The sequence below is a fragment of the Heptranchias perlo genome, chromosome 20 (genome assembly GCF_035084215.1).
Source record: "Heptranchias perlo isolate sHepPer1 chromosome 20, sHepPer1.hap1, whole genome shotgun sequence".
In the NCBI taxonomy this organism is placed as follows: domain Eukaryota; kingdom Metazoa; phylum Chordata; class Chondrichthyes; order Hexanchiformes; family Hexanchidae; genus Heptranchias; species Heptranchias perlo.
In genome coordinates this window covers 7,670,904-7,815,082 of record NC_090344.1, presented here as the reverse complement: position 1 = coordinate 7,815,082, position 144,179 = coordinate 7,670,904, and the positions used below count along the sequence as shown (strand labels likewise).

At 45.6% G+C, this 144,179-nt stretch overlaps 3 protein-coding genes and 11 non-coding genes across 14 annotated transcripts; 8 read left to right on the top strand and 6 right to left on the bottom strand.

Annotated features, from left to right (window-relative positions):
- Positions 1-4,968: 4,968 nt before the first annotated feature.
- On the top strand, positions 4,969-5,042 carry trnan-guu (transfer RNA asparagine (anticodon GUU)). The gene has a single exon. It is a non-coding gene; the product is annotated as a tRNA-Asn (tRNA).
- Positions 5,043-6,099: 1,057 nt separating this feature from the next.
- Positions 6,100-6,187, top strand: trnap-cgg (transfer RNA proline (anticodon CGG)). The gene is given in 2 exon segments: positions 6,100-6,135; positions 6,152-6,187. It is a non-coding gene; the product is annotated as a tRNA-Pro (tRNA).
- A 7,528-nt stretch (positions 6,188-13,715) lies between these two features.
- Positions 13,716-13,801, top strand: trnak-uuu (transfer RNA lysine (anticodon UUU)). Its single transcript is given in 2 exon segments — positions 13,716-13,752; positions 13,766-13,801. It is a non-coding gene; the product is annotated as a tRNA-Lys (tRNA).
- An 18,595-nt stretch (positions 13,802-32,396) lies between these two features.
- On the top strand, positions 32,397-43,118 carry LOC137335601 (zinc finger protein 84-like). The gene is made up of 3 exons (XM_068000910.1): positions 32,397-32,528; positions 32,642-32,790; positions 40,306-43,118. Exons 1-3 carry the CDS (start codon positions 32,397-32,399, stop codon positions 41,582-41,584), a joined length of 1,560 nt encoding a protein of 519 aa, XP_067857011.1. The 3' UTR covers positions 41,585-43,118.
- A 10,429-nt stretch (positions 43,119-53,547) lies between these two features.
- Positions 53,548-76,367, bottom strand: LOC137335600 (zinc finger protein 271-like; the record flags this gene model as incomplete). The annotated part of the gene is made up of 2 exons (XM_068000909.1): positions 76,171-76,367; positions 53,548-55,237 (listed from the first exon to the last, which is right to left on the bottom strand). Coding segments are annotated over exons 1-2 (1,887 nt in total), but the record flags the coding sequence as incomplete, so codon positions are not given.
- Positions 76,368-77,730: 1,363 nt separating this feature from the next.
- On the top strand, positions 77,731-77,803 carry trnav-cac (transfer RNA valine (anticodon CAC)). The gene has a single exon. It is a non-coding gene; the product is annotated as a tRNA-Val (tRNA).
- A 387-nt stretch (positions 77,804-78,190) lies between these two features.
- Positions 78,191-118,287, bottom strand: LOC137335599 (zona pellucida sperm-binding protein 4-like). Its single transcript, XM_068000908.1, has 10 exons — positions 118,053-118,287; positions 117,258-117,436; positions 117,091-117,188; positions 116,882-117,015; positions 116,612-116,801; positions 116,257-116,404; positions 116,028-116,100; positions 115,149-115,262; positions 79,151-79,300; positions 78,191-78,282 (listed from the first exon to the last, which is right to left on the bottom strand). Exons 1-10 carry the CDS (start codon positions 118,273-118,275, stop codon positions 78,191-78,193), a joined length of 1,401 nt encoding a protein of 466 aa, XP_067857009.1. The 5' UTR covers positions 118,276-118,287.
- On the top strand, positions 86,385-86,466 carry trnan-guu (transfer RNA asparagine (anticodon GUU)). The gene has a single exon. It is a non-coding gene; the product is annotated as a tRNA-Asn (tRNA).
- trnap-ugg (transfer RNA proline (anticodon UGG)) lies at positions 91,426-91,514 on the bottom strand. The gene is given in 2 exon segments: positions 91,426-91,461; positions 91,479-91,514. It is a non-coding gene; the product is annotated as a tRNA-Pro (tRNA).
- trnat-agu (transfer RNA threonine (anticodon AGU)) lies at positions 95,790-95,863 on the top strand. The gene has a single exon. It is a non-coding gene; the product is annotated as a tRNA-Thr (tRNA).
- trnas-uga (transfer RNA serine (anticodon UGA)) lies at positions 100,056-100,123 on the bottom strand. Its single transcript has one exon. It is a non-coding gene; the product is annotated as a tRNA-Ser (tRNA).
- On the top strand, positions 106,218-106,291 carry trnan-guu (transfer RNA asparagine (anticodon GUU)). Its single transcript has one exon. It is a non-coding gene; the product is annotated as a tRNA-Asn (tRNA).
- A 4,943-nt stretch (positions 118,288-123,230) lies between the features above and the next one.
- Positions 123,231-123,302, bottom strand: trnak-cuu (transfer RNA lysine (anticodon CUU)). The gene has a single exon. It is a non-coding gene; the product is annotated as a tRNA-Lys (tRNA).
- A 2,855-nt stretch (positions 123,303-126,157) lies between these two features.
- On the bottom strand, positions 126,158-126,230 carry trnaf-gaa (transfer RNA phenylalanine (anticodon GAA)). Its single transcript has one exon. It is a non-coding gene; the product is annotated as a tRNA-Phe (tRNA).
- Between the last annotated feature and the right edge of the window lie 17,949 nt (positions 126,231-144,179).

Below are 144,179 nucleotides of genomic sequence, written 5' to 3'. Positions count from 1 at the left end.
AAAAATACTTCATTGGCTGTAAAGCGCTTTGGGAAGTCTTGAGGTCGTGAAAAGCGCTTTATAAAGACAAGAATTTGTTTTTATACTGGGCTAAAAGTACTGATGTTTTCACTATGAGGACGAAGAGACATCAATATGTGGACATTGGCTACGAATTCATCATCTGGGTTGGTCCTTTACTTTTCCTACCGTCTCAGTCTTTCGATCTTTAACGTTCTCTGCTGGTGTCGCAGGTTCGATGAGCTTTGGCCGTTCAACGAAGCCTGAGAAGTTCATCAGGGCAAAACAGAGAGGGACAGAGACAGGGAGAGATAGAGAGATCTAAGTATAGAAAAAAAGCTTGATTATCAAGTTAGCAGAATTTGAAATGAAGCTTGAGAGAGATGGAATCATACATTCATAGAATCGTTACTGCACAGAAGGAGGCCATTCGGCCCATTGAGCCTGCCCCGGCTCTCTTTAAGAGCAATCCAGTTCGTCCCATTCCCCCGTTCTTTCCCTGTCGACCCGCTAATATTTTTCCTTCAAATACTTATCCAATTCCTTTTAGAGAGTCACGATTAAATCTGCTTCCACCACCCTTTCAGGCGATGCATTCCAGATTATAACTACTCGCTGATTTAAAACGTTTTTCCTTATATCGCCTTTGGTTCTTTTGTCAACCACCGTAAATCTGTGTCCTCTGGTTCTCGACCATTCCGCCAACGGGAGCAGTTTCTCTTTATTTACTTTATCTAAACCCGTCATGATTTTGAACACTTCTATCAAATCTCCTCTCAACCTTCCTGCCCTCAGGAGAATAAGCCCAGCTTCTCCAGTCTATACGCGTAACTGAAGTCCTTCATCCCTGAAACCGTTCCAGTAAATCTTTTCTGCGCCACCCCACAGGCCTTCACATCCTTCTTAAAGTGCGGTGCCCAGAATTGGACACAATACTCCAGTTGTGGATTATTGTGAAGTTTCCTTCACGCACCTTGAAATTTTGCAAGAGACCATAGGGCTCCCAATTAAAAGGTCTGCCGCGGTGGAGGATCTGTCTGAGAGAAGGAAATGCGGCCCGTTATCTCCAGTTCATATTTATTTGAGCATTGAACAAAACTGTAAAAAATGGCGCCGTGAGCAGGATTTCAATGATTCACCGAAAGACCCTGTCGAGTTTTAGATGTAACGGCTTAACCACTCGGCCATCACAAGCAGCGAGTGCTAGTCATGCAGGGCTCTAAATCAGAATGTGCAAGGTACTCAGAGGAGATTTGTGAAATTATATGTCGTTTCAAACAGGTTTCCAACTGGACACAGAGAGCCCGATTCCATGCAAACGTTGCTGTTTCACTGGTAGAATTTGCACTTACCACGCGGGGGAACAGGGTTCATATTCCCGACCAATTAAGGCGCATTTTTATTCTGCACCTCTGAGATCGCCTGAATTGGGATAAATTCACCTTCAGTTTCAATCTGCACACCGGCGTGAGGCATTCTACTTTCTCCATGTGTGTTGCGTCGATAAACCGGCTGCATTCCGACCCCTTGTCCTCAAATATGCTCGAGAATTAAATCAATCCTGCTTTCTGCAACGCTGAAAAGATGTGAGAAAGAAATGAGTGAATCCTCACTGGAAATAGTGAAACAGGAGGGTTCTGGGATTTGAACTGGGGACCTCTCACATATCAAACAGTGAAACGGCCAAAATGAAAACCATAATCCGAGAACAAGGAGCCGTCAGTAACACAACCGGACAACCAGTCGAAACTTTCCCTGCTCCCCACAACCGATCGCCCATTAATTCAGACCGCTTCTGTCCATCGAATCATAGAACGGTTGCAGCACAGAAGGAGGCTATTCGGCTCATCGAGCCCGTGGCGGCTTTTTATAAGAGCCATCCAATTAGTCCCATTCCCCGGCCCTTTCCCGGTGCTCTGTATTTTTCCCCTTGAAATTCCTTTTTAAAGTCACGATTGAATCTGCGTCCACCATCCTTTCAAGCAGTGCATTCCAGATCATAACTACTCGCTGCGTCATTAAATTTTTCCTCATATCGCCTTTTGTTCTTTTGCAATCACCTCAAATCTGTGTCCTCTGGTTCCCGACCATTCCGCCAATTAAAACAGCTTCTCTTTGTTTACTTTATCTAAACTCTTCATGACTTTGAACACTTCTATCAAATCTCCTCTGAACCTTCTCTGCTCTAAGGGGAACAACCCCAGCACGAGGCAAATGCGGTCAAATGGCTTCAATTAATTTTTTTGATCATTGAACAGACCTTTAAAGACAGGCCTTGTTTTATGGAACTGTGAGCTCGTGGTTTAAATCGCTGGTTTCAATGTTTGGTGCGTTTCTCGATTCTAATTTTACCACTGACAGAATTTCTGCAAATATCCATTTTGACCTGTTCACAGAAATCCCGATTGTAGTGCGATGGAGCAGAGGATGTGAAAGTAGCTGAAAGTGAAAGTGCAGATATTAGTTTGATCACAGTGACTGGACACGTTTCCACAGGTGAGGAAATCTCACCTTCAGATTCTTTCCAGCAGAGTGGGACAGGTGATCAGAGTGACCGGGTTCGAGCGGCGCAATCAGTCCTTATTTGAGTTACAGGCTCAGGAAATGCCGGGGTTTTTAATTAGAATCTCAGTAAGATCAAACAAACCTTTTGTTTGTGAACATTTCGACCGGAGTTGAAGGTACAATTGATTTGTTCCAAAATTCATTTAATTATCTGAATTGCCATGTGGTTCCTCCGGACTATGCGGTTGCAAGAGCAGATGAGATGTTTAGTATGACTTGTTTACAGGAGGGAGGCTGCGGTTTTAGAGACACAAACTATGACTTTGATACATCAACAAATCGTGGGATATAACTGGAGCTTTAAACCAGCGCCAGAGGCCGCTCAGCCAGGATACTTTCCATCCTGCACTTCAGGAGCTAGTTTTACAGGAATAGAATGACTGCAAGCAAGAATTCTACCCCTGAAGCACCAATGCTGCCACAGCAGCAGGATGCATGTGTCCAGTTGAAAACCGATCTGAAGGAACATGCAGTCTGACAGAGCCGGAAGTCCAGCAGATTGACTTTCGGTCTGAGCAGATGTTGAGTCTCCTTCTTGAGAGAGTTTCGCCAATCCAGCTCAGAGTGGTTTAAGAATCATGAATCCGGGTGTGACTGGAGCCACTTGTGTAAGATGAAGTGTCGGGGGCAGTTTCACATCCTTGACGGACATTAGTGATCCTGTTGCGGTTTTGCTGCAAAATTTCACTTCCCAGCTCCCGAACTAAAATCCAACGCCGTTGCAACTCGAATCCATAACCTTTGAATGGCTTATCAAACAAAACAAGTAGAAGTCCAACACACTCGCCATTGCGTCACAGGGTCAGTTGCTAAACAAAACCTGAATAAAAAGAAAGACGCGTTTCTCCGGTCCAGGGGCAAAGTGAGAATGGATGTTATTCAAAAAACTGTCCCCTCGAATCTGTCTTTATATATTTTTTTGTAAGCTTCGATTTTAAAAGTTATAAAAAGCCAAAATAAATAAAGTAAATTATAAAAATCGAATCCGTGATTAAGGCGTTACAACACACTCGAAGTAACTGAGTTAACCGGCCGTACTGACGGTCCATTAGACATTTTAATTAATTTCTGGACCTGTACGCTAGTTGGCAGCGCTTTCTGCACTTGGAATCCTAAATCTCTCTGCTCCTCCACAGTTCCTAGTTTCTCACCATTTAGAAAACATTCTGATTTATCTTTCTTAGATTTAAATTGGACGATCTCGCTCACCCCCCATTGAACTATATTTGCCGCAGTTTTGCCCACTCACTGAATCTATCAATTCCCACTTTTCAACTTCCTGCTTCAATCTTCATGACTTATTGCGTCACCAGAAGGCTGCGTGTTCAAATCACGGGGTAACCGTTACTTTTCGAGCTGATCAGATTCTGGATCGTTCCGGGATGAATATTGTATCTGCTTTTTCTCAATAAACAGAACCTTGCTCTAAAGTCTGCTTCCCTGGTTCTCAAATTTCAGGAAGCCGTCTCATTCCGCCCTCGTCTTTTGATTTTGACCTGCGGTTGAAACTTTTGCAAAGATGGAAAATAAGTCCCCAAATCGCTCCACGTGAATCTTAAACGCTTTGGGAAGACGTTCAATGCAAACAATCAGGAATTTAAAGGCACCTCAATGACCTGCACTTTCTTGGAATGAGTTTTGTTCGCCATTGCATTCGACCGTGAAATCGCTCCCGGCTTTCATCTCACTGAAGTGAAGAGTGTGACCGTGTAACATCTGTCAGAGTGGAAGTGACGAGTTTGGGGTCGGTATGGGTCGTTTACAAATTTTGAAATCTCACCAAGCAGCAGAGAAAAAGAATCTTGGAATCAAATTGTCCCTGTCAGTGATGAATTGAAGTGAATATCGCTCCAAGCAGATCTGGACAACTCGCAGTGCAGCCGCACAGGAGTTTCAAATCCACCTTCTCGCCACTCGGCAATCGCATGAACGGAACTTTACTCTGACCCAGTGTCACCGCGCTGAAATCGCGGATGTCTCGGCCACACTTTTTCTGAACATCATGGTTCGTGGTTTAAGAGTGAAAACTGCCGTCCGCTTCACTGTAAGTGCAAGAGACATCTTTGTAAACACCGAGTCGTGTCACAGACCTGCTCGTCGGACCTGCTCATTTCATCTCATCTCATTTTCAGCAAACCTGAATATTACTGGAATAGAGAATGGCGAATCACAGCTCAAAAAATCAATCCTCTCGACCACGAGGGGACTGAGTCTTCCAACATACAGGTGTTTAATGGCAAAATGAGTTTAATGTTCAGGAATAATAGAGCACAGATTTTCACTCGTGCAAACTTCACACACTTTATTTTGGAAAAGTAAACTGATAGTAGAGAGAATTTATTTTGATCGCTGCAACCTGAATTTTTAGTTCGTTGAATCAGTAGTTCAGCACAAACGTGTGCTGTCTCTGTGGCGCAATCGGTTAGCCCGTTCGGCTGTTAATCGAAAGGTTGGTGGTTCGATCCCACCCAGGGACGGTGGGGAAACTTTTATCTTCATGGTCTCGCATTTCCTGGTTCTGATGTTTGTTTTGGCTGCAAAACAAATGCCCGGTTTCGATGGCCAGCTGAGCACGGCCGATCTTCCATCATTTCACCTGTGATTGGCTTCGCGGAAATCTGAATTCTTCTTGATGGACAAGGTCCGAAGGTTGCAGGAGAGGCGCTTCAATCTGACATGGATATTTCTGCAGTGAGCGACACCAGACTGTTTCAACAATGAATGTCACTCCCTTTTATTTTGGAAACGCAAAATTGTATTCACATTCCGATGGGTTTCAGTTGATTTGTGAGAGATCATGAAAGGATCCTGCAGCGCTGCCTTGGATAATAACAGTTCTAAGCCGCATTTCAGTCGCGGCAACAAATCCCTGCATCCGAGTATCTGCACCCTGAAATCCGAGTATTTGCACCATTGCACCGGAATATCTGCACCATTACACCGGAGTATCTGCACCATTAAATCCGAGCATCTGCACCCTCACACCGGAGTATTTGCACCCTCACACCGGAGTATTTGCGCCCTCACACCGGAGTATTTGCGCCCTCACACCGGTGTTTCTGCGCCCTCACACCGGAGTTTCTGCGCCCTCACACCGGAGTTTCTGTGCCCTCACACCGGAGTTTCTGCGCCCTCACACCGGAGTTTCTGCGCCCTCACACCGGAGTTTCTGCGCCCTCACACCGGAGTTTCTGCGCCCTCACACCGGCGTTTCTGTGCCCTCACACCGGAGTTTCTGTGCCCTCACACCGGAGTTTCTGTGCCCTCACACCGGAGTTTCTGCGCCCTCACACCGGAGTTTCTGCGCCCTCACACCGGAGTTTCTGCGCCCTCACACCCATTAACTCATCAACTGTCCCCAATCATCTTTATCAGCGTAAGGAGACCTAAACAAAACACAACAGTGAAGAAATTGGCTTTATGATTCTTCACTAATGTCCGGACACATTTTTGTTTACGGTACTTTAAGGGAGATTTGGGGAAAATGGCCGCTGATACTCAGAAACCACTACTTGTTGCTTTTTTTTTTCAGCGGGCTCGTTGGTCTAGGGGTATGATTCTCGCTTCGGGTTTGTTGTTTAAAATATGTGAGAGATCCCGGGTTCAAATCCCGGACGAGCCCTCATTTCCCCCCCCCCAGACTTTTGATCTTGAGCTGCTGTTCAAACTGGCAGGGTGTTTGGAGGTATCTCAATGTTCTCACGTCCTCTGAATGCATTCTGCTTGCAATTGCAATTGACCTTGAAACCGCTCTCGGATTTCATCTCACTGAAGCAGAATGTGGCCGCTTTTTATCTGTCAACGTGGAAGTGACGAGGTTGTGGTTGATAACCGCGGGCACACCTGTCCGGACATTGGTATTCAGAATGTACAAAATGCTGTCTCAAATATTCTGTTGTCATCCTGGGAGCTCTCGATTTCCATGCCCAACCTTTCCCCGAGTAAGAATGTATCCAGTCTGTACCCGAACTATCTCCTCACTCAAAGCCTCCCATTGCTCATTTACTGTTTTACCTGCCAATTTTTGATTCCAATCCACCTGGACCCGATCCCTTTTCAACTCGCTGCAATTCGCTCTTCCCAGTTGAGTATTTTCCTCCCTGATTTTTCCTTGCATTTTCCATAACTACACTAAACCTGCTGCAAATGCTCCCCCAGAGAATCATGCTCCACTTGCCCCACTTCTTTCCCCTAAATAAATCCAACACTGCTTCCTTCCTCGTTGGGCTGAAAACATACGGATTAAGAAATTTCTCTTGTACACATTTCAGGAATTGCTCGCCCTCTTTGACTTTTTCACTGCTATTTCCCTTTTATCACTACTCTAAAATTATTGCATCTTTCTCCAATTTACCTGCCAATTTGCTCCTCGATCTCCTTCCCACTATTTGGTCCCCCTATAGAATGCATCCAGCAGCGTAATAGCTCCTCAATTGTTCCTTAATTCTAAACAAATAGATTCTGCCTTTGAACCCTTAAGCATGTCAACCCTTTCTACCGCTGTCACAGTATTTTTGATCAATAGTGCCTGCTCCCCTCTAGCCCCGCCCCCCCTCCTTTTTTCCCCTGCCTTTCCTGAATACGTTGTCGCCTGGAATATCGAAGTGGCCACTCCTCCGCTTGTTTGAGCCAGGTCTCCATTATTGACACTATAACATAATCCCATGTTACCACTTGTGTCTGCAGCTCACCAACCTTATTTACCAAGTATGTTAAACACAACATCAGGGCATAAAGGTCGGACAAGTTCCAATGCCCAATTAAATGTTCTATACACTAATGTACGTAGCATAAGAAATAAAACAAGTGAATTAGAAGCTTAAATTAAGCTTATAGTGCATGACGTAGTGCTCATCACTGAGACCTGACGACAAACTGGGCATGACTGAGATAAATATTTCAAGTTATAAGCCGTTTGGAAAGGATAGGGACATTGGAAAAGGCGGTGGAGTAGCGATATTGATGAGGGATACTATTACTGCATTGGAAAGAAGATATATCAGTAAAGGTGAGCACGCAGTAGAAAGGCTTTGCGTAGAAATGAGTAACAGAATAGAATACAAGACTTTGGTGGGAGTTGTTTCTGGACTTCCGGATAGCAGTGAAAAAGTAACAGGATACACAAAAGCGGACATGTTGTTCGGGGTCTGGAACTCACTGTCTGAAAGGGTGGTCGAGGCAGAAAACCTCAACTCATTTAAAAAGTACTTGGATGTGCATTTGAAGTGCCGTAATCTACAGGGCTATGGACCAAGTGTTGGAAAGTAGGATTAAGTTGGATAGCTCTTTTTCGGCCGGCACAGACACGATAGGCCGAATGGCTTCCTTCTGTTCTGTAAATTTCTATGATTCCATGATTCCGTGTGTGGGAAGGGATTCACTCAGTCATCACACGTGCTGAGACACCAGGGAGTTCAAAAGTGACTGCAGGAGTTGGATTCTGCTGTTAATCCCATCCAGAACTGAACCATTTTCATTCTGACATTTCGGGTTTGTTTCTTCTGATGTTAATAACCCCTATAACTGGGCTGGAGTTTAATTTTCTGGATATCTGTTGAATAAATCAGCTTTGTTTTAAACTTCTTGTTGTAGATTTTGGTCTTTCCCACCTGAGTGTTTAGCATCACCTGACTGGAGCTCAGAAAGGACAATCTGGGGGCAGGATCGTCCGATGGGAACAGAACTTCAACCTGGACACAGTCCTTCAGGGCCACACTGAGAGGGGTAAACGGCACTTTGGTCTTTCTTGGCTCTGTTCACTGATAGCAAAGTGGCCGTGCGGCATCCAGTCTAAAAATGACTGTGGTAATTATTCTCTGAATTATTCTTTGTCTGACAGTCCTGAGTCGACCATTTAAGGCAGGCATTAACTCATTTAAAATAAACCCGCTTAAAATAAATGGGTTATGAATTGTGATTTCCGTGAAGCCAATGTTCCATTCCTTTATATGATTGATGTGCCTGCTCTCCGACCACAGGGTAAATGGTGGAATATCAGCCCTGCTCAGCCGGCAATCATCACGGTACATTTTCTTGCAGACAAAACACACATTGAAACCCTGGAACTTTGAGGTGATGAATCCTTAGTGAAAATAAAATTAGGGTTCAAACCATCAAACCTTCGCGTCAAACGATAGCACCACGAGACAGGTGAAGAATTTAACGACTGAACCAATAATTCACTCAGCTAATCTTTGAGGTTGCAGTGACCAATATAACATTTGTCTACTGTCAGTCCAAAATGAATGATTGAAGCTTGCAGGAGTGAAAATCCAACGAGCAGGTCTTCACTCTTAAATCAGCAACTATGAAGTTAAGAGAAACGTGCCGGGGAAATACTCGATTTCAGCGCGGTGACACTGGGCCAGAGTAAAGCTCAGTTAATATGATCACCGAGTGGCGAGAGGGTGGATTTGGAATTCCTGAGCGACTGCACTGCGCATTTTCCAGATCTGCTTGGAGCACCAATCCCTTCAATTCATCACTTGCAGGGACAATTCGATTCTCGGTTTCTTTTCCCCGATGCTTGGTGAAATTTTAAAATTTGAAAGCGACCAATATCAAAGCTAAGCTCGTCACCGACATGCTCACAGATACAAAGCGGACACACTCTGCTTCAGTGAGATGAAAGCCCAGAGCGGTTTCAAGGTCGAATGCAATTGTAAGCAAAGCTCGTTCAATGAAAGTGCAGGTCATTGAGGTGCCTTTAAATTCCTGATTGTTTGAACTGAACTTCTTCCGAAGGTGCTTGAGATTCAAGTGGAGTGATCTGGGGACTTCTTTCCCCTCTTTGCAAAAGTTTGAACCGCAGGTCAAGATCAAAAGTCCCGGGTTTCATTCGGGCTTCGACTCTCGAATCGAGAATTATACCCCGACCTCAACTCGCCCAGAGACAAGAACGTGTCCTTCCATTGACATGCGACGGTCACATTCCATGAGAGGTCGATCTGAAAATTGAAAGGGCATTTTTGAAGAAACATTTTGATCAATTCTGTGTTGGCTCTCTGAACAAGGACAAACACCACACTGTCTGTTTTCGCATGTCAGATTCACTCAACATCATAAATTACATAAAGGCGCCGTTGAGAGTTGAACCCAGAATCTCCTGTTTGTTAGACAAGCGCTTTAACCAACTAAGCCACGGAGCCAATTCCTGGCTGTGGTTTTCACCTCCTCTCATTAATATCTATCAGCCACACGTCACATTCTGTTGGGGGTTCAGACTATTCCATCTTTGTCTGTTTCGGTTGCCCGTTTCCCTGTGAATCCCGATACTGCCTGCGTTTCAGTCTGTGTTTATCTGTGTGTGTCCATCAGTGCGTTGATGCACGGATGGATATGTTTGCTTGTGTTTGTTTGTTACATTAAATAATTTAGAGGATCAGACAATTCTCGCTCTGACACTGAAGAACTAATGAAGCAAATTTCACAGCGAAGTGTTGTTTATCGTGGTGCTGAAATTTTAAAAAAAATCTTAAGAGGTGCAAAAAGGGAAAACGAGAAAAACTTGTGAAGGAAAATACGGACAACTCTCACGGCATTTACAGTGTAAAAAGAGAAAGAAGGGTGACTTGGAGTAATGTGGGCCCTTGAAAGACGGATGGGGGCGATATTGTAATTGAAATTCAGGAAATGGCAGACTTGCCAAATACTCACAGAAAAGGATGAGGATAATATCCCAGAGACACGAGGAAAAGTGAAATTAAATCAAGGGGATTCAGTGCAAGTAAAATAATGGTAATGGAGAAAGTAATTGGACTAAAGATAAACAAATCTCCAGGGCCTGATGGTTACCATCCCAAGGAATTAAAAGGAGTAGGTGAGGAAATTGTACATGCTTCAGTCATGATCGTTCAAAACTCTCTTGAATCAGGAATTGTTCCATGGATTGAAAAATTTGCAATGTCACTCCATTATTTAGGAAGGGGAGGAGAGATAAAATAGAAAATTACAGACCTATTATTCTGGCGTCTGTTGTGGGGAATTTACCAGTATCTGTTACTACGGAAAGAATGACTGAGCACTTGGATACACAGGAATTGATCAGAGAGAGCCAGCATGGATTTGTAAAGACGAAGTCAAGTCCAACGAAACTAGTTGAACTTTTTGAAGATATAATAACGTGGTAGATAATGGAGTGTCTATGGGTGTTTATGTGTATTGACTTCCAGAGGCATTCGATAAGGTGCCACATAAGAGAGTGTTAACACAAATGGGAGCACATGGAAATTAAAACAACCCATTGACATGGGTAGGGAGTTGGTTGGGAGGTAGGAGACAGAGAGTAGAGATAATGGATTTGCGCTCAAATTGACAGGATGTGATTAGTGGTGTCCCCCAGGGATCTGAACCGGGGCATCAGCTTTTTACTATATGGATAAATGACGTAGATGAATGAATGAGTGCCGTATATCCAAGTTTGTCGACGGCACCAAGTTAGGAGGCACAGTGAGTGGTGCAGGTCGGAGCATAAAGTTATAAGAGAAATTGATAGATTAAGTGAGTTGGTGAAACTGTGGCAGATGGAGCTTACATAGAATTACATAGAATGTACATCTCAGAAACAGGCAATTCGGCCCAACTAGATTCTGCCGGTGTTTATGCTGCAGACGAACCTCCTCCAACCCCTCTTCATCTAACCTTATGAGCAAACCCTTTTATTCCTTTATTCCTTTCTCCTCCATATGTTTATCTAGCTTCCCCGTAAACGCATCCATGCTATTCGTCTTAACTACTTCTTGATGTAGCGAGTTGCACATTCTAACGAGTCTCTGGGTATATATGGTTCTCTTGAATGCCATATTGGATTATTTAGTGACTATCTTTTATTTATAGCCCCAAGTTTTTGAATCATCACCACCAAAAGTTCAAACACCTGTTCTGCATCTGACCTATCAAACCCTTGCATAATCTTGCAGTCCCATATCAGGTCACCCCTCAGCCTTCTCTTTCCGATGGAAAAGAGCCCCAGTCTGTTCAATCTTTCAATATGGGGAAGTATGAACTTTGGACCGAAGCAAGATAGGTTAGAATATTTTCCAACTGGTTCGAAGCTAGGAACTGTGTAGGAGGAAAGATGTTTAAGGGTCCAAGTGCAGAAATCACTAAAAGTCAGTGGACAGTAGCAAAAAATAACCCAAAAGGCGAATGGAATGTTGGCCTTTATCTTAAGGGATTTGGAATTCAAAGGGGTTTAAGTTATGTTCCAGTTATATAAACTCTGCTGAGACCACATTTCTAGTACTGCATTCAGTTCTGAGCACCACACCTCACCTTGGAGGGGTTGCAGCGCAGATTCACCAGAACGATACCGGGGCTAAAATAGTTAAGTTATGTCGGACAGGTTGCACAGACAAGGTTTGTATTTCCTTGTGTATAGAAGATTAAGTGATGATGTCATCGAGTTGTTGAAGGTGATTAAATGAGCCAATGGTGTGTGTGTGAGCTGTGAGACAGCTTGAAATACCAAACCTCTCCACCACTGGGGACTGAGTCTTCCAACAGACAGGGATTTTCACTCGTGCAAGTTTCATCCACATTTTCTGCTCTTCATTTCTCCGACCTGCTTTTTGCGCCTTTCCCTTCAATTCAGGACTTACAGGAAAAACTCGATTCTGCCATCAATCTTCGGGTCACGTGGTGAGATTTCAAATAATTGAAATCGACCCTGATCAACCCCAATATCGTCACCTACACGTTTGACGAATGCAAAGCGGCTTCTCTCGCGGTTTTGTTGCACAACTCGTTCAAAGACACTGTCGGTAATTGGAGGGTCTTTCAAGTCATGACACGAACATAACAGTTCGCACTGCCGTTTTCCGCAAGACGCTTCAGATTCATGGGGAATGATATCGGTCCGGCGTTTAAATCCGTTCCCTCTTCACAAATCCGTCTTTGAACCCGGGACTTTTAGTAATAACCACACCGAACTGGTTTGTCCTGTATTTTACATTACTTTCTAAATATTACAGATAAGCAGAGCACTTGAGCTGTCACAGCTGTGACTTTAACTTTTCTCCCTCTCCTCCAGATCTCCCCGTCAACTCCCACTAACCACAATCTTCTGTCAAACTTCTCCATCAGGAAGTTCCGAGCCTCGGTTTCCAAATGAAATAACGCCCATCTCTTCAATCAACGACAGCCCAGAGAGAGTTTCTTAGTTTCAGCTCCCAATTTCCCCAAATCCACAAAGTAGCATCAAAATAATTGTCCTTAAGTTAATAATAATAATATAATTAAAATTCTTATCGTCTGGGGTTTTGTTTCAGATGCCACGGCTTTTAAAGGTCGCTGCGGATGTTTAACGAATCGCCTCTTGGTTGGAGGCTTCTGTGTGGGAAAGATCTCGAAGCGATAATTGAGAGACCGAGGATGAAGCTGTTTGATGGGAGCACTGGTGACACAGACCGTGCGCGGCTCCAGTGGCGCAATCGGTCAGCGCGCGTTACTTCCACAATAATTATACCCTCGAGAAATGCCGAGGTTGTGAGCTCCAGCGCCGTCGAAGGTCGTTGAAACTTCTCAACATTTTGACTGGAGTTCAATGTAAAACCGGTTCCATAACGCATCGACTTCTTCATGTCCCCATGTGGGCACTGAGGCTCCTCTGGCCGACCGTCTTGCAATAGCAGGCGAGAGTTTATTTGTTTATGGGAGGGAGAGGGGGCAATTGGCGACAACTGAAATGGTAAAGCGGCCGGCACAACATCTTTAAATCGAAAGAACCAAAAACACAATTCTTCTTTCCGTGAAGCAGGTTTTCATCGGTTTGAAGTGTCGTGTCGGGAAAATTCGGGAGGTAAGTCTGCTGCCTGGTGTCACGGTGTATCGGGTGAAATTATTCATCATTCAATTGTTGATCGGCTGAAAGGTCGAGAGGCCTTTTCCAGCTCCCGTGTGGAACAAGTTTAGCTTTGGAGCCATTGGGTAAAGTGTTGTTTTTAATTGCTGCTAACGAATGACAAGACATTTTGTACAAAAAAGAAGAATTGCAAAATCACGGAGTTCGCTGTCCATGTTCAACAGAAACAAGGACTCTCAACACGTTGCTGAAAATTGTTTCAAAGGGACACTCTCCCGAATTCGACATCGACAGGGATCATTCAGAGTCCGACCATGAATCTGTATGATGGAAACTAATCCAACAAGGAGCCTGGATAGCTCAGTCGGTAGAGCATCAGACTTTTAAGAACGGGTAGTGATCTGAGGGTCCAGGGTTCAAGTCCCTGTTCAGGCGAAAACTTTTAAAATAGCTGGCAAGTTCTGCTTTTCCAGCGGACCAAAATCAGCGAAAGGAGCAAGAGTTGGCCACACAGTCCCTCGAGCCCACTTCGCCAATTTGATTAGGTCATCGCTGATTTTCGACCTCAACTCCACTTTCCTGACCTGTCCCCATTTCCCTTGATTTCCTTCGTGTCCAGCATTCTATCCATCTCAGTTTTGAATCTATTCAATGGCTCAGCATCCACAGCCCTCTGGGGTAGAGAATTCCAATCGTTCACAACCTTCTCAGTGAAGAAATTATTCCTCATCTCTGTACTGAATGGCCGGCCCCTTATCTTGAGATTATCATCATTAGCTCTAGACTCTCCAGCAAGGGGAAACAGCATCCCAGCATCTACCCTGTCAAGCCCTCTAAGAATTTTATATGTTTCAATGAGATCACCTGATTATTGAAAACTGCAGAGAATATAGGCCCATTCTACTCAATCTCTCCTCACAAGACAACCCTCTCATCCCAGGAATCAATCGAGTGAACCTTTGTTGCATCCACTCTAAGACAAGTGTATCGTTCCGCAGGTAAGGAGATCAAAACTGTACACAGTACTCCAGATGTGGTCTTACCAAATCCTATATAATTACAGCAAGGCTTCCTTATCTTTGTAATCCAACCACCTCGCAATAAAGGGCAACATACCATTTGCTTTTCTAATTGCTTGCTGCATCTGCATGTTAACTTTCTGTGATCCGTGTGCAAGAGCACACAAATCCCTCTGAATACCAACATTTCGCAGTCTCTCACCTTTGAAAAGATATTCTGCTTTTCAATTCTTCCTACCAAAGTGAATAACCTCACATTTCCCCACGTTATAATTCATCTGCCAACTTCTCGCCCACTCACTTAACCTGTCTGTATCACTTTGCATCCTCTTTGCGTCCTCCTCACAGCTTACTTTCCCACCTAGTTTTGTATCGTCAGCAAACTTGGATACATTACATTCGGTCCCCTCATCTCAGTCATTAATATCGATTGTAAATATCTGAGGCCCAAGCACTGATATTCACGGCACCCCACTAGTTACAACCTGCCAACCCGAAAATGACCTGTTTATTCCGACTTTCTATTTTATGTACATCAACAAATCCTCAATCCATGTTGATATATTACCCACTATCCCATGAGCCCTAATCTTGTCTAACAAACTTTTGTGTTGCACCTTATCGATTACCTTTTGAAAATCCAAATATTCTATATCCACTGGTTCTCCCTTATCTACCCTGCTATCTACACCCTCATAACCTCTAACAGAGTTGTCAAACACGATTTCCCTTTCACAAAACCGTGTTGCATGTGCCTAATCATGTTATGATTATCTAAGTGTCCTGTTATCAAGTCCCTAGTAATAGATTCTAACATTTTCCCTCCTACTATTGTCAGGCTAAATGGCTTGTAGTTCCCTGTTTCCTCTCTCCCTCCTTTCTTGAATAGCGGGGTTACTTTTGGTACCTTCCAATCCATGGGGACCTTTCTAGAATCATGGGCACTCTGGAAGATAAAACCAATGCATCCACTATCTCTGCAGCCACCTCTTTTAAAACCCTGGATGTAGGCCACCAGGGCCAATGAATTTGTCAGCTTTTAGTCCCATTAATTCCTCCAGTACTTTTTCATTACTAATCTTCATTGCTTTAGGTTCCTCACTCTCATTAGAACTTTGGTTCCCCAATAGTGCTGGTATGATTTTTGTGTCTTCTTCTATGACGACAGATACAAAATACTTTTTTAACGTCTCTGCCATTTCCTTATTCTCCAATATAAATTCTCCTGTCTCTGTCTCCAAGGACCCATGTTTACATACGCTAATCTCTTCCTTTAAACATTCTTAAGAACATAATAACATAGGAAATAGGAGCAGGAGTAGGCCAATCGGCCCCTCGAGCCTGCTCCGCCATTCAATAAGATCATGGCTTATCTGATCCTAACCTCAAATCTAAATTCATGTCCAATTTCCTGCCCTCTCCCCGTACCCCCTAATTCCCTTGTGGAAGCTCTTACAATTCATGTTTACATTTCCTGCTGGTTTATCCTCTTTCTATATTCTCCCATTTTAGCAATTTCTTGGTCATCCTTTGCTGATTTCCAAAACCCTCCTAATCCTCAGGCTTACTACTCTTTTTGAGAAAAATATAAGCCTTTTTTTACCCGAATTCTATCATTAATTTCTCCACTTTTCCGGTGGTGTTTTTAATCCTCAAGCGAAAGTAATTTTGTTGAGAAATTATGAATTATTTCTTTAAATGTTCGCCATTGATTATCTACCATCATATTTTTAATCTAATTTCACAAACCATCTCAGCCAACTCACCCCTCATAACTCCGTTATTGGTTTTGTTTAAATTTAAGACCCTAGTTTCGGACTTAACGACATCATTCTCAAACTCAATCTGAAATTCTATCATATTATGATCATTCTTCCCCAGAGGATCATTTACTTTCAGTCTACTAATTAATCCTGTCTCATTACACAATATTAGATCTAAAATAGCCTGTTCCCTTTTTGGTTCCTCGACATATTGATCTAGAAAACTGTCTCGAATGCATTCCATGAATATCGGACAGCTTATCTTGAGTTGTTAACATGATGTCAACACGATGGCACGTGTTATGACTGGAAGACACGGCCAGATCTGCCAGGTGAATTAGATGTTTGTTGCAAACACGGAGAATTAATGAAACCAAGACTTCCCTGCAGAGCAAGGAGTTGGAAAGAAAGATGCTGGGCATTGAGAGGCGAAGGATTTTGTAGACAGCAGGATGAATGGACAAAAGGATCTCAACTCCCTGCTTCTTTTCTACACTGATAAATCTCGACAAAAATCTCATCTCCGTGCTTCTTACAGATAATGAATGTCTGAATGCTCAAGAGATCACTGATCCAAGCCAATTATCTCCACTCGCACTCTGCTTCCAATCTTGCACACGTTGCTTAGCTTTGAAATTGTTCATTTTTTCACACTGGGATTCAACTTGAAGAAAACGAAGCTGTGATCAGCTGGTGTTGTTCAGGAAATGGAGTAAAAGAAGATACATAAAAGGCGAATGATAACAGTGACTGTTCGGACACTGTGATCTACTTTTAAAGGTTCTTCAACATTCAAAGTGTCAGGCAGCAGATCTTTTCCAAATCATGACAGAAATGGCAAGAAAACTTCATGCAGACTTTGATGAGCGGCACGACTTTCGAACAGGAGGCATTTTACAGAAGGCAAGAAAGTGCATTGTATATCGCTCTTATGGGTTGTAAAATTGAAGAATGATGGGCTACTGGCTGTTCAGGCAGGAGCCGTGAAATTGCTCATGTTGATCAGGAGCGAGCTTTGCGCTCAGTCGGGGGAATTTGGTTGGTGCTATTTTGAACAACACCAGGAAAGTCAAGTTCCCTGATCGGGAATCAAACATGGTGCCGCGGCGGCGAGAGCGCAGAATCATCAGCACTGGACCACCAGCGAATCTGCTGCAATTTTCATTCAAGCAAACAGACCAACGCTGCCTTTCCGACTTGTCCCTTTGAAACTCAAGTCACTTTCGCCCCAGATAAGTTGCTCGCACAAAATGGAATTTACTGTTCGAACATGAAAGAGTTGTTCAGACAACGACAGCACCAAGTGCGGGTCGGCAGGTACATGAAATGGACAGTGAGGGGAAATATTACCACAGCTGCTGGTGTAACTGTTTCCATTTCCAAAACGCACGCACCGAATCAGTGCAGCTCCTGGGAAAGGTGCAAGGCAACGCAGGGCTGTCATGTCTCACTTGAAGCAACTGACACACACAAGATTCTGCCATCACCTGCCATCTCCTTCTGTTTCTGTCACTACTTTATCTCCAGCTTCCTCTGCTCCTCCAGATGCCGGTGAAATAGATGTTCAAAGCAAATAATGAGACTTAACGAGAAAAAAACCTTAACTGGAAAGCAGGAGAGGGGAAAATGATGCTGGGTATTGAGACACGATGGATTTTGCAGATACCTGGATAAATAGACACAACGATCTCATCTCCCAGCTTCTTCGGATACTGAATATCTTAATGCTCAAGAGATGTTCTCACTGCCCCAGGCCCATTATCTCCAGTCGCATCTCCCACCAATCTTGCATATGTTGCTTCGCTCTGAAATTGTGCATTTTTTTCACACTGGGATTCCATTTGCTGAAAACATTGCTGTGTTCAACTTGTGTTGTTACGGAGATGGAGCACAAGAAGATACATAAAAGTCCAATGATAACAGTGACTGTTCAGACACTGTGAGCTACAGTTGAAGGTCGGCAACATTTAAAGTCAAGTAACAGATCTTTTCCAAATCTTGACACAAATGGCAAGAAAACTTAACGCAGACTTTGATCAATGTTACGACTTTCAAATAGCAGACATTTTATACAAGGCAAGAAAGATTTACAAGGATGTTGCCTGGACTGTAGAATTTTAGCTAAGAGGAAAGATTGGATTGGCTGGGGATGTTTTCTTTGGAACAGAAGAGGCTGAATGCAGATTTAATTGAGGTGTACAAAATTATGAGGGGCCGAGTGTGGATTGGAAGGACCCATATCCATTCACAGATAGGATAGTAACCAGGGGCACAGATTTAAAGTGATTGGTAGGAGGATTAGTGGGGAGCTGAGGAGAAATTCTTTCGCCAAGGGTTGTGGGGTCTGCAACTCACTGCCTGAAAGGGTGGTAGAGGCGGACACTCTCATCGCATTTAAAGAGTACGTGGGTATGTGCTGTAAACTATAAGGCCACAGACCAAGAGCTGGAAAGTGGGGTGAAGCTGGATAGCTCTTTTTCGGCCGGCACAGACACGATGGCCTCTTTCTGTGCCGTAAATTTCTTTGATTGTATGATTCTAATTAACAGTAAGCAGGGTAGTTCAGGGGTCATGGGAAAGCTACTGAAGAAAAATAACTGCTGGGAACCATGCAATGTGTTCTTGTAAACCACAGACTAGGGGAGTTCCAGTTCCAGTGACGGGATACTGATGTAAGGGGCAGTCGGGACTGGAGACACTGGAGATCAAGCTCAGGGTGCCTGAGGTTCCATCCAGAGGGATCATCTCGTGTACACGGGAGACTTGTATGTTTACTCTGGTACGGTAGAGGAAAGAGAATTTGCTCATATATTTCTTAATAAGGTATTAAAGTTGCTGACTCTCAGAATTGTTAATTAATAAGACAACGTATTAGTTAGGACCTTCCTCCCCGAAGTCTCCCCGCTCCTCCACTTTTAAACTTTGACCATTTAGTTTATATTTCATCTCATTTTTCTTCCTCTCAAAATCTATCACGTCACATTTCTCTCCATTAAACTTCACCCGCCTGTTTACGAACCTGTGGACGTCACAATGACGTCACTGACTCATCTTCACAGTTCCCCACGCTGCAAATTTTGGCGTCATCTAGAGATTTTCACCTTGTGTCCCACATACCCAAGCTCAGATCATTCTCTGTATTGAGAAGAGCAATGGTCCCAACACGAACCATGGGGGACACCACTGTTTACATCTGTCCTGTCTGAAGAACATCCATTAACAACTACTCTCTGCTTTCTGCTCTTTACACAACTTCCTATCCACACTGCCCAATTCATTTTAATACCGTGGGTATTAATTTTATCAACAAGCCTCCTGTCCGTCATCTTATAAAACACCTTTTCACAATCCATCTACACAACCTCCGCTACATTCCCTTTATCAGTAGACTTGAGATATCTCAAATAATCCATGTTAGTTGTTCTTAATTAATGTGTTTTTCCAACAAATGTTGAAATGTTTGTTCCACCTCATCTTTTTCAAGCCACAACAGAAAGGTCGAGTTTTCTCCTGGAGCTTAAGATAAATTAATTTTTAAAAATGATGCCTCAGACAATGGGGACATCTGGGCTTAGACGCGCCCATTCGGTGCCGCAACTCCCGCCCCTCACACACTCCGAATGGTCAGAGGACCAACTATCCGCTCATCCCTCCAGTCAATTTACCATAAGACCATAAGACCATAGAGATAGGAGCAGAAGTGGGCCATTTGGCCCCTCGAGCCTGCTCTGCCATTTAATGAGATTATGGCTGATCTGATTTTTACCTCAACTCCACTTTTCTGCCCTTTCCCCATATCCTTTAACTCCCTTGCTGATCAAAAATTTGTGTAACTCAGCCTTGAATGTATTCAATGACTCAGCCTCCACAGCTTTTTGTGATAACGAATTCCAAAGATTCACGACCCTCTGGGAGAAGAAATTCCACCTCATTTCCATCTTAAACGGGCGACCCCTTATTCTGAGACTATGCCCCTAGTTTTAGAGCCCCCATGAGGGGTAACATCATCTCAGTATCAACCCTATCAAGTCCCCTCAGATCCTTGCATGATTCAATAAGATCTCCTCTCATTCTTCTAAACTCCAATGCGTATCGACCCAACCTGTTCAATCTTTCCTCATAAGACAATCCTTCCATAACCGTTATCAACCTAGTGAACCTTCTCTGTACCGCCTCCAATGCAAGTATGTCCTTCCATTAATAAGGTCACCAGAACTGTACGCAGTACTCCAGATGTGGTCTCACCAGCACCCTGTACACTTGCAGCATGACTTCCCTGCTATTATACTCCATCCCCTTAGAAATAAAGTCCAATATTCTGTTTGCCTTCCGGATTACCTGGTGCACCTCTATGTTATAGAATCATAGAATCATAGAAGTTTACAACATGGAAACAGGCCCTTCGGCCCAACATGTCCATGTCGCCCAGTTTATACCACTAAGCTAGTCCCAATTGCCTGCACATGGCCCATATCCCTCGATACCCATCTTACCCATGTAACTGTCCAAATGCTTTTTAAAAGACAAAATTGTACCCGCCTCTACGACTGCCTCTGGCAGCTCGTTCGAGACACTCACCACCCTTTGAGTGAAAAAATTGCCCCTCTGGACCCTTTTGTATCTTTCCCATCTCACCTTAAATCTATGCCCCCTCGTTATAGACTCCCCTACCTTTGGGAAAAGATTTTGACTATCTACCTTATCTATGCCCCTCATTATTTTATAGACTTCTATAAGATCACCCCGAAACCTCCTACTCTCCAGGGAAAAAAGTCTCAGTCTATCCAACCTCTCCCTATAAGTCAAACCATCAAGTCCCGGTTGCATCCTAGTAAATCTTTTCTGCACTCTTTCTAGTTTAATAATATCCTTTCTATAATAGGGTGACCAGAACTGTACACAGTATTCCAAGTGTGGCCTTACTAATGTCTTGTACAACTTCAACAAGACATCCCAACTCCTGTATTCAATGTTCTGACCAATGAAACCAAGCATGCTGAATGCCTTCTTCACCACCCTATCCACCTGTGACTCCACTTTCAAGGAGCTATGAACCTGTACTCCTAGATCTCTTTGTTCTATAACTCTCCCCAACGCCCAACCATTAACGGAGTAGGTCCTGGCCCGATTCGATCTCCCAAAATGCATCACCTCACATTTATCTAAATTAAACTCCATCTGCCATTCATCGGCCCACTGGCCCAATTGATCAAGATCCCGTTGCAATCCTAGATAACCTTCTTCACTGTCCACAATGCCACCAATCTTGGTGTCATCTGCAAACTTACTAACCATGCCTCCTAAATTCTCATCCAAATCATTAATATAAATAACAAATAACAGCGGACCCAGCACCGATCCCTGAGGCACACCGCTGGTCACAGGCATCCAGTTTGAAAAACACCCCACTCCAACCACCATCTGTCTTCTGTCGTCAATCCAATTTTGTATCCAATTGGCTACCTCACCTTGGATCCCGTGAGATTTAACCTTATGTAACAACCTACCATGCAGTACCTTGTCAAAGGCTTTGCTAAAGTCCATGTATACCACGTCTACTGCACAGCCCTCATCTATCTTCTTGGTTACCCCTTCAAACAACTCAATCAAATTCGTGAGACATGATTTTCCTCTCACAAAACCATTCTGACTGTTCCTAATCAGTCCCTGCCTCTCCAAATGCCTGTAGATCCTGTCTCTCAGAATACCCTCTAACAACTTACCCACTACAGATGTCAGGCTCACCGGTCTGTAGTTCCCAGGCTTTTCCCTGCCGCCCTTCTTAAACAAAGGCACAACATTTGCTACCCTCCAATCTTCAGGTACCTGACCTGTAGCTGTCGATGATTCAAATATCTCTGCTAGGGGACCTGCAATTTCCTCCTTAACCTCCCATAACGTCCTGGGATACATTTCATCAGGTCCCGGAGATTTATCTGCCTTGATGCGCGTTAACACTTCCAGCACCTCCCTCTCTGTAATATGTACACTCCTCAAGACATCACTATTTATTTCCCAAAGTTCCCTAACATCCATGCCTTTCTCAACCGTAAATATCGATGTGGATCTCACCCATCTCTTGTGGTTCCGCATATAGATGACCTTGTTGATACTTAAGAGGCCCTACTCTCTCCCTAGTTACTATTTTGCCCCTTATGTATTTGTAGAAGCTCTTTGGATTCTCCTTTGCCTTATCTGCCAAAGCAATCTCATGTCCCCTTTTTGCCCTCCTGATTTCTCTCTTAACTCTACTCCGGCAATCTCTATACTCTTCAAGGGATCCACTTGATCCCAGCTGCCTATGCATGTCATATGCCTCCTTCTTCTTTTTGATTCGGGCCTCAATCTCCCGAGTCATCCAAGGTTACCTACTTCTACCAGCCTTGCCCTTCACTTTATAAGGAATGTGCTTACCCTGAACCCTGGTTAACACACTTTTGAAGGCCTCCCACTTACCAGACGTCCCTTTGCCTGCCAACCGACTCTCCCAATCAACTTCTGAAAGTTCCTGTCTAATACCATCAAAATTGGCCTTTCCCCAATTTAGAATTTTAACTTTTGGGCCAAAACTATCATTCTCCATAGCTATCTTAAAACTAATGGAATTATGATCACTGGTCCCAAAGTGATCCCTCACTAACACTTCTGTCACCTGCCCGTCCTTATTTCCCAAGAGTAGGTCAAGTTTTGCCCCCTCTCTAGTCGGGCCATCCACATACTGAATGAGAAATTCCTCCTGAATACACTCAAGAAATTTCTCTCCATCCAAGCCCCTAATGCTATGGCTGTCCCAGTCAATGTTGGGAAAGTTAAAGCCCCTACTTCTGTTGACTTCTGTGTTTCATGTACGAGGACACCCAGATCCCTCTGTTCCACAGCATTTTGTGGTATTTCTCCATTCAAATAATATTTTGCTTTGTTATTTTTCCTCCCAATGTGAATGACTTCATATTTCGCACATAAGATTCCATCTGCCAAATTTTGCCCATTCGCTTAACCAGTCAACATCCCTTTGCAGACACTTTGTGTCCTCATCGCAAGTTGCTTTTCCACCTATCTTTGTATCATCAGCTAATTTGGCCACAAGACACTCTGTTCCTTCATCAAAGTTGTTGATATATTTTGGAAATATTTGAGGCCCCCAACATTGATCCCTGCGGCACCCCACGAGTTGCAGGAAATTCCAATAAATTTCCGCTCCTCCTATTGGTCCGGAACTCTCCTTAATCACCAGGACGGGGTTAATGGTGAGACTGGCCGTCCTGCGGTGCAGTTGGAAAATAAACATTAATTGAACCCGTCAGTTGCAACATTTAATAAAACAAAATTAATAAAAGTTACCGACAAAATATTTTCTGGAGTTCAGCAAAGTGGGGCAGGCGGGGCATCTACGCTGTGTGTTTTTGTCGGTTTAAATGGCACGAAGGGCTGGGGTTTCAGTTTATTTTGTTATCCTTGGTCCAAACGCGCTCTCTCTGCTTCCAATGTCTGTGCTTTTCGGCCAGATAGTAAGATCATCAATGGCGGTGGTATCCCCCAGCATGCCGCACGGTACAGATTGTGCCCTATCTGAATCAGTGGAGCACAGCGCGCAGGCGCAGTCTGACGCATTATCGGGCAGTGTGTCCTGAGCATGCGCGGTCAGTCGAGGCTGCGGGAGGAGCGCGTTCGGTGCAGGTGAGAGGATCGGAGCAAGAGGATCAATAAACCCCGGGGCCCGGGTCCGGGCTCAGGCCCAGGCTCAGGCTTCACAAACCCCGAGTGCGGCCCCAGACCCGAATATAAAACAGTGAACATTATCCCCCCTCACTACCCGCCGGTTTCCGGTTTCTCCCGTTTCGCTCCGGACCAACTCTCAACAAAAGGCCGCGGCCCCGCGCATGCGCGGTGTAAACTGGGAATTCTCAGGGAGCGTCTGTAAATGAAGGAGAAATGGTGATCGGTCAGGGAGCGTCTGTGAATGGAGGAGAAATGGTGATTGGTCAGGGAACGTCTGTAAATGGAGGAGAAATGGTGATCGGTCAGGGAGCATCTGTAAATGAAGGAGAAATGGTGATCGGTCAGGGAGCATCTGTAAATGAAGGAGAAATGGTAATCATTCAGGGAGTGTCTGTAAATGGAGGAAAATGGTAATTGGTCAGGGAACGTCTGTATATGAAAGAGAATTGGTGATCGGTCAGGGAGCGTCTGTAAAAGAAGTTGAAATTGTGATCGGTCAGGGAGCATTTGTAAATGAAGTTGAAATTGTGATCGGTCAGGGAGCGTCTGTAAATGAAGGAGAAATGGTGATCAGTCAGGGAACGTCTGTAAATGGAGGAGAAATGGTGAACGGTCAGGGAGTTTCTGTAAACGAAGGAGAAATGGTGATCGGTCAGTGAACGTCTGTGAACGATGAAGAAATGGTGATCGGTCTGGGAGCATCTGTAAATGAAGGGAAAATGATGGTCAGTAAGGGAGTGTTTGAAAATGAAGGAGAAATGATGATTGGTCAGGGAGCATCTGCAACTGAAGCAGAAATGATGATTGGTCAGGGAACGGCTGAAAAGGAAGGGTGATTGATCAGAGAGCATCTGTAAATGAAGTGGAAATGATGATCGTTCAAAGAGCGTCTGCAACTGATGGAGAAATGGTGATCAGTCAGGGAGCGTCTGTAAATGAAGGACGAATAGTGATCTCTACACCTTTAGTCATCCAGGGAGCTTCAGCTTTGGATGCCGTTCCTTTCCTTCTCATGGGAATCTGTCTTGTCTGTACCCAAAGCTGCTCCTCCTTGAAGGCCTCCCATTGTTCAATTACTGTTTTGTTGCCAATTTTTGATTCCAATCCACCTGGACAAGATCCCTTTTTAACTCACTGGAATTAACCCTCCTCCAGTTAAGAATTTTCATATTTGACTGTCCCTTGTCCTTTTCCATAACTGTTCTAAACCTAACGAGATTATGATCACTGCTGCCCCACTGAAACATGCTCCACCTGCCCCACTTCATTCTCCACACCTGTACTCACATTCACTCTCTCACACTCTCTCACATTCATTCTCTCTCACACTCACATTCAATCTCTCACACTCACTATCTGACATTCACTCTCTCACATTCACTGTGTCACATTCACTCTCACGCTCTCTTACCCTCTCACTCATGGTTTAGGGTCACTGAAAGATGATGTGATGGGTTTGGATTTCAGCACAGGGAGGAGGGAGAGTGTTTGGGACGGAGATTTACATCTTTGGGGTGCAAGAGAGGAAAGAATGTTCCATAGAAACTAGAATTGCCTGTTCTGAATTTCTATCCTGTACTTACAGTGATAACTTTTACAAACTTCTTTTACAGGGTATTAGAAGGGGAGGATTTGCAGAGGGAAATTCAAACCAAAAATCACGTCAAATCTGACAGAGTCATTTGATTCATCAGGACCTGAATATCATCGGCCTTTGAATGTGGAAGGAGAAATGTTTGTCTGTTCTGTCTGTAGGAGAAGATTTGAAACATCAGTGTGAGTGGAAAAGCACCAAGACACACACATCCGAGTGAGAGTGTTCCAGTGCACTGACTGTGGAAAGAGCTTTAACCAGTTACACAGCCTGAAAAATACATCAGACCATTCACAGCGGGGAGAAACCGTACATGTGTTCTGTGTGTGAACGAGGCTTCAACTGATCGTCCAACCTGGAGAGACACAAGGACACCCGGACCACGGAGAAACCGTGGAAATGTGGGGACTGTGGGAAGGGATTCAATTACCCGTCACAGCTGGAAACTCATCGACGCAGTCACACTGGGGAGAGGCCGTTCACCTGCTCCGTGTGTGGGAAGAGATTCACTCAGTCATCCACCCTGCTGACACACCAACTTGTTCACTCCGATGAGAGACCTTTTAAATGGTCTCACTGTGAGAAGAGCTTTAAAAGCAGAAATGAACTGCTGAGACACCAACGCTGTGAAACTGGGGAGAGGCCGTTCATCTGCTCCGTGTGTAAGAAGAGATTCACTCTGTCATCGCACCATTTGTCACACCAGCGAGTTCACACTGGGGAGAGGGCATTCTCCTGCTCTTTGTGTGGGAAGAGATTCACTCAGTCATCCAACCTGCTGAGACACCAGCGAGTTCACACTGATGAGAGACCTTTTAAATGTTCTGACTGTTAGAGGAGCTTTAAAAGCAAAATTAATCTGCTGAGACATCGAAGTGCTCACACTGGGGAAAGTCCATTCACCTGCTCCGTGTGTCAGAAGAGATTCACTCGGTCATCCCACCTGCTGAGACACCAACGAGTTCACACTGATAAGAGACCTTTTAAATGTTCTGACTGTGGGAAGAGATATAAAAGCAAAAGGAATCTGCTGACACACCAACATACTCACACTGGGGAGAGAATTTTACATGTTCTGACTGCGAGAAGTGTTTTAAAAGCACAAATGATCTCCTGAAACACCAACACACTCACACTGGGGAGAGACTGTTCACCTGCTCCGTGTGTGGGAAGGGATTCACTAATTCATCCCACCTTCTGAGACATCAAATTGTTCACACTATTGAGTGACCTTTTAATGCAGTGACTTTGAGAAGAGCTTTAAAAGCAGAAATGAACTGCTGACACATCAACTCACGCACATTATGGAGATACTGTTCACCTGCTCCGTGTGTGGGAAGGGATTCACTCAGTCATCACACGTGCTGAGACACCAGCGAGTTCACATATGACTGCAGGGGTTGGATTCTGCTGTTAATCCCATCCAGGACTGAACCATGTTCATTCTGACAGTTGGGGATTGTTTCTGCTGATGTTGCTAACCCCTATAACTGGGCTGGAGTTTAATATTCTGGATATCTGTTAAATAAATCAGCTTTGTTTTAAACACGTTGTAGATTTTGGTCTTTCCCACCTGAGTGTTTAGCATCACCTGACTGGAACTCAGAAAGGACAATCTGGGGGGAGGATCGTCCGGTGGGAACAGAACTTCAGCCTGGACACCGTCCTTCAGGGCCACACTGAGAGGGGCAAACGGCACTTTGGTCTTTCTCGTCTCTCTTCCCTGACAGCAAAGTTGTCGTGCGGGTTAATCTTGAGGCGTGTAAGAAAAGTGTTGCAGCCGCTCTCTTCCATGGTTCAGAGCTCCTCGGAATGGAACAGAAGGGTCCTGTACAATGGTGTTTAGAGTCAGGAAGAACAATGTGTAAGGATTAAGCCATTAAAGTGGTAATTAACAGACCTTGGGGAAAACCACAGGCACTAAGGGAGGATGTGCTGGAATAGCATAATGTCTCAAAGACATGTAGATAAAGGGACTGGAGGTTAATTAAATCAAGGTGTCACGCAGGCTTAGGCCTCTCTATCTCGAGCCTCCACATGCTAGTGAATAGAAGTCTGTTTATACAAACGGTTCTGTGAAGGCTGGCAATTAAACTCTCAGATAAGGTTCTGTTAAGTCTGTAACAACAAGGCACGGATGGTACCAGGAGTTATGCTTGGAATGTAACTTCTGAAGGTTGAGAGACATGAATAATGGTCAGGCTGAGAGATGTGGATGTGATAGTGAACTGCTGATAGTGAACTGCTCATAAACTGAAAAAGGGGATGAGAAGAGACCTCAAAAGCTGAGGAAGGCGCGCAAGATTCTGGCAAGGAAGAAGAGAATTTTTCAGTCAACAGATCACAGCAAGAGAGAGAGAGAGAGAGAGACCGCGCCATATTCACTTGGAGAGATACTTCCGAGGTTTCAAGGAACAGACTGTGACTATTCCCCTTTGTTAAGTATCACCTTTTTGTACTAATTGTGATGTGCTTAATAAATCTGTTTTGCCTTTAACCATAATACCAGTACCGTGGTTATCTTGTTGTTGTCAGGAACCAGTTCTTAGATGGATTAGATAATGATCCTGAAAGTAGTGGTTTAAATCCTACAATTGGCGACCACGAAGGGACTATTTCTGACAACAGCCAAAACCTGGTATTACTGGATATAGGGTAACGGACGCGAGGGTTATCACTTGATCACCAGTCAATCCTTGTGGGGGATTAGTAATAACAAACGGATAGTGGCTCTCTAAAGTACACTAAGATGCCGAACGGGGATCTTTGGAAGGAGTATAGTACCCGGATCAAGAAAAACTGTAGTGGGACCGATGGACAGGTCTTATTGTTAGAATGGTTGGGTAAAGGCCCGGAAGTTACATTGAAGGACGCCGTGGCGTAAAAAATGGAGGCGGAATAGGGCGATCCGCTTGATCACTTCTGCACCCTCGTATTGCACGGGACAAGATCGGCACATTATCCTGGTACAGAATGAACAGTTAAAACGGCAGCAGAAAGAACTTGCTGAGAAAGATAGTCAGATTGATGACCAGTTAAAATGGCAGCAGAAAGAACTTGCCGAGAAAGATAGTCAGGTTGATGGTCTAAAATACCAAGTTGCATCGGCAGCTGCAATCATGCAACATCAAAGTGTTAAGGCTGTTCATGCTGGATCAGCATTACATAATTTAGAAGAAATACGATGTCAGCTAGAAACTGTAATGAAAGACAATACTCACCTCACTAAAAACTTTGAGGATGCAAGAGGTGCTTTGAGAGAAGCTCTCAAGCGCCCCCAGAGAGAGGCGGATCATCGTCAATGCCATGACAGAGTTAGTCAGTTAGAAAAACAACTGAGCGTGTAACATGCAGTGGTAGCGGCAATGACCCCGGGGGGACCCTGACGTGGATTATGGTCAAGAAAGAAATGAGTGTAGTGAGAACTTATATCCCCCTCTGCCACCCCTCCCTGCACCAGATCCTCCGTCCCATGTGAACCGTGAGGAGAAACCGGTTTCCGTTGCCCAAATTGAGGGAAAAGCCCCTGGCGAAGACAAGGCCCACTTGATTCCCCAAGTGCAGAAAACCCGGTGAGTGTAATTATCAGAACTCGGGTAGTTCCCAATGTACCAGGTGCAGCACCAGCAGAGGGAGGAGCAAATTCTCCACCTGGGGTCCCCTGGGCAGGTGCATCCCAACGGTCTCAGCCCTTAGATTATTCTGAACTACAAGCATGTGTCCAACAATTAGGACCAATTAGTCCACAAACGTGCCCCCCAGAATTAAGACAGTGTCGACAGACGTTTCGGAATTACCACCCCAATTTTGAAGACAGTGATATGAAGAATGTTATTTTATCCGCTCTCACTTCGGACTTGGGAGGTGGCTTTCCTTTTATTGTCTTTAACCAAGCTGCTGCCCGAAACAAGAAAGCTTTTCAACATGGGAGTAAAAACAAGCCTGGTAAAAAGGGCTTTCAACATGAGATTTTAAATCAGTTTAGAATTAAGTTAAGTAGGAAAAATTAGAGATTGAAAATGGAGTGCAGAGATGAAGGATAAATGATTTAAAAAAGGGAGGGATAATAACTACAGAATGTGCTCTTTTGTTTTCAGTGTACTGTCTCTTTAAAAAGCCTGTCCTTATTGTGAGTGTTTTCTGTTGGTGTTGTGGGCCACGCCCCCTTCTTACTGCGTCTTACGTGTTTTCCTCTTTTGTGTAATGTATCTGTTTTGTCTTGTGTTTAATTCTGATATTGCTGAATTAAAATTGGAGTTATTAAGGTTAAGTGACCTATTAAATTCTGGTTCTTATAAAATGTGAGTGTGTCAAATTCCAGACATGGGATCTTCACAGAAAAATTGGCATTTTGAATTTCTTAAATTCAAGTGATTTGAAGTTTAAGTTGTGTTGAGTATTGGTGAGTGTGAATTGGTGTAAGTAATTAATGTTGTGTAACTGTAAATCGAAGAACGACATCTTGTTATCCAGCACAGGGCATCAATTTTGATAATTTTGGGATTAATCTTGGTTGTACTAAAATGTGATAGCTGTTAGATCTGACAGTGACGATCCGGATTCTTTCCCCTCAGTCTGGTTCAGTAAAAACTGAAGTCGAATACATTTTAAAGTGCATCACAACTTTAACAGCAGGGTTCTTAGTCTGCAGCATTGATTTGGACTCCTGATAGAGTCCCTCTATGCTGGCAGAGCAAGAACAAAAACATACAGAAATCCACACGTTTTTATACAAATCAATAGGGGTTGGAACATACTTAACGAGGGTCAACACCAATCATAAGCCGGGCACAGGTTGCCATGCGAGGTTACATTATTTCCGGCCAATCATAGATAATGATGTGCTGACCATGTTGCTGTTAGACATCAAAGGGGATACTTCCTCACCTTCCAACTTGGAATGTTCTTCCCTGTTCCTTCTGTTCCTTATCTCCCAACCTGGAATGTCTTTCAACTTTGGCTAAGCTCGTTACCTATATTGATCTGCCATAAACATGGAGACATTCAGACCAGTCCTTGACTCACATCAAAGACCTATCATTGATAAGCATGATGTGGAGATGCCGGTGATGGACTGGGGTTGACAATTGTAAACAATTTACATTGATAAGTAAACAATTTACGTTGACAATTGTAAACAATTATCATTGATAAGACAATGCAGGCCTGCTGACTAAGCAAACATATGGCCCAGCAGGAGGCCAGGCCACCTGTACCAATCTCAGTTACTAAATAATTAACCCTTTCTAACCATTTTACATTCTGCTTCTTTGCCACGTAGACATTTTAATATTTTACCGAAAACTGACCACGTAGGGATTCTCAACAGCACACCCCTTTTTATCTTGTGATTGGCTGTGGTTTGAAAAAAAAGTGACCCAAAAACGGAACAGATAAAAAAGGATATCTGATATCACCTTGATAGGAAAAGCAGGAAACCTAGAACAGCTCGGAGAGTTGGTTACAATCATACCCACGAAAGTATGTGAAAAAACAATGAATTGGAAAGCTATAGTTGTATTATGGCGATGATAGCAAATTATAAAACTTAAGAAACAATTAGAAATTGAGGGGGACCTCAACAAAACTTTGATCACAACAGTCTGGAAATACTGGACTAACTAAAAACTAAAATGTACGAACAGAGATGCTATTTCCCTGTACGAATGTTTTTTTAAAAATAATTTACGTGAAAGCTGTGTTGACATAAGCTGAGAACGCTGCGTGCATCTGATATCTGGCTCCGTCGTTTTGTTTCTGCAAAAAATAACCCCTTCCAAGGACACTGACATCTGTTTTCAATTCACCAAGCAACAACCTTTGCATTGATATAAAATAATTGACAAAATGAGATTTAATTGTAAAAGAAAAGATAAAGTGCAGCTTTAAAGAATTACACGTTACAGTTGCAGGATGGTCTCTGGTTATAAATTAATTTGAACTTCTTCGAAGCATTTTGTGCGATTGTGATTGATTCCTCCCCCACACCTTAAGGTTTTGACATGCAAGAAGTAACTAACCCGTACTTCTGTATTGCTGAAGTTAAGTATTTGGACTGCACTAGTTTTTTTAAGATGTTGATCTGACACCTTTGGAGTCACAGCATTCTGAAAGTGGAAAGAGCAGGTACTGTAAACAGTGTTATTGTCTCTTGATAAAAACAATTATTTTTGTGAATTTCGAAGGAAGTCACCCCCTTTCTTCAGGAGTGTATGGTGAGGATCCTTGAACCCTCCTCCCCTAAGGGAATAAATGAAATCAAAAACACAAAACATTTTTCTTAATGTGGTTACATCTTGAAAACACAGAGAGAAGGACTTGGAGTTGGAAATTCCAGTTGGCAGTCCTACGGACATCTGTGTGTGGGAGAGACAGACTTTATTACAGACAGGCTGCCAACTCCAGAGAGAGAGAGGGAGGGGGGCTGCGCAGTCCCTCTCTCTCCTGTTTTGTTTTCTGGATTTGTTTCGGGTAAAGGGATTATTCCTTTGGACAAAAGAAATAATAAATGATGATTTGACAAATTAACCCCTTGTGCTCTCTGGAAGCACCACAATGGATTTTCTGTGTTTCGTTTAAAACAGGTGACCCTGATTTTCGGGACCACATGAGTGTTGATGGTGCAGGATTACCAAGAGTAGTTCTTTGACATAAAATGGCTTTACAAAGTTACGGTGCAACCTTTGCTGGAGGAATTTGCGGCAGGAAGCGATCCAGTGGTGTTAAAAATTTAAGACCTTAGCTGCAGATATCGGCAGATATTAAATGTCACAGCGTGGTGATTTTGTTTCAATAATTCAAAATTAAATAGAGAAGGAAAAGCAATCATCAGCCTTGATCCAATCTGCTTTTCCTCTTTTGAAAACATTTTGATTTGTTTTAAGCCTACGGGTTAAGGTGAAAATTGACCCAGAGCGGTTTCATTCAGGTTCAAAATGGAGATGCAAGAATATGGTTTAAATCTGAATCTTGTCAATGGAGATGCAGATTTATGTAAAATCAGAAAATTCATCAAATTTCGTCCAATCAAGCATGAATGCCACGAAGTAGGGAGCCAGAAGTTGTTGGTACTAGGAGTAGGAATTCCCATGTAGTATGAACCGAACGATACCCAATACCCTGTTCAGAGTGTGTAACATAAGGGTGAACTGTAATGACATATCACAAGTGTTGTCAGCAGCTAAACGTGTTTACATCGCGCAAGACGCCTCAAGGCCACCAGCTGTTTGAGCTGGCCGTCCGCCGCAAGTCCACTTGTTTACGCCCCAGTATAACTATCGGGGACTTTCCAGACTCGGAGGACTGCACCGAGGACTGGGCGTGCATCCGGTGCCTGGGAAAACTACAGGCTCAATGACCAGCCGTCAACTTCAGGGGTCCCCGACGGGCAGACGGACGTGAGCTTGTGATTGATTGTTTGTCTGTTACAGTACTTGTATGTTATAAGTGTGACAATATAGTAGCACCTTTTACTTTCCCCTGTGTACTAGATTGTCTCAGATCCAGAACCTGTGTTTAAAACAATACACTACAGAGTGCAAAATATAGGAGTTGTGAAAGGAGCTACTGTTAGCCGATTTTGGACCCCACCCCAATGGTTGGTCCAATTAAGAGAGTTAACTTGGATAGAACCGAACCTACCGGATTGCTATTCCAGTGAAGATGCCCCCATTTGCCCCGATGATTTATATGACCAGTCAGTGGACACATGTGGTTTTGATTGGAATCAGAAAGGCTTAAATTGACCATGGAATTGACAGGATCATCAGATATAAGAACCCAAGACCTAATAGAGAGGAGCAAAAAATGGGAACCTAAAATATATTCGCATGCAGTATGAGGGATCGGCATAAATACCTCACCCTCAAGATAGGGAATTGTAAGGATTAACCCAATAACAGGTCTAATTTAGTATAATTATAATCAATAACAGAAGTAGAATGAAATGTACTATGAATCTATGTATCTCTAAATGTAAACTGTACTGTGTATTACTATAGTATGAACCATGTAATGTGTATTCAATGAGAAAGTACTGGTGGGCCGAGATGGAAGCATGATGGTTATTATAGTCAAGTTTGCAGTTAAAACTAAAAGGATGCTGACAACAGTAAAGTGGGAATGAACAGACGTTGGGGAAATCACAGGCACTAAGGGAGGAATTTGCTGTAATAGCATAATGTCAAAAAGACATGAAGATAACTGGGACTGAAGTTTAATTAAATCAAGGAGTCACGCGGCCTTAAGCCTCTCTATCTCGAGGATTTTTGTACGAATTGTGATGTGCTGAATCAATCTGTTTTGCTTTTAACCAGAATACCAGTACCGTGGTGATCTTGTTGTTGTCACGAACTAGTCCTTAGATTGGATTAAATTATAATCCTGAAAGTAGCGGTTTAAATCCTACACTGTTCTGTATGGTCTGTGAGTGTTTGTTGGGACAGTGTCGTGGGAGCTCTACTCTGTACTTAACTGGTGCTGTACCTGCCCTGGGAGGGTTTGATGGTACAGTGTGGAGGGAGCTTTACTCTGTATCTAACCTGTGCTGTCGTGCCTTGGGACTGTTTGATGGGACAAGAAGAGGGAGCTTTTGTCTGTATCTATCCCGTGATGTACCTACCATGGAAGTGTTTGATGGGACAGTTTAGAGGGAGCATTACTCTGTGTCTAACCCGTGCTGTGGTTGCCCTCGGAGTGTTGGATAGGGTAGTGCTGATGGAGCTTTACTCTGAATCTAACCTGTGCTGTACCTGCCCTGGGAGTGTTCGATGGGACAGTGCTGAGGGAGCTTTTGTCTCAATCTAACCGATGCTGTACCTGTCCTGGGAGTGTTTGATTGTACAGTGTAGAGGGTCTTTAGTCTGTATCTAACCCGTGCTGTACCTGACTGGAGAGTGTTGACACTGGGTGCTCACCTCGATGAGAACAACATTTAACCCGAAGATGACAAGATAAACCCATCTGCTCCTCCCCTGTCCACAGTCCTTGAGTGTCCCGAACACATGGAGACAATGCCCAGAATCAAAATTTGAACACCTCCCTCAGATCTCCCCTTACTGTTCTTTGTTCCAATGAAAAGAGTCCCAGTTTCTCTGGTCTCTCCTCATAACTAAAGTCTCTCGTCAGACGTATCATTTCAGTGAATCTTTTCTGGACCCTCCCCATGGCCTTGACACCTTTCCTAGTGTAAGATCCCCAAAACTTGACACAATATTCTAACCGCAGCCTAACCAATAACTTGTACAGGTTTAGATGGCCTCTGTCCTTTTGTACTCTATACCCCTATTTGTAAAACCGAGGATCACATGTATTTTTTCAACCACTTTATCAACTTGAGCTCCCATTTTTAAAGATTTGTGTATCTGAACATTTTGCAGGTCTCGAGATATTAACATAACATGGCTAAAATACATTGACATTAAATGTCTGATATAATGTGTATTATGGGGAGGAGAGGTTTAGTCTGAATTAGAAACTCAAACAGGCACTTGGCTGCAGGCAGGTCGCCATGGCAACACTGATCAGACATTCCATTCCACAGAATCGGCTCGTTGGAATCTCTAATCCGATAAGGAGAAAGAAAAGACTTTGTCTGTTATCAACCATAATATAAACTTAAACCAGAGTGAGTAATATAGTAGATTATATTGTAATGTGTGATGTTTAGACCAATGAGTATGAAATTATATCCCTTGATGTCAAGGGGCATACAGGGTAAGATAAGGCAGAAAAGAAAAGCTTATGTCAGACACCGAGAGCTCAATACTACAGAAAGCCTGGAGGAGTATAAAAAATGCAGGGGTGAAATTAAAAAGGAATTAGGAAAGGAAAGGGAGAGCATCAAACAATATTGGCAAGTAAAATCAAGGAAAACCCAAAGATCTTTTATAAATACATTAAGAGCAAGAGGATAACTAAGGAAACAGTGGGGCTTATTAGAGACTAAAAAGGTAACCTACGTGAGGAGGAGGAAGATGTTGGTATGGTTCTTAATTAATGCTTTGCGTCTATCTTCACAAAAGAGAAGGACGATGCAGACGTTGTAGTTAAGGAGGAGGAGTGTGAAATATTGGATGGGATAACCTTAGTGAGAGAGGAAGTTTTAAAGTGTTTTCCATCTTTGAAGGGAGATCAATCACCAGGACCGGATGAAATGTATCTCAGGCTGTTAAAAAAGCAAGGGAGGAAATAACGGAGGCTCCGACCATCATTTTCCAATCCTCACTTCATGCAGGTATGGTGCCGATGATTGGAGGACTGCGAACGTTGTACCATTGTTTAAAAAGGGAGCGAGGGATCGACTGAGTAATTACAGGCCAGTCAGCCTAACCTCGGTGGTGGGCAAATTATTAGAGTCAATTCTAAGCGACAGTATAAACCGCCACTTGGAAAGCCACAGACTAATCAAGGCCAGTCAGCATGGATTTGTTAAGGGGAGGTCGTGTCTGACTAACTTGATTGAATTTATTGAGGCGATAACAAGGAGAGTCAATAAGGGCAGCACATTTGTACAAGGATTTGTAGCAAGGCTTTCAAGACAATCCCACGTGACAGACTGGTCAAAAAAGTACAAGCCCATGGGATCCAAGGGAGAGTGGCAAGTTGGATCCAAAATTGGCACAGTAGCAGGAAGTAAAGTGAAATGGTCGATGGGTGTTTTTGTGCCTGGAAGGCTGTTTCCAGTGGGGTTCCGCAGGGCTCAGTACTAGGTCCCATGCTTTTCATGATATATATTAATGATTTGGACTTAAATTTACGGGGCTTGATCAAGAGGTTTGCAGATGATACAAAATTGGCCGTATGGTTGATCGTGAGGAGGAAAGCTGTAGGCTGCAGGAAGATATCAATGGACTGGTTGAGTGGGCAGTAAAGTGGGAAATGGAATTCAATCCGGAGAAGTGTGAGGTAATGCATTTGGGAAAGGCAAATAAGGCAAAGGGAGTACACAATAAATGGGAGGATACTGAAAGGTGTAGAAGAAGTCAGGGACCTTGGAGTGCATGTCCACAGATCCCTGAAGGTAGCAGGACAGGGAGCTAAGGTGGTGAGGAAGGCATATGGAATACTTTCCTTTATTAGACACGGCATCGAATGTAAGAGCATGGAGGTTATGCTGGAACTCTATAAAACACTGGTTAGGCCACAGCTCGGATATTGCGTACAGTTCTGTTCACCACAATACAGAAAGGGTGTAATTGCAATAGAGAGAGTACAGAGGAGATTTACGAGGATGTGCCAGGACTGGAGAATTTTAGCTGTGAGGAAAGATTGGATAGGCTGGGACTGTTTTCATTGGATCAGAGGAGGCTGAGGGGCGATTTAATTGAGGTGTATAAAATTACGAGGGTCCTAGATAGAGTGGATAAGAAGGACCTATCTCCCTTAGCAGAGAAGTCAATAGATGGAGGGCATAGATTTACACCTTGTGTTCCACATACCAAAGCTGAGATCATTCTCTACATTGAGAAGAGCAATGGTCACAACACTGACCCTGGGGGACACCACTGTTTACATCCCTCCAGTCTGAAGAACATCCATTAACCACTACGCTCTGTTTTCTGCCCTTTACACAACTTTCTATCCACACTGCCGCATTCATTTTAATACTGTCAGTATTAATTTTTTCAACAAGCCTCCTGTCCGGCATCTTATCAAACACCTTTTCACAATCCATCTACACAACATCCACTACATTCCATTGATCAGTAGACTTGAATTATCTCAAATAATCCATGTTGGCTGTTCTTAATTAATGTGTTTTTCAGCAAATGTTGAAATGTTTGCTCCACCTCATCGGGCTTCATTTGTTTCAAGACGCAACAGAAGGATCGAGGTTTCTCCTGGAGTTTAAGAAAAAATAATTTTTAAAAATGATGCTTCAGACAGTGACGGACACCTGGGCTTAGTCCCTCCCATTCAGTGCCGCAACTCCCGCCCCTCACACACTCCGATTTTTTGGAGGACCAACTGTTCGGTATCCATCCAACCAATTTCCGCTCCTGCTATTGGTCCGGAACTCCCCTTAATCATCAAGGCGGGGTTCATGGTGAGAATGGTGGTCCTGAGGTGCAGTTGGAAAATAAACATGAATTGAACCCGTCAGTTGCAACATTTAGTGAAACGAAATTAATAAAATTTACCGAAAAAAATATTTTTGGAGTTCACCAAAGTGGGGGTCGCGTCTGCGTTGTGTGTTTGTGCCGGTTTAAATGGCACGAGGAGCTGGGGTTTCAATTTATTTTATTATCTTTGGTCCAAACGCGCTCTCCCTGGTTCCAATGTCTTTGCTTTTTGGCCAGATTTTCAGATCATCAATGGCGGCTGCATCACCCAGCATGCAGCGCGGTACAGATTGTGCCCTATCTGAATCAGTGGAGCACAGCGCGCAGGCGCAGTCTGACTCATTATCGGGCAGTGTGTCCTGAGCATGCGCGGCCAGTCGAGGCTGCGGGAGGAGCGCGTTCGGTGCAGGTGAGAGGATCGGAGCAAGAGGATCAATAAACCCCGGGGCCCGGGTCCGGGCTCAGGCCCAGGCTCAGGCTTTACAAACCCCGAGTGCGGCCCCAGACCCGAATATAAAACAGTGAACATTATCCCCCCTCACTACCCGCCGGTTTCCGGTTTCTCCCGTTTCGCTCCGGACCAACTCTCAACAAAAGGAGAAATGGTGATCGGTCAGGGAGCGTCTGTAAATGAAGGAGAAATGGTGATTGGTCAGGGAGCGTCTGTAAATGAAGGAGAAATGGTGATTGGTCAGGGAGCGTCTGTAAATGAAGGAGAAATGGTGATCGGTCAGGGAGCGTCTGTAAATGAAGGAGAAATGGTGATCGGTCAGGGAGCGTCTGTAAATGAAGGAGAAATGGTGATCGGTCAGGGAGCGTCTGTAAATGAAGGAGAAATGGTGATCGGTCAGGGAGCGTCTGTAAATGAAGGAAAAATGGTGATCGGTCAGGGAGCGTCTGTAAATGAAGGAGAAATGGTGATTGGTCAGGGAGCGTCTGTAAATGAAGGAAAAATGGTGATTGGTCAGGGAGCGTCTGTAAATGAAGGAGAAATGGTGATTGGTCAGGGAGCGTCTGTAAATGAAGGAGAAATGGTGATCGGTCAGGGAGCGTCTGTAAATGAAGGAGAAATGGTGATCGGTCAGGGAGCGTCTGTAAATGAAGGAGAAATGGTGATCGGTCAGGGAGCGTCTGTAAATGAAGGAGAAATGGTGATCGGTCAGGGAGCGTCTGTAAATGAAGGAGAAATGGTGATCGGTCAGGGAGCGTCTGTAAATGAAGGAGAAATGGTGATCGGTCAGGGAGCGTCTGTAAATGAAGGAAAAATGGTGATCGGTCAGGGAGCGTCTGTAAATGAAGGAGAAATGGTGATTGGTCAGGGAGCGTCTGTAAATGAAGGAAAAATGGTGATCGGCCAGGGAGCGTCTGTAAATGAAGGAAAATGGTGATCGGTCAGGGAGCGTCTGTAAATGAAGGAGAAATGGTGATTGGTCAGGGAGCGTCTGTAAATGAAGGAGAATTGGTGATCGGTCAGGGAGCATCTGTAAATAAAGCAGAAATGGTGATTGGTCAGGGAGCTTCGAAAATGAAGGAGAAATGGCGATCAATCAGGGAGCGTCTGTAAAAGGAGCAGAAATGGTGATGGGTCAGGGAACGTCTGTAAATGGAGGAGAAATGGTGATCAGTCAGGGAGATTCCATTAATGAAGGAGAAATGGTGGTTGGTCAGGGAGTGTCTGTAAATGAAGGAGAAATGTTGATTGGTCAGGGAGTGTCTGGAAATGAAGGAGAAATGGTAATCGGCCAGGGGATGTCTGTAAATGAAGGAGAAATGATGATTGGTCAGCGATCGTCTGTAAATGAAGGAGCAATGGTGATCTCTATATCTTTATTCATCCAGGGAGCTCTCGCTTCAGATGCCATTCCTTTCCTCCTCGTTGGAATCTGTCCACTCAGTACGCAATCCAACTCCTCTTTGGAGGCCTCTCATTGTTCAATTACTGTTCTGCCTGCCAATGTTTGATTCCAATCCACGCGGACAAGATCACTTTTTAACTCACTGAAATTTGCCCTCCTCCAGTTAAGAATTTTCACATTTGACTGTCCCCTGTCCTTTTGCATAACTGATCTAAACCGAATGAGATTATGATCACTGCTGCCCCACTGAAATATGCTCCACCTGCCCCACTTCATTCTCCACACCGAGCCCACTGCTGCACTCACATTCACTATCTCACACTCACTCACACTCACTCTCACATTCCTCTCTCACCCTTTCACTCATGGTTTAGGGCCACTGAAAGATGATGCGATGAGTTTGGATTTCAGCACAGGGAGGAGGGAGAGTGTGTGGGATGGGGATTTACAGCTTTGAGGCACAAGAGAGGAAAGAATGTTCCATAGAAACGAGAATTGTCTGTTCTGAATTTCTATCCTGTATTTACAGTGATGACTTTTATAAACTCCTTTTACAGGGTATTAGAAGGGGAGGATTTGCAGACAGGAAACTCAAACCAAACATCACAAGATCTGACAGAGTCACTCGATTCGTTAGGACCTGAATATCATCGGCCTTTGAATGTGGAAGAAGAAATGTTTGTCTGTTCTGTCTCTGGGAGAAGATTTCAAACATCAGTGTGAGTGGAAAAGCACCGAGACACACACACCCGAGTGAGAGTGTTCCAGTGCACTGACTGTGGAAAGAGCTTTAACCAGTTACACAGCCTGAAAAAACATTACACCATTCACAGCGGGGAGAAACCGTACACGTGTTCTGTGTGTGGACGAGGCTTCAACTGATCGTCCAACCTGGAGAGACACAAGGACACCCGGACCACGGAGAAACCGTGGAATTGTGGGGACTGTGGGAAGGGATTCAATTACCCGTCTGAGCTGGAAACTCATCGACGCAGTCACACTGGGGAGAGGCCGTTCTCCTGCTCTGTGTGTGGGAAGAGATTCACTCAGTCATCCAACCTGCTGATACACCAGCGAGTTCACTCCGATGAGAGACCGTTTAAATGCTCTGACTGTGGGAAGAGCTTTAAAAGCAGAAAGGAACTGCTGAGACATCAACACAGTGACACTGGGGAGAGGCCGTTTTCCTGCTCTGTGTGTAAGAAGAGATTCACTCGCTCATCCGACCTGCTGATACACCAGCAAGTTCACTCCGATGAGAGACCTTTTAAATGCTCTGACTGTGGGAAGAGCTTTAAAAGCAGAAAGGAACTGCTGAGACATCAACGCAGTGAAACTGGGGAGAGGCCGTTCATTTGCTCTGTGTGCGGGAAGAGATTCATACTGTCATCACAACTTTTGTCACACCAGCGAGTTCACACTGGGGAGAGGCCGTTCTCCTGCTCCGTGTGTAAAAAGAGATTTACTTGCTCATCCCACCTGCTGAGACACCTGCGAATTCACACTGGGGAGAGGCCATTCTCGTGCTCTGTGTGTAAGAAGAGATTCACTCAGTCATTCTCCCTGCTGATACACCAGCGAGTTCACACTGGGGAGAGGCCATTCTCCTGCTCTGTGTGTGGGAAGAGATTCACTCAGTCATCCACCCTGCAGATACACCAGCGAGTTCACTCCGATCGACCTTTTAAATGTTCTGACTGTGAGAAGAGGTTTAAAAGCAAAGTTAATCTGCTGAGACACCAACGCACTCACACTGGGGAGAGGCCGTTCATCTGCTCCGTGTGTAAGAAGAGATTCACTCGGTCATCCAACCTGCTGACACACCAACGAGTTCACACTGGGGAGAGGCCGTTCTCCTGCTCCGTGTGTGGGAAGAAATTCACTCAATCATCCACCCTGCTAATACACCAGCGAGTTCACTCCGATAAGCAACCTTTTAAATGTTCTGACTGTGAAAAGAGATTTAAAAGCAAAATGAATCTGCTGAAACACCAACGCACTCACACTGGGGATAGGCCGTTCACCTGCTCTGTGTGTAAGAAGAGATTTACTCGGTCATCCCACCTACTGAGACACCAACGAGTTCACTCTGATAAGAGACCTTTTAAATGTTCTGACTGTGGGAAGAGATATAAAAGCAACAGGCATCTACTGACACACCAACGTACTCACCCTGGGGAGAGACTTTTTAAATGTTCTGACTGAGAAGGGCTTTAAAAGCACAAATGATCTGCTGAAACACCAACACACTCACACTGGGGAGAGACTGTTCACCTGCTCCGTGTGTGGGAAGGGATTCACTAATTCATCCCACCTTCTGAGACATCAACTTGTTCACACTATTGAATGACCTTTTAATTCACTGACTGTGAGAAGAGCTTTAAAAGCAGAAATGAACTGCTGACACATCAACTCGCGCCCATTGGGGAGAGACTGTTCACCTGCTCCGTGTTTGGGAAGGGATTCACTCAGTCATCACACGTGCTGAGACACCAGCGAGTTCACATATGACTGCAGGGGTTGGATTCTGCTGTTAATCCCATCCAGGACTGAACTATCGTGTTCAGAGTCAGGAAGAACAACATGTAAGGATTAACCCATTAACAGATATAATTTAGTATAATTATAATTAATAGTGGAAGTAGAATGAAATGTACTATGAATCTATGTATCTATAAATGTAAACTGAACTGTGTATTAATATAGTATGAACCATGTCACGTGTAGTCAATAAGAAAGTGCTGGTGGGCCGAGAAGGATACATGATGGTTATTATAGTCAAGTTTGGAGTTTAAACTAAAAGGATGCTGACAACATCAAAGTGTGAATTAACAGACCTTGGGATGTGGGCGTCGCTGGCAAGGCCAGTCTTTCTTTCCCATCCCTAATTGCCCTTGAGAATGTGGTGATGAGCCGCCTTCTTGAACCGCTGTAGTCCTTGTGTTGAAGGTTCTCCCACACTGCTGTTATGCAGGGAGTTCCAGGATTTTGACCCAGCGACGATGAAGGAACGGCGATATATTCCCAAGTCGGGATGGTGTGTAACTTGAAGGGGAACGTGCGGGCGGTGTTGTTCCCATGTGCCTGCTGCCCTTGTCTCTCTCTGCATTGATTGTGATCGGGTTGCTTCTCCGTTAAACAACATCATTTCTGTCCCTCGTGAAAGGCTCTCAGTCATTCTCTGCCGTTTTCTTTCCAAACATTTCACTGAACAAAACTTCACAAGTCACCCAGGAAAAAGAATTCATTTCAAAATCATTAGCTCCCGAAGGAGCTGCAAGGACAGACTGACCAAACCTGCATTCAGTCGTGAAGCTTGTGGGTGTGTTGGCATCCTGAGGGACAGAGACAGGCCTGTGAGACAGAGCGAAGGCAGGAACTCAGAAATGTGGCCATTCAGGTCCATAAATGGGCAGACAGTCAGTCACAGTCATTGATTCCGACACACAGCCCGGTAGTTGTTCAGTCAGTCGGGGAGCGAGGCCTGCAGCCAGCAAACAAAAAGCGTGAGAATAAGGCAGAGACCCAATCAGACGGATAAACAGACAGACAGACATCTGACACCACGTCAAATTGCAGCGTGATCGAATCACGTTGGGTGATTTTATTTTGGGAGTGATATCATTTTCACAGTAGCTCAGGGTCCTGCCCACAGGTTTTATAGCGGGGCAGTGTTTTATGGATGGGCTGTTCATTGTTGGTAAAATAATATTGAACAGAATTTAATTTGTTACATTAAAGTGCTCTTTGTTTGTTAATTTTGATTTACATCCTCGTCAGTTTTATACAGTAACAAGTAACAATGTTTAAGGGATGTGGTTTATTCAATATTTGTGCCAAAACCCAGTCACCCAGTGCAAAAACTAAATCTACCTAACACGTGACTAAGCCTATGAGATAGTGATACAACTATGGCCGGTTAGCTCAGTTGGTTAGAGCGTGGTGCTAATAACACTGAGATCACGGGTTTGATCCACGTGTTGGCCATAAGGTTCCTATTACAATGTTTTGGTAACTTTTAAAAGTTTGGTCGACTTTGAAAACAAGCAAATCCACACAAAATGCCATATGGTTATTTTTTTGGAATAACATCCATTAATGTGTTTGATATGTCTTTGCCTTGGGGCGGAGGGACACATCTTTCTCCTTATTTTTCTTTTCTTCATCTTTTCCCACTCACCTTTCTGTGTCTCCATCTCTTTCCATCAGTCTCATCTCCCTTTTGCTTTTTCTCTATTTCTTTCCATTTCCAGAATCATTTTTCCGGGTATGTTTACTGACGCACATTACAATCTGTGAGACTCAGTACCCGGGTATGTTTACTGACACACATTACAATCTGTGTCACTCAGTATCCGGGTATGTTTACTGACACACATTACAATCTGTGTCACTCAGTATCCGGGTATGTTTACAGACACACATTACAATCTGTGGCACTCAGTATCCGGGTATGTTTACTGACACACATTACAATCTGTGTCACTCAGTATCCGGGTATGTTTACAGACACACATTACAATCTGTGTCACTCAGTATCCGGGTATGTTTACTGACACACATTACAATCTGTGTCACTCAGTATCCGGGTATGTTTACAGACACACATTACAATCTGTGTCACTCAGTATCCGGGTATGTTTACTGACACACATTACAATCTGTGTCACTCAGTATCCGGGTATGTTTACTGACACACATTACAATCTGTGTCACTCAGTATCCAGGTATGTTTACTGACACACATTACAATCTGTGTCACTCAGTATCAGGGTATGTTTACTGACACACATTACAATCTGTGTCACTCAGTATCCGGGTATGTTTACAGACACACATTACAATCTGTGTCACTCAGTATCCGGGTATGTTTACTGACACACATTACAATCTGTGTCACTCAGTATCCGGGTATGTTTACAGACACACATTACAATCTGTGTCACTCAGTATCCGGGTATGTTTACTGACACACATTACAATCTGTGTCACTCAGTATCCGGGTATGTTTACAGACACACATGACAATCTGTGTCACTCAGTATCCAGGTATGTTTACTGACACACATTACAATCTGTGTCACTCAGTATCCGGGTATGTTTACAGACACACATGACAATCTGTGTCACTCAGTATCCAGGTATGTTTACTGACACACATGACAATCTGTGTCACTCAGTATCCAGGTATGTTTACTGACACACATGACAATCTGTGTCACTCAGTATCCGGGTATGTTTACTGACACACATGACAATCTGTGTCACTCAGTATCCAGGTATGTTTACTGACACACATTACAATCTGTGTCACTCAGTATCCGGGTATGTTTACTGACACACATTACAATCTGTGTCACTCAGAATCCGGGTATGTTTACTGACACACATTACAACCTGTGTCACTCAGTATCCGGGTATGTTTACTGATACACATTACAATCTGTGTCACTGAGTATCCGGGTATGTTGACTGACACACATTACAATCTGTGTCACTCGGTATCCGGGTATGTTTACTGATACACATTACAATCTGTGTCACTCGGTATCCGGATATGTTTACTGACACACATTACAATCTGTGTCACTCAGTATCCGGGTATGTTTACTGATACACATTACAATCTGTGTCACTCAGTATCCGGATATGTTTACTGACACACATTACAATCTGTGTCACTCAGTATCCGGATATGTTTACTGATACACATTACAATCTGAGTCACTGAGAATCTAACAATATGAGGCAACGAGTTTTATTCCCGCTGTGTTATCTCTCTGTCGCTTTGCTGATAAACGTTTAACTCAGGGCCTGTTCCCGTTAATGGTCACAAGGAGTAACAAACAGACAGAGCGTGTCTGGCCGCCCCCAGATGTGGAAAAGGCATCAGACTCGGAATCAAATGCTTCAAATCAAATATTCACCCGGCACTGAGTGAGGCAAAAAACAGAGACAAATGTCGAAGAAAATCGAGAAATAAATCGAAGTAAAGATGCTATCAATATTTTTCATCCATGATGCCTCTCTACTCCTTCCCCAAGCCTCCAGTGCCGGTTAAAATTTCAGTGTAAATAAATGCGAGATTCGACCCAAAGAACGAGAGCAACCAACCAAATATTGCTGAAATTCGGAATTGAACCAGGGACCTTTATATCGCCGCATTCCCAACTGAGTTATTTCGGCTCCATCACCAGTTGGACTTTGTGGTGTCGCCTTGGAAGAAAATATAAACCGGGTGGAATTGCCTCTCCCGCTCATTCCTCACTTCGGGGGAATGGGACCGACCAGATCTCGGAGCTCAGGTTATGTTAATGTTCTGCTGGTGATATCTTAATATTATCTTGTGTTTGGCCACTTTTAACCAGGTTCGTGATTCCGTCTCCCACATCGCGCCTCTCTCATTCATTCTTTCCTCCATTCAATCTATCAGGGAGTGGGAATCAGAGCTCACCCTCAAACCCACTACACACAAATCCCCAGTCAATAATTTGCACTCCATAAACACTAAATACTCATAAACCAGGGGAGACCTCACAGTGTTGGACACGGAACGAAATACACTGAAGTGTTTATAAACACAGAAAGCGGACACACCAGGGGAGAACTCAAAATTTTGGAGGCGGAGTGAAAAATACTGAAGTATTTATGAAAAGTTATAGAACACATTATGTTTCTAAAATTCTCTGTCTTTTTCTCGGCACTGATGGGTTATGAAAGGAGAGACGGGCCCAAAGCCTCTCTGATGGGTTCTGAAGGGAGAGACAGGTCCAAAGCCCCTCAAATATCCGAGCATGACCCCGAGCTGCAGGTAAAATGAAATGAAGTTCAATATGCAGCAGCGAGCGGTTGGAGAGAGCTGAAGGTCCAGAATCAAGGTGGACATTTTTGATACTGCCCTTGAATCCAATTTATATAAATTACTCCTTGAACTCTCTGCCTTGGGAATTTCGAACTGGGGATCGCTTGTGAAATCAGCCTAAAAATTAAAATACAAACCACCCAAAGTGGGGCTCAAACCCACGACCCTGAGATCAGCTAACTCCGCACAGGCCTGGGACTGAGCCTGGGCGTTTCCTGCTCTGTGGGGCTCAGTACCACTCCGAGTGAGATCAGGTAACAGACCCCAGACCGGAAACTGCGCTTTTCCTGTTATGTGTGGAGCAGGTGAACGGCCTCTCCCCGGTGTGACTGTGTCGATGAGTTTCCAGCTGTGACGGGTAATTGAATCCCTTCCCACAGTCCCCACATTTCCATGGTTTCTCCGTGGTCCGGGTGTCCTTGTGTCTCTCCAGGTTGGATGATCAGTCGAAGCCTCGTCCACACACAGAACACGTGTACGGTTTCTCCCCGCTGTGAATGGTCTGATGTTTTTTCAGGCTGTGCAACTGGTTAAAACTCTTTCCCCAGTCAGTGCACTGGAACACTCTCACTCGGGTGTGTGTGTCTCGGCGCTTTTCCACTCACACTGATGTTTGCAAATCCTCGCCTTCTCGTACCCTGGAAAAGGAGTTTACAAAAGTCATCACTGTAAATACAGGATCGAAATTCAGAACAGACAATTCTAGTTTCTATGGAACATTCTTTCCTCTCTTGTTCCCCAAAGCTGTAAATCCCCGTCCCACACACTCTCCCTCCTCCCTGTGCTGAAATCCAAACCCATCCCACCATCTCCAATATTTCTTCCCTCCACTCCCAGTTTTCTCCCTCCCTCTCCTCTGGTTGGGTTCAGTTCCACACCCGCTGTGGGCAGAGTGAGAATAAAATAAATGAGGCACTGGGACCCTGAAGCCCCGCCCACTCTTTGTTCCCGGTCACTGGGACCCTGAAGCCCCGCCCACTCTTTGTTCCCGATCACTGGGACCCTGAAGCCCCGCCCACTCTTTGTTCCCGATCACTGGGACCCTGAAGCCCCGCCCACTCTTTGTTCCCGGTCACTGGGACCCTGAAGCCCCGCCCACTCTTTGTTACCGGTCACTGGGACCCTGAAGCCCCGCCCACTCTTTGTTCCCGGTCACAGGGACCATGATGCCCCGCCCACTCTTTGTTCCCGGTCACTGGGACCCTGAAGCCCCGCCCACTCTTTGTTCCCGATCACTGGGACCCTGAAACCCCGCCCACTCTTTGTTCAAGGTCACTGGGACCCTGAAGCCCCGCCCACTCTTTGTTCCCGGTCACTGGGACCCTGAAACCCCGCCCACTCTTTGTTCCCGATCACTGGGACCCTGAAGCCCCGCCCACTCTTTGTTCCCGATCACTGGGACCCTGAAGCCCCGCCCACTCTTTGTTCCCGATCACTGGGACCCTGAAACCCCGCCCACTCTTTGTTCCCGATCACTGGGACCCTGAAGCCCCGCCCACTCTTTGTTCCCGGTCACTGGGACCCTGAAGCCCCGCCCACTCTTTGTTCCCGATCACTGGGACCCTGAAACCCCGCCCACTCTTTGTTCCCGGTCACTGGGACCCTGAAACCCCGCCCACTCTTTGTTCCCGATCACTGGGACCCTGAAGCCCCGCCCACTCTTTGTTCCCGATCACTGGGACCCTGAAAACCCGCCCACTCTTTGTTCCCGATCACTGGGACCCTGAAACCCCGCCCACTCTTTGTTCCCGATCACTGGGGCCCTGATGCCCCGCCCACTCTTTGTTCCCTGGTCACTGGGACCCTGAAACCCCGCCCACTCTTTGTTCCCGATCACTGGGACCCTGAAGCCCCGCCCACTCTTTGTTCCCGATCACTGGGACCCTGAAACCCCGCCCACTCTTTGTTCCCGATCACTGGGACCCTGAAACCCCGCCCACTCTTTGTTCCCGATCACTGGGACCCTGAAACCCCGCCCACTCTTTGTTCCCGATCACTGGGACCCTGAAACCCCGCCCACTCTTTGTTCCTGGTCACTGGGACCCTGAAACCCCGCCCACTCTTTGTTCCTGGTCACTGGGACCCTGAAGCCCCGCCCACTCTTTGTTCCTGGTCACTGGGACCCTGAAACCCCGCCCACTCTTTGTTCCCGGTCACTGGGACCCTGAAACCCCGCCCACTCTTTGTTCCCGATCACTGGGACCCTGAAGCCCCGCCCACTCTTTGTTCCCGATCACTGGGACCCTGAAGCCCCGCCCACTCTTTGTTCCCGATCACTGGGACCCTGAAACCCCGCCCACTCTTTGTTCCCGATCACTGGGACCCTGAAGCCCCGCCCACCCCTTGTTCCCGATCACTGGGACCCTGAAGCCCCGCCCACTCTTTGTTCCCGATCACTGGGACCCTGAAACCCCGCCCACTCTTTGTTCCCGATCACTGGGACCCTGAAACCCCGCCCACTCTTTGTTCACGGTCACTGGGACCCTGAAGCCCCGCCCACTCTTTGTTCCTGGTCACTGGGACCCTGAAGCCCCGCCCACTCTTTGTTCCCGATCACTGGGACCCTGAAACCCCGCCCACTCTTTGTTCCCGGTCACTCGGACCCTGAAGCCCCGCCCACTCTTTGCACCTGGTCACTGGGACCCTAAAGCCCCGCCCACTCTTTGCACCTGGTCACTGGGACCCTGAAGCCCCGCCCTCTCTTCGTTCCTGGTAACTGGGATCCTGAAGCCCCGCCCACTCTTTGTTCCCCGTCACTGGGACCCTGAAGCCCCGCCCACTCTTTGTTCAATGTCACTGGGACCCTGAAGCCGCGCCCATTCTTTGTTCACGGTCACTGGGACCCTGAAGCCCCGCCCACTCTTTGTTCCCGGTCACTGGGACCCTGAAGCCCCGCCCACTCTTTGTTCCCTGTCACTGGGACCCTGAAGCCCCGCCCATTCTTTGTTCCCGGTCACTGGGACCCTGAAGCCCCGCCCACTCTTTGTTCCCTGTCACTGGGACCCTGAAGCCCCGCCCACTCTTTGTTCCCGGTCACTGCGACACTGAAGCCCCGCCCACTGTTTGCTCCTTACCAAGATGGCCGCGCATGCGCCATAATTCCACCATGACTTCCTCTCCCAAGATGGCGGCCGGGCGGCCGCCTGACGGGCCTGTCACCAAGATGCAAACACGGGGCCTTTTTACTCTTTTTTGTTGCCTCAAGCCGCCCCCGGGTGTTTGTGAAACTTCCCCGCCCACCCACAGATCCAATTCCTCCCCCGCCTCCGACTCGCCTGTTTCCACTCAGTGAATCTCCACCATTCGCACTGCGCATGCTCAGAGCACGGTCCGGTCCTGCCCCTGCGCACTGGTCTCCTGTCGTCATTGATAGGGCACATTCTGAACCGCGGGGGATTCTGGGGAAATACTCCGCCATTGAAAGCTGGAATTGGTGAACAGAAAATTAATTATTGACATCCCACCGAAGTTGGCGCCAGTGGGTCAACAAACAAAATAAATAAATAAATTGTACAGAAACCCGAGTGCTCGGGCCCTCCCCCGTGGTGCTAAGTTAACTTGCCGCCACTTTTCAGTTGCTAATTCGCACCTCAGGCCCGCCCCGCCCAGTCTGGTTTAATTGCTAAATGTTCTCTAACTATTCAGACCTGTCATTCTCAGGGAAACTTAAAAGCTCACATTTTTTCTGTGTACTACCCGAGAGCCAGTTAATGGCATTAATAAGCTGGTAACAAATTGTATAAAGGTGGAAAGAGGAGAAAAATGCCACGAGCGATGCCTCAAAACACAAGGGACCACTTACACTGTGACACCAAATCCAGGGACCACTTACACTGGGACACCAAATCCGGGGACCACTTACACTGGGACACCAAATCCGGGGACCACTTACACTGGGACACCAAATTAAGGGACCACTTGCACTGGGGCACCAAATCCGGGGACCAATTACACTGGGACACCAAATCCGGGCAACAATTGCACTGGGACACCAAATCCAGGGAAAACGAAGATGGTGACATCCATTTGAATCCTTTTTTTGCACCTTCTCCAGTGCCTCTATATCCTTTTTATAATATGAAGAACAAAACTTTTCACAGTACACCACGTGCAGTCTAATCAAGGTTCCATACAAGTTGAAGATAACTTCTCTGCTTTTCAATACTATGCTTCAGAAATGAACCCCAGTGCTTGGTTTGCTTTTTTGTGGCCTTTTCAACCTGCGTCACTACTTTTAGTGATTTGTGTAATTGTGCCCCGAGAACCCTTTGCTCTTCTAACCCCCTTTTAGACTTATTATCCATGCATTATGCGGCCTCCTTGATCTTGCTACCAAAATGCTCCACTTCACCCTCATCTTTTCAAAATTCCTTTGCCAATTACATCCCCATTCTGCAAGTTTATTAATGTCTTCATCAGTATTAATTATACCCACCCCGCCAATCTGGTGTCATCTGTAAATGTTTAAATTGTACATTCATTCCCGAGTCCAAATCGTTTATATAAATTGTGAACAGTGGTCCCAGCACCGATCATTGTGCAACACCACTTTCCACTTTTTACCAGTCTGAGTAGCTGTCAAGAGAAACTTCTTTACAGAGGGAGTTGTGAGATTGTGGAATTCACTTCCAAAGTTCTGTAGTGACAAGTGGTTCTCATGTTTTTTATCCAAAGCAGGCCTCAGCCCAGTCATTGACTCCAAATGTTGATGCAATGGTTCAAGCTAAGAGGTGCCAGGTATCGGGAGCAGCAGTAGCAGTAACTAAAATCTAAATGTAAGTAAGTACCAATATAGTTCATCTTCATCTATTTCTAGTTTAATAACTTTTGCTGAATGTGGCCCAGGCCAAGTGCCAGGATATCGGATCAGGCTTACCATCGAAAATGAGTTTGACACTCCTGAGATAGACAATGTGAACCAATTACACTCATCCACTAACCCAGCAACTTCTTCAAAAAACTCAAGCGAGTTTGAAAGACACAAACTTCTTTTCCAGAAGCCGCGTTGAGTATCTCTAATGGTCCCTTCTCTTTCCCCGTGATCATAAACAGCATCTCTTAGGATCCATTCAAGCATCTTCCCTCTGATCGAGGTCACACCGATGGGCCTGTCATTCCCCGGCTCTGACTTATCCCCTTTCTTGAAAATGGGAACTGCGTGAGCTACCTTACAATCTCAGGGGACAATCCCTGACTCCATTGAGCAGTTGAAGATACAGGCAAGGGGCTCACAGAGCACCCGTCCCATCTCTTTCAACACCCGTGGGTGGATATCATCTGGATCTGGAACACAAAGTATTTTGAGATTTCATATTTTATCCAAGATGAAATCACTTTCTATTTTAATATTTATGATGTTATTGTCGACAGCACATCCCACAGCTGGAATCCGAGCCTCATCCACAGGAGTGTAGGCTGATGCGAAATAGTCATTTAACAACTCTGCCATAGCCTGGGAATCTGTCCTGAACTGCCTTTCAGTGGCCCTAAAACCATCTTTAATGGTCTTCTGACTCCTGACGTAGCTGGAAAGGCGTTTGCTATTATTCCCACAATTGTGCACCATCTTCTTTTCCAAAGATCTCTGAGCTTCTCTAAGGGCTGCATGTGTCTCCCTCGATTGTGGGTGATATTTGTCCCAATTCTCCTGTAAACTGAATTCATCCTGATCCGATCTGGGTTAAATGTAAGACAGTTCTGGGAGTAAGGAATCATTTACCCCGAGACCCTCACTGACATGTAAAACCCCAGACGGTTCCTAAGTAAGGATTCCTCTGGTTCCTTGGCATATATTTATCAGGATACTGAAACCCAGCTTTCTCACAGTCCACTCCTGGATGCCCCACTCCCTGAGCCTGCAACCTTCAGCAGGGTCAGAGGTGGAGTTCCGCAGTGGGAGTGATCCCAGAGTAACTGTCGGGATCGCCCCCACCCTGTGGATGGTCAGGGTTGTGTATTTTTAGTGATCCTGGTGTCTAACACGCACACATCAATAAAACCATGAATTCTGGAAACACACTGCAGGTCCTTCTTTATCTGGAGATCGAATGACTGTTGTATAATTGTACCAGCAGTTAACAGGCTCCTGTGAACTCCTCCCTCTGCTATTTTAATGCAGACTTTAACTCATTTATTTTTAACGGGTATATTTTAAATGAGTTAACGCCTGCCTTAAATGGTAGACTCAGGACTGTCACTCAAACAGTTTAAATCTCCATAGAATAATTACCACAGTCATTTTTAGACTGGATGCCGCACGGTGACTTTGCTATCAGAGAAGAGAGACGAGAAAGACCAAAGTGCCGTTTGCCCTTCTCAGTGTGGCCCTGAAGGACTGTATCCAGGCTGAAGTTCTGTTCCCACCGGACGAACCTCCCCCTAGATTGTCCTTTCTGAGCTCCAGTCAGGTGAGGCTAAATACTCAGGTGGGAAAGACCAAAATCTACAACAAGGGTTTAAAATAAAGTGGATTTAATAAACAGATATCCAGAATATTAAACTCCAGCCCAGTTATAGGGGTTATTGACATCAGCAGAAACAAATCCCAACTGTCAGAATGAACATGGTTCAGTCCTGGATGGGATTAACAGCAGAATCCAACCCCTGCAGTCATATGTGAACTCGCTGGTGTCTCAGCATGTGTGATGACTGAGTGAATCCCTTCCAGCACATGGAGCAGGTGAACAGTCTCTCCCCAATGGGTGCGAGTTGATGTGTCAGCAGTTCATTTCTGCTTTTAAAGCTCTTCTCACAGTCAGTGAATTAAAAGGTCACTCAATAGTGTGAACAAGTTGATGTCTCAGAAGGTGGGATGAATGAGTGAATCCCTTCCCACACACGGAGCAGGTGAACAGTCTCTCCCCAGTGTGCGTGTGTTGGTGTTTCAGCAGATCATTTGTGCTTTTAAAACACTTCTCACAGTCAGAACATTTAAAGGTCTCTCCCCAGGGTGAGTACGTTGGTGTGTCAGCAGGTGGGATGACCGAGTGAATCTCTTCTTACACACGGAGCAGATGAACGGCCTCTCCCCAGTGTGAGTGCGGTGGTGTCTCAGCAGTTCGTTTCTGCTTTTAAACCTCTTCTCACAGTCAGAACATTTAAAAGGTCTCTCATCAGAGTGAACTCGCTGGTGTGTCAGAAGGTGGGATGACCGAGTGAATCTCTTCCCACACACGGAGCAGATGAACGGCCTCTCCCCGGTGTGAGTGCGTTGGTGTCTCAGCAGTTCGTTTCTGCTTTTAAACCTCTTCTCACAGTCAGAACATTTAAAAGGTCTCTCATCAGAGTGAACTCGTTGGTGTGACAGAAGATGGGATGACCGAGTGAATCTCTTCTCACACACGGAGCAGCAGAATGGTCTCTCCCCAGTGTGAGTGCGTCGATGTCTCAGCAGTTCGTTTCTGCTTTTAAAGCTTTTCTCACAGTCAGAACATTTAAAAGGTCTCTCATCAGAGTGAACTCGCTGGTGTGTCAGCAGGGTGGATGACCGAGTGAATCTCTTCCCAAACACGGAGCAGGTGAACGGCCTCTCCCCAGTGTGAGTACATTGGTGTGTCAGCAGATTAACTTTGCTTTTAAACCTCTTCTCACAGTCAGAACATTTAAAAGGTCTCTCCCCAGTGTGAACCCGCTGATGTCTCAGTCGGTGGGATGACCGAGTGAATCCCTTCCCACACACGGAGCAGGTGAACGGCCTCTCCCCAGTGTGAGCTCGCTGGTGTGACAGAAGGTGGGATGACCGAGTAAATCTCTTCTTACACACGGAGCGGGTGAACGGCCTCTCCCCAGTGTGAGTGCGTCGATGTCTCAGCATTTCGTTTCTGCTTTTAAAGCTTTTCTTACAGTCACAACATTTAAATGGTCTCTCTTCAGAGTGAACTCGCTGGTGTGTCAGCAGGGTGGATGACTGAGTGAATCTCTTCTTACACTGAGAGCGGGTGAACGGCCTCTCCCCAGTGTGAGTGCGTCGATGTGTCAGCAATTCGTTTCTGATTTTAAATCTCTTCCCAGAGTCAGAACATTTAAAAGGCCTCTCCCCAGTGTGAAATCGCTGGTGCGACAGCAGTTCAGATGAAATAGTGAATCCCTTCCCGCACACAGAGCAGGTGAACGGCCTCTCCCCAGTGTGAGCGCGTTGGTGTGTCAGCAGATTCCTTTTGCTTTTAAACCTCTTCCCACAGTCAGAACATTTAAAAGGTCTCTCATCAGTGTGAACTCGCTGGTGTGACAGAAGGTGGGATAACTGAGTGAATCTCTTCTGACACACGGAGCAGGAGAACGGCCTCTCCCCAGTGTGAACTCGCTGGTGTGTCACCAGTTCAATTCTGCGTTTAAATCTCTTTTCACAGTCAGAGCATTTAAAAGGTCTCTCAACGGAGTGAACTCGCTGGTGTGACAGAAGGTGGGATGACTGAGTGAATCTCTTCTTACACACGGAGCAGGAGAACGGCCTCCCCCCAGTGTGAACTCGCTGGTGTATCAGCAGGTGGGATGACTGAGTGAATCTCTTCTTACACACGGAGCAGGAGAACGGCCTCTCCCCAGTGTGAACTCGCTGGTGTGTCACCAGTTCAATTCTGCGTTTAAATCTCTTCTCACAGTCAGAGCATTTAAAAGGTCTCTCAACAGAGTGAACTCGCTGGTGTGACAGAAGGTTGCATAACTGAGTGAATCCCTTCTTACATACGGAGCAGGTGAACGGCCTCTCCCCTGTGTGAACTCGCTGGTGTGTCAGAAGGTTGGATGACCGAGTGAATCCCTTCCCACACACGGTGCAGATGTACGGTCTCTCCCCAGTGTGAACTCGCTGGTGTATCAGGAGGCTGTATGACTGAGTGAATCCCTTCCCACACATGGAGCAGGTGAACGGCCTCTCCCCGGTGTGTTTGCGTCGATGAATTTCCAGCTCTGACGGGTAATTGAATCCCTTCCCACAGTCCCCACATTTCCACGGTTTCTCCGTGGTCCGGGTGTCCTTGTGTCTCTCCAGGTTGGACGATCAGTTGAAGCCTCGTCCACACACAGAACACGTGTACAGTTTCTCCCCGCTGTGAATGGTGTGGTGTTTTTTCAGGCTGTGTAACTGGTTAAAGCTCTTTCCACAGTCAGTGCACTGGAACACTCTCACTCGGGTGTTTGAAATCTTCTCCCAGAGACAGAACAGACGAACATTTCTCCTTCCACATTCAAAGGCCGATGATATTCAGGTCCTGATGATGCGAATGACTCTGTCAGATCTTGACATGAAGAGGTTTAAAAGTCATCACTGTAAATACAGGATCGAAATTCAGAACAGGCTATGTTAGTGTCTACAGAACATGCTTTCCTCTCTTGTTCCCTCAAAGCTGCAAATCCCCCATCCCGCGCACTCTCCTTCCTCCCTGTGCTGAAATCCAAACCCATCGCATCATCTTTCAGTGGTCCTAAACCATGAGTGAAAGGGTGAGAGAGTGAATGTGAGAGAGTGAATGTGAGAGGGTGAATGTGAGAGGGTGAATGTGAGAGGGTGAATGTGAGAGGGTGAATGTGAGAGGGTGAATGTGAGAGGGTGAATGTGAGAGGGTGAATGTGAGAGGGCGAATGTGAGAGAGCGAATGTGAGAGAGCGAATGTGAGAGGGCGAATGTGAGAGAGCGAATGTGAGAGATGGAATGTGAGAGAGTGAATGTGAGAGGGTGAATGTGAGAGCGTGAATGTGAGAGGGTGAATGTGAGAGGGTGAATGTGAGAGGGGGAATGCGAGAGGGTGAATGCGAGAGGGTGAATGCGAGAGGGTGAATGCGAGAGGGTGAATGCGAGAGGGTGAATGCGAGAGGGTGAATGCGAGAGGGTGAATGCGAGAGGGTGAATGCGAGAGGGGGAATGCGAGAGGGGGAATGCGAGAGGGGGAATGCGAGAGGGGGAATGCGAGAGGGGGAATCTGAGAGAGCGAATGTGAGAGAGCGAATGTGAGAGAGCGAATGTGAGAGAGCGAATGCGAGAGAGCGAATGCGAGAGAGGGAATGCGAGAGAGGGAATGCGAGAGGGTAAATGCGAGAGGGTGAAAGCGAGAGGGTGAATGCGAGAGAGTGAATGCGAGAGAGGGAATGAGAGAGGGTGAATGAGAGAGGGTGAATGAGAGAGGGTGAATGTGAGAGGGTGAATGTGAGAGGGCGAATGTGAGAGGGCGAATGTGAGAGGGCGAATGTGAGAGGGCGAATGTGAGGGAGCGAATGTGAGGGAGCGAATGTGAGGGAGCGAATGTGAGAGAGCGAATTGGAGAGGGTGAATGTGAGAGGGTGAATGCGAGAGGGTGAATGCGAGAGGGTGAATGCGAGAGAGTGAATGCGAGAGGGTGAATGCGAGAGGGTGAATGCGAGAGGGTGAATGCGAGAGGGTGAATGCGAGAGGGTGAATGTGAGAGAGTGAATGTGAGAGGGCGAATGTGAGAGGGCGAATGTGAGAGGGTGAATGTGAGAGGGTGAATGTGAGAGGGTGAATGTGAGAGAGTGAATGTGAGAGGGCGAATGTGAGAGGGCGAATGTGAGAGGGTGAATGTGAGAGGGTGAATGTGAGAGTGAATGTGAGAGAGTGAATGTGAGAGGGTGAATGTGAGAGGGTGAATTGGAGAGAGTGAATGTGAGAGGGTGAATGCGAGAGAGTGAATGCGAGAGGGTGAATGCGAGAGGGCGAATGCGAGAGGGCGAATGCGAGAGGGCGAATGCGAGAGGGCGAATGCGAGAGGGCGAATGTGAGAGAGCGAATGTGAGAGGGCGAATGTGAGGGGGTGAATGTGAGAGGGTGAATGTGAGAGGGTGAATGCGAGAGGGTGAATGCGAGAGGGCGAATGTGAGAGGGCGAATGTGAGAGGGCGAATGTGAGAGGGCGAATGTGAGAGGGCGAATGTGAGAGGGCGAATGTGAGAGGGCGAATGTGAGAGAGCGAATGTGAGAGAGCGAATGTGAGGGGGTGAATGTGAGAGAGTGAATGGGAGAGGGTGAATGTGAGAGGGTGAATGCGAGAGAGTGAATGGGAGAGGGTGAATGTGAGAGGGCGAATGTGAGGGAGTGAATGCGAGAGGGTGAATGCGAGAGGGTGAATGCGAGAGGGCGAATGCGAGAGGGCGAATGCGAAAGGGCGAATGCGAGAGGGCGAATGTGAGAGGGTGAATGTGAGAGATGGAATGTGAGAGGGTGAATGTGAGAGGGCGAATGAGAGAGGGCGAATGAGAGAGAGCGAATGCGAGAGGGCGAATGCGAGAGGGCGAATGCGAGAGGGCGAATGTGAGGGAGCGAATGTGAGAGGGTGAATGTGAGAGAGGGAATGTGAGAGGGTGAATGTGAGAGGGTGAATGTGAGAGGGTGAATGTGAGAGGGTGAATGTGAGAGGGTGAATGTGAGAGGGTGAATGTGAGAGGGTGAATGTGAGAGGGTGAATGTGAGAGGGTGAATGTGAGGGAGCGAATGTGAGAGGGTGAATGTGAGAGAGGGAATGTGAGAGGGTGAATGTGAGAGGGTGAATTTGAGGGAGCGAATGTGAGAGGGTGAATGTGAGAGAGGGAATGTGAGAGGGCGAATGTGAGAGGGCGAATGTGAGAGCGTGAATGTGAGAGGGTGAATGTGAGAGGGTGAATGTGAGGGAGCGAATGTGAGAGGGTGAATGTGAGAGAGGGCGAATGTGAGAGGGTGAATGTGAGAGATGGAATGTGAGAGGGTGAATGTGAGAGGGTGAATGTGAGGGAGCGAATGTGAGAGGGCGAATGTGAGAGAGCGAATGTGAGAGGGTGAATGTGAGAGGGTGAATGTGAGAGGGTGAATGTGAGAGAGTGAATGTGAGAGGGTGAATGTGAGAGGGTGAATGTGAGAGAGCGAATGTGAGGGAGCGAATGTGAGAGGGCGAATGTGAGAGAGCGAATGTGAGAGAGCGAATGTGAGAGGGTGAATGTGAGAGGGTGAATGTGAGAGAGCGAATGTGAGGGAGCGAATGTGAGAGGGTGAATGTGAGAGAGCGAATGTGAGGGAGCGAATGTGAGAGGGTGAATGTGAGAGGGTGAATGTGAGAGAGCGAATGTGAGGGAGCGAATGTGAGAGATGGAATGTGAGAGGGTGAATGTGAGAGGGTGAATGTGAGGGAGCGAATGTGAGAGGGCGAATGTGAGAGAGCGAATGTGAGAGGGTGAATGTGAGAGGGTGAATGTGAGAGGGTGAATGTGAGAGAGTGAATGTGAGAGGGTGAATGTGAGAGGGTGAATGTGAGAGAGCGAATGAGAGAGGGCGAATGTGAGAGGGCGAATGTGAGATGGCGAATGCGAGAGATGGAATGTGAGAGGGTGAATGTGAGAGATGGAATGTGAGAGGGCGAATGAGAGAGGGCGAATGTGAGAGGGCGAATGCGAGAGATGGAATGTGAGAGGGTGAATGTGAGAGGGTGAATGTGAGGGAGCGAATGTGAGAGGGCGAATGTGAGAGGGTGAATGTGAGAGGGTGAATGTGAGAGGGTGAATGTGAGAGGGTGAATGTGAGGGAGCGAATGTGAGAGGGTGAATGTGAGAGAGGGAATGTGAGAGGGCGAATGTGAGAGGGCGAATGTGAGAGGGTGAATGTGAGAGATGGAATGTGAGAGGGCGAATGTGAGAGAGCGAATGTGAGAGAGCGAATGTGAGAGATGGAATGTGAGAGGGTGAATGTGAGAGGGTGAATGTGAGGGAGCGAATGTGAGAGGGCGAATGTGAGAGAGCGAATGTGAGAGGGTGAATGTGAGAGGGTGAATGTGAGAGGGTGAATGTGAGAGAGTGAATGTGAGAGGGTGAATGTGAGAGGGTGAATGTGAGAGAGCGAATGTGAGGGAGCGAATGTGAGAGGGCGAATGTGAGAGAGCGAATGTGAGAGAGCGAATGTGAGAGGGTGAATGTGAGAGGGTGAATGTGAGAGAGCGAATGTGAGGGAGCGAATGTGAGAGGGTGAATGTGAGAGAGCGAATGTGAGGGAGCGAATGTGAGAGGGTGAATGTGAGAGGGTGAATGTGAGAGAGCGAATGTGAGGGAGCGAATGTGAGAGGGTGAATGTGAGAGAGCGAATGTGAGGGAGCGAATGTGAGAGGATTAATGTGAGAGGGCGAATGTGAGAGAGCGAATGTGAGAGGGTGAATGTGAGAGAGCGAAAGTGAGAGAGCGAAAGTGAGAGAGAGAATGTGAGAGAGAGAATGTGAGAGAGCGAAAGTGAGAGAGTGAATGTGAGAGAGCGAATGTGAGAGGGTGAATGTGAGAGAGTGAATGTGAGAGGGTGAATGTGCGAGAGGGTGAAAATGCAAGAGGGTGAATGTGAGAGAGTGAATGTGAGAGAGTGAATGTGAGAGAGTGAATGTGATAGGGTGAAAATGCAAGAGGGTGAATGTGAGAGAGTGAATGTGAGAGAGGGAATGTGAGAGAGCGAAAGTGAGAGAGCGAAAGTGAGAGAGCGAAAGTGAGAGGGCGAATGTGAGAGAGCGAATGTGAGAGGGCGAATGTGGGAGGGCGAATGTGAGAGGGCGAATGTGAGAGGGCGAATGTGAGAGGGTGAATGTGAGAGGGCGAATGTGAGAGGGCGAATGGGAGAGGGCGAATGTGAGAGGGCGAATGTGAGAGGGCGAATGTGAGAGAGTGAATGTGAGAGGGTGAATGTGAGAGGGTGAATGTGAGAGGGCGAATGTGAGAGAGTGAATGTGAGAGAGTGAATGGGAGAGGGCAAATGGGAGAGGGCAAATGGGAGAGGGCGAATGTGAGAGGGCGAATGTGAGAGAGCGAATGTGAGAGAGCGAATGTGAGAGGGCGAATGTGAGAGAGCGAATGTGAGAGACTGAATGTGAGAGGGCGAATGGGAGAGGGCGAATGTGAGAGGGCGAATGTGAGAGAGCGAATGTGAGAGACTGAATGTGAGAGGGCGTATGGGAGAGGGCGTATGGGAGAGGGCGAATGGGAGAGGGCGAATGGGAGAGGGCGAATGGGAGAGGGTGAATGGGAGAGGGCGAATGCGAGAGGGCGAATGCGAGAGAGCGAATGCGAGAGGGCGAATGCGAGAGGGCGAATGTGAGAGGGTGAATGTGAGAGGGCGAATGTGAGAGGGCGAATGTGAGAGGGCGAATGTGAGAGGGTGAATGTGAGAGAGCGAATGTGAGAGAGCGAATGTGAGAGGGTGAAAATGCGAGAGGGCGAATGGGAGAGGGCGAATGGGAGAGAGCGAATGTGAGAGAGTGAATGTGAGAGGGCGAATGTGAGAGGGTGAATGTGAGAGGGTGAATGTGAGAGAGCGAATGTGAGAGAGCGAATGTGAGAGGGTGAATGTGAGAGAGCGAATGTGAGAGGGTGAATGCGAGAGAGCGAATGTGAGAGAGTGAATGTGAGAGGGCGAAAGTGGGAGGGCGAAAGTGGGAGGGCGAAAGTGGGAGGGCGAATGTGAGAGGGCGAATGTGAGAGGGCGAATGTGAGAGGGCGAATGTGAGAGGGCGAATGTGAGAGAGCGAATGTGAGAGGGTGAAAATGCGAGAGGGCGAATGGGAGAGGGTGAATGGGAGAGGGTGAATGGGAGAGGGTGAATGTGAGAGGGTGAATGTGAGAGGGCGAATGTGAGAGAGCGAATGTGAGAGGGTGAAAATGCGAGAGAGTGAATGTGAGAGGGCGAATGTGAGAGGGCGAATGTGAGAGGGCGAATGTGAGAGGGTGAATGGGAGAGGGCGAATGTGAGAGAGCGAATGTGAGAGGGTGAATGTGAGAGGGTGAATGGGAGAGGGCGAATGCGAGAGAGCGAATGCGAGAGAGCGAATGCGAGAGGGTGAATTGGAGAGAGTGAATGTGAGAGAGTGAATGTGAGAGGGTGAATGTGAGAGGGTGAATGCGAGAGAGTGAATGCGAGAGGGTGAATGTGAGAGAGTGAATGTGAGAGGGTGAATGTGAGAGGGTGAATGTGAGAGGGTGAATGTGAGAGGTTGAATGTGAGAGAGTGAATGTGAGAGGGTGAATGTGAGAGGGTGAATTGGAGAGAGTGAATGTGAGAGGGTGAATGCGAGAGGGTGAATGTGAGAGGGTGAATGTGAGAGGGTGAATGTGAGAGGGTGAATGTGAGAGGGTGAATGTGAGAGGGCGAATGTGAGAGGGCGAATGTGAGAGGGCGAATGTGAGAGGGCGAATGTGAGAGGTTGAATGTGAGTGGGTGAATGTGAGAGAGGGAATGTGAGAGGGCGAATGTGAGAGGGCGAATGTGAGAGGGCGAATGTAAGAGGGCGAATGTGAGAGAGGGAATGTGAGAGGGTGAATGTGAGAGGGCGAATGTGAGAGGGCGAATGTGAGAGGGCGAATGTGAGAGGGCGAATGTGAGAGGGCGAATGTGAGAGGGCGAATGTGAGAGGGCGAATGTGAGAGGGCGAATGTGAGAGGGTGAATGTGAGAGAGCGAATGTGAGAGAGTGAATGTGAGGGGGTGAATGTGAGAGGGTGAATGGGAGAGGGTGAATGTGAGAGGGTGAATGCGAGAGGGTGAATGCGAGAGGGTGAATGGGAGAGGGCGAATGTGAGAGGGCGAATGTGAGAGGGCGAATGTGAGAGGGCGAATGTGAGAGGGCGAATGTGAGAGGGCGAATGTGAGAGGGCGAATGTGAGAGGGTGAATGTGAGAGAGCGAATGTGAGAGAGTGAATGTGAGGGGGTGAATGTGAGAGAGTGAATGGGAGAGGGTGAATGTGAGAGGGTGAATGCGAGAGAGTGAATGGGAGAGGGTGAATGTGAGAGGGCGAATGTGAGGGAGTGAATGCGAAAGGGCGAATGGGAGAGGGCGAATGTGAGAGGGCGAATGTGAGAGGGCGAATGTGAGAGGGTGAATGTGAGAGAGCGAATGTGAGAGAGTCAATGTGAGGGGGTGAATGTGAGAGGGTGAATGCGAGAGAGTGAATGGGAGAGGGTGAATGTGAGGGAGTGAATGCGAGAGGGTGAATGCGAGAGGGCGAATGCGAGAGGGCGAATGCGAAAGGACGAATGCGAGAGGGCGAATGTGAGAGGGTGAATGTGAGAGATGGAATGAGAGAGGGCGAATGTGAGAGGGCGAATGCGAGAGGGAGAATGCGAGAGATGGAATGTGAGAGGGCGAATGAGAGAGGGCGAATGTGAGAGGGCGAATGTGAGATGGCGAATGCGAGAGATGGAATGTGAGAGGGTGAATGTGAGAGGGTGAATGTGAGGGAGCGAATGTGAGAGGGCGAATGTGAGAGGGTGAATGTGAGAGGGTGAATGTGAGAGGGTGAATGTGAGAGGGTGAATGTGAGGGAGCGAATGTGAGAGGGTGAATGTGAGAGAGGGAATGTGAGAGGGCGAATGTGAGAGGGCGAATGTGAGAGGGTGAATGTGAGAGATGGAATGTGAGAGGGTGAATGTGAGAGGGTGAATGTGAGGGAGCGAATGTGAGAGGGTGAATGTGAGAGGGTGAATGTGAGAGGGTGAATGTGAGAGGGTGAATGTGAGAGAGCGAATGTGAGAGGGTGAATGTGAGAGGGTGAATGTGAGAGGGTGAATGTGAGAGGGTGAATGTGAGAGAGCGAATGTGAGGGAGCGAATGTGAGAGGGCGAATGTGAGAGAGCGAATGTGAGAGGGTGAATGTGAGAGGGTGAATGTGAGGGCGAATGTGAGAGAGTGAATGTGAGAGGGTGAATGTGAGAGAGCGAATGTGAGGGAGCGAATGTGAGAGGGTGAATGTGAGAGAGCGAATGTGAGGGAGCGAATGTGAGAGGATTAATGTGAGAGGGCGAATGTGAGAGGGCGAATGTGAGAGAGAGAATGTGAGAGGGTGAATGTGAGAGAGCGAAAGTGAGAGAGCGAAAGTGAGAGAGAGAATGTGAGAGAGAGAATGTGAGAGAGCGAAAGTGAGAGAGTGAATGTGAGAGGGTGAATGTGAGAGAGCGAATGTGAGAGGGTGAATGTGAGAGAGTGAATTTGAGAGAGTGAATGTGAGAGAGTGAATGTGAGAGAGTGAATGTGATGGGGTGAAAATGCAAGAGGGTGAATGTGAGAGAGTGAATGTGAGAGAGGGAATGTGAGAGAGCGAAAGTGAGAGAGCGAAAGTGAGAGAGCGAATGTGAGAGGGTGAATGTGAGAGAGTGAATGTGAGAGGGTGAATGTGCGAGAGGGTGAAAATGCGAGAGGGTGAATGTGAGAGAGTGAATGTGAGAGAGTGAATGTGAGAGAGTGAATGTGACAGGGTGAAAATGCAAGAGGGTGAATGTGAGAGAGCGAAAGTGAGAGAGCGAAAGTGAGAGAGCGAATGTGAGAGGGCGAATGTGAGAGAGCGAATGTGAGAGAGCGAATGTGAGAGAGCGAATGTGGGAGAGCGAATGTGAGAGGGCGAATGTGAGAGAGCGAATGTGAGAGAGCGAATGTGAGAGGGCGAATGGGAGAGGGCGAATGGGAGAGGGCGAATGTGAGAGGGCGAATGTGAGAGAGGGAATGTGAGAGAGTGAATGTGACAGGGTGAAAATGCAAGAGGGTGAATGTGAGAGAGCGAAAGTGAGAGAGCGAAAGTGAGAGAGTGAATGTGAGAGAGTGAATGTGAGAGGGTGAATGTGAGAGAGGGAATGTGAGAGAGTGAATGTGACAGGGTGAAAATGCAAGAGGGCGAATGGGAGAGGGCGAATGTGAGAGGGCGAATGTGAGAGAGTGAATGTGAGAGAGTGAATGTGAGAGGGTGAATGTGAGAGAGGGAATGTGAGAGGGCGAATGTGAGAGGGCGAATGTGAGAGAGGGAATGTGAGAGGGCGAATGTGAGAGGGCGAATGTGAGAGAGCGAATGTGAGGGGGTGAATGTGAGAGAGTGAATGTGAGAGGGTGAATGCAAGAGGGTGAATGGGAGAGGGCGAATGTGAGAGGGCGAATGTGAGAGGGCGAATGTGAGAGGGCGAATGTGAGAGAGCGAATGTGAGAGAGCGAATGTGAGGGGGTGAATGTGAGAGAGTGAATGGGAGAGGGTGAATGTGAGAGGGTGAATGTGAGAGGGTGAATGCGAGAGAGTGAATGGGAGAGGGTGAATGTGAGAGGGCGAATGTGAGGGAGTGAATGCGAGAGGGTTAATGCGAGAGGGCGAATGCGAGAGGGCGAATGCGAGAGGGCGAATGTGAGAGGGCGAATGTGAGAGATGGAATGTGAGAGGGCGAATGTGAGAGGGCGAATGCGAGAGGGCGAATGCGAGAGATGGAATGTGAGAGGGTGAATGTGAGAGGGTGAATGTGAGGGAGCGAATGTGACAGGGCGAATGTGAGAGGGTGAATGTGAGAGGGTGAATGTGAGAGGGTGAATGTGAGGGAGCGAATGTGAGAGGGTGAATGTGAGAGAGGGAATGTGAGAGGGCGAATGTGAGAGGGTGAATGTGAGAGGGTGAATGTGAGAGATGGAATGTGAGAGGGTGAATGTGAGAGGGTGAATGTGAGGGAGCGAATGTGAGAGGGTGAATGTGAGAGGGTGAATGTGAGAGGGTGAATGTGAGGGAGCGAATGTGAGAGGGTGAAAGTGAGAGAGCGAATGTGAGAGGGTGAATGTGAGAGGGTGAATGTGAGAGGGTGAATGTGAGAGAGTGAATGTGAGAGGGTGAATGTGAGAGGGTTAATGTGAGAGAGCGAATGTGAGGGAGCGAATGTGAGAGGGCGAATGTGAGAGAGCGAATGTGAGAGGGTGAATGTGAGAGAGGGAATGTGAGAGGGCGAATGTGAGAGAGTGAATGTGAGAGGGTGAATGTGAGAGAGCGAATGTGAGGGAGCGAATGTGAGAGGGTGAATGTGAGAGAGCGAATGTGAGGGAGCCAATGTGAGAGGATTAATGTGAGAGGGCGAATGTGAGAGAGCGAATGTGAGAGAGCGAATGTGAGAGGGTGAATGTGAGAGAGCGAAAGTGAGAGAGCGAAAGTGAGAGAGAGAATGTGAGAGAGAGAATGTGAGAGAGCGAAAGTGAGAGAGTGAATGTGAGAGGGTGAATGTGAGAGAGCGAATGTGAGAGGGTGAATGTGAGAGAGTGAATGTGAGCGGGCGAATGTGAGAGGGCGAATGTGAGAGGGCGAATGGGAGAGGGCGAATGTGAGAGGGTGAATGTGAGAGGGTGAATGTGAGAGGGTGAATGTGAGAGAGTGAATGTGAGAGGGCGAATGTGAGAGGGCGAATGTGAGAGGGCGAATGTGAGAGGGCGAATGTGAGAGGGCGAATGTGAGAGAGGGAATGTGAGAGGGTGAATGTGAGAGGGCGAATGTGAGAGGGCGAATGTGAGAGGGCGAATGTGAGAGGGCGAATGTGAGAGAGTGAATGCGAGAGGGTGAATGCGAGAGGGTGAATGCGAGAGGGTGAATGCGAGAGGGTGAATGGGAGAGGGCGAATGTGAGAGGGCGAATGTGAGAGGGCGAATGTGAGAGGGCGAATGTGAGAGAGCGAATGTGAGAGGGTGAATGCGAGAGGGTGAATGCGAGAGGGCGAATGCGAGAGGGCGAATGCGAAAGGGCGAATGGGAGAGGGCGAATGTGAGAGGGCGAATGTGAGAGGGTGAATGCGAGAGAGTGAATGGGAGAGGATGAATGTGAGAGGGCGAATGTGAGGGAGTGAATGCGAGAGGGTGAATGCGAGAGGGCGAATGCGAGAGGGCGAATGCGAAAGGGCGAATGCGAGAGGGCGAATGTGAGAGGGCGAATGTGAGAGATGGAATGAGAGAGGGCGAATGTGAGAGGGCGAATGCGAGAGGGAGAATGCGAGAGATGGAATGTGAGAGGGTGAATGTGAGAGGGCGAATGAGAGAGATGGAATGTGAGAGGGTGAATGTGAGAGGGTGAATGTGAGAGGGTGAATGCGAAAGGGCGAATGCGAGAGGGCGAATGTGAGAGGGCGAATGTGAGAGATGGAATGAGAGAGGGCGAATGTGAGAGGGCGAATGCGAAAGGGCGAATGCGAGAGGGCGAATGTGAGAGGGCGAATGTGAGAGATGGAATGAGAGAGGGCGAATGTGAGAGGGCGAATGCGAGAGGGAGAATGCGAGAGATGGAATGTGAGAGGGCGAATGCGAGAGGGCGAATGTGAGAGGGAGAATGCGAGAGATGGAATGTGAGAGGGCGAATGCGAGAGAGCGAATGCGAGAGATGGAATGAGAGAGGGCGAATGTGAGAGGGTGAATGCGAGAGATGGAATGTGAGAGGGTGAATGTGAGAGGGTGAATGCGAGAGATGGAATGTGAGAGGGCGAATGCGAGAGGGCGAATGCGAGAGATGGAATGTGAGAGGGTGAATGTGAGAGGGTGAATGTGAGGGAGCGAATGTGAGAGGGCGAATGTGAGAGGGTGAATGTGAGAGGGCGAATGCGAGAGAGTGAATGTGAGAGTGCGAATGTGAGAGGGCGAATGTGAGGGAGCGAATGTGAGGGAGCGAATGTGAGAGGGTGAATGTGAGAGGGCGAATGTGAGAGGGCGAATGTGAGAGGGCGAATGTGAGAGAGCGAATGTGAGAGGGTGAATGTGAGAGAGCGAAAGTGAGAGAGCGAAAGTGAGAGAGAGAATGTGAGAGAGAGAATGTGAGAGAGCGAAAGTGAGAGAGTGAATGTGAGAGGGTGAATGTGAGAGAGCGAATGTGAGAGGGTGAATGTGAGAGAGTGAATTTGAGAGAGTGAATGTGAGAGAGTGAATGTGAGAGAGTGAATGTGATGGGGTGAAAATGCAAGAGGGTGAATGTGAGAGAGTGAATGTGAGAGAGGGAATGTGAGAGAGCGAAAGTGAGAGAGCGAAAGTGAGAGAGCGAAAGTGAGAGAGCGAATGTGAGAGGGTGAATGTGAGAGAGTGAATGTGAGAGGGTGAATGTGCGAGAGGGTGAAAATGTGAGAGAGTGAATGTGAGAGAGTGAATGTGAGAGAGTGAATGTGACAGGGTGAAAATGCAAGAGGGTGAATGTGAGAGAGTGAATGTGAGAGGGCGAATGTGAGAGGGCGAATGTGAGAGAGCGAAAGTGAGACAGCGAAAGTGAGAGAGCGAATGTGAGAGGGTGAATGTGAGAGAGTGAATGTGAGAGGGTGAATGTGCGAGAGGGTGAAAATGCGAGAGGGTGAATGTGAGAGAGTGAATGTGAGAGAGTGAATGTGAGAGAGTGAATGTGACAGGGTGAAAATGCAAGAGGGTGAATGTGAGAGAGCGAATGTGAGAGGGCGAATGTGAGAGGGCGAATGTGAGAGAGCGAATGTGAGAGAGCGAATGTGAGAGGGCGAATGTGAGAGAGCGAATGTGAGAGAGCGAATGTGGGAGAGCGAATGTGAGAGGGCGAATGTGAGAGAGCGAATGTGAGAGAGCGAATGTGAGAGGGCGAATGGGAGAGGGCGAATGGGAGAGGGCGAATGGGAGAGGGCGAATGTGAGAGGGCGAATGTGAGAGAGTGAATGTGAGAGAGTGAATGTGAGAGGGTGAATGTGAGAGAGGGAATGTGAGAGGGCGAATGTGAGAGGGCGAATGTGAGAGAGGGAATGTGAGAGGGCGAATGTGAGAGGGCGAATGTGAGAGGGCGAATGTGAGAGAGCGAATGTGAGGGGGTGAATGTGAGAGAGTGAATGTGAGAGGGTGAATGCGAGAGGGCGAATGCGAGAGGGCGAATGTGAGAGGGCGAATGTGAGAGGGCGAATGTGAGAGAGCGAATGTGAGGGGGTGAATGTGAGAGAGTGAATGGGAGAGGGTGAATGTGAGAGGGTGAATGTGAGAGGGTGAATGCGAGAGAGTGAATGTGAGAGGGTTAATGCGAGAGGGCGAATGCGAGAGGGCGAATGCGAGAGGGCGAATGCGAGAGGGCGAATGTGAGAGGGCGAATGTGAGAGGGCGAATGTGAGAGATGGAATGTGAGAGGGCGAATGTGAGAGGGCGAATGTGAGAGGGCGAATGCGAGAGGGCGAATGCGAGAGATGGAATGTGAGAGGGTGAATGTGAGAGGGTGAATGTGAGGGAGCGAATGTGACAGGGCGAATGTGAGAGGGTGAATGTGAGAGGGTGAATGTGAGAGGGTGAATGTGAGGGAGCGAATGTGAGAGGGTGAATGTGAGAGAGGGAATGTGAGAGGGCGAATGTGAGAGGGCGAATGTGAGAGGGCGAATGTGAGAGGGCGAATGCGAGAGGGCGAATGCGAGAGATGGAATGTGAGAGGGTGAATGTGAGAGGGTGAATGTGAGGGAGCGAATGTGACAGGGCGAATGTGAGTGGGTGAATGTGAGAGGGTGAATGTGAGAGGGTGAATGTGAGAGGGTGAATGTGAGGGAGCGAATGTGAGAGGGTGAATGTGAGAGAGCGAATGTGAGAGGGCGAATGTGAGAGGGTGAATGTGAGAGGGTGAATGTGAGAGATGGAATGTGAGAGGGTGAATGTGAGAGGGTGAATGTGAGGGAGCGAATGTGAGAGGGTGAATGTGAGAGGGTGAATGTGAGAGGGTGAATGTGAGAGGGTGAATGTGAGGGAGCGAATGTGAGAGGGTGAATGTGAGAGAGCGAATGTGAGAGGGTGAATGTGAGAGGGTGAATGTGAGAGGGTGAATGTGAGAGAGTGAATGTGAGAGGGTGAATGTGAGAGGGTGAATGTGAGAGAGCGAATGTGAGGGAGCGAATGTGAGAGGGCGAATGTGAGAGAGCGAATGTGAGAGGGTGAATGTGAGAGAGGGAATGTGAGAGGGCGAATGTGAGAGAGTGAATGTGAGAGGGTGAATGTGAGAGGGTGAATGTGAGAGGGTGAATGTGAGAGAGCGAATGTGAGGGAGCGAATGTGAGAGGGTGAATGTGAGAGAGCGAATGTGAGGGAGCGAATGTGAGAGGATTAATGTGAGAGGGCGAATGTGAGAGAGCGAATGTGAGAGGGTGAATGTGAGAGAGCGAAAGTGAGAGAGCGAAAGTGAGAGAGAGAATGTGAGAGAGAGAATGTGAGAGAGCGAATGTGAGAGGGTGAATGTGAGAGAGCGAATGTGAGAGGGTGAATGTGAGAGAGTGAATTTGAGAGAGTGAATGTGAGAGGGCGAATGTGAGAGGGCGAATGTGAGAGGGCGAATGGGAGAGGGCGAATGGGAGAGGGCGAATGTGAGAGAGCGAATGTGAGAGGGTGAATGTGAGAGGGCGAATGTGAGAGGGCGAATGTGAGAGGGCGAATGTGAGAGGGCGAATGTGAGAGGGCGAATGTGAGAGGGCGAATGTGAGAGGGCGAATGTGAGAGGGCGAATGTGAGAGGGTGAATGGGAGAGGGTGAATGCGAGAGGGTGAATGCGAGAGGGCGAATGTGAGAGGGCGAATGTGAGAGAGTGAATGTGAGAGGGTGAATGCGAGAGGGTGAATGTGAGAGGGCGAATGTGAGAGGGCGAATGTGAGAGGGCGAATGTGAGAGGGCGAATGTGAGAGGGTGAATGTGAGAGAGCGAATGTGAGAGAGTGAATGTGAGGGGGTGAATGTGAGAGAGTGAATGGGAGAGGGTGAATGTGAGAGGGTGAATGCGAGAGAGTGAATGGGAGAGGGTGAATGTGAGAGGGCGAATGTGAGGGAGTGAATGCGAGAGGGTGAATGCGAGAGGGCGAATGCGAGAGGGCGAATGCGAAAGGGCGAATGGGAGAGGGCGAATGTGAGAGGGTGAATGTGAGAGGGTGAATGCGAGAGGATGAATGTGAGAGGTCGAATGTGAGGGAGTGAATGCGAGAGGGTGAATGCGAGAGGGCGAATGCGAGAGGGCGAATGCGAAAGGGCGAATGCGAGAGGGCGAATGTGAGAGATGGAATGAGAGAGGGCGAATGTGAGAGGGCGAATGCGAGAGGGAGAATGCGAGAGATGGAATGTGAGAGGGTGAATGTGAGAGGGCGAATGAGAGAGGGCGAATGCGAGGGATGGAATGTGAGAGGGTGAATGTGAGAGGGTGAATGTGAGAGGGTGAATGTGAGAGAGTGAATGTGAGAGGGCGAATGTGAGAGGGTGAATGTGAGAGGGCGAATGTGAGAGGGTGAATGTGAGAGGGTGAATGTGAGAGGGTGAATGTGAGAGGGTGAATGTGAGGGAGCGAATGTGAGAGGGTGAATGTGAGAGAGGGAATGTGAGAGGGCGAATGTGAGAGGGCGAATGTGAGAGGGTGAATGTGAGAGGGTGAATGTGAGGGAGCGAATGTGAGAGGGTGAATGTGAGAGGGTGAATGTGAGAGGGTGAATGTGAGAGGGTGAATGTGAGAGGGTGAATGTGAGGGAGCGAATGTGAGAGGGTGAATGTGAGAGGGTGAATGTGAGAGGGTGAATGTGAGAGGGTGAATGTGAGAGGGTGAATGTGAGAGAGCGAATGTGAGGGAGCGAATGTGAGAGGGCGAATGTGAGAGAGCGAATGTGAGAGGGTGAATGTGAGAGGGTGAATGTGAGAGGGCGAATGTGAGAGAGTGAATGTGAGAGGGTGAATGTGAGAGGGTGAATGTGAGAGAGCGAATGTGAGGGAGCGAATGTGAGAGGGTGAATGTGAGAGAGCGAATGTGAGGGAGCGAATGTGAGAGGATTAATGTGAGAGGGCGAATGTGAGAGCGAATGTGAGAGGGTGAATGTGAGAGAGAGAATGTGAGAGAGAGAATGTGAGAGAGCGAAAGTGAGAGAGTGAATGTGAGAGGGTGAATGTGAGAGAGCGAATGTGAGAGGGTGAATGTGAGAGAGTGAATTTGAGAGAGTGAATGTGAGAGAGTGAATGTGAGAGAGTGAATGTGATGGGGTGAAAATGCAAGAGGGTGAATGTGAGAGAGTGAATGTGAGAGAGGGAATGTGAGAGAGCGAAAGTGAGAGAGCGAAAGTGAGAGAGCGAAAGTGAGAGAGCGAAAGTTTGAGAGCGAATGTGAGAGGGTGAATGTGAGAGAGTGAATGTGAGAGAGTGAATGTGAGAGAGCGAATGTCAGAGGGCGAATGTGAGAGAGCGAATGTGAGAGGGCGAATGTGGGAGAGCGAATGTGAGAGGGCGAATGTGAGAGGACGAATGTGAGAGGGCGAATGTGAGAGGGCGAATGGGAGAGGGCGAATGGGAGAGGGCGAATGGGAGAGGGCGAATGTGAGAGAGGGAATGTGAGAGGGCGAATGTGAGAGGGCGAATGTGAGAGGGCGAATGTGAGAGGGCGAATGTGAGAGGGCGAATGTGAGGGGGTGAATGTGAGAGGGTGAATGTGAGAGGGTGAATGCGAGAGGGTGAATGCGAGAGGGTGAATGCGAGAGGGTGAATGCGAGAGGGTGAATGTGAGAGGGCGAATGTGAGAGGGCGAATGTGAGAGGGCGAATGTGAGAGAGCGAATGTGAGAGAGCGAATGTGAGGGGGTGAATGTGAGAGAGTGAATGGGAGAGGGTGAATGTGAGAGGGTGAATGTGAGAGGGTGAATGCGAGAGAGTGAATGGGAGAGGGTGAATGTGAGAGGGTGAATGTGAGAGGGCGAATGTGAGGGAGTGAATGTGAGAGGGCGAATGCGAGAGGGCGAATGCGAGAGGGCGAATGTGAGAGGGTGAATGTGAGAGATGGAATGTGAGAGGGCGAATGTGAGAGGGCGAATGCGAGAGGGCGAATGCGAGAGATGGAAATATATTGCCGTTCCTTCATCGTCGCTGGGTCAAAATCCTGGAACTCCCTTCCGAACAGCACTGTGGGAGAACCGTCACCACATGGACTGCAGCGGTTCAAGAAGGCGGCTCACCACCACCTTGTCAAGGTCAATTAGGGATGGGCAATAAATGCCAGCCTCGCCAGCGACGCCCACATCCCATGAACGAAAAAAAAAACCTGAACATTACTAAAATAGAGGGTGGTGAATCACAGTTCGAAAAATCAATGCTGTCTGTCACTGGGTGACTGAGTCTTCCAACATACAGGCATTTAGGGGAAAGGGGAGCTTGAAGTTCAGAAATAAGACAGCACAGATTTTCACTCGTGCAAACTGCACACCCTTTATTTTTGAAAAGTAAACTGATGGTAAGACAGCTGTTACATTGATCGCTGCAAGCTGAAGCTTTCGCTCGGTGAATTAATGGTTCAGTGCGCAAAACGTCGTGTTTCTGTCGCGCAAATGGTTCCTGTTAATTAATAATGGTTGGTGGTTCAATTCCACTCACAGGGGGTAACTGTTACCTGAACATTCGTTGTCTCGCATTCCCGGGTTTCTAAAGTGCTGCTACCAGCTGAGCACGGCGGATATTCCAACATTAAGCCTGCGGTCGGAGAGCAGGCACACGAACAATAAATATAAAATCCGAGATTGGCTTAAAGGTAATCAGAATTCTTCTTGACAGACCAGGTCCGAAGAGGAGACTCACTGTTTGCCGGAGAGCTGTCTCGCTGTGACGTGGATATTTCTGCAGTGATGCGAGATGCAAACTGTTTCCCATTTTTCCGCAATGACTGTCACTCCCCTTACTTTGGAAAAGTAAAATGGTATTCACATTCCGACAGGTTTCAGTTGATTTGTGAGGGATCATTAAAGGATCCTGCAGCGCTGCCTCCGTGAACAACAGCAGTTCTAAGCCGCATCTCAGATGCAGCAACAATCCCATCAGTTTTTTGTTGTTCCCCAGCTACCGGAGTGAGTGAGGCCGTGACAGCAGCACCATTCAGGCCACCTGCCCGGCCTTGATCTCTCAAATCACCCGCTGCCGAGGGAAAGCAGCGAATGCAGTCTCAGACCGAGCATTATTGCCCCTCCCTGGGAAAATGGATACCACGGCCCGACCAAACGTCCCCATACCCCGAGCACAAGCAGAGGAAACTCCGGGGAGTTTATATATTGATCACTCGACCTTCCAGCAGGATTTAGCGAGAACCAGAGAGTGTGAAACTGCCATTGGGCCTCACTGAGAAAATCGGGGTCAGTAAACTCGAGATGCTGGAGTCAGGATGAGCCAGCGGCTGACGGCGCAGTATTCAGATCGCAGTTTCGCCTGGTGGTGTGGTTTTGAATCCTCAATCTTCACATTCAGTCCTTTTCTTGTACGAAATTCTATCTTGTGCCTGAGGCTGGAGGTAATGTTTCTGCCCAGTTGATTTGTTGCTTCCAGAAAACCAACCCAACATGCGTCCCCGGCAGATTTATTTTTATTTGTTGTAAGAATGTGCAGTGTTTGAGGTCATAAGAACACGGCCCGTGGAATCAGTCCATTGTGGCATTGACCAGTTGTTCCAATACCTTAGCCACGAGCCTCATCTGGCTAAATGGGAATCCAGATGTGGCAATTTACAATTGCGATTATTAAATAAAAATGAATCATGCACACGTCTTTAGGCCTGTGATCTCAATACTCATATTCGCATGTGGACTTTAAACTTTTTGTGTGTTGTTGATAAAATGGTGAAAAGCAGAGTGCGAATGTTTTTGATCGTTGTGAGTCCTTTACTTCCTCGGTTACTGAATGGTGGGAGATGTTTGTTATGAAATATACACAGGTGAAGTACACCTCACTGTCTATTGTGTGTGTGCAAGATGTTTTCTGCTAAAATTCGTTCATGTGACTTAGACAATGCCACCATAGCCACATTTGCGGCTCGTCGGCAATTTCTCTTGGACAACATTGACATAGAGGATGGCCGAGTGCACTGAGTCCGGACATTGATGCTTCAGGACTGTCAGGGTGGGATTCGATTTTCGTCTCTAACAAAATTTCCATAGCAACGGAAAGAATGGCGGCTGCTGTTGCATAAACATCACAGTCAAACAAACACACACTCTTTGTATCTACTCACTTGAGGTTGTACAAGAGTGGGGGGCACTAGTTAATGTACTTTAACTGAGGCGGCACTAGTTGGGGTTGTATGATAGAGTGGAGCAGCCGTTGCCCTTCTGTATTACTAAGGTGGGAATCTAGACTACTTGTATCACAAGCACGGAACATTTTTAACCAAGTCCTAAAATACCGCCTGTAAAATGAGAACGGGTGACAATTCAACACAGGGAAAACACAGCAAACTCATTTAAGTTTAGCTGTCACTTGTTAACCAAGGTGGAAAGCCAACAAAGTGGAGCATTGTTCAGGGATGTCCTGTTCATAATAGGCTGGAAAAGGCCAATCCGGCAAATTATTACCCCATCAGTCTGCACTCAATCATCAGCAAAGTGATTGAAGGTGTCGTCGACAGTGCTATCAAGCGGCACTTACTCACCAATAACCTGCTCACCGATGCTCAGTTTGGGTTTCGCCAGGACCACTCGGCGACAGACCTCATTGCAGCCTTGGTCCAAACCTGGACAAAAGAGCTAAATTCCGGAGGTGAGGTGAGAGTAACTGCCCTTGACATCAAGGCACCCTTTGACCGATGTGTCTTCAAGGAGCCCTAGGAAATTTGAAGTCAACGGGAATCAGGGGGAAAACTCTCCAGTGGCTGGAATCTTACCTGGCGCCAAGTAAGATGGTAGTGGTTGTTGGAGGCAAATCATCTCCGCCCCAGGACATCACTGCAGGAGTTCCTCAGGGCAGTGTCCGACGCCCAACCATCGTCAGCTGCTTTATCAATAGCCTTTCCTCCATCATAAGGTCAGAAATGGGGATGTTCGCTGATGATTGCACAGTGTACATTTCCATTCGCAATCCCTCTACTAATGAAGCAGTACGTGCCCGCGTGCAGCAAAACCTGGACAACATTCAGCCTTGGGCTGATGAGTGGCAAGTAACATTCAAGTGCCAGGCAATGACCAACTCTAACAAGAGAAAACCTAACCAACTCCCCTTGACATTCAACGGCATTACCATCGCCGAATTCCCCGCCATCAACAGCCTGGGGGTCACCATTGACCAGAAACTTAACTGGACCAGCTACATAAATACTGTGGCGACAAGAGCAGGTCAGAGGATGGGAATTGTGCGGCGAGTGACTCATCTCCTGACTCCCCAAAATCTTTCTACTATCTACAATGTACAAGTCAGGAGTGTGACGGAATACCCTTCACTTGCCTGGATGTGTGCAGCTCCAGCTTCAATCAAGAAGCTCGACATCATCCAGGACAAAGCAGCCCGCTTGATTGGCACCCCATCCACCACCCTAAACATTCACCCCCTTCACCACCAGCGCACCGTGGCTGCAGTGTGTACCATCTACAGGATGCACTGCAGCAATTCGCCAAGGCTTCATCGACAGCACCACCCAAATCCGCGACCTCTATCACCTAGAAAGTCAAGGGCATATGGCACATAGGAACAACACCACCTGCATGTTCCCCTCCAAGTCACACACCATCCTGCCGAGGAAATATATCGCCGTACCTTCATTGTCGCTGGGTCAAAATCCTGGAACTCCCTTCCTAACAGCACTGTGGGAGAACCTTCACCGCACGGACTTTAGCGGTTCAAGGAGCTGGATCACCACCACCTTCTCAAGCACAATTAGGGATGGCAAATAAATGCTGGCCTTGCCAGCGACGCTCAAATCTCATAGAATCGTAGAATGTTTACAGCACGGAAGGAGGCCATTCGGCTCCACTCAATCTTAATCCAGCTAGTCTCACTCTCCCGCCCTTTCCCTGTAGCCCTGCATTTTTTTTTCCTTTCAAGCACTTATCCAGTTGCCTTTGAATCTGCCTTCACCACCCCCTCAGGCAGTGCATTCCAGATCCTAACCATTCGCTATTTAAAAACGTTTTTCCTCATGTCACCTTTGGTTCTTTTGCCAATCACCTGAAATCTATGTCCTCTGGTTCTCGACCCTTCTACCATTGGGAACAGTTTCTCTCTATCTATTCTGTCTAGACCCATCATGATTTTGAATTCCTCTATCAAATCTCCCCGCAACCTTTTCTGTTCCAACGAGAACAACCCCAGCTTCTCCAGTCTGTCTAACGTAACTAAAGTCCCTCATCCCTGCAATCATTCTTGTAAATCTCTCCTGCACCCTCTGTAAGGCCGTCACATCTTTCCTGAACTGCGGTGCACAGAACCAGACACAATAGTCCAGTTGTGGCCGAACCAGTGTTTTATAAAGCTTCATCATGGCATACATACTTTTTTTCTCGATGCCTCTATTTATGAAGTCCAGGATCCCGTATACATTTTCAACCGCATTCTCAACCTGCTCTGAAGCCTTCAACGATTTGTGCACATAAGCCACCAGTTCTCTCTGGGCCTGTACACATTTTGGAGTTGTGCCCTTTAGTTTATAATGCCTCTCCTGGTTCTTCCTACCGAAATGTATCATGTCGCATTTTTTGTGTTAAATTTTATCTGCCACGTGTCCGCCCATGCCACAGGCCAATATATAACCTCTTGAAGTCTGTCACCATCCTTCACACTGTTCACTACCCTTCCAAGTTTTGTGTCATCTGCAAATTTTGAAATTGTGCCCTGTACAAGCAAGTCCAAGTCATTAATATAAATCAAGAAATGCAGTGGTCCCAGCATTGACACCTGGGGAACACCATTGGACACCTCCCTCCAGTCCAAAAAGCAAACAATCACCACTACTCTCTGCTTCCTGTCCCTTGGCCAATTCTGCATCCATGTTTCTACTGCCCCCTTTGACCCATGGACCTCAATCTTACTGATAAGCCTACTGTGCTTCAATTTATCAAACACCTTTTGAAAGTCCATATGCACCGCATCAACTGCGTTGCCTTCATCTACCCTCTCTGTTAACTCAACAAAAAACTCTATCATGTTAGTTAAACACGATTTGCCTTCAACAAACCCATGCCGGCTTTCCCTAATCAATCCACAGTCGTCCAAGCGTCTGTTAATTCTGTCCCGGATTATCGTTTCTAAAAGTTCCCCCACCATTGAGGTTAAACTGACTGGCATATAGATGCTGGCTTTATCCTTACAACCTTTTTTGAACAAGGATGTAACGTTTGCAATTCTCCAGTCCTCTAGCACCACCCCCGTATCTGTGGATGTTTGTAAGATTATGTTCAGTATCTCCTGCTATTTCCACCCTTCCTTCCCTCAGCAGCCTACGATGCATCCCATCCGGACCGGGTGACTTAACTACTTTAAGTACAGCTAGCCTTCCGAGTACCTCTTCTTTATCAATGTTTAGCCCATTCAGGATCTCAACTGTATTTACCTTTACCGAGACTCTGGCAGCATCTTCTTCCTTGGTAAAGACGTATACAATGTATTCATATAATATCTCTGCCATCCTCTCTGCCTCCATGAATAGCTCTCCTTTATGGTCCCTTATCAGAGTACGGCTCCTACTGCCCGTTTAATGTTTACATGCCAGTTTATGTTGGCCGCCAGTTTATTCTCACACTCTCTCTTTGCCCGTCATTTCCTTTTTCACTTCCCCTCTGAACTTTCCATATTCAGCCTGGTGAATGAATGAATGAAAAACATGCTGGATTTCCGTCAGTCTGAAACAGAAAGTTATTGGTTGATTAATGGCGATTTGAACAACTATTCGTCTTTTTACTGAGTTTAATGAGCTTTGCGAAATTCATACAACAAACTATTTTGTAAAACTTAATCCCCTGAATGGGACCCGGCCCCGTCTCCCAGCACTGAGAACATTTGAAGACGGCAACTATCTTCCGAGCATTTCCTATAACCGTTTGCACAGCAGAGTTTCCGTAGTGTAGTGACTATCACGTTCGCCTCACACGCGAAAGGTCCCCGGTTCGAAACCGTGCGGAAACATTTTCAAAACGTCATCCACTAAAAATCAATAAATATGAAAACACGCAAGATTTCACTCTGAAGTGAAATATGAATAAAATACAGAACCGGTATATTTTCCTTTCTCTGTCCAGTTCTGCACACACTCAAACATTACACAGATACCGAAAATATACCTCCCTCACTTCAGTTTCCTGCCCTGCCTGTGCAGAAATCTCCTCTCAAAGCTACTCATTGCGACTGGTTTTTGTTGATTTGTGAGAGATTTTTAAAGGACCCTGAAGAGCTGCCTCGGTTAATAACTATAGTTCTAAACAGCATGGCAACCGCGGCAACAAACACATCCGTTTTTCGAAGTTCGATGTTCCCCAGCTCCCGGATTGAGTGCGGCCACGACAGCAACGACATTCAGGCCGCCTGTCCGGCCCCGCTCCCTCCAATCACAGGTTGCTGGCGGAAGGCCGCAAATACCGCCTCAGACAGCGCAATACTGCCGATCCCTGGGAAACAATATACCACCGAAGCTTTGACAACACATCGCAGGCATCATTTGTCCCGCAAACATAGATACTTGCCAGCTGTTTCAAAGTTTATTGCCTGAACAAGGATTTGATTTCTGCACACTCAAATCACCAGCCGCTTATAGAAATCTCAGAGTCTACCGACTGAGCGACCCAGGCTCAATATACGAAAAAGATCCATTGTACAAATTTATGGTAGGACTCTGAATTAACCTTCGTGAACGTCGAACTGAGTTGAAGATCCCTTTTATAAAATTATCAGTAACGTGTTGAGGAGAATCCTTGTTTCTGTTGAACAAGAGGTAAGAAACATGGACAGTGAACTCTTGAGTTTACAATTCTTCTTGTTTGTGCCAAATGTCTTCTCATTCGTTAGCACCAATTAAAATAACCCTTTATCCAGTGGCTCAAAAGCTAAACTTGCCCCACACGGGAGTTGGAAAAGGCCTCTCGACCTTTCATGTATTAACATCTGTAAGCTGAATAATTTCATCCGTTACACAGTGACACCAGGCAGCAGATTTCCCTTCCAAATTTTCCCCACACGAAACTTCCACCCGATGAATATCCGCTTAACGAAAAGAAGAATTGTGTGTTTGGTTCTTCAGATTTAAAGATTTCGCACCGGCGCCTTTGCCATATCAGCTGACGCTAATCGCCCCCTCTCCCCCTGTAAACAAGTAAACTCGCACCTACTGTTGTAAGACGGTAGGCCAGAGGAACCCAAGTGCCTACATGGGAACACTAAGAAGCAGATGCGTGACGGAACATACCAGTTGTACCTTGATCTCCGGTCAAAATGTTCGGAGTAAAATGTTCGACTGTTCTCGGTGAGGCTGAAACTCACAACCTGGGCATTTCTGAAGCTGATAAAAGTGCCGCACGCTGACCGCTTGCGCTACAAGAGCTTCGAGATCTTTCTCCGATTTCTCCAAGAAGCCTCCAATCAAGATGCACTTCGATAAATATCCGCAGTGGCCTTTAAAAGCCATGGAATCTGAAACAAAACCCGAGAAGATAAGAACTTTTTATTGTATTATTATTAACTTAGGGACAATTTTTGATGGTACTTTAAGGAGGACTTGGGGAATGTGTGAGACGAAATTGGGAAACTCTCCCTGGGATGTCGTTGATTGAAGAGATGGGCGATATTTCATTTGAAAACCGAGGCTCGGAACTTTCTGATGGAGAAGAGTGACAGAAGATTGTGGTTCGTGACAGTTGCCGGTGAGATCGAGAGGAGACGGAGAAAAGTTCAAAGTCACAGCTGTGGCATCTCAAGTGCCCTGCTTATCTGTAATATTTAAAAAGTAATGTACAGTACGGGGCAAACCGAATTGGTATCGCTTATCAAAAATATTAAAAGATACGGGGTCAAACGCAGATTTGTGAAGAGGGAATGGTTTTAACCGCCAAAGCGAAATCATTCCACATGAATCTGAAGTGTCTTGGGGGAAACGTCAATGCGAACCGTTACGTTCGTGTCATGACTTGAAAGACCCTCCAATTACCGACAGTATCTTTGAACGAATTGGGTCAGCAAAACCGTGATTGAAGCCGCTTTGCATTTGTCAAACGTGTAGGTGACGATATTGGGATTGATAAAGGTCGATTTCAATTATTTGAAATATCACTATACGTCATTACCCGAAAATCGACTGTAAAATCGAGTTCTTCCTGTCAGTCATGAATTGAAGGGAAAGGCGCACCAAACAGATCAGGGAAACGAAGAGCAGAATAGGTGAATGAAACTTGCACGATTGAAAATCCCTGTTTGTCGGAAGATTCAGTCCCCAGTGGTAGAGAGGATTGGTATTTCGAGCTGTTATCCACCAGCCTCAATTTCAGTAATTTCCCGTTTCCTGACAATGAGATGAGTCGAAATGAGCATGTCCAACGAGCCGGTCTGTAACACAGACCAATGATTCAGTGCAGCTCGTTACCCAGTCACTGGGCTCCATTATAGCCGCTCCTGTCAGCAACACACAAAGAGAAATTGTAAATCTGACACAGAAAGAGAAAATGTATTAAACTTTATATCAACCACCAGGTTTTCCCTCTTTTCGGATTTTAAAACAATCTGTTTCACAGTTTGTCAAACCCGAAACAGCCTCTGGGATTTGCTGATTGGAATTTCAATGGAAATTGCGACCGTCACTAATTATCGGAACAAATATACCCGCTGAGGTTTCGGGGTTGTTGCTGATTTATTTATATCAGTGAGTGACCGATTTTAAACTAGGGGAGGGTCTAAACATAAGGTAAGAGCCTGGGATAGACAAGAGATTCTTCAATGTATCAAGTTAAATTACATTGATTCCACCAACACTGTACATCACATCCCTTAAACATTGTTACCTGTTACTATATAAAACTGGTGAGGGTGGAAATGGGAAATAACGGAAAAAAACCTGAATTGTATCAAACTTATTATTATTATACAAACAATGCACAGCTTATTCCTTAAAAAAGACTCAATGTAAAACCAGTCGCCAGTCCCAGACCCGCTGTGACCGTGATGTGATTTGCATCCGATTGTGACTGACTTCGTATCAGACGCGCTCCCGTCAACAGTAAACGGATGGGGCCGGATTCATAAGAGAAAAATGAGGACCGACCTCCGCATAACCTGTCCTCATAATTTAACCATTTTAGCCCCGGTATCATTCTGGTGAATCTGCGCTGCACCCACTCCAAGGCCAATATTTCATTCCTGATGTGTGGTGTCCAGAACTGAATGCAATACTTTAAATGGGGTCTCAGCAGGGATTTCTATCTGTAACATACTTCCCCCCTTTGAATACCGGTTTCGCTGAAATAAAGGCAAACATGCCATGAGACATTTAAATTAATTTTTCTAACATTCCACTGGCTTTGAGCGATTTCTGTACTTGGACCTCTCAATCTCTCTGCTCCTCCACAGCTCCTCCCTTCTCACCATTTAGAAAATACTCTGATCTATCTTACTTCAGTCCAAAGTAGATGAGCTCACACTTGCCCATTTTGAAAGTTTGAACAGACTGGGGCTCTTCTGTGTAGAAAAGAGAAGACTCGGGGGTGACCTGATATAGGACTTTAAGATTATGCAAGGGTTTGATACGTTAGACGTAGATAAGGTGTTTGCATTTGTGGAGGTGGGGACTCCAAATCATTGAGGCAATGAATATAAGGTATTCACTATTTAATTCAATATGGCATTCAAGAGGAACACATTCACCCAGAGAGTGGTTAGAATGTGCAATTCGCTCCCACAAGGAGTAGTTTAGGCAATAGTATGGATTCGTTTACGGCGAAGCTGGATAAACACATGGAGGAGAAAGGAATATAAGGGTTTGCTCATAGGGTTAGATGAAGAGGGGTTGGCGGAGGCGTGTCTTCAGCATAAACACCGGCATAATCTAGTTTGGCCGAATTGCCTGTTTTTTGATGTACATTCTTTGTAATTCTATGTAACTCCATCTGCCACAATTTTGCCAACTCATTTAATCTTTCAATTTCCCTTTGCAACTTTATGCTTCCATTTGCACTGCTCATTGTGACACCTAACTTGGTGTCAGCGACAAACGTGGATATACGGCAGTCTATTCCGTCGTCTACGCCATTTATACACCGGGTCTCTGTCTCCCACCTTCGAACCAACTCCCTACCCGTTTCAATAGGTTGTTTTAAATTCGACGGACTCCCATTTATGTTAGCAGTCTCTTCTGTGGTACCTTATCGAATCCGTCTAGAATTCAATATTATATAACATCCATAGACACTCCATTATCTACCATGTTAGATATATCTTCAAAAAGTTCAACTAGCTTTGTTGGACTTGACTTACCCTTTATAAATCCATGCTGGCTCACTCTGATTACTTCATATTTATCCAAGTGCTCAGGCATTCTTTCCCTAATAATGGATACCGGTAACTTCCCCACAACAGACGTCACACTAATGGGTCTAAAATTTCCAACTTCCTCTCTGCAACCCATCCTAAATAATGGAGTGACATTGACAATGTTTCAATCAAAGGAACAATTCCTGAATCAAGAGAGTTTGAACGATCATGACTAAAACATGTACAATTTCCTCGCCTATTCCTCTTAGTCCCCTCGAGTGGTAACGATCAGGTCCTGGAGATTTGTCTATCTTTAATCTAATTATTTTCTCCATTGCCATTATTTTACTTATACTGAATCCCCATGATTTATTTACAGTTGTCCTCGTGTCTCTGGTGTGTTAGCTTCATTTTGTTCTGTGAAGTAAATATTTCGCAATTCTGCCATTTCCTGATATTCAATTACAATATCACCTCAATCTGTCTTTAAGGGGCTCACATTACTCTTAGTCACCCTTCTTTCTCTTAATGTACTGGTAAAAACCTTGATTGTTGTCCTCATTTTCCCTCACAGGTTTTTCTCTTTTCCCTGATTGTTCCTCTTCCGGTTTTTCGTTTCAGCACCGCAATAAATAATACTTTGCTCTAAAGTTCGGCTCAATAGTTCTTTACTGTCAGAGAGAGAATTGTCCGATCCCCTAATTTATTTAATGTAACAAACACAAGCACACATAATTATCCGTGTATCAACGCACTGATGGATGCACAAAGATAAACACAGCGAGAAATGCAGGAAGGATCGGGATGCACAGGTGGACGGACAAGCGAAACAGACAAAATAAAACGGTCTGAACCCCGAACAGACAATAACGTGTCGCTGATAGATGTTAGTGAGAGGAGGTGTGGGCGGGTTGCAATCCATTGGCGCTGTGCCTTAGTTGGTTAAAGCATCTGAATAGTAAACAAGGGATCCTGGGTTTAACTCCCAACAGTGCCTTTTCCAACTTATTATTTTCACCCAACTTGTGGAATTGAGCGACAAAATCACACTGTAGTGTTTGTATCTTTTCAGGTTTCAGGCGGAAACAGATATCAAGATGAGTGCTCAAAAACGCCCCTTCATTATTCAGATAGACCTCTCATTGAATGTGTCTGTAACACGTTCAGTTAAGGACACGTTCTTGTTTCTCGTCTCGTTGGGGTCGGCTGATAATTCACGATTTGAAGTTTAAACCCGGAAGTAGTCCTAATTTGGACCGAGACTTGTGATCTTGACCAGCGGTGCAAACTTTTGCAAACTGGAAAATGAAAGTCCCCAAATCACTCCACCTGAATCCCCGGGCCCAGATGAAATATATCCCAGGCTGTTAATATCAGCAAGGATGGAAATAGCGGAGGCTCTGACCATCATTTTCCAATCCTCCCTGGTTACAGTTGTGATGCCGGAGGATTGGAGGACTGCTAAAGATGGACCGTTGTTTAAAAGGGAGAAAGGGGTAGATCGAGTAATTTGTGGCCAGTCAGCCTAACCTCGGTCAGACTGAAGGTACTCCATTAAATCTACACTGTACTTCCTCCACAGCCAATACTGGGAGGAGGGGACTGTTGGCTGACAAGCCTCAGCTACACCAGGAGAGGGAGACTGACCCACGCTCTCTCTTATTTCTGGGATGTGCTACTTTTGAAAAAAAAGGTGAGTATCTCTGTACCTTTAAACTCGCTGTCTCACTGCACGTGTATTTAAAGTGTATCGTAGGACGGTGTGTGAGTGTCTCTGTACCTTTAAACCCTCTGGCTCTCTACACAGGTATTGACAGTGTATTGTAGGACGATGTGAGTGTCTTTATACCTTTAAATTCTCTGTTTCACTGCACAGCATTGACAGTATATTGTAGGATGGTGTGAATGGGATGAGGGTCTGTGGGGCGAAGTGTAGCCGATTGGGAGCAGCGCCCGTTTGCGGGCTGAGTATTGCACGCTTGATTTTCTCGCTCCCTTATTTCTTTCTCTCTTTCTTTCTTTCATCGCCTTATATCCTATCCTTTCTTTCACTCTCTTTTCATTTCTATTATTTCATTCATTTTCTTTCTGCCTCCAGCACCTTTGTCTGTGTCCTGTCTTCGTTCTCTCATGCTTCTCTGCTGAAAGATCCATAATTCAGACCCGCCGCTTCTTCCAGATTTTTTTCCTTCCACAATCATGGTCTATTTCATTGACACTTTTCTGCGGCCTTGCCTACTCTAACACTCACTTTCACAGTCTTACACCTTTAAGTTTGCACTGCATCGACCGCTGTTTCTCGGGGGCACATGTCCCGTTCGCATCAATGTCCATTTGTGCCTTGAAACCAGTCGATACATTTCCATCTGCTCCAGAGACAAGCTCAAAGAAAGCAGGGCTGGCATTCGGAAGGACAGCGGCATACTTTTCCGTGAAATTTCCATGGGGTATCTTGTGATACGCGGGATGTTAACTGAAGAACTGAGTTTTGTTTTCATGGTCGTTGGCGCTTTTCCCCGAGCAGCTGATGTGCGGGAGAGACGGGCGGCGCTCCACAGCTGCGAATGACGGCAGAAAGGTGCACTTTTGGCAATCTGGGCGGTGCAGGAAGGTCGGAAATGTTCCACTTGATCTTAATAGGTCTGTGAAAATGTCCGATTGAAAAGGAATGTGGAGAAATGAAAAGAGCGGCAATGGTGAAAAGGTGTCGATTACAGGAGATTGGCCGTGAGCGAAAGGTCCTTTGAATGTCCGGCGCGGAGGGGATTTTGTTCGGAAACGGCAGACTTTAAAGCGCGTGAGGAAAGTAAAGTGCGAGCTGCGTCCTTGGGTCAAATTGGGTGATTTCAGGAAAACAGCCATTGTGAAAGCACAAAAATGAAAACAGAAAATGCTGAAAACGCTGAGCAGGTCAGGCTGCACCTGTGGAGAAAGAACCAGAGGAAACGTTTCAGCTCCATGACCTGAATCATCAGAACTGAAGGATTTGCCATGTGCGTGAGTAACTTCGCTGTCTCAGATGCTGGCTTCCATCTCTGAATTATGTGAGCTTGAATCTTACTGCTGCCGTAATTTGTAGAGTTTTTCATTTTGGCCGCCTCACCAAAAACCCTTCTTTAATAAGAAGTGCTTTTCCGCATTGCTGGTTTACACTGTTTGCACAATTCAGCAAAGTCTGGATTGCCACCCAACTGTTTCTTAGACGGAGGTGTTGGGACTGTAAGGGGTGATCTCGGTGAAGTATCAATCAATGTGCACAATGGCGCCCTGGTGAACCGAGTACCTCTTATAGTCAGTATAATATAAAAGATATGTACCATAATTATGAATTTCTTCTTTGCATCACAGTAGCATTTATTATCAGGGAATGTACATGAGCAGGTCGATTTACGTCACGCTCCGTTCACTTCGCATCGCCTCCCACAAATAGAATAGAATCAAAGAAAGGTCACAGCACGAAAAGAGGCCATTCGGCACATCGAGTCCGTGCCGGCTGTCTGCAAGTTCAATCCAGATAGACCCACTCCCCCACCCTATCCCTGTAGCCCTGTATTTTCTTTCGTTTCAAATACTTATCCAGTTCCTTATTGAAGACCATGATTGAATCTGCCTCCATCACCCTCTCGGGCGGTACATTCCAGATCCTAAACACTGGCTGTGTGGAACAGTTTTTCCTCATGCCACCTTTGGTTCTTTTGCAACACACCTTAAATCGATGTTCTCTGGTCCTTGAACCTTCCGACAATAGGAACAGTTTCTCTCTATCTACTCTGTCTGGATCCTTCATGATTTTGAATACCTCCATCAAATCTCCTCGGAACCGTCTCTGTTCCAAGCAGAACAACTCCAGCTTCTCCAACCTATTCATGAAACTTATGCCCCTCATCCCTGGAATCTTTACAGTAAATCTCTTCTGTGGGGATTCGGTATTAACATCGCCGAATCCACCACCATCAACATAACTGTCGTTACCATTAACCGGAAACTTAACTGGACCAGCCGCATAAATACTGTGGCTGCAAGAGCAGGTCAGAGGCTGGATATTCTGCGCCAAGTGACTCACCTTCTAATTCCCTAAAGCCGTTCAACCATCTACAAGGCGCCATTTGAGTGAGTTGGAATACTCGTGTGATGGTCATCGACCTGAAACGTTAACTCTGTCTCGATGAATAAAGACCTGCTGAGGAGAGACACATTTACAGTTTTTATTTCAGTATTTTCATTTTGAATAAAGGGGCTTTCGCATATTTTTGCATGTGACGAGGTGGCCGAGAGGTTAAGGCGATGGACTGTTAATCCATTGTGCTCTGCACGCGTGGGTTCGAATCCCATCCTCGTCGTTATTGTTTCACTCATTCAGTCCACCCAGAAGGTTCAGTGGAAGTCCCATCCTTCTCGAAACGGCAGACGGTGGGTTTTGCATTGTTTGCTGAAATCAGCAACAGTTCCTTCCAGGAAGATGTTGAGATTGTCAGGTCGCGAAGTATCAGATTGCACATTGATGTCATTGTAAAAAGAGTAAATCTTATGGTCAACGTATGTACCATAATTATGATCAGGTCCGGATCATTTCGTGTCTGTGTCTGTTTAAAAGGGATGTGCTGTAAGTCCCGGATCATTCTGTGTGCGTTTTAACCGATTTTCTTGATCCCTTTTTCTTTCTGAACTGAAATGACGATCCTCTCTCGAGAAGAATTTTCACCGCCTGCTTCGGGCAACTGGTAGGAAAAATAACTAATACTGATGAGACCAAGTTCATTCTGCTGGGCTTCCATTCCAATCTCCACACTCTATCCCCCATTCAGACCCACCCCCGCCTGGACATTATAATCTGCGATATTCATAAGCGAATGGAGAAGCCGAATAGCACGTTATAATTTTCTTGGTTGCTCAACAATGAATAGCTTCAATTGCAATGATTCAGAAGGTAATCATAGAATCATAGAATCTTACAGCACAAAAGGAGGCCATTCGGCCGTCGTGCCAGTGTCGGCTTTTTCGAAGACCTTTCCAAATTAGACCCACACCCCAGATTTTCCCATAACCTTGCAAATTAGTCCTCTTCAATTATGTCCAATTGCCTTTTGAATGATCCTATGGAATCTGCTTCCACCACCATTTCAGGAAGTGCGTTCCTGATCTTAACAACCCTCTGTGTGAAAAAAATTCTCCTCAATACCGCTCAAGTTCTTTTCCCAATCATTTTAAATCTGTGATCTCTGGTTACCGACCCACTTGCCAGAGGAAACAGTTTCTCCCTACTTGCTCTTTCAAAACCCCTCACTATTTTGAATATCTCTGTTAGGTCTCCCGTTAAACATCTCTACTGTAAGGAGAACAATCCCAGCTTCTCCAATCTCTCCATATAACTGAAGTCCCTCATCACTGGTATCATCCAGGCCAACCTGCTCTGAATCCTCTTCACTGTCTTTTCATCCAAAAGTGTGGTGCCCAGATCTGTACAATACACTTCAGCTGAGGCCTAAACAATGATTTGTAAGGATTAGTATGATTTCCTTTTTTTTGTATTCAATGCCCCTATTTACAAAGCCAAATATCCCATACGCTTTCTTAACCGCCTTATCAACTTAACCTGTTTTATGTATATGAACTCCCAGGTCCCTCTGCACTTGGAACCCCCCATAAATTGTTCAATTTAGATTATACTGCCTCTCCATGTTCTTCATCCAAAAGTGCATCACTTCACACTGATCGGCGTTAAATCTGTCACGTGACCGCCCATTTCACAAGTCTGTCCATGTCCTCCTGAAGTCTGCTATTATCTTGCTCATTACTTACTACGTTGCCAACTTTCATATCATTCGCAAACTTCGAAATTGTACCCCCTATTCCCACATCCAAGTCATTTATATATAACATGAAAAGCAATAGTCCTAAAACCGACCCCTGGGGGATTTCATTGCATATTTCTCCCCAGTCAGAAAAACATCCGTTCACCACTAATCTCTGCCTCCTATCCCTCAGGCAATTACTTGCCCACGTTAACACTGGCCCTTTAATCCCACGTGCTTCTAGTTTTCGAATAAGTCTGTTATGTGTTAATTTCTAAAATGTGTCCTGAAAATAACTGTAATTTTATTGTTAAACAATGAGAATACAGATATTAAGACCGAGTGATAGATCGGGTTGATTACCAATACCCCAAGGTGATGGGACCCGAGCATGGGAAATCCCATCTGGGTTTATATTTTCCGGAAACGGAGACGGAAAATAGCAAAACTCATCCCGTCGAAATCCAACAATTGGATGAAGATCCGACAGCCTTTTCCCATCCCGGATTTCCAGACCTGGCCGTTGAAGGAAGCCTGATAAGTCCATTAGGGAGCAACACCGAAAGTGAAGAAACGCAGACAGAGATAGAGAGATACATGCAAAGAAAAATAGTATAAATCTCCAATTCTGTGATTGAGCAGAATTTAAGCTGCAGCTTCAAGGAAATTCGTCGAATGTCGTGAAATATTAGAGGTGAAAATAGGGCTGGATTATAACTTTATTTCTGAAAAAAGTAAACACTGCCTGGGAACGACAGCTCTTATTTATTTAACCATTTTACAGTGGCGGTGTGAAGTGATTTCGAATCTCAGTGAATTTCAAGACCATGCTTGACCCACTCGTTTGGTCACCCACAGGTCGCACGCGGTTGTAGACTGCGCAGGCTCATCACAGGAACTCTGCCAGACTGCATGTTCCAGACTTGTATCCAACGCTTCACGTGCAGCCTGCAGCCGTGTGTGGATTGGTGGTTCAGTGCAGACGGGAAACCAGGGGTTTGGTTCCAGGCCAATGCAGCTTCCTTTACCTTTTGTATCTGTACCCATGAGATCGCCTGAATTGGGATAAATTCATGTGCCCGCTTCAATCTGTACAACTTCTTGAAAGATTATCTTCATTTCGTCTACTTGTCTTTCGTGGACATTCCCTCTGCATTCTGTCCTCTGGTGTTCAAACATGCTCGGCTGGAGATAAGTCAAACCTGCCTTCTGCACTTGCTTCAAAGATGTGAGAAGCCAATTGGTGGTTTTTGACGAAAAATGGGGACGCAAGGGGGCTCATACCGGGATTTGAACCAGTGAAACTCCCTGAGCGAGAATCAGATCCAAAGTCCAACTGGTAACAGAGCCGTGCAGCCACTGTAAAATTTCGCTGCCACGCAGCCGATCCGCCATCTTTTCAGAACACCATGGCCATCCAAACTCGCTTTCTTGTACGATATACGATGTAGAGCAATATCAGGTTCTAAACTAATTATTTCAGATCAAAAATATTAGTCTCTCTTTATCACATTTGTTTTGAATGTACGACTTGTAATATCAAGTAACACTTTACAGAATGAATTACTCTGAAACGACATTGTCGTCTGTCTCGGCATCGTCATAGTTTACACTCCACCATAAGTACACTTTACTCAAATTGCTGCTTTCATTCACCATGAGAACGAAGAGCCACGAATGTGGAAACATTAGCTCCGAATTTATCAGCTGGGTTGCACCTTTCCTTTTCCTACTTCCTCAGTCTTTTTTTTTCTTTACCCTTCTCTGCTATTGTTGCAGGTTAGATCAGCCATCGCCGATCAAGGAAGCCTGAGAAGTCCATTGTGGACAACACAGAGAGACAAGAGACGGTGACATGGAGAGATAGAGAGATGCAGGCAAAGAAAATAAAGAGTATAAATGTCAGGTTTTGCAAACTAGCAGAATTTATGTTACAGATTGGGAGACATTCCTACTTGGGTCTTGAAATCTTGCAAGAGAAGATTGGACACAAGTTAAAAGCACCGGCCTCGCTGGAGAATCTCTCATTCTGGGAGAGAGATAAATGCGGTCAATTAACTCCAATTAATCTATTTCAGCACTGAAGTGATCTTTAAACAGTAGCTCTGCGAGCAGAATTCAAATCTGGGCAGGAAAACCTCAATTGAATTTTGAGTCCAACGCTTTAAACACTCGGCCACCGCATCTGTAAACGGCATGTTCATTCAGATCGGATTCCAAATGGACACATGCTGCTGTTACAAACGCGCGCATTGATGGTGCTTGGGGTCGAATTCTTACTTGTTACGCTGGAGACCTTGGTTCAATTCCCGATACAATGCAGGATCATTCTGTAACAATGAGGAGCTGAAGAGCAAAAGTATACTATTTCGCCCCTCGAGCCTTCTGCGCAATTCAGTTCGATCCTGGTTGATATGTAACCTAACTGCATATTATCGCCTTAGCTCCATGTCCCTTTATGCCTTTGGTGAACAAAAATCTATCAATTTCAGGTTTAAAATTAACAATTGAGCTCGCATCAACTGCCGTTTGTGGAAGTGAATTCCAAACTTCTCCCTCCCTTTGCTTGCAGAGGTGTTTCCCAACTTCACTCCTGAAAGTCCTGACCCTAATATTTAGGCTGCTTCCCCGAGTCCGAGACACGCTAACGGGCGGAAATCTTTTTTTTTCCATTCACCCCATCAGTTCCCCTTAATATTTTGAAATGTTCGATCAAATCAGCACTTAATCTACTGAATTCGAGGCAAACGCGAGTTTATGTAATCTCTCCGCGTAATTTAAACTGTGGATTCCAGGCAACATTCTAGTAAATCGACGCTGCACTCCCTTCATAGCCAATATATCCTTCCTAAGGTGCGTTGCCCAGAACCGAAGGCAATCCTCCAGGTGTGGTCAAACCAGAGCTTTGTATAACTGTATCATAATGCCTATCCCCTTGTATTCTAGTCCTCTGGATATGAAGACCAACATTCCACTAACCTTTTTGATTATTTTTTGCACCTGTCCATGACATTTTAATGATGTATCTTCATGGACACCTAATTCTTTTTGGACCTCCACTGTTTCGAGCTTTTCACCATTTAGAAAGTACGCTGATTTATCCTTTTAGGTCCAAAGTGGATGACCTCACACTTGACGAAATTCATATCGATTTGCCACAATTTTGCACATTCATTTATTATATTAATGCCTGTCTGTAATTTTATGCTTTCATCTGCACTGCTTACAATGCTGCCCATCTTGGTGTCATCAGCAAACTTGGATATGTGGCTTTCTATCCCGTCATCTAATGTCCGCCTGAATTGGGAAAAATCCAAATTCAGTTTCAATCTCCTCATCTTCTTGAGACATTTTATTTGCTTCATGTGTATTGGGTCGACGAAACTTCGGCATTCAGCCCACTGGAGCTCAAACATCCTCTGGATATAATTCAGTTCCACCAACAGCAAAACTGAAAAGATGTGAGAAGACAATTGGTGACTTTTCACTAAAAGGAGAAGCACATGAGGGCTCGTCCGGGATATGAACCCGGGACCTCTCGCAAATCACTCAATGAAACTCCCAAAGCGAGAATCATACCCCTAGACCAACGAGCCGCTGTTACTTTCGTTGTGCAGCCAGTGTAAAAGTTGGTTGCCTCTCAGAGCCGATCGACCATCCTTTCAGACCTCTGAGATCCATCCAATCTCGTTTTCGATTCGGGTGGACAGCAATATCAAGTTGTGCACCAACTATTTCCATTCACCAATATTAGTCTCCCTTTACCAAATTGCTTTCGAGTGCACGACTTGAGTTATCAAGTAAGACGTTTCAGAATTAGTTGCTCTTAAAATACATTGCTTGTGAGGATACTCAGAGTCGTGTCGATTTATGGCACGCTCTGTTCCCTTTGCATTGCAACCAACACATAGAATTGAATCATAGAAAGCTGATAGCACGGAAAGAGGCCATTCGCGCCATCGAGTCCGTGCGAGATCTCTGCAAGAGCAATCCAGCTAGAACCACTCCCCCGCCTTTCCCCGAAGCCCTGCATTTTTTTTCCTTTCAAGTACTTATCCAGCTCCCCTTTGAAGGTCATGATTGAATCTGCCTCCATTATACCCTCGGGCAGTGCATTCGAGATCCGAACCTCTCGCTGTGTAAAAAAGTTTTTCCTCATGTCACCTTTGGTTATTTTGCCAATCACTTTAAATCGATGTCCTCTGGTTCTTGACCCTTCCGCCAATGGGAACAGTTTCTCTCCATTTTCCATGTCTCGATCCTTCATGATTTTGAATACCTCGATCAAATCTCTACAAAACCGTTTCTGTTCCAAGGAGAACAACCTCAGATTCTCCGGTCTATCCACGTGAGTAAAGTCCCTTATCCCTGGAATTATGATAGTATTTTTTTTCTGCACCCCCTCGAAGGCCTTCACATCTTTCCTGAAGTGCGGTGTCCCGAACCCCACACAAAATTTCAGTTGTGTTCGAACCAGTGTGTTGTAAAGTTTCATCCTGACTTCTATACTTTTGTACTTTTGTACTCTATACATCTATTACTAAAGCCCAAGATGCCGTATGCTTTTTAACCGCTTTCTCAACCTGCCCTGCCACATTCAACGATTTGTACACATAAACCCCTCTTTGTTCCTCTACCGCTTTTACATTTGTGCCCTGGAGTTTATTTTGCCTCTCCTCGTTTTTCCGACCGAAATGTATCACTTCGCATTTTTTTTGCGTTAAATTTCATCTGCCCCGTCTCCGCCCATGCCACCAGCCTGTCTATATCCTTTGAAGTTCATCACTATCCTTATCATTGTTTACTACCCTACCAAGGTTTGTTTCATCTGCAAATTTTGAAATTGTGCTCTGTGCACTCGAGTCCAAGTCATTAATATATATCAAGAAAAGCAGTGGTTCCAGCACTGATCCCTGGGGAACGCCACTGTACACCTCTCGCCAGTTCGAAAAACAACAGTTCACCAGTAATCTGTTTCCTGCTGTTCGTCAATTCTGCATTCATGTTGTTACTGCCCCCTTTATTCCATGGGCCGCAATCTTGATGATAAGCCTACCATGCGGCACTTTATCAAACACCTTTTGAAAGTCCTTACACACCACATCAACTAAATTTCCCTCATCTATCCTCTCTGTTACCTCATCAAAAAACTCTAACAGGTCAGTTAAGCACGATTTACCTTTAACAAATCCGTGCTGCCTTTCCCTAATCAATCCACCCTCGTCCAAGTGACTGTTAATTCTGTCCCGGGATATCGTTTCTAAACGTTTCCCCACCACTGAGGTTAAACTGACTGACCGATAGTTGCTGGGTTTAATCGTACACCCTTTTTTGAACAAGGGTGTAACCTTTGCAATTCTCCAGTCCTCTGGCACCACACACATATCTAAGGATGTTGGTAGATTTGGTCAGTACCTCCGCAATTTCCACCCTAACTTCCCTCAGCAAACGAGCATGCATCCCATCCGGACGTGGTGGTTTATCTACTTTAAGTACAGCCAGCCGTTCAAGTGCCTCTTCTTTATCAATTTTTAGACCATCCAGTATCTCAACGATAACTTCCTTTGCTGATACTCTGTCTTCTTGGTAAAGACTGATGCAAAGTACTCATTTGGTACCAAGGCCATCCCCTCTGCCTCCATGAGTAGATCTCCTTTATCGTGCCGAATCGGCCTCACCCCTCCTCTGACTACCCGTTTACTGTTTGCATGCCTGTCGAAGTCTTTTGGATTCCATTTTATGTTGGCCGTCAGTCAATAGTCATATTTCTCTGTGCCTCTCATTTCCTTTTTCCTTCCCCTCTGAACTCCCTAAATTCTGCCTGGTGAATTAACGCATAAAAAAGTTAACATTTCTTTCAGCCGGAAACAGAAAGTTACTGGTTGATCAATGGCGATTTGAACAAGTATTCGTCTTTTTTACAGAGTTGAATGAGTTTTGCGAAATTAATAAAGTGAACTAATACAGTAAAGTTGAATTCCTGATCGGGAACCGCCTCAGACAGCGCATTACTGCCCATCCCGGGGAAACAAGATACTATCGAAACTTTGACAACACATCGCAGGTCCCCCTGAAAAGACACAGCTTGCCAGCTGTTCCGAAATTTGGAGCCTGGACAGGGAGTTAAACGCTGGACCTTCAGCTCACTGCCCACTTTAAAAGTCTGATAGTCTACCGACTGAGCTACTCAGGCTCGATACTACATAAGCTCCCATCGTACATATTCATGGGAGATCTCTAAATTATCCCTGCAGCCGTCGAACGAGGGTGAGGTCCGTTTGATAAAATTCTCAGCAACGTGTTGAGGAGAATCCTTGTTTCTGTTGAACAAGATGTAAGAAACATGAACAGTGAACTCGAGAGTTTACAATTCTTCTTGTTTGTGCCAAATGTCTTGTCATTCGTTAGCACCAATTAAAATAACACTTTACCCACCGGCTCAAAAGCTAAACTTGTCCCACACGGGAGCTGGAAAAGGCCTCTCGACCTTTCAGCGTATTAACATCTGTCAGCTGAATAATTTCACCCGTGACACAGTGACACCAGGCAGCATATTTCTCGTCCAAATTTTCCCCACACGAAACTTCCAACCGATGAAAATCGGCTTAAAGAAAATAATTGTTTGTTTGGTTCTTTAGATTTAAAGATATCGTACCGGCCCCTTTGCCATATGAGATGCCGCAAAAAGCCCCCTCTCCCCCTATGAACAAGTAAACTGGCACTTGCTATTTAAAGACGGTAGGCCAGAGGAACTCAAGAGCCCACATGGGAAAACTAAGAAGTCGATTGTTGACCTCCATACGTTTGTCCCACAAGGGCGTATTGTAAAAACGACTGGTTGTTAACAAGATGCGTTATGGAAGATACCATTTGTACCTTGAACTCCGATCAAAATGTTCGGAGTAAAAGGTTTGATTGTTTTAGAAGACGCTCGAACTCACTACCTGGTCATTTCTGGAGCCCATACTGCTATAAATAAGTAACGCACGCTTAACAATTGGGCAACACGAGAGCAGCGAACAACCGACAGCATCAGCGCTCCTGCCAAACAGCTTCATTTTCGGTCTCTCAATTATCACTTCGAGATCTTTCTCAAACACAAGCCTCCAATCAAGATGCGCTTCGTTAAATAACAATTCCTAAATCAAGAGAGTTTTGATCGATCATGACTAAAGCATGTACAATTTCCTCACCTGTTCCATTTCATCCCCTGGGGTGGAAACCATCAGCTCCTGGAGATTTGTCTATCTTCCGCCTCCTCATTTTCTCCATTGCCATCATTTTACTTGTACTGAATCCCCTTGATTTATTAACAGTTTTCCTCGTGTCTCTGGTATGTTAGCCTCATCCATTTCTGTGACGACCGATGCAAAGTAAAAATTTAGCAACTCTGCCATTTCCTGATTTTCAATTACAATATCACCTCCATCTGTCTTTAAGCAGCCCACATTACTCTCAGCCTCCCTTCTTTCTCTTAATATACTCGTAAAAATCTTGAGAGTTGTCCTCATTTTCCCTCATAAGTATTTCTCCTTTTCCCTTTTTGCTCCTCTTCCGATTTTTTTTAGTTTCAGCACCACAATAAACAACACTCCGCTGTAAAGTTCGTCTCAATAGTTCTCCAATGTCAAAGCGAGAATTGCCTGAAGCCCTGATTTATATAATGTCACAAATACAATCACACATAATCATCCATGTATCAACGCACTGAAGGATACACAAAGACAAACTCAGCGAGAAATGCAGTCAGTGTCGGGATGCACAGGTGAACGGACAAGCGAAATGGACCGAGACAAAACGGCCTGAACCCCCAACAGTGAAGTGTCGCTGATAGATATTAGTGAGGAGGTGGGGGCCCCATGTTATCAGTTGGCGCTGTGGCTTAGTTGGTTAAAGCATCTGTCCAGTAAACAGGAGATCCTGGGTTCAACTTCCAGCAGTGCCTTGTGCAGCTCATTATTTTACCTAATTTATGAAATAAAGCGACAAAATAACAATGTGGTGTTCGTATTTGTTCAGGTTTCAGGAGGAAACGGATAACAGAATGACTGTTCAAAAACGCCCTTTCATTCCACAGACAGACCTCTCAGAGAATGTGTCTGTAACACGTTAATTTAAGGACACGTTCTTGTTTCTGGGCTCGTTGGGATCGGGGTACAATTCACGATTTGAGGTTCAAAGCCGGAAGACATCCGAATTTGGATCAAGACTTGTGATCTTGTCCTGCGGGACAAACGTTTGCAAAGAGGAAAAATAAGTCCTCAAATCGCTCGACCTGAATCTCCAGGCCCAGATGAAATATATCCCAGGATGTTAACAGAAGCAAGGAAGGAAATAGCGGAGGCTCTGACCATCATTTTCCAGTCCACCCTGGCAAAAGACGTCGTGCAGGAGGATTTGAGGATTGCTAACGTTGTACCATTGTTGAAAAGGGAGAAAGGGATAGATCGAGTAAATACAGGCCAGTCGGCCTAAACTCGAGCTGAAGTATGAATCGTCATTTGGAAAGGCACGGATTAATCAAGGACAGTCAGCGTGGATTTGTTAAGTGATGGTCGTTTGAATTGAATTAATTGACGAGGTATCAAGGAGGATCGATGAGGGTATCGCGATTGATGGAGTCAACATGGATTTTAACGAGGCTTTTGACAAAGTCCTACAGGGCAGATTTGTCAAAAATGTAAAAGCCCATTGGATGCAAGGGACATTGGCAAGTTGAATCCCAAATTGGCTGAGTTGCAGGAAGCAAGCGGTTGTGGTCGACGGAAGGCTGTTTCGAGTGGGGTTCCATGCGGCTTCGTACCAGGTCCCTGATTTTCGCGGTTCAGATCATTGATTTAGACTTAAATGTAGGGGGCATGATGAAGAAATTTGCAGATGATACAAAAATTGTTCCTGTGGTTGATAGTGAGGAGGAAAGCTGTCGACTGCAGGAAGTTATCCATAGAGCGGACAGGTGGATAGAAAAGTGGCAAATGCAATTCAATCTGAAGAAGTGTGAGGTAATGCATTTAGTGGGGGGGGGGCAAAAAGGCAAGGGAGTATATAATAAATATTGCAATTAATTTGCCATTTACAAGCCCATTCTTCAAATTTACGAATGTCTTCCTTTATTATTCGCATTTTTCTATGTATTAACTACAGCTCGCAATTAGGTGTCCTCCCTAAATTTTGAAATTGTACTTCCGATTCCCGTGTCCAAATCATGAATGTAAATTTTGAACAAAAGTGGTCCCAGCACCGATAAATTGTGAACAACAGTGGTCCCACCACTGATAAAGTGTTAACAACAGTGGTCCCACCACTGATAAAGTGTTAACAACAGTTGTGCCAGCATCGATAAATTCTGAACAACCGTGGTCCCAGCACGGATAAATTGTGAACAGCAGTGGTCCCAGCACCGATAAATTGTGAACAACTGTCGTCCCAGGAATTTTGATCTTGAACTGCAGTTGAAACTTTTGCAGAAAAGAAAATAACGTCCCCAAATCGTCCCACGTGAATTTCAAATGCTTTGGGAAGAAGTCCAATAGAAACAATCAGGACTTTAAAGGCACCTCAACGACCTGAACTTTCGTTGAATGAATTGTGTTAGCCATTGCATTCGACCGTGAAATCGCTCTTGACTTTCATCTCATTGAAGCAGAGTGTGGCCGCTTTCTATCTGTGAGCATGTCGGTGGCGTGTTTAGCTTTGATATTGATCGCCTCCAATTTGTAAAATTTCATCAATCGTCAGGAAAAAGAAACCGAGAATCGAGTTGTCCCTCTCAGTGATGAACTGAAGGGATTGGTGATCCAAGCAGATCTGGAAAATGCGTGGTGCAATCGGTCAGGAGTTCCAAATCCACCCTCCAGCCACTCGGCAATTATATTGAATGAACTTTACTCTGGCCCAGTGTCACCGCACTGAAATCGAGTATTTCTCCGGCATGTTTTTCTTCACAGTTGCTGGTTTAAGAGTGAAGACTGGCTGGTTGGATTTTCACTCCTACAAGCTTTAATCATTCATTTTTCACTGACTGTAGACAGTTGTTATATTGGTCGCTGCAATCTCAAAGTTTCGCCCAGTGAATTATTGGTTGAGCAGGTGATCTCTTCACCTGTTCTCGGCGGTGTTATCCGTTAGCGTGAAAGTTTGATGGTTCGAGCCCTTATTTTATTTTATCCTCAGGATTCATCGTCTCAAAGTTCCAGGGTTTCAACGCATGTTTTGGAATCAAGAAAATGTACCGGAATCATTGCCAGCTGAGCAGGGCTGATATTCTACCATTTACCCTGCGGTCGGGAATCAGGCACATGAATCATATAAAGGAATGGAACATTGGCTTCACGGTAATTACAATTCTCCTTGACAGACAAACCCCGAAAGGCCCGAAGGGAGGCCGCATTCGCAGCAGGAGAGCTGGTTCGCTGTGACATGGAGATTTCTGCAGTGAGTGAGACCAGACTGTTCCTATGTTCAGAGAATACATTTCACACCCTTTATTTTGGAAAAGCAAAACGGTGGGGATTTTTGTCACAGCCCGATGCCTTTCGTGTTGTATCAGATGTTCCTCGTTGCGTTACTTTCATCTTGATCGGAGAACCAGTTCGGGCGCTCCTGTGATAAACAGCGACAATTGCCAGTTAATGTTAAATTTAACAACGACTCCACTGCGTTTTTAATCCCACTCTTAAGATGCAGTCTATAAAATGAAAAAAAATCATCACATTCAAAGCATAAAAATCTTATTAAAGTTTTGACTGTCTCTCGGTAACCACGTCAACATCGCCTTCAGTCTGAAATAGAAAGTTATCGATTGATTCATGGTGATTAAAACAGGGATTCAACTACGAACAGGATTTAATTAGCTTCATGTAATTAATTTAATAAGTTCATAACTCTTTTTAAAGTTAATTCCCAAACTGGGAATCGAACCTCGCGGCGGTGAGAGTACCGAATTCTCACCACCAGGCCATTGGGGAACTCCCAAGATTGCGCACGAGACAAAGTGGAACTGATGACATTATTTTTTCTTTCGCTCTTTCATGTTTCATTCAGCTCTGTGTTTATTCTCAGGCCTCTTATCTCTCCTTCTTTTCAGCTTCTGACTGCGGATATTCCTGTGGTGAAATATCAATAATATAGAACATCTCACAGCCCCGGTATATTTGCTGTTTCTCTGTGCAGTTCTGTGCAAAATCAAACTGCACGCAAATACCGACAGTGCCTCTCTCTCACTCCCCACAGAAGCAGCAGGAGATGCCACTTTAAACTGCCAGTTGCTTCAAACGATTCATGATGGACCTGCGTGACCTTGCAGTTTCCCAAGAGCTGCATTCATTGCGTGAATTTTGGAAATGGAAACATGTCCATCAGCAGCTTGTGGTCGTATTTTACCTCACTTTCCATTTCATGTACATGCCTACTTGCACTTGGTGATGTCATTGCCTGAACATCACCTCTGTCGCGATATTATTTCGAACAGAAAATGCCATTTTGTGCGAGCAGTTTGTTTGGCAGGAAAATGACCTGAATTACAAAGGGCCAAGTAGGAAAGGCTGCGTTGCCCTGCTTGTTCGCAGCAAAGAATTTTCAGCGTTTCCTTGGGGTTTAGTGTTTAGGATTCGGCGCTTTCATCACCACGGCAAAGATTGTCGGTCTCAACATCCGCATATTATACACTCTACCATAAGTGTACTGTACTCAAATTGCTGATTTTTTCATTGTGAGGGGAAGAAACATAAATGTGTGGACATTAATTACGAATTCATCAGCTGGGTTGCACCTTTTCTTTTCCTACCGTCTCAGACTTTCCATCTTTACCCTTCTCTGCTGGTGTTGCAGGTTCCATCATTCTTCGCTGTTCACGATGCCTGAGAAGTCCATCAGGAGAAAACAGGCAAAGTCAAGAGACAGAGACAGGGAGAGATTAAAACACAGAAATAAATTGTATGAATGTCAAGTTCTGCGAAGGAGCAGAATTTAGAATGGAGCTTGGGAGAGATTCCTTCACGTGTCTTGCAATTTTGCAAGAGATCATTGGGCTCCGAGTTCAAAGCGTCGTTGGCGATGGAGCACCTCTCTGAGGGAGCGAACAAGGTCCGTTCGTTCAAGTTCATATCAATTTGAACACTGAGCAAACTTTAAAGTAGCGCTGCGAACAGGATTCGAACCCCATTGGATTTCAAGTCCAACGCCTTAACCACTCGGCCATCGCAGCTGCAAACATTGGTGATGCACAGCTATAAATCAGAATGCGTAGGGTTATCACACGAGATCTGTGACACTTTGTTCTCTCAGACAGGTTTCCAACTGGAAACTTACAGCTTGTTCATGTGCTGACTTTGCTGTCTCCGTGACAGAATTCTCATTTATCACGTGAGAAACCGGGGTTCGATTTCCGGTTCGTTTAGGATTATTTTTATTCTCCATTCATAAGATCGCGTGAATTGTGCGACATTCGCCTTCAGCTTGAATCTGCGCACCATTTCGAGACATTTTCCATTCTCCACGTGTGTTGCGTCCAAGCTGGGTTGGAAAATCACATTGTAAGTCTAACGCCTTCATCATTGGGTCATCGCTGCTGCAAGCGAGAAATCCGACACCGCTGCAGAAGAGAATGAAGAAGGTTATGACAGGAGAACTCTGAGACTGTATGTTCTTTTCGACAGGTTTCGAACTGAGCACAGACCGCCGGCTGCTGTGCGGACTTTGTTATTTCAGTGATAAAATTCTTGCTTTCTGCGCGGGAGGCCCGGGTTCGATCACCACCCAATAGAGGAGCATTTTTCATTCTCCATTCATGAGTTCACGTGAATTGGGATACGTTGACATTCAGCTTCAATCTGAACAGCATCTTGTGACATTTTCCTTTCTCCATGTGTGTTGTCGTCGACAGAACCTCTGCATTCTGTCCTCCATGCACTGGAATTAAGACAATCCTGCCGACTACACCGCTGACAAGACGTGAGAAGCCAATTAGAGATTTTGAACGAAAAATGGTAACACCGCAGGGCTCGTCCGGGATCTCTCACATAACAATCAGCAAATCCCCAAGACCAACGAGCCACTGATAAGAGAGGGGTGAAACCAATGCAGAATTCTGTGCCACCCACAGCCGATCGGCCACCATTCTGTCCATCCTATCACTTTTTCTATTCCGATGTACGGCAATGTGAAGACGTACATTAACTATTTCATATCAACAATATTAGCATCTCTTTACCACATTCGTTTCGAATGTGCGAGTTGTAATATCAAGTGAGACTTTGCAGAATTAATTGCTCTCAAGCTACATGGCATCAGCAGATTATCCACACCACCACAAGTATAACAGTGACTGCACTTCAAAAATACTTCATTGGCTGTAAATCGCTTTGGGAGGTCTTGATGTCGTGAAAAGCGTTTTGTAAATACAAGACTTTGTTTTTATACTGGGCTAAAAGTACTGATGATTTCACTATGAGGCCGAAGCGACATCAATATGTGGACATTGGCTCAGAATTCATCATCTGGGTTGGTCCTTTACTTTTCCTCCCGTCTCAGTCTTTCGATCTTTACCGTTCGCTGCTGGTGTCGCAGGTTCGATGAGCTTTGGCCGTTCAAGGAAGCTTGAGAAGTCCATCAGGGGAAAACAGAGAGTGACAGAGACAGGGAGAGATAGAGAGATAAAAGTAAAGAAAGAAAAGCCTGAATATCAAGTTAGCAGAATTTGAAATGAAGCTTGAGAGAGATGGAATCATACACTCATAGAATCGTTACTGCACAGAAGGAGGCCATTCGGCCAATTGAGCCTGCCCCGGCTCTCTTTAAGAGCAATCCAGTCAGTCCCATTCCCCCGTTCTTTCCCTGTGGACCCGCAAATATATTTCCTTCAAACACTTAACCAATTCCTTTTTGAAAGTCACGATTAAATCTGCTTCCACCACCCTTTCAAGAGATGCATTCCAGATTATAACTACTCGCTGATTTAAAACGTTTTTCCTCATATCTCCTTTGGTTCTTTTGTCAACCACCATAAATCTGTGTCTTCTGATTCTCGACTCTTCCGCCAACGGGAGCAGTTTCTGTTCATTTACTTTATCTAAACCCGTCATGATTTTGAACACTTCTATCAAACCTCCTCTTAACCTTCCTGCCCTAAGGAGAACAACCCCAGCTTCTCCAGTCTATCCACGTAACTGAAGGCCCTCATCCCTGGAACCATTCCAGACAATCTTTTCTGCATCCTCTCCGTGGCCTTCACATCCGTCCTAAAGTGTGGTGCCCAGAATTGGACACAATACTCCAGTTGTGGATTATTTTGACGTTTCCTTCAAGCACCTTCAAGTTTTGCAAGAGGCCATTGGTCCAAATTAAAAGGCTCTGCCTCGGTGGAGGATCTGTCTGAGAGAAGGAAATGCGGCCCGTTATCTCCAGTTCATATTTATTTGAGCATTGAACAAAACTGTAAACAATAGCGCCGCGAGCAGCATTCCAATGTTTCGCCGAAAGACCCTGTCGAGTTTTAGATCTAACGCCTGAACCACTCGGCCATCACAAGCAGCGAGTGCTAGTAATGCACGGCTGTAAATCAGAATGCGCAAGGTACTCAGAGGAGATTTGTGAAATTATATGTTGTTTCAAACAGGTTTCCAACTGGACACAGCGAGCCCGATACCATGCAAACGTTGCTGTTTCACTCGTAGAATTTGCACTCACCACGCGAGGGAACAGTGTTCGTATTCCCGACCAATTAAGGAGCATTTTTATTCTGCACCTCTGAGATCGCCTGAATTGAGAAAAATTCACCTTCACTTTCAATGTGCACACCGCCGTGAGACATTTTACTTTCTCTATGAGTGTTGCGTCGATAAACCGGCTGCATTCTGGCCTCTGGACCTCAAACATGCTCGAGGATTAAATCAATGCTGCTTTCTGCAACGCTGAAAAGATGTGAGAAAGAAATGAGTGAATCTTCATTGGAATTAGTGAAACAGGAGGGTTCTGGGATTTGAACTGGGGACCTCTCACATATCAAACAGTGAAACGCCCAAAATGAAAACCATAATCCGAGAACAAGGAGCCGTCAGTAATACAATCGTATAACCAGTTAAAATATCCCTGCGACCCACAACCGATCGCCCATTCATTCAGACCGCTTCTGTCCATCGAATCATAGAATGGTTACAGCACAGAAGGAGGCTGTTCGGCTCATCAAGCCCGTTTCGGATTTTTATAAGAGCAATCCAATTAGTCCCATTCCCCGGCCCTTTCCCGGTGCTCTGTACTTTTCCCCTTCAAATTCCTTTTTTAAGTCACGATTGAATCTGCTTCCACCATCCTTTCAAGCAGCGCATTCCAGATCAGAACCATTCGCTGCGTCATTAAGTTTTTCCTCATATCGCCTTTTGTTCTTTTGCAATCACCTCAAATCTATGTCCTCTGGTTCCCGACCATTCCGTCAATTAAAACAGCTTCTCTTTGTTTACTTTATCGAAACCCTTCATGACTTTGAACACTTCTATCAAATCTCCTCTGAACCTTCTCTGCTCTAAGGGGAACAACCCCAGCACAAGTCAAATGCGGTCAATCAGCTTGAATGAATTTGTTTGATCATTAAACAGACCTTTAAAGACTGGCCTGTTTTGTGGCAGTGTGAGCTAATGGTTTAAATCGCTGGTTTCAATGTCTGGGGCGTTTCTCCATTCGAATTTTACCATTGACAGAATTTCTGCAAATATCCATTTTGACCTGTTCACAGAAAACCCGATTGCAGTGCGATGGAGCAGAGGATGTGAAAGATGTTGAAAGTGAAAGTGCAGATATTATTTTCATCACGGGGACAGGACACGTTTCCACAGGTAAGGACATCTCACCATAATATTCTTTCCAGCAGAGTGTGACAGGTGATCAGAGTGACCGGGCTCTCGCGGCGCAATCGGTCTTATATGAGTTACAGGCTCTGGAAATGCCGGGGTTTTTAATTCGAGTCTCACCTAGATCAAACAATCCTTTTACTTGTGAACATTTCGACCGGAGTTGAAGGTACAATTGGTGTGTTCCAAAATTCATTTAATTATCTGAATTGCCAAGTGGTTCCTCCGGACTGCACGGTTGCAATAGCAGATGTGATGTTTAGTATTACTTGTTTACATGAGGGAGGCTTCGGTTTTGTAGACACAAACTATGATTTTGATCCATCTTCAAATCGTGGGATTTAACTGGAGCTTTAAACCAGCGCCTTTGACCGCTCAGCCAGGATACTTTCCATCCTACACTTCAGGAGCCAGTTTTACAGGAATAGAATTACTGCAAGCAAGAATTCTACCCCTCAAGCACCAATGCTCGTACGGCAGCAGGATGATTGTGTCCAGTTAGAAACCTGTCTGAAGGAACATTCAGTCTGACAGAGCCGGAAGTCCAGCAGATTGACTTTCGGTCTGAGCAGATGAAGAGTCTCCTCCTTGAGCGAGTTTCGCCAATCCAGCTCAGAGTGGATTAAGAATCATGAATCCGGGTGTGACTGGATCCCCTTGTGTGAGATGAAGTGTAGGGGGCAGTTTCACATCCTTGACGGACATTAATGATCCTGTTGTGGTTTTGCTGCAAAATTTCACTTCCCAGCTCCCGAACTAAAATCCAACGCCGTTGCAACTCGAATCCACAACCTTTGAATGGCTTATCAAACAAAACAAGTAGAAGTCCAACACACTCGCCATTGCACCACAGGGTCAGTTGCCAAAAAATCCCGAATAAAAAGAAAGACGTGTTTCTCCGGTCCAGGGGCAAAGTGACAATGGATGTCATTCAAAAAACTGTCCCCTCGAATCTGTATTGATATATTTTTTTGTAAAGCTTCGATTTTAAAAGTTATAAAAAGCCGAAATAAATAAAGTAAATTATAAGAATCGAATCCGTGATTAAGGCGTTACAACATACTTTAAGCAACTGAGTTAACCGGCCGTACTGACGGTCCATTAGACATTTTAATTAATTTCTGTACCTGTCCGCTAGTTGGTAGCGCTTTCTGTACTTGGACCCCTAAATCTCTCTGCTCCTCCACAGTTCCTAGTTTCTCACCATTTAGAAAACATTCTGATTTATCTTTCTTAGATTTAAATTGGATGATCTCGCTCACCCCGCATTGAACTATATTTGCCGCAGTTTTGCCCACTCACTGAATCGATCAATTCCCACTTTTCAACTTCCTGCTTCAATCTTCATGACTTATTGCGTCACCAGAAGGCTGCGTGTTCAAATCACGGGGTAACCGTTACTTTTCGAGCTGATCAGATTCTGGATCGTTCCGGAATGAATATATTATCTGCTTTTTCTCAATAAACAGAACCTTGCTCTAAAGTCTGCTTCCCTGGTTCTCAAATTTCAGGAAGGCGCCTCATTCTGCCCTCGACTTTTGATCTTGACCTGCGGTTGAAACTTTTGCAAAGATGGAAAAGAAGTCCCCAAATCGCTCCACCTGAATCTTAAACGCTTTGGGAAGACGTTCAGTTCAAACAATCAGGAATTTAAAGGCACCTCAATGACCTGCACTTTCTTGGAATGAGTTTTGTTCGCCATTGCATTCGACCGTGAAATCGCTCCCGGCTTTCATCTCACTGAAGTGAAGAGTGTGACCGCGTTCCATCTGTCAGAGTGTCAGTGACGAGTTTGGGGTCGGTATGGGTCGTTTACAACTTTTGAAATCTCACCAAGCAGCAGAGAAAAAGAAACTTGGAATCAAATTGTCCCTGTCAGTGATGAATTGAAGTGAATATCGCTCCAAGCAGATCTGGACAACTCGCAGTGCAGCCGCACAGGAGTTCCAAATCCACCCTCTCGCCACTCGGCAATCGCATGAACTGAACTTTACTCTGACCCAGTGTCACCGCGCTGAAATCGCGGATGTCTCGGCCACACTTTTTCTGAACATCATGGTTTCTGGTTTAAGAGTGAAAACTGCCGTCCGCTTCACTGTAAGTGCAAGAGACAACTTTGTAAACACCGTGTCGTGTCACAGACCTGCTCGTCGGACCTGCTCATTTCATCTCATCCCATTTTCAGCAAACCTGAATATTACTGGAATAGAGAATGGCGAATCACAGCTCGAGAAATCAATCCTCTCGACCACGAGGGGACTCAGTCTTCCAACATACAGGTGTTTAATGGCAAGGTGAGTTTAATGTTCAGGAATAATAGTGCACAGATTTTCACTCTTGCAAACTTCACACACTTTATTTTGGAAAAGTAAACTGATAGCAGAGAGAATTTATTTTGAACGCTGCAACCTGAATTTTTAGCTTGTTGAATCAGTGGTTCAGTAACAAACGGATACTGTCTCTGTGGCGCAATCGGTTAGCGCGTTCGGCTGTTAACTGAAAGGTTGGTGGTTTGATCCCACCCAGGGATGGTAGGGAAACTTTTATCTTCATGGTCTCGCATTTCCTGGTTCTGATGTTTGTTTTGGCTGCAAAACAAATGCCCGGTTTCGATGGCCAGCTGAACACTGCCGATCTTCCACCATTTGACCTGTGATTGGCTTCGCCGAAATCTGAATTCTTCTTGACAGACAAGGTCCGAAGGTTGCAGGAGAGCCGCTTCACTCTGACATGGATATTTCTGCAGTGAGTGACGCCAGACTGTTTCCACAATGAATGTCACTCCATTTTATTTTGGAAACGCAAAATTGTATTCACATTCCGAACGGTTTCAGTTGATTTGTGAGAGATCATGAAAGGATCCTGCAGCGCTGCCTTGGATAATAACAACAGTTCTAAGCCGCATTTCAGTCGCGGCAACAAATCCTCACATCCGAGTGTCTGCACCCTTAAATCGGAGTATTTGCACCCTTACACCGGAGTATCTGCACCTTTGGATCCGAGCATCTGCACCTTTACAGCAGAGTATCTGCACCCTCACACCGGAGTATCTGCACCCTCACACCGGAGTATCTGCACCCTCACACTGGAGTATCTGCACCGTTGCACCGGAGTATCTGCGCCCTTACAACCATTAACTCATCAACTGTCCCCAATCATCTTTATCAGCGTCAGGAGCCCTAAACAAAACCCAGCAGTGAAGAAATTGGCTTCATGATTCTTCACTAATGTACGGACACATTTTTATTTCCGGGACTTTAAGGGAGATTTGGGGAAAGTGGCCGCTGATACTCAGAAACTACTGCTTGTTGCGTTTTTTCCCCCAGCGGGCTCGTTGGTCAAGGGGTATGATTCTCGCCTCGGGTTTGTTGTTTGAAATATGTGAGAAATCCCGGGTTCAAATCCCGGACGAGCCCTCATTTTTTTTTACCCCCCGACTTTTGATCTTGAGCTGTTGTTCAAGCTGGCAGGGTGTTTGGAGGTATCTCAATAATCTCACGTCCTCTGAATGCATTCTACTTGCAATCGCAATTGATTTTGAAACCACTCTCGGATTTCATCGCACTGAAGGTTGTGGTTGATAACCGCGGGCGCACCTGTTCGGACATTGGTGTTCAGAATGTACAAAATGCTGTCTCAAATACTCTGTTGTCATCCAGGGAGCTGGAGTTTTGCATGCCCAACCTTTCCCCGAGTAAGAATGTGTCCGGTCTGTACCAGAACTATCTCCTCACTCAAAGCCTTCCATTGCTCATTTACTGTTTTACCTGCCAATCATTGATTCCAATCCACCTGGACCCGATCCCTTTTCAACTCGCTGAAATTCGCTCTTCCCAGTTGAGTATTTTCATACTTGATTTTTCCTTGCATTTTCCAGAACTACACTAAACCTGCTTCAAATGCTCCCCCACTGAATCATGCTCCACTTGCCCCACTTCTTTCCCCGAAATAAATCCAACACTGCTTCCTTCCTCGTTGGGGTGAAAACATACGGATTCGGAAAGTTCTCTTGGACACATTTCAGGAATTGCTCGCCCCCTTTGACTTTTACACTGCCATTTCCCAGTCTATATTCGGATAAATTAAGTTCCCTTTTATCACTGCTCTAAAATTATTGCATCTTTCTGCAATTTGCTCTTCTATCTCCTTCTCACTATTTGGTCGCCGAAAGAATGCATCCACCAGCGTAATAGCTCCTCAATTGTTCCTTAATTCTAAACAAATAGATTCTGCCTTTGAACCCTTCAGCATGGCGGCCCTTTCTACCTCTGTAACAGTATTTTTGATCAATCGTACCTGCTCCCCTCTACCCCCCCACCCCACCTCCTTTTTTTCCCTGCCTTTCCTGAATACGTTGTAGCCAGGAATATTTAAGTGGCCACTCCTCCGCTTGTTTGAGCCAGGTCTCCATTATTGACACTATAACATAATCCCATGTTACCACTTGTGTCTGCAGCTCACCAACCTTATTTACCAAGTGTGTTAAACACAACATCAGGGCATAAGGGTAGGACAAGTTCCAATGCCCAATTAAACGTTCTATACACTAATGTACGTAGCATAAGAAATAAAACAAGTGAATTAGAAGCGTAAATTCAGCTTATAGTGCATGACGTAGTGCTCATCACTGAGACCTGACCACAAACTGGGCATGACTGGCAGATAAATATTTCAAGTTATAAGCCGTTGAGAAAGGATAGGGACATTGGAAAAGGCGGTGGAGTAGCGATATTGAGGAGGGATACTATTACTGCATAAGAAAGAAGACGTATCAGTCAAGGTGAGCACGCAGTAGAAAGGCTTTGCGTAGAAATTAGTAACAGAATAGAATACAAGACTTTGGTGGGAGTTGTTCATCGACTTCCGGACAGCAGTGAAAAAGTAACAGGATACACAGAAGTGGACAGGGTGTTAGGGGTCTGGAACTCACTGTCTGAAAGGGTGGTCGAGGCAGAAAACCTCAACTCATTTAAAAAGTACTTGGATGTGCATTTGAAGTGCCGTAATCTACAGGGCTATGGACCAAGTGTTTGAGCCAGGTCTCCATTATTGACACTATAACATAATCCCATGTTACCACTTGTGTCTGCAGCTCACCAACCTTATTTACCAAGTGTGTTAAACACAACATCAGGGCATAAGGGTAGGACAAGTTCCAATGCCCAATTAAACGTTCTATACACTAATGTACGTAGCATAAGAAATAAAACAAGTGAATTAGAAGCGTAAATTCAGATTATAGTGCATGACGTAGTGTTGGAAAGTGTGATTAAGTTGGATAGCTCGTTTTCGGCCGGCATAGACACGATAGGCCGAATGGCTTCCTTCTGTTCTGTAACTTTCTATGATTCTATGTGTGTGAAGGGATTCGCTCAGTCATCAGACGTGATGAGACACCAGCGAGTTCACAAGTGACTGCAGGGGTCGGCATCTGCTGTTAATCATATCCAGGACTGAACCATGTTCATTCTGATATTTGGGGGTTGTTTCTGCTGATGTTAATAACCCCTATAACTGGGCTGGAGTTTAATATTCTGGATATCTGTTAAATAAATCAGCTTTGTTTTAAACACTTTGTTGTAGATTTTGGTCTTTCCCACGTGAGTGCTTAGCATCACCTGACGAGAGCTCACAAAGGACAATCTGGGGGGAGGATCATCCGGTGGGAACAGAACTTCAGCCTGGACACAGTCCTTCACGGCCACAGTGAGAGGGGCAAACGGCACTTTGGTCTTTCTTGTCTCTCTTCACTGACAGCAAAGTGGCCGTGCGGCGTCCAGTCTAAACATGACTGTCGTAAATATTCTATGAAGATTTAACCTGTTTGTGTGACAGTCCTGAGTCTAATATTTGAGGCAGGATTTAACAGATTTAAAATAAACCCGCATAAAAGAAATGGGTTCTGAATTGTGATTTCCGTGAAGCCAAAGTTCCATTCCTTTATATGATTGATGTGCCTGCTCTCCGACCACAGGGTAAATGGTGGAATATCAGTCCTGCTCAGCCGGCAATGATCACGATACATTTTCTTGCAGACCAAACACACATTGAAACCCTGGAAATTTGAGGCGATGAATCCTTCGGGAAAATGAAATAAGGGTTCGAACCATCAAACTTTCTCGCTAAGTGATAGCACCAGCGAAACAGACGAAGAGATCACCTGCTAAACCAATAACTCACTGAGCTAAACTTTAAGATTGCAGCCACCAATATAACAGTTGTCTCCTGTCAGTTTACTTCTCCAAAATGATTGGTTGAAGCTTGCAGGTGTGAAAATACAACGAGCCGTTCTTCACTCTTGAACCAGCAACTGTGAAGTTAAGAGAAACGTGCCGGAGAAATACTCGATTTCAGCGCGGTGACACTGGGCCAGTGTCAAGGTCAGTTAATATGATCGCTGAGTGGCGAGAGGGTGGATTTGAAATTCCTGAGCGACCGCACCTGTGCATTTTCCAGATCTGCTTGTTGCACCAATCCCTTCAATTCTTCACTTGCAGGGACAATTCGATTAGAATCATAGAAGTTTACAACATGGAAACAGGCCCTTCGGCCCAACATGTCCATGTCGCCCAATATATACCACTAAGCTAGTCCCAATTGCCTGCACTCGGCCCATATCCCTCTATACCCATCTTACCCATGTAACTGTCCAAATGCTTTTTAAAAGACAAAATTGTACCCGCCTCTGCGACTGCCTCTGGCAGCTCGTTCCAGACACTCACCACCCTTTGAGTGAAAAAATTGCCCCTCTGGACCCTTTTGTATCTCTCCCCTCTCACCATAAATCTATGCCTCCTCGTTTTTGACTCCACTACCTTTGGGAAAAGATTTTGACGATCTGCCTTATCGATGCCCCTCATTATTTTATAGACTTCTTTCAGTTCACCCCTAAACCTCCTACTCTCCAGGGAAAAAAGTCTCAGTCAATCCAACCTCTCCCTACTCGGTTTCTCGGTTTCTTCTCCGAGGCTTGGTAAAATTTTTAAAGTTGAAAGAGACCAATATCAAGCAAACCTCGTCAGTGACATGCTCACAGATACAAAGCGGCCAGACTCTGCTTCAGTGAGATGAAAGGCCAGACCGGTTTCAAGGTCGAATGCAATTGCAAGCAAAGCTCGTTCAATGAAAGTGTAGGTCTTTGACGTGCCTTGAAAGGTGGTGATTGTTTGAACTGAACTTCTTCCGAAAGCGTTTGAGATTCAGGTGGAGTGATTTGGGGACTTCTTTTCCCTCTTTGCAAAGTCTGAACCGCAACTCAAGATAAAAATTCTCAGGCTAAATTGGGGATTCTCCGGAATATGAACCTCGAATCGAGAATTATACCCGACCTCAACGAGCCCAGAAACAAGAACGTGTCCTGACATTAAGATGTTACGCTCACATTCTATGAGAGGTCAGTCTGTAAAATAAAATGGCATTTTGAAGAGATATTCTGAGAAGTTCCGTATTGGACCGTGAACAAAGTACAAACACCGCACGATGTTTTTGCTGGTCAAATTCACGACACATCATAAATTCCACAAAAGCACCACGGGGAGTTGAATCTAGGACCGGAGTTCTTTAACCAACTAAGCCACGGAGCCAATTCACGGGAACGCTTCTCACTTCCTCTCATTAATATCTATGCTACACGTCATATTCTGTTGGGGGTTCAGACTGTTGTATCTTTATCAATTTCATAGAAACATAGAAAATAAGAGCAAGAGTAGATCATTCGGCCCATCTGGCCTGCTCCGCCATTCAAAATCATCATGGCTGATGTCTAACTCAGTACCCTGTTCCCGCTTTTTCCCCAGATCCCTTGAGCATTAAGAAATATATCGATCTCCTTCTTGAACACGTCTAATGACTTGGCCTCCACTGTCTTCTGTGGGAGAGAATTCCACAGGTTCACCAACCTCAGTGAAGAAATTTCTCCTCACCTCGGTTCTAAATGACATACCCCCTATCCTGAGACTGTGACCCCTGGTTCTGGACTCCCCAACCAACGGGAACATCCTCCCTGCATCTTGTGCTGATGGAATTATTGTGTTTCGATAAGATCACCCCTCATTCTTCTAAACTCGAGTGAATATAGGCCTAGTCATACATTATCCTGCCATCCCAGGAATCAGTTTGGTAAACCTTCGTTGCACTCCCTCAGATATGGAGACCAAAACTGCACACAATACTCCAGATGTGGTCTCACCAAGGCCCTGTACAACTGCAGTAAGACATTCCTGCTCCTGTACTCAAATCCTCTTGCAATGAACGCCAACATACCATTCGTCTTCCTAACTGCTTGCTGCATCTGAATGCTCGCTTTCAGTGACTGGTGTACAAGGACACCCAGGTCTCGTTGCACCTCCCCATTTTCCCAATCTATCACCATTCAGATAATAATCTGCATTTCTGTTTTTACAACCAAAGTGGATAACCTAATTTATTCACGTTATACTGCATCTGCCATGTTCTTGCCCACTCACCCAACTTGTCGAAATCATATTGGACCCTCTCTGCATCCCCCTCACAGCTCACATTCCACCCCAGCTTTGTGTCATCTGCAAACTTGGAAATGTTACATTACGTTCCCTCATCCAAATCATTGATATATATTGTGAACAGCTGGGGCCCCAAGCACTGATCCCTGCGGTACCCCACTAGTCACTGCCTGCCACCCGGGAAAAGACCCATTTATTCCTACTCTTTCCTGTCTGTCAACCAATTCTCAATCTATGCCAGTATATTCCCCCTATCCCATGTGCTTTAATTTTGCACACTAACCTCTTGTGTGGGACCTTATCAGAAGCCTTCTGAAAATCCAAGTACACCATATCCACTGGTTCACCCCTATCTATTCTACAAGTTACCTCCTCAAAAATGTCCAGTAGATTTGTTAAGCATAATTTCCCTTTCATAAACCTATGCTGACTTTGTCCAATCCCGTTAATGCCTTCCAAGCGTTCTGTTATCGCATCTTTTAAAATAGACTCGAGCATTTTCCCCACGACTGATGTTAAGCTAACTGATCAGTAATTGCATGTTTTTTCTTCCTCGTTTTTTCAATAGTGGGGTAACATTTGCCACCCTCCAATCTGTAGGAACTGTTCGAGTCTGTAGAATTTTGGAAGATGATCACCAATGCCTGCACTCGTTCCAGGGCCATTTCGTTTAGTACTCTGGGATGTCGATTATCAGGCCCTGGGGATTTGTCAGCCTTTAGCCCCATTAATTTCCCGAGCACTTTTTCTTTAAAACTAATCCTGGTTTCCTTCAGTTTCTCCCTCAGTAGACCGTTACTTCCCTATCATTTCTGGAAGGTTGTTTGTGTCCTCCTTTGAAGACAGAACCAAAGTATGTGTTTAATTGTTCTCCCATTTCTTTGTTCCGCATTTGACTGTAAGGGACCTACATTTGTCTTCACTAATCTTTTTCTCTTGACATTTATAGAAACTTTTACAGTCAGTTTTTGTGTTGCCAGCTAGTTTACTCTTACTCTACTTTTCCCCCTCTTAGTCCACCTTTGCTGAATTTTAAACTGCTCCCAATCCTCAGGCCTGCAGCTTTTTCTGGCAATTTTATATGTCTCCTCTTTGGAACCAATGGCTAATTTCTTTTATAAGCCACGGTTGAGCCACCTTTCCTGTTTTATTTTTGTGTCAGACAGGAATTAATAATTGTTATAATTTCTCCACATGTTCTTTATATATTAGCCATTGCCTATCCACCATCATCCCTTTTTGTCAAGTTCTCCAATCTACCCTAGCCAACTCACTTTTGTAATTCCCTTCATTTAGATTCAGCACCCTAGTTTCGGATTTAACTACTTCACTCTCCATCTTAATGAGGAATTCTATCATGTAATGGTCGCTCTTCCCTGAGGGAGCCCGCACAAGATTGTGAATCAATCCTTTCTCATCGCACAATACCCAATCTCAGATCGCCTGTTCGCTAGTTGGTTCCTCAATGTATGAGTGTACATGATTTATTTCTAGACTCCAGGAATTCCTCCCCAACTGTATTATTGCTAATTTGGTTTGACCAAGCTGTATGTAAATTTAAGTCTGATTGTGGTTTACCTTTCTTGCCTGTGTCTCTAATTTCCTGTTTAATGCCCTCTCCTACATCTCCACTACTGTTTGGGGCCAATAGACAACTCCTAACAACGTTTTCTGCCCCTTGGTGTTAACTCCATCCATCGATTCCAAATCGTGATTTTCCGAGCCAATATCCTTACTCACTATTGCATTGATTTCTTCCTTTACTAACAACGCTACCCCACCTCCTTTACATTATTGCCTGTCCTTCCGAAATATTGAATACCCCTGGATGTTCAGTTCACATACTTGGTCACCATGCAGCAATGTCTCTATAATCGCAACTATATCATACCCGTTAATACCTATCTGCGCTGTAAATTTATCGACCTTATTGCAAATGATCCGCACATTAACACCTATAGACTGTTCAAGATTGCTAGTCATCTTAGTATTTCGCACTATGGACCTATTTGTTTATCAGTATGTTTTCTCTGCCTGCCACTGTTCCTTCTTCCCGTTCTGTTTCGTTTCTATCATTGTTTCCCCCTCCTCCGTCCTCCTGCTCTGGTTCCCATCCCCCTGCCATTCTAGTTTGAACCTGCCCCAAAAGCACCAGCAAACAGCCCCCATGAGGACATCGGTCCGGTCCGGTGTTACCCGTCCCATCTTCCGCAGAACCGGTCCCAAAGGCTCACGGATTTAAATCCCTCCCTCCTACACCATCCCTGTAGCCACGCAATCATCTCGTCTATTCTCCTGCTCCTGTAGCCGGAGAGAGACCAGCAGCCAGTGGTCGTGCAAGGAGAGAGCCCAACATTCTCCCGGCTTGGCAAACTGGTCAATCGATGCCCTCAGGGAAGTGGCAATTCCGGAGATATGGGCCCAGGACCAACCCATAGGATCAGAGTTCGAGACAAGGGAACGAGTCATTCCTTCCCGACACAATTTTACGACAAACCCACCACAGCTTTGACCCGGATCTCATTCCGAATTGGGGAAGGTTGCAATTGTTGGCTGCAGCACAAACAATTCTCAAACCAGACACCAAGTTAACTCACTGCAAAGAGTACAATCCAGCGAGCATTTGGAAGATAACACGAGACCAGCAATCATCTATAACAGGATTTTATTATCCAACAGACACATCTACAGTTCCATGGAGCTGCACTCGGAGCCCACCCTGCGGCCCTGCTCCATTTTCCACATAGCAACAGTCCCGACCAACAGGGCCACGGAGAGCAGCGCTACCCCAACCGCTAATCCAGGAACACGGAAGGGGGAATCAACAGCAGTATCTGTGGGGAGAAGCCAGGGTTAGATGGGCACCAGTTACTCAATCACGAGACACATGTGGAGCTCCCTGCTTTACCTTTCTCGTCCTGGTGGATCAGAGCAGCCAATCTCGCCTCACCTTCCAGGAAAAGGATGGGTCCATCAGCGGTCACCAATACCCCAGACTGGTCATCGGCACTTCTTCGCCTCTCTGGGGCGAAGGACAGAAAGAGACAAGAGTTCATGGTTAATGATTAAATCTTCATCTGTCTGGAAATCCTGAATCAGATGGCCTCATGCAAAACATATCAGGGCCCTGGGTACCGGACAGAGTTTGGAGATTGCAGTTCCGGCTATAATTCCATCCGGTTCTCATCAAACGGATTCTCAGACGGACGTGCAAACTGAGCAGAGTTCGCAATCGCTGCTGCTACAATGGCCAGTCTGGTCTCCTGGTGAAGGAGACACTTTGATGCACTACTTTGACCCGCAGTTTTATGAGACACTCACGATTGGCCAGGTGTCCGGCCCCGGGACAACGGTTCGGTTCCACCCTGAATTCCCAGTGTCAGAATGATAGTTAGATGCTGGTTTAATGTTCTCCAAGGCCAAGGGTGGATACTCCGAACCGGATGTGGAACACACCCGTGCCAAAAGTGGGAGGATTCTGCTCCTTAGGGGTCGGCAAGTAGGGCAACTCAACATCCGGGCAAGCAGCAAGGAACCAAAAATACCTCATTCAACCCAGCTCAAGGATCAGAGCATCCTTCACAATTACTGACCCGCTGCCCTAGATTGCTATTCGAATGGAAACCTGCACCGAATGAAACTGGACAAGTTCCCAGAACCGCCAGGTTCGGGACATTCACCCTGTGCCCAGTGTTCGGCCCCTTGCTGAGGGAGCCCCATGTCCAGATGTCCCACACCCACCCCTCCCCATCAGGGTGGAGTCTCTAGTCAGATCACAGGTACTTACTGGGGCTGCAGGGAGCCGTGCAGTTCTCTCGGGTGGAAGGGTAGCAAACCTCAGCACTGCAGTGGAAATAAACCTGCAAAGGGACAGTGCGGTATGGTCAATCCCACAGCTCCCAGTCAGGAGATCAATGCTTCTACAGCCAACCGAAAAACAGGGGCCTGCTCACTTATTAAGCCCGGGGAGCAGGTGATACAAAGTGACCGGGAAAGAAGCAATGAAGGAAACTCACCTCCCCGGTCAGAGCCCGGCCCGAAACTCGGTCCCAGAAAGCGAACGTGCTGACTACAAAACGATTATGGTGAGTTGGGAACAGCAAATGGGAAGCAGCGTTTACCGGGATTAGGCGGGTTTTGTAGTTATCACCAGCAAAGGGGCACCTGGAACAGAGACAGAGGGGGAGTCACACGGTGACAGGTTTACATCAAACAAATTATACCAGCGTCTGGAACAAAATAGCAACTTCGAAGGAATATTGCCCCAATCACTAACCCGGACTGAAGTAACGATTTCTGTATTAATCCCCACCCATGTCGCCCCCTCCCCAATCCCCACACTGCCTCAAGCCCCCTCACTCGCTCCCTTACCTCTCCACCAGGAGGTCCCATCGGAGCCCCGAATACGGCTCGGGGGTGGGGGTCGCCCAGCAGGCATTGAGCAGCAGCACAAGGGACGGATCGTTCCGGTTCAGAACACGAACCTCCACAAACACGGGGTCCCGGAGCACACTCAGGATCGGGTAGTCACTGGCCACATACCAGCTCCGGTAACCACCATCTGAAAAGAGAAAGATGAAGGGTGGGCACTATTTGGAGAGAGCCTGAAGTTGGACACTACTATCAGCGAGCACTCGTTACCTCTCGCTATTCTCAGCTCCAGAAGCAGGATCCCGGCCTCAGTGGCTGGCAGTGGTGGAGAAAGGGTGTAAACTCTGGGCTTCACCTGCAGATCAGACTCCTGGCTTCCCTTGTAACTGCACTGGACATGGAGCCTGCAAGAGAACGGACACGGCTGAAGAATTCAGGTACTCACTGTCTCTGCCCGCTGAATGTGCTCCTATTCTCACCTGAAAGGGCTGTCCCGGGTCACCGATCCCAAAGCGCCATCCAAGATCTCAAACTCACCCAACACATCCGTTTCATACAGGATGTTCGTGCCGTCCAGCTGCAAGAGACAGAAGACCATCATTCCCGAAATGAGCCATTGATGGGACTCCCAGCCCACAATACCTACCCGCTGAGTAGCGCCACATTCAGTGACGGCGAACTGAAAGAGCACAGTGTCTGCAGAGGCCACGATCGGATTGCACTCAGCTCCTTCTCCATCCTTCAGATGGACCGTTGTCAGGTTTACAGGAGGCAGCGTCAAATCCTTGGAGATAGCGATGAGGACCTGCCCATCCTTGGTGCAGACTGCAAGAGAGTCAATGAAAGGCGGTTAGTTGACCCACGGGGAGGGTCAAGGGAACCGTTACAGGAAAGGGGACAAACCCCATCCATGTTTCAGTTTCTATCCCGTCCCCTTATCTGTCTAATGGAAACCAGTTGACCAATTACAGCTCGTCACCACGCTGCTTGGATTAAAATTGCCCGCAACTCCGATAGAAATTAAACATCAAATTCAAATGATCAGTGGCAGCAGGGGCCGGGGCTCATTCACTCTGCCCCCCCCCCCCCCACTACCTGGACAATTGCACCGGGTAGAATTCAACCAGTGTGAGTCCCAAGTCACCGAGCAACGGCGGAATGATTCTAACTGCAGATATTGTGTCAAAGGCCGATTAATTATTTCCCTTTGTTTGATTACCAGCCCCCAATCCCACAATCAATTATACTCTGCGGGATTAGAGACTCTGAATCACACCACCATTTCCACTCTCCGGACTGGAAAGGTTTGAAATTCCAACTGACGTTGCATGACAGGAAGGAGAAAGAGAAAACTGTACAGGGAAACCCCTAGTACAGCTAGATTGCGGGTGAACCTGGAAAGTCCAGGCCCAGAATATAAACGGACTGAGAATACACCCACCTGGAAGACTGTCCAGTGAATAGAAACACGGCGGTGCATCCCGGTTCCCCGCATCAAAGCAGCAGCCTCTCTGCACACACTCACTGGCTTCAATTCCCGGAAATCCGCAGTCTTTGCGGTTTTTGGGAGACAGCCAACATTTATCGGCGGGGAAAAGGAAAGAGGGCGGCTGAGCTGAACAGATTACAACAAGTAACAAACCAAGAATCCCCAAACCCTCCATTATAACAAACAAACTCTCTCAGGTACGTGAGAATGGAGAACCGACTCCCTCTTTTTATCGCAGCGCTGTTAATTGGCAATAAATGAATGTGCCAATCAGCCTGAGGCAGAGTCCGAGGCCCACGGGCTCCGGAACATCAACCAGCATTCGCACGGCTCACACGGAGATGGGTCCAACGACAGCTGCACAATTCGCCCCCGGACTTTTTGTTTGGTTGCATTGAAATTGTTGCTTTTTTCCCCCTTGATACCTTTATTTCTTCATCACAAAATTAAACGAAACTGGAACCAAATCACATTATTAGTTTCTATTTTGCTTTTTTAGTCACCTTTATTTCTTAGACCCAACGTCACCTTTAGTAGTTTATTAAAAATAGGCCCCATCTCAGTGTGACCCGTGGGAATGCGGGTTTTTTAATACTAATTAATAAACAGAGTCAAATCAATATGTTATTGTCCAGATACAGTACGGTAGCATTAGTGGTTATGTTACTGACCTTGTAATCTAGCAGGCCTGGACGAATAATCTACGTGTCATAAGTTCAAATTCTGCCACGGCAGCTGGGGAATTTAAATTCAATTAATTAATTAAAATCTGGAATTAAAATACTACTATCAGTAATGCTGGCGATGAAACGACCGGATTGTCATAAATAAATCCCATCTGCTTCACTAATGTCCTTCAGAGAAGGAAACCTGCCGTCCTTACCCGGTTGGCCTATGATGTGACTTCAGGCCCACAGCAATGTGATTGATTCGTAATTGCCCTCTGAAATGGCCTAGCAAGCCATTCAGTTGTAAAAACTCGTTTAAGAAAAGTCATACTAAGAATAAAACTGGACATGAAAAAGGCACCCAAGCCCAGTTGACCCTGCAATGTCCTCCTCACTAAAATCTGGGGACCAGTGCCAAAATTGGGAGAGCAGTCAAGCAACAGCCTGACATAGCCATACTCACAGAATCATACCTTTCAGCAGAGGTCCGTGACTCTTCCATCACAATCCCTGGGTATGTGCTGTCCCACTGGCAGGACAGACAAACCAGAGGTGGCGGTGCAGTGATATACAGTCAGGAGGGAATGGCCCTGACAGTCCTCAACATTGACTCTGGACCAAATGCAAATCTCATGGCATCAGGTCAAACATGAGCAAGGAAACCTCCTGCTGATTACCACCAACCGCCCTCACTCAGCTGATGAATCAGTCCTCCTCCATGTTGAGCACCACTTGGAGAAATCGCTGAGGGTAGCAAGGGCCACAGAAGGTACTCTGAGTGGGGGACTTCAATGTCCATCACCAAGAGTGGCTCGGTAGCACGACTACTGGCCGAGTCCTGAAGGACAAAGCTGCCAGACTGGGCCTGCAGCAGATGGTGAGCGAACCAACACGAGGGGGAAAATTACTTGACCTCGTCCTCACAAATCTACCTGTCGGAAATGCATCTGTACATGACAGTATTGGTGGGAGTGACCACCGCACAGTCCCCGTGGAGACCAAGTCCCGTCTTCGCACTGAGAACACCAATCAGCGTGTTGTGCGAACAGATCTGGAAGCTCAAAACTGGACCTCAAATGCCTGTTATCCGGCCGCAGATTAAATGGTGGAAGATCAGCCGCGCTCAACTGGCAATGTTTAGGTGCATTTTCATACAAACAGAACACACATTCGAAACCGGGAAATGCGAAACAACGAATGTTAAGATGAAAGCTCTCTGTCATCCGCGGGTGGGCTCAAACCACCAACTTTTCAGTTAATAGCCAGACGCGCTAACCAATTGCGCCACAGAGACACGACGTTTGCCCTTCTGAACCACTAATTCACCGAGCTAATTCAGCTTGCAACGATCAACGAAACAGCTGTCTTGCCATCAGTTTACTTTTCCAAAATAAAGGGTGTGCAGCTTGCACGAGTGAAAATCGTTGCCGTCTTATTTCTGAACATCAAACTCCCCTTGTCCCTAAATGCCTGTATGTTGGAAGACTCGGTCACCCAGTAGTAGAGAGGATTGATTTTTCGAGCTGTGATTCACCATTGTCTATTCCAGTAATGATTCGGTTTGCAGGTAATCAGATGAGATGAAATGAGCAGGTCCAACGAGCAGGTCTGTGACACTACACGGTGTCTACAAAGTTGTCTCTTGCACTTACAGTGAAGCGGACGGCAGTTTTCACTCTTAAACCAGTAACTCTGATGTTAGGAAAATATGTGGCCGAGAAAGACTTGATTTCAGCGCGGTGCCACTGGGCCAGAGTAAAGTTAAGTTTCTCTGATTGCCGAGTGGTGCGAGGGTGGATTTGGAACTCCCGTGCGGCTGCACTGCGCATTGTCCAGATCTGCTTCGAGCGATATTCACTTCAATTCATCACTGACAGGGACAGTTGGATTCTAAGTTTCTTTTTTCTGGTGCTTGGTGAGATTTCAAAATGGAACGCGAGCCATACTGACCCCAAACTCGTCACTTACACACTGACAGATACAAGGCGGCCACACTCTTCACTTCAGTTAGATGAAAGCCGAGGCCGATTTCACGGTTGAATGTAATGGCGAAGAAAACTCATTCAAAGAAAGTGCAGGTCATTGAGGTACCTTTAAATTCCTGATTGTTCGCACTGAACTTCTTCCCAAAGCGTTTGAGATTCCGCTCAAGCGATTTGGGGACTTTTCCCTCTTTGCGAAAGTTTCAACCGCAGTTCAAGATCAAAAGTCGAGTGCAAAATGAGACACCTCCCTTAAACCGGGGAACAAAGTAATCAAACTTTAGAGCAAGGTTCTGTTTGTTGAGAAAAAGCAAAAAAAACATTTATTTTGGAAAGATCCAGAATCCTATCAGCTCAAAAAGCAACTGTTACCCCGGCGTAATTTGAACACGCAGCCTTCTGGGGGAGCAATAAGTAATGAAGATAGAAGCAAGAAGTTGAAAAGTGTGAATTGACAGATTCAGTGAGTGGCCCAAACTGCGGCAAATAGAGTTCAATGTGGGGGAGAGCGAGGTCATTCATTTAAATCTAAGAAAGATAAATGAGAGTATTTTCTCAATGGTGAGAAGCTGGGAACTGTGGAGGTTCAGAGAGATTTCGGGGTCCGTGTACAGAAACCGCAACCAACCACTATAGGTACAAAAACGATTGAAAATCGTTAATGGGATGTCAGCAACGGTTCGTTAGCTTGCTTCGACCTGCCATAATATCACGATCGCGGTTTGATTCCTGTATGAGCTGATAAGGGGCTTTGATTCGGGTTTATATGATTTTAAAACCAAGCTTCACAAATGGGGCCTCAGACGAAGTGACGGGGACAGTTTTTTGAATAACATCCATTGTAACTTTACCCCTGGGCCGGAGAAACACGTCTTTCTTTTTATTTGTCATTCTCAGGTTTGCAGAGAAACGTTTAACTCGCGGCCTGTTCGCATTAATGATCATCAGCAGCAGCAGACAGACAGAGCGGGTCTGACCGCCCCGAGATGGAGAAAAGGCATCGGCTTTGGACACGTGAATCAAATCAAATAATCACCCGGCACCGAGAGAGACAAAACCAAGAGAAAAAGATAGAGGGGAATAGAGAAACAAAAACTATATCAAGTCGATAGAAATATTTTCCATCCTTGATGTCTCTCTATTCCGTTCCAAATCCTTCAGTGGCGGGAATCAAACTTCACTGTAAATAAATGCGAGAATCGACCCAAAGAAGAAGAAACGAAATAACCAAAAACTGCCGAAACCCGGGATTGAATGAACAACCTTTAGATCTTCAGTTTAACGCAATTCCAACTCAGCGATTTTGACCCCACAGCAAATGCAACTTTGCCTCATTGTCCTGCAAGAAAATATAACCCCCGCGACGCCTTGCTCTTCCTGTTCATTACCGCACTTCATATATACCCAACCAGAGTTCATATTTAAACATCGCAATCATATATACCCAACCACAGTTCATAATTAAACATCGCAGTCAGTCATATATAAAACCCCACAGTTCATATATAAACACCGCACTCATATACGCACCCACAGTTCACATATATTAACATCGCACTCAGATATACACACCTGCAGTTCATGTCTTAACATCGCTTTCACATATAAACTCCCACAGTTTATAAATCACCAGCGCACTCATACATCCACACCCAGTTTATAGGAGGAAGATCGGTACCGACCGCCAATCGAGCTCTCAGAGTGGGAGAGGCGGAAGTAGCAGCGACCGAACAAACTCTGGATCTCATCCTTAAGACAGACCGGAAGATCCACCTGTGAAATTACATCGCACTAATGTATCAGGGAGGGTAATGGGATCTGAGAAGGTATCAGGGAGCCTAATGGCTTCATCGTGGCGATCCATCGGGGCAAGGGGATCTCAGAGAGAGGAAGGGACAGTCAGAATGCATCAGAGAGTGTAAGGAGGCTCATAGAGAGGAAGCGACCGTCAGATGGCATCAGAGAGTGTCTTAAGATCTGAGAGAGGGGAAGGACTGCCGAGTATGGGAGAGTGCAAGGGGGTTCAGGGCGCATCTGTGTGAGGGGCACTCAGTGGGTATCAGAGCAGGTAAAGATCGCTGACAAGGTTCAAAGTGGATCATGGACTCTCTGAGGGTATCGGAGAAGGTAAGAGACAGAGCGTATCAGCGATGATAAGGAGCTCAGGGAGAATCAAATAGGGTAAGGGGGGATCAAGAGGTATCAGAGAGGCGAATTGTTCCAGAGTTGGCATCTCCTAAATATTACATTTTCTGACCTTCAACATTTTTAATAACAACAAAAAGTGAATCCAATTGAACCGATAACCTGTCCGTGTCCCATGTGGAGGGAACGAGAAGGTAGAATCGGGAGGGAGTGGATATTTGGCAACGCTCACGGTTTCCTTTCACACAGCTCAGGGTTGTGACTGTTTCGAATCTGGAGACAAGAGGTTGCACTTTAAAAATTTTATCACCGAGTGTGAAAAGTAGAACACAAATCGCCCAACGTGGGGCTCGAACCCACGACCCTGAGATTAAGAGTCTCATGCTCTACCGACTGAGCTAACGGGCCGACTGCTGAAATTCTTCCCATCTTATTATTGCAGAGAGACAGCTGTTGGCTTTGCTGCAGGAGTTCAGTTCGTTCCACAATCTCAGGGCATCTACTTCTGAACACCCGTTTTTTTCATTCTGGAGTTCGTCTGATGTCTTTTCCCATTCGTCCAGCCCCGCGCTGAGCAGTACTGGAACATCGGGACAAGAGAAGGCCATTCAGCCCCTCGAACCTGCTGCCCCATTCAATTAGATCATGAGTTGATCTGCAATTCATGTCTGTTTCTCCGTCTTGGACTCATATTCCTTGGTACCCGAATCGAAAAACGATCTATCAATATCAGACTTCAAATTATGAATTGAACCACAATCCACATCCTTTGGGATGAGAGAGTTCCAGCTTTCGGCCGTATTTTGTTTGCTGAAGTGATTCCTGATTTCTTGCATGATTCGTCCAGCTCCAATTTCATTTTGGATTCGGCCAACAGAGAGAGATAAAAAGGCCGTCTTAACCGGAGATTGATCCTTTGACGATCTCTCACAAATCAACTGAAACCAGTCGGAATGTGAATACCATTTCACTTTTCCAAAATAAAGGGAGTGACATTCATTGTGGAAACAGTCTGATGTCGCTCACTGCAGAAATATCCATGTCAGTGTGATTCAGTCTGAAGGAGCTCGCCTGCAACCTTCGAACCTTCTCTGTCAAGACGTATTCCGACTTCGTTCAAGCCAATCTCGTTCTTTTGGATATTTTTCAGATGCCTGTTATCCAACCGCAGAATAAATGGTGGAAAATCAGACGGACTCAGCTGGAAATGTTTGCGGTACATTTTCAGGCAGAGAAGACACACATTCGAACCTAAGAAATGCGAGACAATGAATGTTAAGATGAAAGGTTTCTTTAGCGTTCTCTAGTGGGTTCGAAAAACCAACTTTTCAGTTCGCAGCCGAACGCGCAAACAAATTGCGCCACAGAAACAGAGCTTGTAAATGTTCAAGGACTAATTCATCGAGCTGACGCTTCAGGTTGCCGCACTCAATGTAACAGCTTTCTTCCAATCAGTTCAATTTTCCAAAATAAAATGTATGCAGTTTGCACGAGTGAAAATCTGTGCTGTATTATTTCTGAACATTAAACTCACCTTGCCATTAAACACCTGTATGTTTAAACACTCAGTCCGCTCGTGGAAGAGAGGATTGATTTTTGAGCTGTGATTCGCCATTCTCTGTTCCAGTAATATTCAGGTTTGCTGAAAATGAGATGAGATAAAATGAGCAGGACAAACCAGCAGGTCTGTGACACTACACGTTGTCTACAAAGTTGTCTCTTGCACTTGCAGTGAAGTGGACGACAATTTTCACTCTTAAACCAGTAATTATTATGTTAAGAAAAAATGTGGCCGAGAAAGACTCGATTTCAGCGCGGTGACACGGGCCAGAGTAAAGTTCAGTTAATGCGATTGCCGAGTGGCGAGAGGGTGGATTTGTAACTCCTGTGCGGTTGCTCTGCACATTGTCCAGATCTGTTTGGAGCGATATTCACTTCAATTCATCACTTCCAGGAACAGTTTGATTCTTAATTTCTTTTCCCCGGTGCTTGGTGAGATTTCAGAAATAAACGCGACCCGTGCTTAACCCAAACTCGTCACTAACACGTTGACCGATACAAGGCGGCCACACTCTGCACTTCAGTGAGATGAAAGCCGACAGCGATTTCACGTCGATTCCAATGGCGAAAAAAAACTCATTCAATGAAAGTGCAGGTCATTGAGGTGCCTTTAAATTCCTGATTGTTTACACAGAACTTCTTCCCAAAGCGTTTGAGATACACGTGGGGCGATTTGGGGACTTCTTCTCCCTCTTTGCAAAAGTTTCATCCGCAGCACAAGATCAAAAGTCGAGGGCAAAACGAAACGATTTGCTGAAATTTGAGAACCAGAGAACCAGAATTTAGAGCAAGGTTCTGTTTGTTGAGAAAAAGCAGATGAAACATTCATTCCGGAACGATACAGAATCCTATCAGCTCGAAAGGCAACGGTTACCCCGTGTTGAGAACACGCAGCCTTCTGGTGACGCAGGAAGTAACGCAGATGATAGCAGGAAATTGAAAAGTGGGAATTGATAGATTAAGTGTGAGGACAAAACGGTGGCAAATAGAGTTCAATGTGGGGGAGACCGAGGTCATACACTTTAAATATAACAATGATAAATCAGGGTATTTTCTAAATGGTGAGAAACTCGGTGCTGTGGAGGAGCAGAGAGATTTAGGGGTCCAAGTACAGAAATCGCTGCAGGACAGCCTAATGTGCCGTTGGTACGGCCGGTTAACTCGTTTGTAAAGAGTATACTGTAACATAATGATCAAGGACTCGATTCTTGTAATTTACTTTATTTATTTCGCGTTTTTGTAACTTTTGAAATCGAAGCTTGACAAAGAAAATCCAAAGAAAAATTCACGGGGACCGTTTTTTGAATTACATCCGTTGTAACTTTGCCCCTGGGCAAGATAAACAAGTCTTTCTTTTTATTTGTCTTTCTCCAATTTGCAGATAAACGTTTAACTCGCAGCCTGTTCCCATTAATGATCATCAGCAGCAACAGACAGACAGAGCGGGTCTGACCGCCCCGAGATGTGGAAAATGGATCAGTTCAGGACAAATCAAATAGTCACCTGGCACCGAGAGAGACAAAACCAAGAGAAAAAGGCAGAAGGTCACAGAGAAATAACAGCCAAATACAAACAATATAAATAATTCCCATCCTTGATGTCTCTCTATTCAATCCCCAATTCTTCAGTGGCGGGAATTAAATTTCACTGTAAATAAATCCGAGAATCGAAGCAAGGAAGAAGAAAGCAAACATCCAAAAACTGCCAAAACTCGGGATTGAACCAAGGACCTTGAGATCTTCAGTCCAACGCTCTCCCAACTGAGCTATTTCGGCTCTGTACCCAACGATTACTTTGTGTTATTGTCGTGGAAGAAAATATAACCCCAGGAGGAATTGCCCCTCCTGTTCATTCCACAATTCATATATAAACATCACACTCACAGAGATACACCCACAGTTCATATATAAACATCACGCTCATAGAGATACACCCACAGTTCATATATAAACATCGTACTCATAGAGATACACCCACAGTTCATATATAAACATCGCACTCATAGAGATACACCCACAGTTCATATATAAACATCGTACTTATAGAGATACACCCACAGTTTATATATAAACATCGCACTCATAGAGATACACCCACAGTTCATATATAAACATCGTACTCATAGAGATACACCCACAGTTCATATATAAACATCGTACTCATAGAGATACACCCACAGTTCATATATAAACATCGTACTTATAGAGATACACCCACAGTTTATATATAAACATCGCACTAATCGAGATCCACCCACAGTTCAAATATAAACATCGTTGTCATACGTAAACTACCAAAGTTTATAAATCAACAGCGCACTCATACATCCACACCCAGTTTATGGGAGGAAGATCGGTACCGACCGCCGCTAGACCTCTCAGAGGCGGAAGCAGCAGCGACTGATCAAACTCTGGATCTCATCCTTAACACAGACCGGGAGATCCACCTGTGAAGTTGCACCGCACTTTGATAGCAGGGACGGTAACGGGTTCTGAGAAGGCCTCAGGGCGTCTAATCGCTTCTTCGTGGCGATCCATTGGGGCACGGGCATCTCAGAGAGGGGAAGGTACTATCAGAGGGCATCAGAGTGTGTAACGGGGCTCAGAGAGGGGAGCGGGCAGTCAGAGGGTATCAGAGAGCATATTGAGATCTCACAGAGGGGAAGGACTGCCAGAGGGTATCAGAGAGTGTAAGGACACTCAGGGCTTATCAGTGGGTGAGGACTGCGGGTATCAGAGAGTGCAAAGGGCGCTGACAAGGTTGAAAGAGGATAATGGACTCACTGAGGGTATGAGAGAAGATTAGGAGGTCAGGGAGAATCAAAGAGGGTAAGTGGGTATCAGGAGTTATCAGAGAGGCGAATGGATCCAGAGTTGGCATCTTCTAAATGTTACACATCCTAATTATCAACATTTTTAATAACAGCAGAAATGAAACCTATTGAAACGGTATCTGCCGTGTCCCATGTGGAGGGAATGAGAAGATAGTATCGGGAGGGACTGGGTATTTGGCAACGCTCACGGTTTCCTTTCACACAGCTCAGTGTTTTGTCTGTTAAAATAACTGGATTACATGAACTGGAGATCAGAGGTTGCGCTTTGAACCTTTCATCACCCACTGTGAAAAATAGAACTCAAAACACCCAATATTTGCTTTAAACCCAAGACCCAGAGGTTAGGAATTTCGTGCTTTACCGACTGAGCTCGCCGGGCCAGCGGCAGGGCTCCTTCTCAACCTATTATTGCAGAGAGGCAGGTGGTGACGTTGCTGTCGGGGTTCAGTTTGTTCGACAATCCCAAGGTGGCTGAATCTGAACACCCGATTTTCATTCTGGAGTCAAGTCTGATGCCCCTTACCAGTCGTCCAGCCCCGCACTGAGCAGGAGTGTAACATCGGCACAGGACAAGACCATTCAGCCCTTCGAGCCTCCTGTCCCATCCAATTAGATCATGAGGTGATCAGTAATTCATCTCTGTTTACAAGTCTTGGACTCATATCCCTTGGTAACCGAACCAGAAAAAGATCTATCAATATCAGACTTGAAAATTTGAATTGAGCCTCAATCCACATCCTTTGGGATGAGAGAGTTCCAGCTTCCGGCCGTATTTTGTTTGCGAAAGTGATTCCTGATTTCTTGCCTGATTAGTCCAGCTCCAAATTCATTTTGGATTCTGCCAACAGAGAGAGAGAGAGATAAAAAGCCCGCCTTAACCGGAGATTGATCCTTTGAAGATCTCTCACAAATCAACTGAAACCTGTCGGAATGTGAATACCATTTTACTTTTCCAAAATAAAGGGAGTGTCATTCCTTGTGGAAACAAGAAGTAATCCGAATTCTTTCAAGCCGATCTCGTTTTTTTTGAATATTTTTCAAACAGCAGATTAAATGGTGGAAAATTAGACGCACTCAGCTGGCAATGTTCACGGTGTAGAAACAAAGAAGATTACAAAATGGAAACAGGCCCTTCGGCCCAACATGTCCATGTCGCCCAGTTTATACCACTAAGCTAGTCCCAATTGCCTGCACTTGGCCCATATCCCTCTATACCCATCTTACCCATGTAACTGTCCAAATGCTTTTTAAAAGACACAATTGTACCCGCCTCTACAACTGCCTCTGGCAGCTCGTTCCAGACACTCACCACCCTTTGAGCGAAAATATTGCCCCTCTGGACCCTTTTGTATCTCTCCCCTCTCACCTTAAATCTATGCCCCCTCGTTATACACTCCCCTACCTTTGGGAAAAGATTTTGACTATCTACCTTATCTATGCCCCTCATTATTTTATGGACTTCTATAGGATCACCCCTAAACCCCGTACTCTCCAGGGAAAAAAGTCTCAGTCTATCCAACCTCTCAATATAAGTCAAACCATCAAGTCCCGGTAGCATCCTAGTAAATCTTTTCTGCACTCTTTCTAGTTTAATAATATCCTTTCTATAATAGGGTGACCAGAACTGTACACAGTATTCCAAGTGTGGCCTAACTGATGTCTTGTACAACTTCAACAAGACATCCCAACTCCTGTATTCAATGTTCTGACCAATGAAACCAAACAAGCTGAATGCCTTCTTCACCACCCTATCCACCTGTGACTCCACTTTCAAGGAGCTATGAACCTGTACTCCTAGATCTCTTTGTTCTATAACTCTCCCCAACGCCCTACCATTAACGGAGTAGGTCCTGGCCCGATTCGATCTAACAAAATGCATCACCTCAAATTTATATAAATTAAACTCCATCTGCCATTCATCAGCCCACTGGCCCAATTTATCAAGATCCCGTTGCAATCCTAGATAACCTTCTTCACTGTTCACAATGCCACCAATCTTGGTGTCATCTGCAAACTTACTAACCATGCCTCCTAAATTCTCATCCAAATCATTAATATAAATAACAAGTAACAGCGGACCCAGCACCGATCCCTGAGGCACACCGCTGGTCACAGGCCTCCAGTTTGAAAAACAACCCTCCACAACCACGCTCTGTCTTCTGTCGTCAATCCAATTTGGTATCCAATTGGCTACCTCACCTTGGATCCCGTGAGATTTAACCTTATGTAACAACCTACCATGCGGTACCTTGTCAAAGGCTTTGCTAAAGTCCATGTAGACCACGTCGACTGCACAGTCCTCATCTATCTTCTTGGTTACCCCTTAAAAAAATTCAATCAAATTCGTGAGACATGATTTTCCAGTCACAAAACCATGCTGACTGTTCCTAATCAGTCCCTGCCTCTCCAAATGCCTGTCGATCCTGTCTCTCAGAATACCCTCTAACAACTTACCCACTACAGATGTCAGGCTCACCGGTCTGTACTTCCCAGGCTTTTCCCTGCCGCCCTTCTTAAACAAAGGCACAATATTTGCTGCCCTTCAATCTTCAGGCACCTCACCTGTATATTTTCGTTCAGACAGGATGCTGGAAACGCGAGACATTGAATGTTCAGGTGAAAGTTACTACCCAGCGTCCACCGGGTGGAGCTTGAACCAACAACCTTTCAGTTAACAGCCGAACGCGCTAAACAATTGCACCACAAAAACACAACTTTGTATTTGCTGAAGGACTAATTCACCGAGCTAAAGCTTCAGCTTGCCGCGATGAATATAACAGCTGTCTGACTATCAGTTTACTTTTCCAAAATAAAGGGTGTGCAGCTTGCATGAGTGAAAATCTGTGCTGTATTATTTCTGATCATGAAGCCAACCTTGCCATTAACCACCGTATGTTGGAAGACTCAGTCCCCTCGTGGTGGAGAGGATTGACCGTTTGAGCTGTGATTCGCCATTCTATATTCCAGTAATATTCAGGTTTGCTGAAAATAAGATGAGATGAAATGAGCAGGTCCAAGGAGCAGCTCTGTGACACGACACGGTGTCTACAAAGTTGTTTCTTGCACTTACAGTGAAGCGGACCGTAGTCTTCACTATTAAACCAGTAACTATGATGTTGAAAAAAAGGTGTTCGAGAAATACTTGATTTCAGCGTGGCGATGCTGGGCCGGAGTAAAGTTGTGATTGCCGAATGGCGAGAGGGTGGATTTGGGACCCCTGTGCGGCTGCGCTGCTCATTGTCCAGATCTGCTTGGAGCGATATTCACTTCAATTCATCACTGACAGGGACAGTTTGATTCGAAGTTTCTTTTCCCTGTTGCTTGGTGAGATTTCAAAAATAAAGACGACCCGTGCTCACCCCAAACTCGTCACTTACACGCTGACAGATACAAGGCGGTCACACTCTTCACTTCAGTGAGATGAAAGCCGAGAGGCGAACAAAACTCATTCAATGAAAGTGCAGCTCATTGAGGTGCCTTCAAAGTCCTGATTGTTTGAACTGAACTTCTTCCCAAAGCGTTTCAGATTCACGTGGAGCGATTTGGCGACTTATTTCCCACTTTGCAAAAGTTTCAACTGCAGGTCAAGATCAAAAGTCAAGGGCAGAATGAGACGCCTTCCTGAAATTTGGGAAGCAGACTTTAGAGCAAGGTTCTGTTGATTGAGCAAAAGCAGATGAAACATTCATTCCGGAACGATCCAGAATCCGATCAGCTCGAGAAGTAACGGTTCCCCCGTGATTTGAACACGCAGCCTTCTGGTGGCGCAATAAGTCATGGAGATGGAAGCAGGACGTTGAAAAGTGGGAATTAATCGATTCAGTGAGTGGGCAAAACTGCGGCAAATAGAGTTCAATGTGGGGGAGAGCGAGGTGATCCACTTTAAATCTAATAAAGATAAATCAGGCTATTTTCTAAATGGTGAGAAAAAAGGAACTGTGGAGGAGCAGGGAGATTTCGGGGTCCAATACAGAAATCGCTACCAACCAGCATACAGGTACAACAATTAATTAAACAGCCGTTCGGACCGCCGGTTAGCTCATTTGCAAAGAGTATGCCGTAATGTCATGATCACGGATTCCATTCTTGTAATTTGCTTTATTTATTTCGGGTTTTTGTAACTTTTAAAATGCAAGCCTTACAAACAGGTCCACAGACAAATTCACGGGGACAGTGTCATTGAATAACATCCATTGTAACTTTGCCCCTGGGCCGGAGAAACACGTCTTTCTTTTTATTTGTCTTTCTCCGGTTTGCAGAGAAACGTTTAACTCGCGGCCTGTTCCCATTCATGATCATCAGCAGCAACAGACAGACAGAGCGGGTCTGACCGCCCCGAGATGTGGAAAAGGCATCGGTTTTGGACAAATGCATCAAATGAAATTGTCCCCCGGCACCGAGAGAGGGAAAAACAAGAGAAAAAGGCAGAAGGTAACAGAGAAATAAAAACTAAATCAAGACGAAAAAATATTTCCCATCCTTGATGCCTCTCTATTTCATCCCCAATCCTTCAGAGGCGGGTATCAAATTTCACTGTAATAAAATGCGAGAATCGAAGCAAGGAAGAAGAAACTCAACAACCAAAAACTGCCGAAACTCGGGATTGAATCAAAGACCTTTAAATCTTCAGTCCAACGCTCTCCCAACTGAGCTCGTTCGACCGCTTGTCAAAGTATCCCTTTGCATCGTTGTCTTGGAAGAAAACATAACCCCAGGAGGAATTGCAGCTCCTGTTTATTCCGCAATTCATCGAAAAACATTGCACTCATGTGTACACACCCCCAGTTCGTATATAAACATCGCACTCATATATTCACACCCGCAATTCAGATATAAACATCACACTCATATAGAAACACCCACAGTTCATATATAAACATCGCACTCATGTTTCCACACCCACAGTTCATATACAAACATCACACTCATAAATACACACCCACAGTTCATATATAAACATCGCACTAATATATACACACACCCACAGTTCATAAACAAACATCACACTCATATATACACACCCACAGTTCATATATAAATATCACACTTATATATACACACCCACAGTTCATATATAAACATCGCACCAATATATACACACACAGTTCATATATAAATATCACACTCATATATATATATACCCACAGTTCATGTATAAATATCACCCTCATATGTACACACCCATTGTTCATATTTAAACATCACACTCATATATACACACACAGTTCATATATAAACATCGCACTCATATATACACTCCCACAGTTCATATATAAATATCACCCTCATATATACACACCCATTGTTCATATTTAAACATCACATTCATATATACACACACAGTTCATATTTAAACATCGCACTCATATATAGACTCCCACAGTTCATATAGAAGTATCACACTCATATATACACACCCACAGTTCATATGTGAACATCACACTCATATATGGACTCCAACACTTTATAAAACAACAGCGCACTCTCACTACAGGTCCTGTTTTGTATTTTCAGCGTTAAATTTGCTGAAGTCTGGCAAAGGGGGCGAGATGTCGGTCCTGCCGGTGAATGCTACTTCGACGGATGTGTCGGTGTCCAGGGGATTGGAAAGCTCCTGTGCCACACGAAGTGTCTGAAAGGCCCGGATACACATGAAGATCATGAGCGCGGTGTCTGCACCTCGTGCTGCAATGTTAGCGAGCCTGACATCAACTTAAAAGGCGGCTTGTTGCAAACACCTTGTGGCCTCAGTTTCTTTTTGCACAGAACTGAACCTCAATCGTTCAAAATGCAATGTTTTCTTTGCTGTTTCACAATAAAAAATATCTGAGAATAAAGTTTCGCTCATTGGTTCCTCAGTGTCAGAGGGAGAATTGTCCAAAACTCCTCATTTAATTCATTGCTATTCAGAATCAGCCCACGATTGACACAGAGAGATAAACACAGCGAGAGACACAGAGTATCGGTAAACACAGCGAGAGATACAAAGTATCGGTAAACACAGCGAGAGATACAGAGTATCGGTAAACACAGCGAGAGATACAGAGTTTCGGTAAACACAGCGAGATTCAGTGCATCGGTAAACACAGCGAGAGATCAAGAATATCGGTAAACACAGCGAGAGATCCAGAGTATCGGTAAACACAGCGAAATGGACAAGAGAAATAGTAAAATACAAACTGCCTCAAACGCTAACAGACAGATATCAGGAAGAGGTGGTGGGGTCGTTGCAGCTTAATTTGTATCATCAATTTGCAAAAGCTGGGCAAATTGCCTTTTTCGTCACAAGATGTCCTCGGTTCGATTCCCAGCAGTGCTTTTTTATTCCATCTGATATTTACCCCATTTCTGAATTAAACAACAAAGTGAGGTGAGAGTGACTGCCTTGACATCAAGGCAGCATTTGACCGAGAGTGGCACCAAGGACCCCAGTAAAATTGAAGTCAATGGGAATCAGGGGAAAAACTTTCCAGTGGCTGGAGTCATACCCAGCACAAAGGAAGATGGTAGTGGTTGTTGGAGGCCAATCGTCTCAGCCCCAGGGCATTGCTGCAGGAGTTCCTCAGGGTAGTGTCCTCGGCCCAACCATCTTCAGCTGCTTCATCAATGACCTCCCCTCCATCATAAGGTCAGAAATGGGGATGTTCGCTGATGACTGCACAGTGTTCAGTTCGATTCGCAACCCCTCAAATAATGAAGCAGTCCGAGCCCGCATGCAGCAAGACCTGGACAACATCCAGGCTTGGGCTCATAAGCGGCAAGTAACATTCGCGCCAGATAAATGCCAGGCAATGACCATCTCCAACAAGAGACAGTCTAACCACCTCCCCGTGACATTCAACGGCATTACCATCACCGAATTCCCCACCATCAACATCCTGGGGGTCACCATTGACCAGAAACTTAACTGGACCAGCCATATAAATACTGTGGCTACAAGAGCAGGTCAGAGGCTGGGTATTCGGCGGCGAGTGACTCACCTCCTGACTCCCCAAAGCCTTTCCACCATCTGCAAGGCACAAGTCAGGAGTGTGATGGAATACTCTCCACTTGCTTGGATGAGTGTAGCTCCAACAACACTCAAGAAGCTCGACACCATCCAAGATAAAGCAGCCCGCTTGATTGGCACCCCATCCACCACACGAAACATTCACTCCCTTCACCACCGGATCACTGTGGCTGCAGTGTGTACCATCCACAGGATGCACTGCAGCAACTCGCCAAGGCTTCTTCGACAGCACCTCCCAAACCCGCGACCTCTATCACCTAGAAGGACAAGGGCAGCAGGCGCATGGGAACAACACCACCTGCACGTTCCCCTCCAAGTCACACACCATCCCGACTTGGAAATATATCGCTGTTCCTTCATTGTCGCTGGGTCAAAATCCTGGAACTCCCTTCCTAACAGCACTGTGGGAGAACCGTCACCACACGGACTGCAGCGGTTCAAGAAGGCGGCTCACCACCACCTTCTCGAGGGCAATTAGGGATGAGCAATAAATGCTGGCCTCGCCAGCGATGCCCACATCCCGTGAACGAATAAAAAAAAACCACAGGCCGTATTTGTATTAATTCCGGAGCCAACAAGGAAAGGACTGCTGAACTGTAACGCGGAAGTGCTCGTTCTTTGTACAGACGGACCTCTCACTGAAGTAGCAAGCACTTTGAGCTTGACAAATCATAGAATCGTTGGAGTTTAGAAGGATGCCATTCGGCCCATCGAGTCTGTGCCGCCTCTTTGTAAGAGCAATCCAGTTAGTCCCATTCCCTCTCTCTTTCCCCGTAGCCATGCATTTTTTCCCTTCTACTCTTTATCCAATTCCCTTTTGAAAGCCACGATTGAATCTGTTTCCGCCATCCTTTCAGGCAGTGCATTCCAGATCAGAACTTCTCGCTGCTTTTTTTTTTCCTGATGTCGCCTTTGGTTTTTTGCCAATCACCTTAAATCTTTGCTCTCTGGTTCCCGATCCTTCCGCCAATGGGAACAGTTTCTCTCTCTTTACTTTATCTAAACCCATCATGATTTTGAAGACTTCCATCAAATCTCCTCTCAAACTTTTCTGTTCTCAGGAGAACAACCCGAGCTTCTCCAGTCTATTCGCGGAACTGAAGTCCCTCATCCCTGGATCCATTTCTGCACCTTCTTTTCTGCATCTTTTCTGCACCCTCTCTAAGGCCTTCACATCCTTCCGAAACTGCGGTGCCCCGAATTGGACATCATGCTCAAGTTGTGGCTGAACCAGTGTTTTATAAAGGTTTAACATAACTTCCTTGCTTTTGTGCTCTATGCCTCTATCTATAAAGCCCCAGATTCCGTATCCTTTTTAACCGCTTTCTCAATCTGTCCTGCCACCTTCAAAGATTTGTGCACAGATACCACCAGGTCGCATTTCCTGCACCCCCTTTAGAATTGTACCATTTAGTTTATTTTGCATCTCCTCGTTCTTCCTTCCAAAATGTATCATTTTGCATTTCTCTGCATTAAATGTTATCTGCTATGTGTCCGTCCATTCCACCAGACTGTCTGTGTCATCTAGGAGTCTATTACTGTCCTCCTCACTGTTTACTGCGCTTCTAAGTTTTGTGTTATCTGCAATTTGAAATTGTGCCCTGTACACCCAAGTCCAATTCATTAATATATATCAAAAAAAGCAGCCATCCTAGTACCGACCCCTGGGGAGCACCACTGTCTACCTCCCTGCAGTCCAAAAAACAACCGTTTACCACTACACTCTGTTTCCCGTCAGTTAGCCAATTCGCATCCATGGTGCCACTGCCGCTGTTTGTTCCGATGGCTTCAATTTTGCTGACAAGCTTATTACTGGACTATTCCAATGGTCTCCTGGCTCATCTCCCATCTTCCACCCTCCATAAAACTGAGCTCATCCAAAACTCTGCTGCCCGTATCCTAACGCTCAACAAGTCCCGTTCTCCCACCTCCCCTGTGATCACTAACCGACATTGGCTCCCAGTCCGGGAAAGCCTCGATTTTAAAATGCTCATCCATGTTTTCAAATCCCTCCATCTCTTCGCCTATCCCTATCTCTGCAACCTCCTCCAGCCCTACAATTCTCATCCTTCTTTTCAAATGCCTCTATGGCCTCGCCCCTCCCTGTCTCTGTAAACTCCTCCAGCCCTACAACCCTCCGAGATCTTAGCGCTCCTCCAATTCTTCCTTCTTTTGCATCCCCGATTTTAATTGCTCCACCATTGGCGGCCGTGCCATCAGCTGCCTCGGCCCTAAGGTCTGTAATTCCCTCCCTAAACCTCTCGGCCTCTCTACCTCTCTCTCCTCGTTTAAGATGTTCCTTAAAACCTACCTCTTCAACCAAGCTTTTGTTCATCTGTCCTAATACCTTCTTATGTGGCTCAGTGTGAAATTTTGTTCGATAATCTCTCCTGTGAGTCGCCTTGGGTCGTTTCAGCACGTTACAGGACCGAAATAAATGCAAGTTGTTGTTCTTGTTGTTCTTCTTCTTCTTGTTGTTATGTGGCACTTTATCAACCGCATTGCCCTCATCAACCCTCTCTATTACCTCATCAAAAAACTTAATCAAGTTAGTTAAACACGATTGGCCTTTAACAAATCCATGCTGGCTTTCCTTTATTAATCCACACTTGCCCAAGTGACTATTCATTTTGGCCCAGGAACATCGTTTGTAAAAAGTTTCCCACCACCGAGTTTAATTTTACTGGCCTGGAGTTGCTGGGTTTATCCTTACATCCTCTTTTGAACAAGCATCTAACATTTGTAATCATCCAGACCTTTAGCATCACCCCTGCATCTAAGGCGGATTGGAAGATTATGACCAGGACCTCTGAAATTTCCACCCTTACTTCCCTCAGCAACCTTGAAAGCATCCCATCCGGACCGGGTGACTTATCAACTTTAAGCACAGCCAGCCTTTCAAGTACCTCCTCTGTATCAATTTTCACCACATCCAGTGTCTCAACTACCTCCCTTTTTACTGTGACTTTGGCAGCATCTTCTTCCTTGGTAGAGACAGATGCAAAGTACTCTTTTAGTGCCTCAGTCACGCTTTCTGCCTCCATGCGTAGATCTCCTTTTTGGTCCCGAATCGGCCACACCCGTCCTCTTATGAACCTTTCATTATTTAAATGCCTGTGGAAGACTTTTGTATTATCTTTTATGTTAGCCGCCAATCTATGTTCATGCTCTCTCTTTGCCCCTCTTATTTACTTTTTCACGGTACTTCCTATATTCAGCCTGGTTCTCACTTGTATTGTCAAACTGATATCTGTCATAAACCCCCTTTATCTGCTTCATTTGACCCCCTATCTCTTTCGTCATCGAGGGAGCTCAGGCTTTAGATGCCCTACCTTCCCCCCTATTGGGAATCTACCTAGTCTGTACCCGAAACATCTCCTCCTTAAAGGCCACCCATTGTTCGATTATATTTTAGCCTGCCAATCTTTGATTCCAATTTACACGAGCCAGGTACGTTCTCCACCCATTAAAATTGGCCCTTCTCCTGATAAGTACTTTACTCGAGAAAGCTCCTTCTCCTTTTCCATAACTAATCTAAATCTTATGATACTATGATCACCGTTCCCTAAATATGACACTGACACTTGCTCCACTTGACCCACCTCATTCAGCAAAACCAGATCCACCAACGCCTCCTTCCTCGTATCATTATGTGTTAATATTAACACCTGTGACGTATTTGTATATTCGTTACATTTAATGTAAGATAGTTGACCTGCGCATGTGTCCAAAACATGTTTTGAGGATATTGCTCTAGAGGGCTTATTTTACAAACTTTTTTACCGACAACCAGCAACCCATCTGCATTAAAGGTTGCGAAGCGAAGCTGATTTCAGTGCAGTTTTCGGCGTTCAGGATTTGTCCGCAATGTGCAATTCGTAGAAACTCAGTTAAAACACATCAAATATCAATGAGAATGTCAGGCACAGGACAGTTGGGATGGAACCGTCTCTTATAATAATTACAAAGTGTAATAGATTAATAAGTGAAAAAGCCAATCTAATCTCTCAGTCTCTCTCTGTCACTTTCTCGGTGCGTGAACGTAAACCAGCAGAAGAAGCGAAAACAAAGAACTGAGCAGTTTTGTTTGTTTCATTTTCCTTCGAGCGAGTAAAGTTGAAGAGAATGATTTCTGATTTCTGCTGGACAAATAATTGGAATGAGCAGTGTATCTGGTTCCCATTGTACCCAGTGAAACATCCACGTTTATATCTCACATTAACACTGATACCTTCCTTCCTCACTAATTATAGGAAACTTTTGGTAAGGTTCAATCACACTTCAGAAGTCCAGAAGCGCAATGGAAGGTGGACACCTCATGGTGACGTCACCGACAGGCGAGTGATGTTTGCAGTTTTACCTGGAGCTGCAAATGTATAAACTCCTTCCAATGTACAAACTCCCCTCACCAACAGAAATTCAATTCCAACTGATCTGAGACTTTGGTCATTTATGGTGATTATGCTTTGTGGAGTTAAAGCAGCAGTAAAATCCGTTTTGTGTTATGTACATAGCCGTTCATTCAATGTAAAACATTGTCATCCGACCTACCATGAGCAATGCCACAGGGGGTATGTTAGGTTACGGACAGTTCTGCCTCCAGCAGTTGTTCTCTCGGTCACACATCCGGCATCACCTCTCGGCCCCACACTTCAGAGTCAAGCCTGAATATAAACACATTTCTGCTTCAGACTTTTACCTGAAGGTCAACAAATCACAAGTCATGAGGAAAGGAACAAACAAATCAAATATTTAAGAATGTTAACGGATAGAAAATTCACCATAAATGACTGAGGAAAAAATGAAGCAAACGGATCAAGATGAACAATTAGCAAAATGTAACAAACAAAGAAAGGAGAAGCGGAACCGATCAAATCGCTCCAAATCGGTATTGACAAATCTTTTTGGTTTTCATCTTAGTTTCTCCGTTAAGTTGGGGACGTGCATCTCGAAATATTTTTCGTACCATCATAAAGACAATTAGAATACAAATTTCACAAAGTAGGCCATAAACTTACTTATACGATCGCGTGTTATGTGTTTGTAAAATCTGCAATTGTTTTACCATTCTTTAAGTTTAGAGAGATGCTCTGAATATATGTTCTGCATTGAAACGTAATTGGATTAACACAATAAAATGTGATAGTTTTTTTATGACTATGAAGAGCTGCTTTTCCATGTTGGATATCGCGATATATTTATTTGCGCAACTGTCATTTGTGAAATGATGGAATGTATTTATTTATATATCTGTACGGGTCAGGAAATCTCCACCGGATCATTTCCAGGAACCAGTCAAGTACTTAAATTAGTTTGTCAAACCCAAAACACCCGTTGGGAATTGCTGATTGAAAATTTGAATGGAAACCGAGACCATCACAAAGCATTGGAACAAACATCCCCGCTGAGGTTTCGGGGTTACGACTGATTTATTTCTATCACTGAGTAACCGATTTTGAACAGGGTGAAGCTACAAATCGAATGATAAGGGTCTGGGTTGGAGAAGGAACAGATGAAAGTATCAAATTTAATCACACTGATTCCACAAACACTGCACACCACATCCTTTAAACATTGTTAACTGTTTCTACATAAAACTGGAGAGGGTGTAAATAGAAAGTAACAGATAAAAAGCTCATTAATGCATCAAATTTAATTTTGATATTGTTGCACAAACACTGAACATCTCATCCATAAAACACTGAACCGATCTAAAATCAGTCGGCAGGACCCTGAGCCACAATGAAAATGCTGTGATTTCCACCTGGTTCAGAACACGCAACTTTCTGATTTGGAGTCAGACGCGACTGTTCTTGCACCAGGCCCACAACAAGCAGCTGGAGCAGGATCCATTGGAGGGCGATCGGTGCAGACCGCCACCGCGGCTCTCGGAATGTGAGAGGCGGAAGCAGGAGCAGCCTGACCGTCTCAACCACAGCACAAGATCCCCGCTCTCCGTTTTATTTCCGAATTGATAGTGTGGCGCAATGGACAGCGTGTTGGACTTCTACTTTATGATTAAGCGAGGACGTTCAAGGTTTGTGAGTTCGAGTCCCACCAGAGTTCGATTTCATTTCAGGGAGCTGGGTAGTGACATTTTGCAGCAAATCCGCAACAGGATCATTGATGTCCGTCAAGGACACTTCATCTCACATCAGTGGCTCCAGTCACACCCGAATTTATGATTCTAAATCCACTCTGAGCTGGATTGGCGACACACTCTCAAGGAGGAGACTCTTCATCTGCTCAGACCGAAAGTCAATCTGCTGGACTTCCGGCTTTGTTGGACTGAATGTTCCTTCAGACAGGTTTCGAACTGGACACATGCATCCTGCTGCCGTGCGAGCATTGGTGCTTGTGGGGTTGAATTCTTGCTTGCAGTAATTCTATTCCTGTAAAACTAGCTTCTGAAGTTAGGATGGAAAGTATCCTGGCTGAGCGGCCTCTGGCGCTGGTTTAAAGCTCCAGTTAAATCCCACAATTTGGAGATGGATCAAAATCATAGTTTGCGTCTCCAAACCGCAGCCTCCCTCCTGGAAACAAGTAATACCAAACATCTCATCTGCTATTGCAACAGCGTAGACCGGAGGAACCACATGGCAATACAAATAAGTGGATGCATTTTGGAACACACCAATTGTACCTTTAACTCCGGTCGAAATGTTCACAAGCAAAAGGATTGTTTGATCTCGGTGAGACTCGAATTAACAACCTCGTCATTTACTGATCCTGTACTGTTATATAAGGACCGCGCACTAATCGATTGCGCCGCTAGAGCCCGGTCACTCTGATCGCCTGTCCCACTCTGCTGGAAAGAATATTAAGGTAAGAGGCCCTTACCTGTGGAAACGTGTCCAGTCACTGTGATGAAACTAATATCTGCACTTTCACTTTCAGCTTCTTTCACATCCTCTGCTCGATCGCACTGTAATCGTGCTTTCTGCGAACAGGTCAAAATGCACATTGCCAGAAATTCTATCAGTGGTAGGATTTGACCCCAGCGATTGGATTTATTGTCTTAAAGCTGTGAATTCCGTTCGCACAACGCCTCACCAGTCTTTCACGTTTTGTTTAATGCCCAAATAAATAAATTGGAGCTAATTTACACCGTGCTGGAGTTGAGAATGCCTACGTAGTGCCCCTTTAATGAAAATGCCTATATAGTCAGTTTTCAGTGGATAGTAAAATGCCTAAGTGGCAAAGTAGAAGACGTAGTAATATGATTAAGCAAGGGTTAATTAGAATCCTGCCTGCTAAGGGTTGGATCAATGGGCCCCTTCAAGGCTAAAGTGGTGTGAGTAGCTTGTCAGATGTAGAGGTCTGCTTATGCTCATCGGTTAGGGAGTCTGGTGTAGGGGTCTCTGTACAGCTCGGTGATCAATAGAAATAATGAGCTGAGCGAAGCCGTAAACATCCCAAGTTAGTAGATACGGCTGTGGGATGAACAGGAGAAGCATTCCAAGCTTGGAGATGAGGAGACATCCATCTATATCTGTCTCTGTGGTGTGATCAGCCAAGTTTAATATCTGTGATTGGCCTGCAATCATGTAACCCAGCATGGCCAACCTATGCCCGGCTTATGATTGGTGTTGACCCTTGTGTTAACAATGTTCCAACCCCTATTGATCTGTATAAACGTGTGAATTTCTGTATGTGTTTTTGTCTTGCTCTGTCAGAATCGACAAGGCTCTATCAGGAGTCAAAATCGAAGCTGCCGACCAAGTCCTGCTAATAAAGTTGTGTTGAACTTTAAAGGTGTATTCGACTCAGTGTTTGCTGAACCAGACTGAGGGGTAAAGAATCCAGTTCATCAGGGTTGTTCTCCTTAGAGCAGAGAAGGTTCAGAGGAGATTTGATTGAAGTGTTCAAAGTCATGAAGGGTTCAGATAAAGTTAATAAAGAGAAGCTGTTCCCATTGGCGGAAGTGTCGACATGGACCCGATGGGCCGAATGCCCTCCTTCCGTACTGTAAACCATTCTAGGATTCAAAGAAACAGAAATTAAATATCTCAAACTGCCGAAACCCGAGATCTTTAGACCTTTAGTCAAACGCTCTCCCAACTGAACTATTTCCACCCCACTGTTAATTGATCTTTGTGTCCTTATGTTGGAACAACATAAAACCCCAGGGGGAATTGCCCCTCCCGGTCATTCCGCACTTCATATATAAACATCGCACTCATATATACTCACGCACAGTTCATATATGAACATCGCACTCATATATAAACACCCATCGTTCATATATAAACATCGCACTCATATATACTCATGCACAGTTCATATATATATGATGTGGAGATGCCGGTGATGGACTGGGGTTGACAAATGTAAAGAATCTTACAACACCAGGTTATAGTCCAACAATTTTGGACTATAGCCTGGTGTTGTAAGATACTTTACAGTTCATATGTAAACATCACACTCATATATACTCACCCACCGTTCATATATAAACATTGCACTCATATATACACACTCATAGTTCAGTGGTCGAATTCTCCCCTCCCACACGGGCGGCCTGGCTTCAATTACCGGCCAATGGAGAAATATTTTCATATTGCACCCATGAAATCGCCAGAATTGGGTTCAAGTTATATTGAGTTTCATTCTTCACACCATATTAAAAAAAAATATTTTCTTCACATGTCGACAAACCCTCTGCATTCTGTCCTCTGGACCTCAAACATGCTTTGGAATTAAGTCAATCCTGCATTCTGCAGCGCTGAAAAGATGTGTGAAGCAAATTAGTGAAGTTTCACTAAAAATGGTGATACAGCAGGGGTCGTCCAGGACTTCAACACGGGACCTCTCGCAAGTTAATCAGTGAAACCCCTAAAGCGAGAAACATACCCATTGACCAACGAGCCTCTGGCAACAGTGAAGCCAACGTAAAATTTCACTGCCACCCACAGCCGACAAGCCATCCTTTCAAACCGCTCCTGTCAGTCCAATCGCGCTTTCTATTCCGATGTACAGCAATGTCAGGTTCTGCACTAACAATTTCAAGTCGAAAATATTAGCCTCTCTTTACCACATTCGTTTTGAATGTGCAACTTGTATAATCAAGTATGACTTTGGAGAATTAATTGCTCTAAAGCTACATTGTTGTCTGCCTCGGCATCTGCAGATTATCCACTCTACCATAAGTATATTGTACTCAAATTGTAATGTTTTCACCGTGATGGCGAAGATTCATAAAAGTGTAGACATTAGCTACGGATTAATCAGCTGGGTTGGATCTTTACTTTTCCTACCGTCTCAGTCTTTCTTTCTTTACCCTTCTCTGCTGGAGCTACAGGTTCGATCAGCCTTAGCCGTTCAAGGAAGCCTGAGAAGTTCCTCAGGAGAAAATACAGAGAGACAAGAGACAGAGACAGGGAGAGATAAAAGTACAGAAACAAATAGTATAAATGTCAAGTTCTGCGAACGAGCAGAAGTTGAGATGGAGATTGGGAGAGATTCCATCACGTGTTTTGAAATTTTGCAAGAGATCATTGGGCTCCCAATTAAAAACGTCGTGATGTGAACGCAGGGCCTTAGACTGCTTGTCCACCCCGATAACGAGAAACAGCCCTCCTGAGCCAATAGTGTGTGTGTGAGTTGGTCCTGAATCGGTCCCCTTCAGTGCAGAGAGGGCCGGCAAGCGGCTGGAAGACACCGCTCGGAATGGGAATTACTTCTCTCCGGCGTCAGCCGCTGGTTTCTGGAGATCACTCTGTCTGCTGCTGTTAATTCTCCTTCCGCACTCTGGGTGCTCCGTGGAGGTCGGTCCTGATTTTTTTCTTAAGGATCTGGCTCCAACTGTTTACTGTTGACGGAGCGCATCTGATACCAAGTCAGTCAGATGGTGTGCAAATCTCGACGCGGGTCCGTCGGCTC

Excerpts from the sequence above, each read along its gene's own strand:
- LOC137335601 (XM_068000910.1), top strand. The coding sequence starts at position 32,397 with ATGGAGATGCAAGAATATGGTTTAAATCTGAATCTTGTCAATGGAGAT. Across the intron at positions 32,529-32,641 it reads TAGGGAGCCAGAAGTTGTTG|CTAAACGTGTTTACATCGCG; the intron begins GTACTAGGAGTA and ends TGTTGTCAGCAG. Across the intron at positions 32,791-40,305 it reads GAGGACTGGGCGTGCATCCG|ACCGTGGAATTGTGGGGACT; the intron begins GTGCCTGGGAAA and ends GACCACGGAGAA.
- LOC137335599 (XM_068000908.1), bottom strand. The coding sequence starts at position 118,275 with ATGGAGGGTTTGGGGATTCTTGGTTTGTTACTTGTTGTAATCTGTTCA. Across the intron at positions 117,016-117,090 it reads ACCCGGGACAGCCCTTTCAG|GCTCCATGTCCAGTGCAGTT; the intron begins GTGAGAATAGGA and ends GTTCTCTTGCAG. Across the intron at positions 116,802-116,881 it reads GGAGCTGAGAATAGCGAGAG|ATGGTGGTTACCGGAGCTGG; the intron begins GTAACGAGTGCT and ends TTCTCTTTTCAG.